Consider the following 117,491-nt stretch of genomic DNA (forward strand, 5'->3'; position numbering starts at 1 on the left):
GTCTGTATATATACTATCCGATCCAGTAGTAGCAGTCATGCGAGGTCCTGGATCTCGTCGATGTAGTGGAAGAGATGCTTCCTGCAAAGAGATCCACAGTTGCTTGGCACTTTGTGCAGCCCTCTGGTGGCTCGACGCTTGGACCTATCGACTGGGGGATGCAAAATAAATATATATACACTACCGGTCAAAAGTTTGGGTTCACTTGAAAAATTGTAAAAAAAATTCAAATAATCATGATTTTCTTCGTCAAAGATTTTTTAATATTGTTATTTTACAGAAAGTAATTGTGTTGAATACAAAATATGTTAACTTTTAAAGAAACCCGCAAGTATTTGTTCATATTTTCGTTTCCTCGAAATATCCGCCTTGGCTCGTATTACAGCATCGCATATTCTGGGCACCCTATTAACTAATTTACGCAAAGATTCTGCTGTTATTTGATTCCAGCAATTTTGTAGAAATGTCCAAAGTTGTTTTGTATTAGTAGGTTGCAATATTCCTACTTCTCTGATCAACTCGTCCCACAGCAACTCGATCGGGTTACAATCCGGCGACTGAGGATGCCATTCCATATATTTGAGTTGTTTTTGATTTTCTTTGGCTGCAATGTAATCCTGGCAAAATTTTGAAGTGTGCTTAGGATCGTTATCCTGCTGGAAAACGAATCCGCTGCCCACAAGTCTTTTCCCACACGGAAAAGCGTGCCGTTGAAGTATGTTGTGGTAGACTTTTTTGTCCATGATACCCTTAATTTGTACAATGTTTCCAACTTTTTCTCCAGCAAAGCATCCCCAGACTAACACCAACCCTCCACCATGCTTAACTGTGGGAACAACACATTGGTTCATCATGCGTTCACCGACAAACGGCCAATATGTTGGCGGCGTCGTTTGTTGAAAATTTCAAATTTGGACTCGTCCGTGAACAAGACTTTAGACCATTGTTCAGTTGTCCACTCTTTATGTTTTTTAGCCCAATTAAGTCTCTTGGCGGCCGCCGTAGCCGAATGGGTTGGTGCGTGATTACCATTCGGAATTCACAGAGAGGTCGTTGGTTCGAATCTCGGTGAAAGCAAAAGTAATAAAAACATTTTTCTAATAGCGGTCGCCCCTCGGCAGGCAAATGGCAATAGGTCCCTCCATTTGTGGAACAACATCAAGACGCACACCACAAATCGGAGGAGGAGCTCGGCCAAACACCTAACAGAAGTGTACGCGCCAATTATTAATTAATTAAAGTCTCTTTACTTTATTTTGCTTTCGAAGTAAAGGTTTTTTGGCGGCGACGCACCCTTTTAGGCCGTAGTTTCTTAGTCGTCGCTGTACCGTCGAAACAGATACTGGAGCCTCGCGCGAGGAGTTGAGTTGTTCGCGAATTTCAGGGGCTGTTAGAAAACGATTTTTTTTGCTTACAACACATAAGAACTTATCCTCTCCATTTGGCGTAGTTTTAGGCTTCCCAGAATGATGACGACTCTGATTGCACCCAGTATCGCTCTTTCTTTGTAACGTTCTCATGACAGCATTTTGAGAGACATTACATTTCGAAGCAAATTTTCGCGTTGAATAGCCTTCTCCATGTAGTGCTACAATGACTGCTCGTGTTTCTACACTAAGCTCTGCTTTCCGACCCATTTTAAATAATAAAACAAGAAATATGTAGTTTTATTTAAATTTTAATAATTAGAAGATAGTTTTGGTATAACGTCGACTTGTATGTAAGTTTTTGTAAAACAGTTATTTTTTGGAATACAAAAAATTGTTTTACTTACCTTTTTGATAACAAAGATGACACCAACAATTAGAAATATAACTCTTGAAGCGAGTTTTGCAGCAGTAAGATGTTACGCGTAATAGGCACTAGACGCATTGACAGAATGCAGCAAGTCATAACCCGTTCATGCTTGATCTGCGCGTCTCCCACAGTCACTTTGTAAAAAATAACAATCTCCTAAACTCAAACTAGTAGCAGAACGCACGTTTTAAAAACAAAACCACTAATAAGCCGACTTTATTGTGTAAAATTCCAAAATAATGTAAGTGAACCCAAACTTTTGACCGGTAGTGTATATATAATATTATATATATATAATTGGCGCGTACACCCTTTTTAGGTGTTTGGCCGAGCTCCTCCTCCTATTTGTGGTGTGCGTCTTGACAATTGGAGGGACCTACAGTTTAAAGCCGACTCCGAAAGGCAGATATTTTTATGAGCTATTAGACAAATGTTTTTCTTAATTTGGTGTTTCACCAAGATTCGAACCGACGTTCTCTATGTTAATTCCGAATGGTAGTCACGCACCAACCCATTCGGCTACGGCGGCCGCAAATCGTCGATGCAAAATAAATAGCCGGCTAAAAAAGCTCGCTTATCAATGGCATGTCTATAGACATAAGCCTTACTATTGGACTAGAAAACCAGGAAATAATTTGATAACTGAAACTAGAAGCAAAGTAAAGAAAAATAAATCGAACCCAACGTTGACGAACACCTTTAATTTTATACCGGACTGACCCTACACTCCATCTGGAGTTAAAAGAAATTATATACATATATTAGTTCGAAATCAATGAAATAAATATCATTGAATAATAAGGAAATTTTTTTCGATTCCTTGGGCAATATGAATAAGGAAATAGGGAGCATTTGATTCGGGCATACAATCGTTTCCAAACCGGATAGAGGAGGTTATTGCAGCTGATGGAAATTTTATTGAATGATTTCCCAGATATACATATGTATAATCAGATAATGATGTGAAAAAAAAATGCGTAAAGTTTTATTAAATTTTGTTTAAAATAAAAGCTAATTAATTTTGCACTCAAGTTGTCCTCAAATACGGTACGCACCCTGCATTTATGGTAGTTAACTGTATTTATGGCCTAACTTCCGAAAAAGCTATGAATCGAAGCCTCTGTGGTATTACATGGTAACGAATCGTGTCATCAAGCTATTAATTTTTTCCCTTTTTCAAAATTACTTTCATTAGAAAAACTCCGTGCAGAAGTTGTCACGAGCACTGCTTTCATCAAAAGCTTCTACAATGGCACCGTTGCTGCTGCAAATGCAGGGGATTGGAGTCTTTTGCATCCTGTGAAAATACGATGTCATCGCACCCATTTGCTGTCTATTACTGCACTATTTGAGTCCGGTATTCTTAATCTAACGTAGAAGTTTGAAACCGCGGTGGTATTTTACTTAGCCTTTAGTCAGATTTATTCTGAAGATATTATAAAATTGTGCGGACACGACTTCTGGTGCAAGAGAACAGACAACCTGTTTGGATACTTACCAATTTCGACTTTTAGAAATGTTTCTAGTAAACATTTTAGGCCCAATTTCCCTTTTAGCTTCCATTGCAGTAGTCTGCTGACTCACCGAAACCCACTTCTTCTGTGAATGCCTCGCGCTATGGAAGGCGAGGATGTTAACCCTTGGCAAACCGGGTTTTGAAAGCCTCGAAGAGCGGGCCGGTAGAGACGTAACAACCTTATGAGGTTCTCAATCGCACAGACTGGATATAGTCGTGAAGGAATAACTGTATAACTTTTTGGAAGCGAGGATGTGGCAACAAAATGGTGCGGAAGCGCTTATTGGATTCCCGGTGAATCACCACTACCTCAATCAACCAACCAACATAGGATGGCAATCGAACGAAATCTTTCGCTGCTTTCAAAAATAGATTTTAAGACTCAAACTACAGCCCAAGTTATTTTTTTTTCTTCTATCAAACTTGAATCTCAATAATATAAATCGTTTAAAACTTTTGAAGCGAATCTGTGCAAGAATTAAGAGATTTAATTTACTAACTGGGTGTTAAGAGAATAATAAAAATAATTTTTGGGAAATACTTTCCGCGGTCCCGTAGTGGGTTGGTGCGTAAAGAAATTTTTTTTCTAATAGCGGTCGCCCCTCGGTAGGCAATGACAAACCTCCGAGTGTATTAATGCCATGAAAAAACTCCTCATAAAAAATATCTGCCGTTCGGCGTTGACGTGAGCCTCCCCCTTCCATTTGTGAAACAACATCAAAACGTACGCCCCAAATAGGAGGAGGAACTCGGCCAAACACCCAAAATGGGTGTACGCGCCAATTATAAAGGGTTTTCCAATAATGGCGTTGTTTTGATATTCAATCAATGGTTTCGTTGCTTGTGTGGCGCGTAGCGCCGTCTTGTTGAAAATAAACGTTGTCCAGATCAATACCATCCAATTCCGGCCATAAAAAATCGTTAATCATCTCTCGATAGCGCAATCCATCACCGTAACTGTTGCTCCAGCTTTATTTTCGAAAAAGTAAGGTCCATTGACTACGCCGGACCATAAACCACACCAAACAGTCACACGTTGAGGATAGAGAGGCTTTTCAACAATAACTCTTGGATTTTCTGAGCCCCAGATCCGATAATTTTGCTTGTTGACGAAGCCACCGAAGTGAAAATGTCCCTCATCACGCAAGATGATTTTTCTAAGGAATTCCGAATCATTTTCAGGTATTCTAACGACCCAATCAGCAAAGACACGACGTTGTTGATGATCAGTCGGCTTGAGTTCTTGTGTTAACTGGACTTTATAAGCCTTAAGACCTAAATCTTTATGCAAAATACGGTGTAATGACGTTGGTGGAATGCCTAATTCCAAAGAACGACGAGGAATGGACAAACCTGGGGTTTCTTCAACACTTTCGGCTACAACAGCAATATTTTCGGCTGTTCTTGAGCGACGTGCATGGGTTTTATTCTTCAGATCACTAACTTGTCCGAACAGCTCGAACTTTTTCACCAATTTCTATATTGCGGTCCGACAAAGTGCTCCACGATGGCCCAAAAATGTTCGAGTTTTACGAACCGTCTCTGCCAAATTTCCACCATTTTTATAATGCATTTTAATAATTCCAATGTGTTGCTTAAGCGTGCACCGTTCCATTTTTATCAATGGCTACGCCATTACTTGTCAAATATAAAAAAATGACAGCTTCAAAAGTGACATCTACCGAAATAGCGAGCTATTCAAGATAACACCTGTTATTGGAAAACCCTTTATTTACTATATACATATCATGGAGAGCCTTTTTAGTTTTCAAGTAAAACAACGTTATTGAATATTTTTAATTTATTATAGTTTTTTCATGTGCTCATCATTTAAATTTTATTTTCATTTCATATAACAATACTCGTTTTTGTGTTTTTTTGTTTTTGCAAATTTAAATCACTTCTTCAATTGCATTTTTTGATTCCTTAACCTATAACTATTTTTATATTTTTATGGATTTATATTTGTTGTATGCTAATAGTGTAGGGGTGTTGTGGTGAGATCAAGTTTAAGTTGAAATGCACCCTAACGGGAAGCATGCAGCGAAGGGAATACGGCTAAGTGCAGGCTGCACTGTACTCGCATACGAAATACGTCACAAAGGTACATAAAGACCAAACCTTTTTATGTGCATCTCGTATGTATGTATGTGCATATGTATATGTATAATAAAACATCTCAACTCGGAAAAGGTATTATTGAGGAAAACTAAAAAACGCAAACGAAAAATATTAAATTCTTCATTCATCTCAAAAGTCTTCCTAGAGTTAAGGGGTTATACGCAGTTATGACTTTCAAAAAAATCGATTTTTTTTATTGCACTTTTGTAATGTACATATATTCAAAAGTATACGCACGAAATTTGAAGTAGATCTAAGCAATACTTTCGGAGTTATACCTCAATATGTAGAGATGCCTCGGCACGTTTTAAGGTAGGTATTGAAACTTTAAACGTGTTTTTTTCAAAACGGCATTTTTCAAGTCGGTGTACACGATATCTCGAAAACGGCTTGTTTGATCGGTCAACCGTTTTAACTCAATCTTTAAAGATACATTTTCTAGTAATTAATCGTTCCTTTTGTAAATCTGATACTTATTTTCCAATTTATAATCAATTTACGGCCAAATTTTAACGTAAAAATCGAGATCATTTCTTTTAAAAGCTGCCATTTTGTGAAAATTCACTATTTTGATTAGCCGAACGATTAATTACTAGATAATCTAATATATTAACAAAATTTGTTTGGTTTTTTGATTTCAGATAATCCAATCCTGAGTTACGATGTACACCATAAATCGTCTTTTTTTAAAGGAGGTTCCAGAAATCGCCTGCAGCGCGCTCTATAATCAACATTTTCATAAATAAAAAATTTTGTTACGTTCTTGAAGGATGCTTTTATAACCGCCAAAAATTTTCAAATTAAAATATTCTGAAGTTTCTTCAGGATAAATCCTTGACAACCCGTCTTTTATTTGCTTCATAACTGCGTATAACCCCTTAATATGACGATGAGCGCCGATCCCCATTTCATTAATTCCAACTCCAACGGAACACATCGGATAGGGAGAAAATTTGATCTTGCTTTGGCAAAGGAAATGAATTTGTTTGACCAGACAAAGAAACTCCACTATTGGCGAGACGAAAAGAACTGTTCCAAGCTTGACCAGACAAGAAAACTCCACTATTGGCGAGACGAAAATAACTGTTCCAAGCAGAAAACTGTTAACAGAATGATTTAAGTGAAAAAGCCTCAGTTTGCAAAAGAAAAAAATTCTTTCTCCCCAGGGTATTTTGACAATGACTAAAATCCATGAATTAAAGTTCGAGTTATTTGGTGCGTTCACCGTATTCACCAGATTTGGCCCCTAGCGACTTGCATCTGTTTCCAGACCAAAAACAATTCATACCTGACAGGCGCTTTTCATCAAATGATGAGGTCATAAGCTGTGGGAGCGTATTTTGCAGCCCTTCAAGATTCGCACTTCAGGGATGGAATTCACAAATTGGAATCTCTTATTCTCTCAATAGGTAATTGTGTCCAAAGGAACTTCGTGGAAGTGAATTACTTCTTAACTCAGTTCCTCCTCTCGATCCATGGATACTTCTAGAGATACCTATACCGCATGGGCAAGGTAAGCGATTCCAAGTGCATATACTGCGAAGCGCCAAGTGATGACGCTGAACACACGTTTTTTAGTTGTGACAGATGGCTCGCAGAAAGAGATGCTCTGAGGCAACGTAATCAGTAAAATGCTCGAACGCGACGACAGCCTGAACGCGGTAAAGAGATGCATTCGAGAACGTACTACGGAAAAAAATATAGACCTCGACAGAGCGATAGAGACACAAGAAGACGAGCCGATAGCATGAAAGCTGGCTACAAAAACGGTGGTTCCAGACGAGGGTGAATGGAATTCGTCCTTTATGGATGCTGTTCTAGGATCTCCCGAAGTAATGCCGAAAGTAGTCGCGGAAAGGGTGTCTCCCAGAAGGAGAGTAGGGATTGTTTTAGTGGCCACACCCACACAACTCGACGCAGTAGACGACGGCCGCTGTAAGTACGAAGACATTTTGAAGCCCACCTCACCCACCAAAACAAAAAAAAAAAATATAGTAGTGTACTTCAAACCATAAACTTGGGTTTTTCCTATCGAACCGCAAAACTTATTGAACAACCTAGTACAATATATGAACATATGGTACATTTAAAAAATAAAAAAAATTACCAAGAATTTAATTGTGCCCAAATTTTTTTGCCAATTATGCATATATGCATAGAAACGAATTCTTGTACCATAGTTTTATACACATGCAAAGTGTGGTTGCCACCTTATCAAATAATAATTTAACGTTTGTGCTACTTACTTTTCAAGTGTTAATAACTTTTGCACGAATTACTTTATTAAAAAAGTTTGGAAAGCTGGTTATGTAAAACTTTCTGATCTTTCAAATAGACGTAGTAATTGGTTTGAGAAAAAAAAAAATTAAAATAATAAAAAAAAAATATAAAAAAAATTCTTTTTTTAAATATAAAAAAAATGTTTACAAAAAACATTTCTAAAAAAAAAATTTCTGCGGTTTTACTTCCCCTGTGATTTTATCTTTTAACGCACCTGAAAACTCTCTTTAATTTAAGGGCTTTTAATCCTCCAAAAAACATTTTGGAACATGCAGGCGTTTACGAGCTACAAATAGACGGCTGTGTCTTACAACCCAACCCAGTGGCAATATGAGGACTCCGCTGTGGTATACTTGCGCTGACCACTATGTAAGATTACGCTATTGTCTGCACCTTCTCTTCGTTCCCACAGCTACGAGGGAAGTCGTTAGAGATAAATCCCCTCACCTAAAGATCGCTTGAGCATAATGGGATACTCGCGTGCAGGGTAGAATTACAGCAGCTGAAGTTTTACTGCTGCGAAACACCGTTAGATGAAATAATATTTTGATGCATGTTTATTTTCGAGCAAAGTATAGCATTTTTCTTCTTCTTCTTGGAGGATGGTTCCACATGTAGAAGTCCACGCAAGTGGAGAAAATTACTGGCCACTTGGGAGTGGCTAGGACGATTCTTCTGCATATGGTTCAAGCAGCTCACAACTTCCGGGCAACTTCCAAGTATCCTCTGGGTAGCTTCCGAATACCTGTTCGGGAGTGAGCTAACGTGAGAAGGCGAAACATCCCAGGATGGCTGGTTGTGCGCTGGGTTTGGGACCCGCCACTTAAAAATCCCCCCCAATGAAAAGATGTACAAAGCCTCGGATGAGAACTTCCTATACTGATGACGACCCCTCAAACGAAATAAGGAATACGATTTGAGGGCATGCACCTGGAATGTCCGATCCCTTAATGGGGCAGGTGCCTCTGCCCGGCTGGTTGAAGTACAGTCTTCACTTCGAGCAAAGTACAGTCTTCAGAAAACCTTGAGTTATTAGATCAAATAGAGTTGCTTAAAACCCTGTTTCTTCCAAACAAATTATTGCCTCTAATCAATTGAATCGGTCTGTGTGCGTCTGAAGTTCATTGTGCAAGAGTTCTACTACAAAAAGCTTAGTCAAAAACAATAACAAAAAATAATAAAAAATAAAATTAAATCTTCCGTTTAATTTTCATACCGTCTGGCTGATCTTGGCCCTTCTTAGTACATAGAATGCCCTCATTTAAAATTTTAGAACTCTAACGAAATTAAAGTCAACAACATTCGCACTTTATTGTGATTTTCAGCATCGTAACATTTTATGGATCATAAAGTATGTAAATTTCTGTTTGCAATTGCATTTATTTCTTGCTTTCTAAATACATACTTGTGTAAAAGTATAGGTATGTAATAATGTTGGCTGCTTTTTAGCGCTTTAAACGGTTTGGTGCCGCACAACTTCGTGCTGACTTAGCCTTCTTTACGAGTAGTTGCTGTGTGCTTTCAGCTTAAACGCAGATGCAGAAATTTATATGTATTCATCTATTCATCATCTTTATTTTGCTTAATGTTATATGTATATATTTAGTTTTTTTTTTACTTTGCTTAGTATAAACTTATAACTGCACGGCATTTTTTTGTTAATGTTAATTTTACTTACATACATACATACACATACATTATAAATTGAGAAGCACTGCATTTTTGAGTAAATTATATGTGTTAATGTATATGTACTTAATTAATATACTTGCATGTAGTATATACAAATATATTCATGTGTATATGTATGTGTATGATGAACTTATGTTTAGAATAATGCGGACGCGTACTATAACTCCATATCTCGTTTTTGATGTACATAAGTGCACATATCGATCATTTGGTGAAAGCCTGTCATAATAAAAAAAAAAAAACAAAAATGCCGAGAAAAAGGGCCTAAAAGGTTTCAATTTACTATGCCTCCCTTAGTAAAAGTAAATACATACATTTTTTCCAAAGCTTAAAAGAAGAGCTAGTGGCCACTTTTGTGTACTAATTCGTTTTTTTTCGCTTTTGTGATACGACACTTTTGCAGTAAATAAACGATAAGTATTCGCGAAATTCAAACACGGCTGCTGCTGCTGTTACTTCAACTCAACTAATATTTTTACGTACACAAATATTGAGAAAACTTAAAGAAACTAAATATTAAATATATAAAATTGTTGGTTTACAAAACAGCACTTACTCTTTCCTTTCTTTTGTTGTAATTAGAAATCAATCGGATTGGAAATTAAGCAATTACAATTCTACTACTTCACTTTGTTGTTAACTTAGAGCTTTCTATATTGTCTGATTTTGTAGCGAGAAGTATAAAAAAGTTATTTTGCGAACATTTAATGCAAAACTAAGGGAAATATGCAGGAGAAAAATATTAGTTGTAACAGTGGCTGTTCGGCGGCCGCCGTAGCCGAATGGGTTGGTGCGTGATTACCATTCGGAATTCACCGAGAGGTCGTTAGTTCGAATCTCGGTGAAGGCAAAATTAATAAAAACATTTTTCTAATAGCGGTCGCCCCTCGGCAGGCAATGGCAAACCTCCGAGTGTATTTCTGCCATGAAAAAGCTCCTCATAAAAATATCTGCCGTTCGGAGTCGGCTTGAAACTGTAGGGCCCTCCATTTGTGGAACAACATCAAGACGCACACCACAAATAGGAGGAGGAGCTCGGCCAAACACCTAACAGAAGTGTACGCGCCAATTATTTATTTTATTTTTAACAGTGGCTTTACAAAAAATTCTATGTAATACAGAAAGTCATATTATAATAATAATAAAAGCAAAAATGTGTTTCTATATGCATTTTAATATATTATACATATGTACATATATACGTATATATGTATGTATATATTTTTCAGTTTTTTTCACTAACAATTGTACATGCATTAGGTCTGTGCATGAAGCAAATAATTTTCAACAATTGTTACAAATAATCAAGTTTTGTTGTTCATGTATCCAAAATACTTGCAAAGTAGGGGAAAGTGAGAGAGCAAAATGACATTTCATTTTGAGGGGAACTTGCAAGTTTTTACTGGTTAAATGTTTAGTTGTGAGAATTTGTAAGTGAAAAAGACCACTGATCTTCTTCTTCTTCTTGATTGGCGCGATAACCGCTTACGGCATTTCGGCCGAGTTTGTTTCGCGTGCAGCTGATCGCAAAGTAAAAATAAACACGAATTAAAATTTACAAATTGAGTCAAGGCTCTAAATTTAAATAAAAATGGTGATTAACCCTTTGCACTCGTATGTCACACTGGAGGTGACAATACTAATTTACTCTACAACTCGTATGTCACACTGGAGGTGACAATACTAATGTATGCCTGTAACCAATAGCACTAAATAACTGTAAAATACATACGGTATTCGAGATCTTACACAGTTATAATTTGTCAAGTTTTGTTAATCGAGTGCAAGTCGTGCACGGAATTTGTTCTCTTTGTATAATTCAGTACACATTTATTTCCCGCTCAAAATGGATTTTGAAGACAGCCAGGATAATGACACCGAATTTGAATTTACTAATATAGATGTGCGAGATGACAACATAAATTATAGTAATTCATGCTCTTCTGATAGTGAAACAAGCGATGTGTTACAAACTCAAAAAAAAAACGAGTTCAAACGTTACAATATTCATCTGATAGTGAAAGTGATACTGTATGTATTAATAATTAATGAAATAAATATAATACGTTGAATTCTACGACTGTAAATTACTTTAATTCATTTAGCTAAAAATAATAACAAGTTGACACGCAACAACTTTGAAAATAAATCGAGTGCAAAGGGTTAAAATTGAGTAAGTAAGCAAATACTTTACTTTTTTTTACTTTTAAATAGGAATCGACGAATCATAAAGAGGTACTTCTGAACCACAGCCTCCAGTCACCGTTGCTGCAGCTTCGGAAATACAAATCAAAAACATTGAAGGTAAATTTTGTGCTTTTATGCTTCTACTTCTTGGTTATTAACCACATAATTTGGCTATGCATATACATATATACGTGCATGCATAGATGGAAGCAGGGGAAATAGGAAGAAAGCTGTGATTGCCACAACAATTCAATAGCTAATGGAATGTTCATCATCTGACAGCGATTAAGAAAAGGAATAAATTATTGTGGACAAAATGAAATCATGTGATTCCGAAACTTATTATTCTGCATTTTATTTGCTTCATTTTTTTTTTTTTTAATTTAATAAGAGGTAGCTCAACTGCAAACACTTTTGCTTTTTGCGGTTTTTCTCCCCAACAATTTAATCAGCTGTTCGTAAAATTTGTAAATTGTTACTGGGTTTGCGTTCATGTAATTTGTTTTTGATATTTTTCACTTTGAGCGCGAATTCTCGGTAATTAAGTTACTGCATAATTTTTACATTTTTTACACTTTACAAACCCAAACATTTACCCATGTTTGAGTGCGGAATTGTGTTAGAATTGTTGCGTGTCATCTGCATTGATAATAGAGGGTCTTTTAAAAGACGCGCCCAGATGTTGTTTTAAAATATATAATAGACTCTTTCAGAAGTTTCTTCAGCAACACTTTGCGCTACAGAAACAATACTTTCAATAGAACGTCCAGCTTTTGATCTGCCAGTCCTTTTACGATCCTCGACAGAACCAGTTTCTTGAAATTTTTTCACCAGCCTTTGAATTGCCGACTCATTCGGACTATTATTTCTAGAGAAAAAATTACGAATTTTGCGATATGTTTTTCTTAAAGGTCGACAATTTTCATATTAATTTCTCCTTACGTTGTGGAAGTAATCGGCTCAAAATCAGCCGCACTTCTCTTGATAATTGCTTGACAGTCCATAGGGGGTTTCCTTTGAGTTTTTACTTAACTTCTGCGTTAACATTTTCAAGAGGGTTGTGAAGGCCAATCCAACATATCAACCCCATTTTGCTGTTTCCACTCTACGTAAATTCGGCTTCGTTATCCTCTTATAGAACGCATGGCTAGTTCTTCTAAATATTTTTGAAGTTGACAATGATGCTTTGAGGTAAATTTTATACATCACAACTGCATTCAAATTGGCGGTAAACACAAATCATTTTTGGGAAAAGCAGCACCAAACATTAACCTTAACTGGATGCTTTACAGTTTATTGAAGTGGTCGATTATCAGCAAAACATCAGGACCGACGTATATAACTAGGAAGATTAACCTGTGAATATCACGTTTGTCCAATTCCTTTCTGAATTTGCCTTAGGCCTTGAAAATATTTTTTCAATTTGTGATAAAAGTGCAGGTATTTTCAATGTACTCCGGAACTTGAAGTTTTCTGCAAGTAAAAGTTCCTGAATAGTGTCTTTGGATACATTAACACCACTTCTGCTTAAAACTGCTTCAGCCTCACCCAACGATAAGTTCAGCTTTGTCATACGCAAATCAATGACCTGATCTTGCTTCGAAGACGTATTGAATTAGGCCTCCTCCGATGAAGTCGTTAGCGTTTTTTACTTCGGTATACATTTGCATCCACTTACTTATGAACGTCTTCGACTCCTTCAAATAGTTTGCTACAGATACACGTGACATTTTGGGGCCTCTAGGGATTTTCATGCTTCCATTAGACATACTGTATATATTCAGTTAGCACCTTAGCGGCTGCCATGGCCGAATGGCTACTATTCACTTTCGTCTGGGCTCAATGTTCACTCTAATTGTGAGACATAAAATGATAGGTTTTTTTAATAGCAATTCACTATTGACAAATCCTTAATCATTCGGACACGGCATAAAACAATAAGGCCTTCCACCATTTGTAGGACGACATAAAGACGAATATCAGAAATTGGACGGAGAAACATTCAACAAAGTATTTATGAGGTACTTACATAAATAGTATATTTTTATATATTCTATATATGTACTATATGAATATATTTTAATGCTATGGTATAAAATAGCATAGTGTTAAGCGTTTCACAAGTTGCCATGAGTGTCGTATTGTCATATGTCGCAAAGTTCTTAGCGGTTAACTAAATGTTTAGAGGACTCGAAACCACAGCCAACTAACGGGGTAAAGTCACAACATGACTTGAACTGAAACCTTGTAAACCGCCGAAATATATTTTTAGCTCTTTAAAGTTTATGATATACAACAATACGGCACTTTCGTGATCCTTGACCGCTCGAAACAACAGCCTTGAAAGTGGTAAGAGAAACGCACTTTTGAAACGCCCCGTAAAGAACTTTCAACAGCAATGTGGTGGTCTGTGTATAGGTTTGTTCGCCCACTTTTCCAGTAAATATTAATCAGTAGTAAAATTTTGGCGAATTGTCATCTGATCTCTCTCAAAGATGAAAATACTCAAAATAGTAAACGAACAAAAAACTAGTAAAAACTTGCAATTAACACGAACTTTTACTTGGTTTATATTGAAAATTAAAAGTGAAACAAGAAAATTGGAAAAGTTAAAAAAGCTGGTCATAGCGTATTCTCTAAGGACATTCCGTAGCGTCTAAAGTAGACTTACTTATTTCTTCATTTATAATTCTTGATATTCACTTTTTTCAAAGCTCAATTCAATTTTTTGTTTTGCTTGATCAGCTGTTTTTCCAACTGGTAAACATGAAAAAAGCCGCCATAGCCGAATGGGTTGGTGCGTGACTACCATTCGGAATTCACAGAGAAAATGTAGGTTCGAATCTCGGTGAAACACCAAAATTAAGAAAAACATTTTTCTGATAGCGGTCGCCCCTCGGCAGGCAATGGCAAACCTCCGATTGTATTTCTGCCATGAAAAAGCTCCTTATAAAAATATCTGCCGTTCGGAGTCGTCTTGAAACTGTAGGTCCCTCCATTTGTGGAACAACATCAAGAGGCACACCACAAATAGGAGGAGCACGGCCAAACACCCAAAAAAGGGTGTACGCGCCAATTATATATATACATATATATAAACATGAAAAATGAAATGTCAATCATTGTACAAAAATACAAGTAAAAACCAGGCGAATCTGTTAAAGGTGGTGTTGGTAAACCAGCTGAGTTGTTTTTTTCTTTCGCCGTGTCCATGTGGCTGTCAGTAGAGAATGAAACAAGGCGAATTTATTATTTGTTTTCTAGTTTCTCAATACTTTGCTTTGACAATCAAATGTGCAGAACAGTGTTGTTGTTCTAGTGCCACCACCTTTATGAATGCCCTCTTTTTCTTACTATTTTTTGACAGGCGCTCATGTGAGTTTGACAGGCAATCAAGTGTGTGATAGTGTGAGTGCTTTGTCTTTTTGCTTGAGCGTAACAGAATACCGACAAAAGAAATTGTATTTTTGACTTGGAGAATTTACAATAGGAATAATTTTAATATATTTCTTATCTATAACAATGTTTTTTATTTATCTGCGTTTTTTCGTAATTTTTTAGACTTTTTGATAGGATTTTCTATGAAATTTATTTTAATTTCATTGATTTTTGTGATGGCAAATTTTGTTTTCCTCAACTTTTTCTTCCTCAACTTTCTCTCCTTGGCTGGTAATGACATAGAGAAAAAAATTCACAAGGCGTGGCCATCATCACACCGTTAACTGGCTCTCAGCGATTTTGAAGGAATTCGCTGATTTGCTGAGGCTACCGGGATTATGACAGCGTTTTGTTTATGATACAACAGAGATTGTATTATTGATATACGAAAAAAAATAAAAGCAGCTATCACACAAGCTACTTTCGCTGCTAACTGAACGAGTGATTGGCGGAGGGCTTCCACGGCAATCGGTTCTTCGTTACCGGAACGACAAGGATTTAAATCCGGCCAAGGACTATCACTCCACCATACATCTATGGAAATGTTTATGCTGCTAAACCAACAAAAGCAACAACGAGTGTATGAATATGCGTGAAATAAGTGGGCAGAAGCCGAAGGTGGCAGCCGAAGTTACTCTCACAATTTTGCTTCGGATGACCAAACTTTGTAATCTATCATCCTTGAGATATATGTTCATAGTTTTAAACGATAATTTTGCTTCACAAATGAAACTGCTCATTGTCGAAAGGCCCTATTATGTATGGAGAATCGTAGTCCCTCGGCAACCATATAATGAAATTCGCATTACGTATAGCAACAACTGAGGCAACAAATGCTCGTTATCTTTTATCATTTTTGGAAAGAGAAACTGTGCAAATTTTATATTATGGAGGAACAATTGTAAGTAAATGTGAAACAATGAATGTGTAAACCGAATTCTCTTTTTACACGAATTATTTTCTTTAACACGGTTACCAATACTTTATGAATTTTTCTTGAATCTCTTAGAGCAATTAGAGTAAGATTTTTCGACGCATGTACAGGGTTTGATTGAAAAGTAATGAACATTCCCGAGCGGAGCGTCTGCCAAGCGATCAACCGAATCGGCTGGTGGGGGAAAATGATCGTTGGACCTTCCCCTTCCACTAGAAACCGATCCCAGTTCGCTGGCAACAGCGGTGCAGTGAACATCGCTCCGCGCGTGAATGCTGTTTTAAAAGTGTTTTAGGATTTTGCAGTGGCGAAAATGCAGCGATCGTTGGAGCAACGTTACTCGATCAAATTTTGCGTAAAGCTAAACAAAACGAGTACCGAAACCATTGGGCTACTCACGGAGGCGTACAGGGACCAATCTCTATACAGTGCCCAGGTAAAACGGTGGAATAAGTCGTTGAAGAAAGGCCGGGAGGACGTCGAAGACAATCATCACGACAATGCGCCGGCGCACACCGCCTTCCTCTGCATCTCTGCATTGGCCAAGATGGGGGTTCCGGTGCTTCCCCACCCTCCCTACGCCTGAAAAGAAAGCTGAAGGGGAGGCGTTTCGACTCCATCGAGGCGATCCAAAAAACTGTGACAGCCGAATTGAACGCGATTCCGGCGGATGAGTTTAAAAAATGTTTCCTGCAGTGGAAGGAGCGCTACCAGCGGTGTATTGCCGCTCAAGGGTCCTGTTTTGAAGAATATTAGTTGTATAAGCCAAAAGGTTTAATGAAACTGCTTAAAAAAATAAGGCTCATTACTTTTCAATCAAACCCCGTACGAAGCATTTAAATTAGTTGCAGGAAAAGTCTCTGAGACTCGTTAGATTTTGCTCTCGCAGTTTAATAATTTATTTCTTATAATATATTTTATGAATTAAAATGTGTATGCACGAAGTAAATTCTTAAACTTAAGAAATTTTTTTTAATATTGTTTTCGTTTAATTCTCTTTTTACACGATTTTTTTTTGGGAACGTATCTATCGTGTAAGCAGAGTATTAGGTGTATATGTAGATAATTAAAAAATAGTTTAATAATTGTCCAGATCAGTAGAAATTGTGCTGAGTTAGCATTTCGAGCGTTTGATGCATTTAGCGGAATCCAACCTATCAATTGTAAGGGGGACTCGGACATTTGCTGCTGATCATATTGTTTTGCTTTCAAAAACGTAAATGTTTGCCATGAAGAATATTTTGACATTTTTTCGCATAAATTGTCATACACTTTTAGCAAAGTTGCCACTTTTTTAAAATGGTACTTGCCATAAAAATAAACTCAGGGATGTTGTATGTGTTTTTCTGTACACCGAGATTAATCGCAACAAATACAAAGCGCGATACTAGTGGCCATGTTAGCCATAGTAACACATAGGCTGAAAAGTCCCGGGCCTAACACATGGATGGCACTAGTTTTATTGCATTCACCTCTTTTTCAGTTAGTATCAAACTTAAAAAGACAGTTATTAAAATTTCATGATATTCTATTCCTTAGTTCGTGAGTGAGTGACGCATTGAGCTAATAGTGACGCTACTTTTGTTATTTTCAAAACAATGAATCAAAACGAATTCCGCGTTTTAATTTTACACTGCTTCATGATGGCAAAAAATACCGTTCAAGCAAAGCAATGGATTGAAAAGTGTTATGGGTGCTCTGCTCGATCAGGAATGACTCGGGTTTTTCCCGACCAAAGTAACCTAGTCCTCTCTGGTGCGCCGATCGCAGTGGACGTCCAAATGAGGCGGTAACACCAGACACCAAAGAAGAGCAAAAAAAAAAAATCCACAAAATCCTTTTGAATGATCGAAAAATGAAGCTGCGTGAGTTAGCTAACATCGTAAAGATATCAAAAGAACCTGTTGACTTTATATTGCATGAGCATTGACTATGAGAAAGCTCTGTTCAAAGTGGGTGCCACGTTTGTCCCCTGTTTTGTTTCACCAAGACAACGCACCGTGTCACAAGTCAAACAAAACTGGCAGAACCACATGAATTGAACTTCGAATTGTTCCCATATCCACAGTATTTGCCAGATTTGGCCTCCGCGACTACTGGCTGTTCGCAGATCTAAAAAAAAAAAACGCTCGCCGCTGAAAAATTGCGCTCGAATGAAGAGGTTAAGGTTATCGCTGAAACTGAGGCTTATTTTGAGGCAAAAGATAAATAGTGCTTCAAAAGTGGTATTGAAATGTTAGAGCGGCGCTGGCAGGATTGCGTTGTTCTTAATGGAAATTACGTTGACGAATAAAGCTAATTTTTAATAAAAATAAAAAAAAACGTGTTTTCTTTGTTAGGTCCGGGACTTTTCATCCCATGTGTTATGTTCATCATGGTGAAACGATTTTTAAAGGTGAGCTCTTTTTTTCTTCTTGTTCACCACTAGAACATAGGGCCTCGAAAAGACTTATCTTGCGTTGGGTTCGTTAATCTATTTGATTTCTGGCAGGGTAGGTGACTAGCCTGCCGCTACCAGGCTGTACTCTTTAACAGACCGTTATACGGCACTGAGCGATTGCTTGGAATGTGTTTGCAAAAAAACTGAGAGCATGAAAAATCAACCAATGACACTTCGTTGCCGTCGGAACAAGGACTGATTGGACGAGCGTGTCAATACATGTGAAATGATCGTGCAGGATTCGGTTGCCGAATCTCCCAAGTGACGTGTCAGCCGAAGTTCACCTCACAATATTCTTGTTCACCATTTCCACGTTAAAAAGCAAACCTTGTAAAGGGTTTTTCAATAAGGACGGGTAGATGTTGAAATGGAATAAAATGGCGTTTGCTGTGTGGCACGTAGCGCCGTCCTGCTGGAACCACATGTCGTCTAGGTCGACATGGTTCAATATGGGCCATAAGAAATTGGAAGGGCCAACACGTCTACCGAAAAATGGGCGCAATGCGAGCAACGTTTGCGTTAATGAACACTCATTTTGATAATAAAGTTTTATCATTTGAACGTGCTGTTCAATCGTGTAACTTGCCATGATGATTTGGCATAAACAACTGAATAATAAACAAAAGATTTGACAGATGTCACCAAAACAAAATGGCTGACACAGGGCGCCAAAATCGACCCGCGCCAATTGAAAAACTCTTTAAATCTGTCATCCACACGAGGATACTTTTTAACGATCATTTTGCTTCAGAAATTAAACGGCTCCTTTTCAAAAGTAAAAATTTAGTGTTTTCTGCCCAAATGGACATACGCTTACGCTTCTGTTGAAATCACGCACTACTTAGTTTTTTCTTATTGTTCCGCTTGTTTTTGTGTGGCGAATAAACATGGAAATATCCCAAGTCATGTGCGAGAAGTGCCATCCGGTCAGGAACGGCTTACCTATTTACGCCGTTTGCAGAAATTTATGTAGTGAGATTACAAATACAAAACCAACATGTAACGTAAATATTTCAAGTAAATCATCCACAAATATTCGTTTTAATACAACTTAAACTACTAATAATGACAGTATGTTGATTTATTTGTCTTTCTTCCATGACTATAATAATTTGTTTGCATTTTTTATAGCACATTACAGATTAAATTGCTTATTTAACAAAAATGCCATTATGCTTTCGATAATTTTCTTTGCTTTTATCATTTGTATTGTATTTGAATTGTTGCTATCAAATTAGAATTTCATAATTTAAGCACATCATAATGATCATTACGTAATATTTATAAGTATTTTTTGTCTTAATTAACTGCATTCTGCTGCACAGCTGTTTACAAAAACAAAAAAAAAAAAAGATGAGTAGCGATACCATTATCAGAAACTTATAACTTCTTTTGTTGCCGTTCTCGTTCTCTCTCCCTAACCTCAATGTATGATTTTCAACATTATAGTAAAAGACAGTACTTGTTTTTGTATTCCTTTGGCAAATAATTGTGGAATGAAAATGTTTATAGAAATACAAACTGGCAGAAGAATAATTAATAAATTATACTGAGTGTAAATAAACAACATCTTTATACAGTAAATTAGTATAAGAGCACACACGTTACTCTCGGCTTGGCGCACGCACAATATCGCTAGCTAATAGAACATAAAATAGGCATTTACAAAAATATTGAACGCATACTGGGTCTTAGCTAATAAGACATTCATTCATTTCTTGTGAAAATGGTCTTGCAAAAAAGGCCTACAATTTTACGAACGATAAACTGGTCTAAATGTAATGTAAGGAAAAACGTCAAGCTAAATTTATATTGAAAATTGTTTAAATAGCATTTTAACCCGCTCAGACTAATAGGTACATACATTTTACACATTCGGCTTGCAAGAGTAACTAATTTTTTTCAATGATTAAAAAAAAAACATTAAATCAATTCTGTTCTGGTTTTTTATAATAAGCAATGCAGTAACTGTTGGCGATGTTTTTGTAATGGTTGTCAAAAACAGAGTATACAATACGAGCTCAGTCTGAGTGTTACCCTTATACATATACATATGTACAAATATCAATATAAATATGTGCTTAAATATCTGTGTCTTTGATATCGGCTTTTTGCGTACAAGTACAAGTAATTTATGCACTCACATACATACATACGTGTTTTTCGACAGTTTGAGTGTAATTTAGTTGATTTTAAATGCCAAGAAATGTAGCAAGAAAATGCATGGGCATAATTTTTGACAAAAGTTTTTCCTACTAAATGTCGCCAAGAACACCAGGTTCGCGCTTAATGAGAAACAAAGAGCTCCATCCAACTTTGGACCTTTGGCGTACTGGCGTATTGGCGTTTTGACATGGCTTCATATACATATGGTATTGTTTTTTTTATAAATTACGTAATAAATTTCTGTATGAATTTTGCGTTTTTTATTTTAAATACATAACTTGCGCTAAGCCTGTATTTATTATAGTAAAGTTTAATTATTTTTTTTTTGCTTTCTTGCTCTCTCGCTCCCTCCGTCTTTAAGGTCTACATACATAGTTTCTTATGTTGAAACTACATTCACTTTTTTTTATTTTTTAGTTTTTTTTTTGTTTAATGTATTTCCCATCTTATTTCATTTGTATGCATTCGAATCAACAAAAAAAAATAATTCAATATTGATAATTTCGGTTTTTATTAAATTAAGCAAACATATTTTACTGCATAAATATTTATTTGTTATCCTTACTGATTTCACATAAATATTATATAAAAAACACTCTCTCTTTTAAAATTAACTGAAAGTATTTAGCCGAGCCAACATTGATTTAAGGAATTTTTATAGAATTTTAATCAAAGTAACTGTACAAAGTAATGGTTTAAGGCGTTTTTTGTTGTGCGCAACAGCAGACGAACACCGCGCTGACGCAGTCAGCTGTGTGCCCGCTCCTCTCGCTTCCTCCCGTTTTTTCTACTATGTTAATGTTGTAAGCGCTGTAAGTATTATGTCGCTTGTGTAAACCTTTGTGCAAAACTTAAAACTAAAAACTTTACGTTTTTGTGTTGTTTTGGCTAAGGCTTACAACTTGTGTTAACGCTGTACCGGTAATCAACAATGCCAATAGAGATTTTGTTTCGTTAATTAGTAGCGCTAATAATGAGTTATATTTATATACTGAGTTGTGACTTTGCCTATGCCTATAATGCCTATGCATTCGTCTTCGTCTAACGTCCTCGTTCTTCGCTCGCAGCAGATTTGTTCGTGTTATTTGCTCTGATTACACAGTACTGATAGCAAGTAGTGAGTGATAGCAAATGTAGCAGCGATAAGTATAAAATTTAGAGTTAATCATAATAATTATTCTTAACGATGCCATAATGGTGATGAAGAAGAAGAAGAACTGAAGGGGATGAGAGAGTTTTAGCTAAAACTTATCCTGAAATATAAACAGATTATTTGTTGCCGCCACAGCGATAATATTCTCTTGCGGATGCCAAGCGGTGTGCAGTATCTTCTTATTGAAGTCGAGACAATCGACACTAATCTCGTCTTTTTTTCGTTTGCCACCGGTGCAAACTTTACGCGGTTTGAGCACCGTTTTTGGTTTGATAATGTCGCGTGACGCCTCCAATGTCACATCCTTTTTCGAGTTGCGATCAAACACCCTAAAAAAATTATTATAGCTGCCCGTCATTATGGAAGTATCCTTGCCATTCCAACAGCATTCGAATTTGTCGAAAATGCAGTCATTCTCATACAGTGAACAGAGTTTAATGCGTAAGTATTCGTGAACCTGAAATGATGATGAGGTAAGAAAAATATTTAATAGTTTTAAGACAAGCCTTAACCTAAGTGACTATATGTTTATGAGTTGGTTTTTTTCATTGTTTTCGTATAAGGAAACAATCGATTTGTCCTGAAGGCGACACATTAGGAACCAAACAATTTCATTCAAAACTGCCCTGTAAGTATTTGTAGTAAGTATAATAAGTATTGGGTTGGGGAATAAGTTCATAGCGTTTTTATATTTTCTTTCGGTTTACAACGATTTGTTTGCTGTTTGGCAAAGGGCAAGTATCTATTTGATAGAACTCTCTGCTCTACAAAACCATGTTAATTGTATTTTTTAGTTATTTAATTTTTTATTAGTTTTGAGGCTTAGAAATGGAATACTCAGGAGCTAAAAATCAACACTTTCGACACCTGTTCTTCTTCGCTTTTCATCGAGGTCAAAAAGCTACCGAAGCAACGCGGGACATTTCCGTTGTGTGAAGAAGGTGTCATAGGCGAGTCTACAGCACGGAAAGTTCAAGATGGCGACTTTGATGTGTACGACACGTCCCGTACCGGAAGGCCTTCTGAATTCGATGAAGAACGTCTCAAATCACTTTTGAAGGTGAAGGGTCGTCAAACCAGACGTGAATTGGCGGAAATAACAAACTGCGATCATAAAACGATTCTTAATCACCTTCCAAATCTGCCTGGGTGCTTCACGAGCTAAACGAAAAAAACAAAGAAAGTCGCCTTCAAATTGCTTCTCAGCATATCGCCCGCCATCGAACACCACGCGGTCTTAAACAGCGCTTTTTGTGACGAGCCGTCACGGGAGATGAGAAAAGGTGCCTATATATCAATATGAAGCAAAGACAGATGTGGGTGGCTCCAGGAAGATCTTCATCTAAAGATCATGATATGTGTTTAGTGGAACTGAGACGGCATGGTGCACTGGGGAATGCTCGAAAAGAATACAATGGTCAACAAGGAGCTCTCATGCCCAGCTACACAGCGTGAAAGTGGCTATTCGACTGAAAATACCTGATCGACATTGTCAAACCATACCCCTTCCCGACAACGCCATACCCCATGTTGCACAAGTCGTCAAAGCCGCACTCCAAGAACTCGAATGGGAGGTTCTTCAACATCCGCCGCATTCTTCGGACTTTGCACCGACCGATTAATATCTCTTCCGTTCCCTGTCAAACCATTGAAGGGCGTTACCTTTATAACAAAAAGTCCTTAACAACTGGATCAACAACTTCTTTGACACCAGATTAGGCGGTTTTTGGCGAAACCGAATCAAGAAATTGGTCGAGAAGGGGAAAGAGGTTGTATTCAGCAAGGGCGAATATATAATTGATTAACTTATTGATATTGTATAATTATTGTTTTTTGTTTAAATAAAATACTTCGATAAAAACGCTACTAACTTATTCCTCAACCTAAAATTAGAGCAGTTTGTCTAGGCAAACAATTTTTTAATTCTCTTACTGAAATGTCTGGCGTGACGATGGGACTAATACTGTGCTTCATAGGAGACACAAAATGGTTCCACGAAGGAAAATAAATGAGGTTGCCTTGTCGAACAATGGTATCGCAACGAACCTGTACAGCCCGACTACCACCATAACCTACCAACCTAACCACAAAACATTCCCCAAAAACTCCATTATTTTAGAAAATTCTGTTGATGTAAAAATTCTAAATTTGTTTAAAACGCGGATTGCTCCTGTACCGCAAACTTAAATTCCTTGATTTGTTCGAACCACAGTCTGTTCTACGTTATGGGAACAACCCGGATTCATATCCGTTCAAGGACTGTTACTCCAGTGGCCGCCCTTTTGAAGATGATCGAGATTTAAACAGAACTTGCACTATCATTCTATCAAATATTTATAACAGTATAATTTTTAATGTGTTATAACAAAAATAACAAAAAGAGTTGTTGTTGTTGTAACAGCTTAAAAAACTCCGCTTAGAGCGATACAACCAACCATCTGGCGGGATAGACGATGACGATCAGTGAATACACCGTTCCGGCAGGGCTTGATGAACCCCTACAACAACAAAAACTCATTCATAACCACTATCTTGTATTTGTTTACGCAATCACAACTACGCTCGAACATATACCAATAGTTTACCCTCCCTATAAAATAGACGAAATCGTGAATGAAAACCTCAATTGCAAAAATATCAATAACTTCAAGGAAATAGAGGAATACCTTGTACTCTCAAAGCACCTAAAGACCAAGACGTTGTAAGCTGCTACAACAACAACAAAAACCTAGACGTTCGGTGGTAACCAATATTTTGTTGTTATCATGCGATCCTTCATGTAAGCTGGTCATTAACTGAACTTAGCTCAGTGGGCTCATCAATTTTTATTATAAATTTTACTTTGAAAATTAGAGACATTTCGGAAACAGTGCCGATTTGTACTAAAGTAAGCAGTGTGCTGAACGTTTCAATCCGACAAAGGACAGAAATCATACAATTGTATACCCACTGGAAAAGAGGTTGCCGAAGCAGCAGTTGGAACATTACAAGCTTAAACAAACAACAACAACGAAGCTTAAATATGTATATGCATCCATTCGATTCTATTACAGAATATTTATTTTGAAGCAGAAAGTAGAGGAATTTGTGTAGCACTTCGTAGTTATGCGACCATTATTTGGTATTTTTTAACGAAGCAACTGTTTACATGACGCGATTACGGAGGCAGTAAGGAGGAGATCAAATCTCTTGAGTGTGCGAGTAAAATTTCTCTGATCTGGGTTTCAGGGCATAGGAATATAGAGGGAAATGAATATGCTGACGAGCTTGCGATGAGGGGGACTGAATTGGCCTTAGAGATCTTCTACCCGGCCATCGGCATCCCATGACTGTTTTTAAAAGGGAATCGCACAACTTATTTCTCAGGAAAGCGCAGAAAAGATGGTGCTCCATTTCTTCACGTCGTATTTCGAATATCCTGTGGCTCCAGTACAATATACGGAGGACTCAGAAAGTTCTGGGGACTCCACGCCATTCAATTTCCAAACTCGTAGCTGTGTTTACCGGTCATTAAGGAATCGGTTCACACGCGAGGCCCCAGAGAAGAAGACTGTTGAGCACTTTCTCTGTAAATGTCCAGGTTTGGCAGCTAGTCGACAACCTGGGGCAGTACGCCAACCTAAATCGCATTAATTTTCTCCATTATATCAATAGCTCTGGCTAGCTGTAGGTCTGCCTGTTGGAGGTCTTATAATGGTAATAAAACGGCGCTTTAGTGCTATTTGGGGGTGCCAGAGTGGTACTTCAACCATTTCGCCTACCTAACTACCTAACGATTTACATTACCACCAACTCAACATATTGCCGCGATGATTTATAAATGCTCAGTTTTAATAACTTTGCTTATATTACACTTTTATCTGTATTTTCTATCTGTAGTCATATGGAAGAGACGTTAACTCGAGTTCAAGGAGAAATGAAATTAGTATGGTAGTATTTGTTTTAGCAGTGTCCAATATTTCAGATTTCATAATATGATATTTTACTTTACTTTACTTGCCATTTTAATTCCATTATTCACAATACTTCAAAAGAGCAACTTGTAAAAAAAAATTTCGAAACTGGATATATCTCAAAACTATTATTTTCGAGCATGAGGTCAAAGTGCATACTTCTCTTTCATATCTTATCTATAAGACCACACATGTAGAGTAGAATGGGGTAAGATAGGTATGGGGGCACAATAGGTAGGTGGGGTTTTCGTCGCACTGTTTTTGCAGAGGTCACTCGTCTTATGTGAATTGAATACGTGGTGGGGATCAACGTTCGCGACTTTCATTTCGGCAGTCACCATTGATTAGTTATCCTAGTTCTGGCGTCGTTTAGTTTTTTGTGAGCTTTTCTCCGACATAGCATTTTTTTTATTCTACGGTGCAGTGCATTTAATGTATGTAAATATTTGTCAGGTGAGTTTTATTTTACGTAGAAAATAATGCTGAACACGAATAACGTGTTAGTTTTTTGATATTTTTGTTTTTAAAAAAAATATCGACACTAACATAAAACATGTGCTTGGGGGCACTATAGGTCAGCCTTCTGGGGGCATTATAGGTCACTACTTTTAATTGAATAAAATAAATTTTAATTGTTTTTGCAGCAAAATGGTGCGTAATTATGTGCGAAAAACGCCGAAACGAAGTGAAGAGGACGTAAAAAACGCAATCGCGGCAGTCCGAGATGGCGCTAGTGTTCGATCAGCCTCTAAACAATTTAAAATTCCGTTCGAAACCTTACGTGCTCGCGTGATGAATTAAAGAAAAATTCCTAACTTTTATAATATGTGCAGTGTTCATACTCTATAAATAAAAGTTAAAACGTTAATTTCCAAGCCATGTACATTGTTCTTTTCCCCTCACATATAGTGACCTATCGTGCCCCCCGATTTTAAAAATATCAAAAAAAGTACCTTTGTCTTATTGAATGCAGCTTCCAAAATATTTAGCCAAACATAAGTCAGTATAACCAAAATGTTAGCAGATAAATAACCTTTCAAAATCTTGCTTATTTTTCAAAATCAATGCAAAAACACCGTAGCAAGAGCTCTCCAAAAAAAAAAATGACCTATCTTACCCCATTCTACTCTACTTATAAAATATTTATATTAATCATTAAACATTTTGACTAACCGGATAAGTTTCAATTGGTTTCGTTTCCATGTGCAAATCCCACACCTTAATACTTAGATAGTCTCTAGAGATCATATAACGTCCCGAGTTGCTTAGCTTTACGTCGCTTATCGAGCTTATAATTTCACTAAAGAAACTGCGGTTCGTTGGATTCTCCGGCTCCTCGAACTGTTTGCTATGCCGATCGCACAGCGCTGCCGAACGCATATCACATAGACGTATTGTGCCCTTCGAGCTCGAGTATACGAACACATTGCACTCAGTTGGATGGAATTCGGCGGCGGTAATTACCTCCGTCAGCTCTTCCATATTGGCTGGCTTAATATCGACTATATTAAAACTTTGATCGGTCACCTCAAGATGCCACAAATTGATTCGCAAATCGTCGGCGGACAGATAAGTCTCTTGGTCAGAATTAACGCTAATTGAATTGATGTGATAGGTGTGTGCATTGGCGTAGTTGCGGCGTGGCGACGCTTCCACCATAAGGGGAATTTGCTTAACTGAAGGAACTTTTAAGCCAGTTATATTTTGCGGATCCTTTGTTAGGCCGCCCTCCTCTTTTGTGTTATAGCCCTCGAACGATTTATCCCGTTCGCTGACCTTCCACAACTTAACCGTCTTATCGTTGGTTGAGAGTAGGAAGTGCGCAGGATTCTTTCGTCGCAGCCATCGGATCTTATTAATTTTTTCTTCTATTTCCAATGACTTTAAGTAATCGAATTCGGGTTCATGCGATTGAAAAGTCGAGTAAACATTATATTCACCGCGACGTGGTATTGCCGTTTTTGACATAGGATCACGCTACAAAAAAACCGAGTGGAAAAATAATGATTAGAATCTCCAATTGTTTGTTATGCCAAAAAAAAGCTAACATACCTGAAAGATGACAACACGTCCACCTTTATCGCCTGTTGCCAGCAATTCACCGTCATGATTGAATTCCACACATGAGATGATATCAGCGTCGGTTACGTCATCGTCTAAGGCGCCTTTTATCTGTGAGAAGCACCAGGACGCTTCTCCATTACCTGCGCGGGAGAAAAAACAAAAAGTGGGCGTTTAGTTGATAGGACAATAAATATAAAATACTAATGATTCTTCTGGTTGACATTATTTTATCATATCAGGAAAGTATATTAAAAATTGTGAGCTTATCCCTTTTTATCTATGAATGAGTAGCTTGTGTATACACATTAGGGCTGGTCGATTTAAAAATCGCTCCTTGCTCTGTGAAAATCGTATTCTAGGGATCAAAATAAGAAACTTTGCCGAAGGAACCATACCTCTAAAACGAATTCTGATGTCCCCCAATTTAAAAATATCACCAAGAATTCGTTTTAGAGGTATGGTTCCTTCGGCAAAGTTTCTTATTTTGATCTCTAGAATATGATTTTCACAGAGCAATGGGCGATTTTTTTGCCTCCCCACAAAATACACTAAAAGTGCGACCCAATCTGAAGTATTTGAGAGAAGATTTCTGGACCTTTGCACGTAGGTGACGGCGAGTATCGTAGGCTACGGTAGGCACCTTGACGCGATGCAGGGGCTTAATCGAATCTCAAATCGGATCCAGGCACCGAGAATAAGTGTGGGTTAGACGATAACTCACTCTGATGTCTGGTACCGCTTCAGAACGATTATCAAGAGTTGCCACCTCCTATTCTATCGTTGCCATTGGACGAATTGCAGCCAGAAGGCTGTGCTGGCGGACCTATTGAGATCCTTAAGCAAATTGAAAACTGCCGAGCTTGCCTTTTCGAGCGGGCTGTCGTAAGAAGATTAACTCAAATAAAAACAACAACAACAAAAATAATAATAACAAAAAGTGCAGTGGTAAAAAGCTGGGCAAAAACCACCTTGCCGGGCTCTTAGAGGCGGAAGCCTCGCTCTTTGAGGAACACGCCAGCGAGGATGTTGAACCATCTACCAGACGTGTTATTTACCACGAACCAGCCCTAAATGCTGGGAGGTCGAATGGGTCAGTCACCACAGATCCGGCATGAAAGATAGCGAGGAGATCCACGCATTTTCCAAGCGGAGATGTATGCTATCTGTCTATGTGCAGAGATAAACTTAGACAGAAATTTCCGGAATTATCGAATTGCCGTTCTGAACGGCAATCAGGGGTACTCAAAGCTCTATCAGTCTGTGAGATTAAGTCCTCACTGATCCGTGAGTGCATCGATAAACTGAATCTACTAGGAACGCACAATCACATCCGGCTAATTTGTGTCCCAGGACATAGTAGTATAACTGGAAAAGAAGTAGCGCACGCATTGGTAAGAGAGGCTGCGGCCTCGTCATTAATAGGATTCGAGCCCTCCCTTGCTATGGGACAACACACCATCAAGGGGAAGCTTAGGAGTGAAAAGCTAAGACTAAGGGATACTTGCTGGCACCAAACTATGGGAGGATACAACTAGAAGGGGTTTAAAGACTCATAACCTTCCCTAGGTATAAACTGAGAATGCTTATGGGCATTCTCACAGATCACTACAAACTGCGTAGCCATCTGCACATGATCGGGATATGGCCCATAGATTCTTGTCGTTTTTGCGACCAATTTCAGGAGACTCCAATTCACTTTCTCTTTGAAGGTAGTGCTAGAGGTGCAGTTCTATCCTGAGTTTAATAAGGGAACTGAGTCTGGATTAGGTACCGTGCGAGGTCGAAGTGCAAACCTCGAAGATATCTATCTATCTATCTATCGTAGGCGATAAACCAATGAGCTGTATGAGCTTTACGTGGGCATCGGCATAGTAGAGCGAATAAAGATCCAGCGGCTTCGCTGGCTAGGTCAAGTCGTCCGAATTGGATACAGACGCTCTAGCTCTGAAAGTATTCGGTGCGGTACCAGCTGGTGGGCTGGAGGTTTTACCAAAAACAAAATCGACAGGAAGTAGTGAGTTAAATGCAACAATTCTATTCGAGCACAAAAAAAGAATTTGAATGTAAACTTTGCATGGATTGACCCGTCCGTACATACGTACATACATACACACATGTATCAAAGCTGTGCACTCGTATGCACGTAAACTACAGCACCAACAGTGCACGAATTCCTAGCGGTGGTTGTCTACGGGCTTATAAATATTGCATCATCAGACACATTTGTGCACATTTTTTCCTTTGCATTGAGAAAGTAATTGATTTTTAAGTATGTGGCTAATACATAATTCAAACAAAGATTGGAGCAATAATCATCGTGCATGGTGTGGAAAAAAGGAAGAGTTTGATTTGAGCACTATTTCTTCTACTGTTCAAGAATATCGATAATTTCTTATTTTAAAATATTTTGTTACCAAAAAAAACACACACTTTTAAATTCATTTCTAAGATTTTTTTATTATTTATTTATGTCTATGAGAGGATACGCCACAGGGATCGAAATTAAATGGGTAAGATTATCTTCTTTTTTGATGGTATAAATGATTTGAATTTTGACAAAAAAAAAGTTGATAAGATTTTTGAAGCTTCTGCTTTTGGTACAATAAAAATTTTAATTTTTTCTGCAAATTTTACTAAAATGAAATATGAATAGCGTACATTGTAAATGTAGTCCTTAACAGGAAAAAAAATTGTTTTTGTTGTTGTAGCAGCATAAACATTCCCCATACTTACATACGGGGAATGCTGCTGGAGTGACAGTCATTGACCGGATATAAATCCGGGTCTTTTCGGTAACGTAGAACCGACTGTCGTGGAAACGAAAAAAAAAATTAAAAAAAAAAAAAAAAAAAATTTATAGTTCCCATGGGAAGAATGCATTTGACGTAAATTTGATACAAAATATTTATGGGCGTATTGATGTTATATGGCATTACCTCCTTTTTATTTTCGAATGTTTACCCGATGTGACCCACTCACTGAGGACAGTTCTCTTAACTTTATTGTTGTTGTTGTAGCAGTATAAACATTCCTTGGCCAGATATATAAGTAAATCCGGTCGTTCCGGTAACGTAGGACTATCGTACGAACGACTCTTTACTTCTCCACCTGCATAAACAATGAGGTTTAGCAGTTTACTTTGCCCTTACAGTGCGGTGTCTAGTGTAACTCATCTAACGATAAGCCCAGGAAACGAGCTGTTTCGACAGGTTGGCTCCAGAGGAAGAGTGTGAATAGGTGGTTACTATCGTGCGATGGGCCTTCACTGTATGTATATTGGACATGTCGGGGTAGATTCTGTATCGGCATCAGTAGGCATAACGTGGCTGTCCTGATTGCAATATTTTGATAGAAGTTTTATCCATTGCGAATCACTAGTGCCAGACCACTAGAGCCGGTCGGCCAATTGCTTAAAATGTCAACGGCAACAATTATTTGTTGTTGTTGTTTTTGTTTTAACAGTAATAGAATTCTTTGTTTTTGCCCTAAATGTTACCGGCTAGCGATTTGAGAACCTTTTTACGGTCGTGGACCTTAGTGGCAATTGCGACTGTGTGCGCTCAAAAGGAGAGCAAATTGCCGAAGGTGATGCTCAAAATTTTGGGGTTGTTAACCGTCGGTCTCCTTATACAGAGAATTCCACCAAATCTGCCCTAATTACCTCCAATTTCTATTCTTTGCAATCGAAAATAATCATTAAATAATAAAGCCCAAAATAAATTAGTATTACGTATAACTTCCGCACATTGTGCACTCATAGAGAGCACCGGATCCTGGCCATAAGGAAACCGGCTTTCTTGCATCCACTGCTCTCTTTATGATTCTCTCCAAACTCTCTATTGAGTTTAGGTAGGAGCTTTGCACGGGCCACTCAAGGGTTTTTCTAATCCACTCTTTTACTATCCGAGAACAGCGTTTGGGAAAACCCAAGCAAGCGGAAAATTATGGGACCAGTATCCGACCCAAGTGTTGTTGCACCATTTCTTGTACATGATTCCAATCATTTTGCCTTGAATTTTTGCAATTTGACCAAAACCTGATAATGTGGGGCACTCCACACTACAACCAATGAACCACTATGCATTCGTTCCCACGGCAGTCGGTTCTTCGTAACCGGAACGACCCGGATTTATATCCGGTCACGTACACGTATTGGTAATAAATATGCTACTACAACCACAACCACCTTGCTTAAGTGTTTTTTTTAGTGTACTTAAGATTCTATTCCTGCGTTGGTGTACGTCGGTCTTCCTTCATTCCCAAACACATTAAATTTAGATTTGTCACTCCAGACAATTAATTTCCTAGATGTCGTTTGGGACATTTTATAATATTTTTTTTTGTTTTGGGTTCAAACAATTTTCTGAAGTCGTCTTCTATCGACTTGCCTCTTACTTTTGAATTGGATTTTAGTTTGAGTAAGAAAAATACAAAGACTTATTTCACATATTTGTTGTTGCCTAATTACAAACAAAAAATAGTGGAAGAAATTATATATGTACGTATTGTATTTGTTTATTTGATATTTGTTGTTGTTGACCTCTTATTACTAAATGCTTCCTGCCCTCATTCAAACAGCCAAGGTATCCAAACATAGCATTAGGGCGGTTCAATTTTTTTTAATATAAAATACTTTGTCTCGCCTACTGAAATATTCTTTTGTCAACTCTTGACATAAAAGTCGATGAAAATGGATTTAGCGCATCCCTATTTTTAATTGGCGACACAAAATACCATAAGGCGAGGTAGAAACCTTGAAGTAAACTACCTATTTTTAATTATTATTTTCATATTTTTATATTTTGTTAATTTTTTTAATGAAGAAAATGCATAAATGTGCTGTTTCGGCTACGAAAGGAAAATATCCAATGTACGACTTAATTTTTGAATGATGATTTGCCGAAAATTATAAATATATACATACGTGGCCGTGCAAACCTTCCCAGTAAACTTGTACGTGTAAATATGCATTTCAACTGTAGTTATAGCGATTCTAGTCGAAATGATTTAAATTTTTATTTAAAATTGAAGTGCAAAATATTGACAAATTTATTTTAAGAATTTGCGAGAAATCGTACGTTAAACATAAAGACTTAAAACATGTGCGGTAAATATTAGAAATTAAGTCGAGATCAAAAACTTTATTTTTACTTTAAAAAAAAAGAACGAATGCCTGCCTCTTCTCGCGATAGTAAGAAAAGTTGGATGTAGTCATCAAACAGGGTATAAATTAACTCATAAAAGAAGGCTAGATGATGGTGTTTACAGTAGGATTCATTTAAAGGATCGCTCTAAAAACTCCATAGCAATTAGAAAGGACCTAGAGGAACAATATAATAAGTTCAAGAACTGTACGCAAGAGGCTGCAGGACTAAGGCTTGAATACCAGGAAACCCGCGCATAAATCACTTGCCAAAAAAAAAAATTCACTTGCTAGCTGGGAATGGGCAAAAGCGCACCGTGACTGGCCCTTGGAGCAGTGGAAAATGATAATATGGTGGGATGAAAGCAGATTTAATTTGCACTACAACGACCATTTACCGAAAGCCAAATGGCCTGGGCATGCTTTTCTTTCTATACATATATGGACCTCACTCTTTGTTGATGGAATGATGAACGCAAAAAAGCATAGAAAAGTTGTATCCAATTGTAGCGTTCCCGTTATAGAAGAACAATATAGGCATACTTCAGAGGCCATCTTTCGGGACGACTACACACCATGTCATCGGGCTAAATCGGTAAGTTTTTGCAGATCTCAGAATATCGCATTTTATGTAACCAGGAAATTATCCCGACTTGAAACTCTAAAGCACTTCTGAGTGCTTAATAAGGTATGAGCACAGGAAATTCCAAACCTCGTTGCTTCAATGACTGCCCGGGTTCAAGCAGTTATTGTCACCAATGGCGGTTCAACTGCATATTGGAGCATTGACTAAAATACTCATATTTACCAATTTTTTATATCGAAAACAAACGCAAAAGTTACTCAGATGTTGAAAAAATGCGAATGCATAATGAAAATTCGCTTGTGCGTATACAGAAAAAATATCTTCATAGTTAAAAATTAATAATTTTTTGCTCTAAAAATGTTAATTTATGAAGCAATATAAGATTTGGTAATAATTATTTGAATTGTGGATACTTTTCCAAAATTTTGAGAAACTTGTTTCTATTTGGTCAACATCTGATAGTTGAAGAATGATCTTATAAGCAAAATGGCAAGTTTAATGGAAACATCCTCTTCTAGTTCACTTTGTACAATGTTAAGACCTATAGATTATAGATAAGGTTGAGTGAATACCAAAAATTAATTTATCGCACCCAAAAAACTATAAACATACATTTTCTTAAAAGAAAAAATATGACAAAATAGGAAAATTGATTGGAGATTAATAACTAAAATTAAAAAAAAAACGGCTCAATATCCATCAAAGAAGGATGGAATAGAATACTTCAGTCGACTAGACTAAGTGGAGAGAAAGTTTGACCCGAGCTAATGTGCATGCTTTCATATACAAACATACCCTGCAGGGGAAACCTAAACTAGCGAAACAAATTTCTGGTTGAGAACTAATACGATTTCGCCCAGTGACATCACTTTTGAGTTTAAGGCTGTCATTGTACAAAAATACAAGCAAAAACATTCTTCTTCTTCCTCTTTTTTGACAGGCAGCCTTAGTGTGAGTTCGACAGGCAGTCAAGTGTGTGATGGTGTGTGAGTGCTTGGTTGTTTTGCTTGAGCGCATAGGTGACATTAAAAAAAAGTCCAAAATAATACCTTTGACTTGAAAAATTTGGAATAACAAATATTATTAATATATATCTTATTGAGCAATATCTGAATTTTAACGAATTTTTTAGACTTTTTGATATAATTTTCTATGAAATTTAATCATTTTTTATGTGACCATCTTACACAAAAGCGGGTTTTGGAATCAGGTGATCTCAGCTGTGGCCATTTTTTGACAACCAGCTGAGAGTGTTTTACTTATGAATCCGAACAGTTTCATTTATGATGGATATAAGTCGTTTAATTTCAACCTGGCTTAGAATTATGGGAAATTGTTGAGCGGTTTTAAATTCACTAGATGTAATCTTGGATTTCCTGCTGGGTACATATGTGAGAGCAACAAAGGCGTGTGCCGGCATAAATAAATACAAATAAAAAAATATATACACTTCGGCTAGTCGACGTCACCGTTTATATTTCCATTGATTTGCGGAATTATGTTTATTAGTGATTGCGTCATAAATGAAAAGTGATAAACTTAGTACGTATGTTTGTATATTCACACACACATAGCCATATACATATACAATATTTTCTGCGAAAAATGCTGTGCGTGACATTTGGAAGCCATCGGTAACAATGGCTACTTGAATTGGTTGCGATACGAAATCACAGCAGAAAAATCATAGAAATCATAAATAAAAGGCTATTTTTAGTTTAATACTTTCTGTAGTTTTTGCAAGGTTAGAATTTGTAGGCACTCAAATAGACATTGAATACTCAAACTTTTGCGCCCATTACTTAGTAAAGATTGTAAATCTTGAATTTAAGTGCGTTTGGCAAGGAGCTTTGAAGTAAAAGGTTGGCGCAGTCATACAAATACATACGTCCATGCACAACGCATTTTTTTTAATTATAAAGCATTTGAATTGTGGATGACCGGAAATCTTCCCGAATGACACGGATTTATATCAGACCCAGGACTGTCACTTTAGCAGCTATAATAACAACAACACCAGTTGTTCGAGTACTTCGTCACAAGTTGAAAGAGAGGCAGAGGAATAATTGTTAAAAGTTTAGATGTAATGCTACAATGTGGGTAAACTTTTCTTGACTGGCTGACTTTTGTGTTTGTTGGATTAATTACATAAATTACAATATTTGTCGGGTTTACTAGTAGCTGCGTTCCTAAACGTTTGGTACACACAAACGACATACAGATGATGCACGTGGCTATAGATAAAAATTAACAATGATTAAATGTGCACTGCAATGATGCTTTCGTATCGCGTAACCGATAAGAGAGAAATTAATAGCTGCTTTGAATTTACTAATATATTTGTCAGAAGATTTTCCTTCACCACGAGAAAACTTTCAAAGCAGTTCGACACAAATTAACATGTTGAGCGCGACACCGGCCCCTGGGGATCGGCGCTATTCTTTCCCCGTGGCCGCCTCCAGTTGCTGGGGACAGTCATTGCACTTTAAAGCTCAATGTAACCTGAGAGATTGTGGTCAAATGAAATTCTAATGAGTTTTATTGAAGCATTCTAAGCAAAACCTTTTTTAGACCCAAAAACATTAAATTTTTGTCATAACAGCCAGAACCGTATTTCCGTACTTTTTCTGTGAAATTATGAACAATTTTTTCGTCCCGAAGTGGAATTTGTTCATCAATTCGCTGTGTCAGTCCATTTACCAATTAAATTGATATTTTTTGTCCGGTTACTTCTTGAAAGACGAACAGGGAATTGAGCGCTGATAATATTACATCAACGCCAGTCGAAGAAAAGTTTCAGAAATATCGGTGCCGCACTCAACGTGTTAATAACAACAGGTATTCAGTGCTTAACCCCCAAATTCTAATTTGAGTCAATACAAGTTTTATTTTAAATTTTAGTATTTCGCCTTACACAGATTCAATACAAAATATTTACAAAAAATTTATGAAAATGTTCAAACCTTGATAGTATCTAAAATAACGGTGTCATCTAAAATTTTTACAACCTTCCAAATTTTTTTTTATTTCAGACAAGCAATATTTGTGACGGGTTCCTATATGTTCGGCATGTGGAGGTACCCCGCACGATACTAATCACCTATTTACATGTCCCTTAAACCCTTCACCAAACACCCTTTGGATACAATTCTTAGGCTACATCAACCTTCACTAGGTAGTTGAAGATATTTTGTATGAAGTATTTCATACTACTAATTTTTTGTCTCGTTTTCTTCTTCCTTTAATACCTTCTACCACTTCAACTTCTTTACTTCTAACTATAATTTTAATTTTATTGTTACTTCTTTTATCTATGATTTAATTATGTACGCTATTCTTTAGGTCAATCATTGTCAAAAATAGCCTATGGTTGTATGTTTGACTTATAAAAAACAAAAAATTTAATTATTAAAAAAACAAAACAAAAATTTTAATTAATAAAAACGTAAATAAAATTTTGGAATGATATGAAATTTTGAAATGAATAAAAAAATACATGAAATTTTGTAAACTCCTATGTTAAAATGATTTTGGGCAATAAATGAAATGAAATGAAATTTTGAAATAAATAAATATAAAATAAACAAAATTTTAAAATAAAACACAAGACCCTGAAATACAACACTCAATATCTGACTTAATGCATGTACAGTACGGCCCATATAACGGTTACTTTTCTTAATTATTTAGTTTGGCAGTGACAGTTGCGGAAAACTCGCCCGCCATTGTCGTGAAGCCAATGCATTCTCAAAGAATAAGCGTTTGAGCAAGCTATTTGTGAGACAGAGCCACATACCGTCATTAAGGCCATTAAATACTGTGTTAACAGGATGTGCCACTACATACAAAGCCAGCTCAGCCAGCCACATAAATGAAATCGCGTTCCATAAATAACGGACAGACTTTCCCAATCTTTCGAATAAATCAATAATACACCGAAATGAATTAATTTTTTTGGACCACCATGTACAGTCCGTTTAAGGGGTTATACGCAGTTATGAAGCAAATAAAAGACGGGTTGTCAAGGATTTATCCTGAAGAAACTTCAGAATATTTTAATTTGAAAATTTTTGGCGGTTATAAAAGCATCCTTCAAGAACGTAACAAAATTTTTTATTTATGAAAATGTTGATTATAGAGTGCGCTGCAGGCGATTTCTGGAACCTCCTTTAAAAAAAGACGATTTACGGTGTACATCGTAACTCAGGATTGGATTATCTGAAATCAAAAAACCAAACAAATTTTGTTAATATATTAGATTATCTAGTAATTAATCGTTCGGCTAATCAAAATAGTGAATTTTCACAAAATGGCAGCTTTTAAAAGAAATGATTTCGATTTTTACGTTAAAATTTGGCCGTAAATTGATTATAAAATGGAAAATAAGTATCAGATTTACAAAAGGAACGATTAATTACTAGAAAATGTATCTTTAAAGATTGAGTTAAAACGGTTGACCGATCAAACAAGCCGTTTTCGAGATATCGTGTACACCGACTTGAAAAATGCCGTTTTGAAAAAAACACGTTTAAAGTTTCAATACCTACCTTAAAACGTGCCGAGGCATCTCTACATATTTAGGTATAACTCCGAAAGTATTGCTTAGATCTACTTCAAATTTCGTGCGTATACTTTTGAATATATGTACATTACAAAAGTGCAATAAAAAAAATCGATTTTTTTGAAAGTCATAACTGCGTATAACCCCTTAATAGAAGCGTGACCGCCAAAACTTGGAAACTATTTGACCCATTCGATTCTAACATACTGCATTGTTTAGGATTATAATATAATATTTATAATACGCAATATATTTAATAAAATATGTAGTGGCCACAATCTCATTAGCTATAATGGATTCCCATCTTCGAGTCATACTTTGTGTTAATGCCTTCGTAAGTTGTTGTCGCTGTTGCTTGAAGCTGCATAAGCATTCCCCATACATACAAGTATACGGGGAATGCTGCTGAAGGGACAGTCCTTATAAATCCGTATCGCTCCGGTTACGTAGAACCGACTGTCGCCGTGTAAATTGTTTTCAAATCAGCCGAATTTGTCTTGATAATCGTTTGACAGTCCATATTTGTTTTCCTTTGAGTTTCTGCTTTACTATTGCCTAAACATTTAAAGCATAAAAAGCATTTTGTTAAATTTAATTAATCAAAAAACTGCATTCAAACGCAAAAACAAAGTCAAATAAAGGGTCAAACCCTTTTTCGGAAAAGCAGCTTCAAACATGAACTGAATGCTGAACAGTTCGTTGAAGTTTTCGATTATCAGTAGTACATCAGGACCAGGGTTTGCCTTAACTACCTTGTAGCAGTAATATCAACGAAAACATTGCTCTGCTCTCGCTACTGCTCTAAACTTGAACAGATGAGTAGTGGAGCAGGTAGCGGGAACAACTGTTTTTCTCACAGAAAAATTTCAATGCTCTCTGTATTGGAGTAGTAGCAAAAGCATCGGAATCGGCTGGAGCGCTACTTGCGAAATTATTCATGTGTACTCCAGCTACTTCTACCTACTACTGTTGCGCTACTACTACTCCTATAGCTGCTATTTGAGCACTGTTCGTTTTTGTTTGGTTAGTTGCATTTTGTATGCGTTTTTGCGGTGCTGCACTGAAAATTCAACTGACAATTTCAATCACTGACCAGGACCTATGTATGCAACAATTCTCCCAAAAGGAAGATTTATCCGAGAATATTTCGTTTGCCCTATTCCTTTTTGACTGTGCATTAGCCCACGCAATTCTTTTTTCAATTTGTGATTATGAGAGCAGCGGTGTTCCGAAACTTTAAGTCTTCTGCACATAAACGCCCTCGAATTGTACATTTGGATACATTAACACCACTTTTCCATTAAACTGCTTCAGCTTCATGCAATAATACAATTTGTCACAAACAAATCAATGATTTGGTCTTGCTTTGGAGAGGCATTGTTAACGATTTTAGCTTCAGATGCACTCAATAAATTTATGAACGTCTTCTGACTTCTTCAAATATTTTGCTGCAGATGTACATGACATTCCTAGACCTCTATGGGGTGTACATAGGAATAAAGCTTTAAATGGTTTTTCATACGCGGAACTTATTTTGTATAAACAACGAAAGGGAGCATTGAAATTTTGCCCCTGATGCTGGTGCCGCTTTAGTTTGTAAGTTTATATAATAATTGCACTGTTGTGTAAACTTTTTAAAATGAAATAAAAATTTAGTTTATAACGGAATTCTAAGTTTGTATTGCCGGTCCCGCTTCCATTAGGCATACTACATTTATGTAATTTTCAAAATGTATTTTAGGTAATAGAAACGATCTCGCTTTATTTTTGCATGCTCATACGCAGCAGTGAGTAAACAGTAAGTAAAAGTAGACTTAATATTTTTATAATCACGCGCATGTGTTTTACGAAAAGTTGCATACTTAATGCATATCGGCAATGATAATTACATATGTACATAAATATGTTTAGCGTAACAACTTTTTTCTAATGTTGATTTCTTTTTCAAAATTATTTCTGAAAAAGATAACCGAAATAACTTCTTTTTTAACTGCTTAAACTAAAATTAATCCCCAAATTTTCTGGTTGTCGGTACACATTTTGCAATTATGGTTCGTTCGATAAAATTTAATAATTTCAAATATCTATTTGTTATCCCCTTTAATTATGATCAATAGCTTCAGTTGACTGGTGCTAATGCATTTTAGATATCTCTACTTTAAATTGTCATTCTAAATTTGCGAAATGCCATTATGTTGAATAAAAAAAAATAACAAAAATGTGCACACAAGCACGCGCTAACATAAAACAAAGTTTCGTATAGCCTGAGTAAATCGTCTGAAGTGCATGACGAAACTATTACTATACTGTGCATAGCAGGTATATGCACACATGTGTACATAGATAGATAAATATAAGTGTATACCAAAGGAGGAACTTACCGGCCATGACAACTTAGCAATGTGCTGGATACAGCACCTACTTATGGCGACAATTTATCTTTGCTTTACTGTGTTCGAATGTATCAGGACGACTTGGTGCCACAGAGTTGAATGGAAATAATGAAAGCAACAATAACTTAGCACAAATTCACTTATTTATTATTATTTTATCACTTTTGCCTTTTCGCTTTTCTTTGCTGTTATCTTACGTTTTTTTGCACTTGCCTATACATCTAATTTACTTTTCTTTTGTAGATTGTGAATTAATTTAATTTTTCTCGTGTTCTATCACAAATTCTCTTTACGCATATTCAATTCGCACACTATAGTAAAAAAATAAAGAAAACAAAAAAGGGATTAGCCGAAGAACAACGACGTTTTGCACATTTCTTCTTTGAACTCGTTCGCTCACTTTCTGTGATTTGTTGTGCTTGTGAAGTAAATGCAGCCAATTTCAGGCGGCGGCGGCGGCGTTGTCTTAAACGACAGCGACCGGTGGTTGTGATGCCGAATGCAGTAACACACAAGCGAAAAGCAAAAAGATGAGCAACGTGCCTTACTACTTTCTCGTTTTGCTTTGTGCTCACGAAAATGTGCAAACAATCGCGGGGGGAAATTTTATACACGTTCTGTATGACAGTAGAAAGTGCAATTTTAATTTTCTTTTGTGTTGATTTTTTATTCAACTATGCTTGTGTTTTCGATCGAGGTTTTTGTTACGTTTGCTCGTCGCTGGGCTTCATTCCATACAATTTCCTAATTTTCTTCTTTCCCGGTCCTTTTGTCAAAGGATTTTTTTTTTAATTTCTTATGCCGTTTGTTTCAATGCATTTACTCAATATCGCGTATAACATTCCATATTTTTCGAATGGCCGACTTTAAGCATGACATTCTTAGCGGTTCAATCAATTTGCTCAATTCATTTGATCTTAATTTGTATACTTATGCGAAAAGCATTATTTTGCTACAGATGCACCGCGTGATTGGTAATTCTTCTCGCAGTACCTGTATTAATTCCAGCCAAATTGTTAAGATTTCTGCGATTGCTTGTGGTTGAATCGTTTGGTTTGTTGAGTTTGATTGAAATTGAGTCAGCAATCGATTGAAAAGTTGTACCACTAATATGAACATACTTTGTTGTTATTTATTCTTTTCGAAATGGAAATTCCCATTTTTCATTTAAAAATTTACAAACAATATTATCTTATTTAGACTAATACTAATACCGGAGAAAAAATTGCACGAAACACTGTTGAGGTTTAGCATTTACACATCAAATTGAATATGAACATAGCGACAAAGCAAAAACAAAAATCTACCAATTTACTGTCTCTATTCTGCTAAACCTTTTTTTACATTTTTTTGTCTCGTCTTTTATGCTATTTTTTACTTTCTTCTTTGTGCTGTACGTTCGTTTACGACACTGTTTCGTTTGTCGTTTGCTAGTCGAAATTATTCTCGTTGCTTCGCAATTCTGCAGCGGCGAAGGCAGCTGCTGCGAGCCAATGCCGACGGCGTTCGACACTAAATCACTATTACTGTTGTTGTATTTGTAGCTTTGTGGCGACTTGCGAATGCCTCTAATTTTTTCCGCCCTCGATACAATTTTCTTTATCAGTTTATCACTTTATTGTTAAATTCCTGAAATTCGTTGCTTACCGCGAATTCGTTGACTTTACACACCTTTTAAACACTTTAAATTCCTAATGTAAGATCGAAAAATTACAAAAGAAACACCGCAAAGAATCTCGCGACTGCTTATAACAAATTACGAATTTAGAATGGCAACAGCGCGGGGTTGCCATTGTGATATAGTATGCATAGTTGCACTTGTTAGTTTATTTTACAACTTAGCTACGCTATGCAACTACGCATAATTCCCATTTATCTAATTTTCTTCAATACAGGCTTTATAATAAATAAGGTAATAAGTATTTATAGTTGTAGAAATTACGAACTGATCCTACTTTTTTTAACGTATATAAGTTTGTAGTTGCATTGCTTCCCAACTCCGTTGAATAAGGGCTGCAACACTGGCCGTTCCATTTGCTTTACTTTCCCGCCGAACGGCACTGCCATGCAACATAAAATATTATAGTAACGCCAAAGTAGTGGCGAAAAATATATTGTTGGTGATTAAACACCAAATTGAGAGGCCAATTGTTTTTACACGCTAATGTAAAAACAACAACGTTGTATTGCTGAAAGATATCTTGGTTCAAATTGTGACCCATTCTGTTCGTTACGTTTTTCGACTTTAGTTTGTTAGCAGTTTGTTTTAATTGGTAGCACAGATGTATGAATCCATATGTTAACATAAAAGTATATGAAGTAAATTAAAAAAAAAACTTTTATTTTAGAGAAAAATATTATTTTGAAAGAGATTTTTTGCAGAAAATTTCATTGTCACGCCATTGGGAATCCACTTTTATCGCAAATTAATAACATTTGAATTGATTAGCACTTGAAACCCGCCAATTTTTAATTTTAATATCGTTTTCTTGAAATTGTGTATTATATAAATCTTCTTCAACTTCTATTAATGTTTCATCTTCAGTGCTGTCATGCCCTAATTATTATGCCATGCCCTAATTATGTTTTTATTATTATTATTATTACTATCAAACTTTATGTCAGTGCTGCCAACAGCCATAAAAATGCCTTCGATTCGCTTCTTCTCTGCTCGCTATATTTGGCCTCTGCTTACTTGATAAAAAATTTGAATGTGACAGCAACAACAAAGTTATGGAGCATTATTTGCCATTAGTGAGCATGGTTATACCTCACAAAACTGTTATAGTAGATTAGACAGATGATGGCGGTAATCAGGATTACCGGTTGATATGCGGATTAGTGAACAGCTGATTTGGTTACTGGTTAGTTTTGTCATTGGTTAGTGGCCCTGACACTTAGAAATATTTATTCATTTAAAAAAATCTTAGATTCTAATTGCTCAAAATGCTCCGAAATACCAAAACAATTAATGTAATTTCGAACGTGTTAGTGTAAATTGCATTACCTCCACTCTTTCTTGTTCTTCTCGTTAAAGATTTTATAATTTTTCATTCACAATAGATATTAACTGTAATTTTTCGGCTACGTTGAAATCGAAAATTCCCCTGATCCGCTTATATTATGACTCTAGTTATCAAACTGCTTCAGTTGCTCTTGATTTCTGAGATAATTACGAATTAAGTTGTTAATCCCCATTAATGCCACCGTTTCTCTAATCTGGGATTTAATTATGTAAGCGATCAATTACTGCAAAAAAAAAAACCTATGGTCGTATGTTTGAATTAAATAAACAAAAAGAAAAAAAAAAAAATATAAAAAAATTAGAAAGAAATATGATATATAGTATTATTTACTATGTGACGTTTTATTTTTTAAAATTTTTGAAATAAAGTTTTTGATATATATATTTTACGATATTATGCCATCATTTCGATTCACATTTTTCGCATATATCGAAACAGTGTTTCCGACAAACTTTTTATTACATTTGACGCATTCGGGATGTAAAGAGTGATCAATATAGAGGTATCTGATTTTAAATTAAAATAAAACAACGAAAATTCCAATTGATTGGGCAATCTTTATTATTTTTATATAGAACCATTCGTGGCATTTATTTTTAAAGATAATCCTTTTCAGATGTTGGCCTTCATTGGGCCATCCGTAAACACCAATTTTGAACGATTCGAGAATCTGAATGCCTCGCTGGAGGACTTCGGTCGGTATCTCGTGAATAACTCTGGTAATGCTGGCTTTCAATGCCTCAATCGAAGCTGGTTCATTCATAAAGCAATTAGATTTTTTTTATGTATCTCCACAAATAAAAGTCCGATGATTCCTCCAGCCCAGTCGCACCAAACGATTGTTCTCAATGGATGTAAAGGCTGATGGTTCGTTCTTGAATGGTTTTGGGTTGCTCTTCAGTCCAAATATGGAAATTTTGCTTATTAACGTACATAGCTATTAAGTCAAAAATGGTCCTCATCGCTGAACACCATAAGTTAGCTTGCGCGAGCGATGAATACTTTTCACAGAGTATCGATTTTCGTAATACAAGTTGTACGATTTGTAGACGTTTTTGAGGCGTAAGCCTTTCCATGATGAAATGTGAATGTATACGGAAAAAAATTATGTTTTTAGTTTGACAATAGCCACGCGAGATTTGTCAAAAAAACTTTTTTGGAAAAAGTACCTCCATTCCGATCACCCACGAATTTCTCAGACCCATTTCATGGTGTGGCATCCCATGCATTCGAGCAAAAACGGGTGTCTGCGAAAGTTCTTTTTGGTATACATTAAAAGTGGATTCAAATCAATGTGTAGCGTAAATACTTTCAATGATGATTTGTCTAGCCAAAACTAAAACGAACCTTCGATTTACTTCACGCTTGCTACGATAGGCCTCCACCATTTCGTTTCTGATTTCCACGCCATATTTTGTTGAATTACAGAAGTTAATTGTTTCTGCTTTTCTTTGAACGACGTTCGGATTGACTTGCTCTGCCTTGCGCATAGTGCTCAGTATAGTCACAAAGCTACTTCTTTTTGTAACATAAGAAACCAAGGTTGTGGTTGAGTGCGAACTCCGAATGGTAGAGTGGACTTCAGGGTATATCAGGGTGATTGAAATAATTAGAAATCATTTGAGTACATTCAGTAATATTCGACAAGGTAACGAATCAATTTATGTTTGAAGCTCTCTTTTATACGTTTAATTTTTCGGGGTAAGTTATTCCAAAGACGGAGAGAGAACACAAAGTATTGACGTTTCGTCACCAAACAACTGCATTTTATCGGTAGTGAGAATTTTCAAAAAATTGGATTTTTGTTTTTTGCATTTTCTTTAACTATAATATCTTAAAAATATTGTGTGAAAATTTGAAGTGAATTCAACAAATACTTTTCGAGTTATTCAACAATTAACAAAGGGCGCTCGGGCGTCCGGAGCGTTCGAGAGCAAGTAGCAAAACTTTAAATGCGTTTATGTTTTTTGAACTGGTGATTACTGTAACTTAAAAACCGCTTGGTAGATTTCAATAAAATTTATACTGCTTTTGAAAAACATAAAAAGCTCGTGCCTGATCGAAGGAATTTTTTTCCAAAATTTCGATTATTTTTAAACAATTAATTATCGGTTTTTTTCTCGAAAATCTGAAAAATATTTCCTGAGGCCGCCATATTGTTAATTTTGAAAAAAAGCTTCGATTAGGCACAAGCGTATCTATTAATAAAACTAATTTCTACGATTGATTGTCCGATTGATTTTAGATGAATATCCAAGGACTTGTGATGATCACCGCAAGGGACTTCTGGAGGAACGGGAAACTTTTACAATTATTAATGTTTTTGTTTTTTGAAATTTGGCTTAAGTCAAGTCGAGACTGATGTATTATTGGCTGATATATTTTTGTAAAATAAAGCAATTGACTAGAAAAAAAAATATTGAAAAACATAATTTTTTCGGGCCTCTGACTACCCCTTCATGAACCTCAAGATTTTGAAAGCATAAGCCGATCTCTGAGGTATCTGGGTTCTTGAGTATTTATGATCTTCTGGAGTAACACTCAACATATAAATTTAAGCAAACCCCCAATAGATACAGCTGCAATTTTTTTCGCAAAAACAGAAATGTGGTCATAACGAGAGTTGAAAAATTCAATAAATTTTCCAACTTCCAAATATGGAAAATTCAATAAATTTTCCAACTTCATGATTAAAGGTTCGTGGTGTACGGAGTCAATTGCTTTGGAATGGCCAAATAGAGTAAGAAAATTCACACGCTTTTTGTCCGTGTTTAGCCTTATATCATCCGACACTTTTAGGAGTACCGTGGTGCAGCTCCAACTACATCTAAGCTCCGACTTCAATGTGTTCACCAATGGGGGGGTTGGTTATTCAGAAAAGTGTTTATCTGGCGATGCATAATACGCTCAAGAACTTTAGATAGAAGCGGCAATTCTGCAATCGGGGCAGTAGTCACCATTCTTTTTCTTTATTGGTATTATTTTGGCTCTCTTTCAAAATATGGGAAAGATCGACGTGGTCAAGATGGTAATCAGAGCGTAAGTAAGATATCGTAAGATCTTTGGTAACAAACATTTTAGAAACTTTGGATGAATACCATCCAGACCGGCCGCATTGCATTCGACATAAAGTATGGACTGTACTACCTCACAATCATCGACACATTCGAAACAAAATCTGGACATCACAACGTTTAGATTAGAATTGTAATTATCATATCATATATTACGTACAGAATCGGACAGACTCACAAGTTTCTCATTTAATACATTTACATTAACATTAGATGATTCGAATATAGATTGATTTTTGTTGCCAATCCCGATCGCACGAAACTGTTTCTACGTCTGCTTCCAACCAACTGCAGTACTAAAGTGATGCTCATAGTATTTTAGTTTACTTAATCAATTGATTTGTTGATTCTCGTCTGCAAGCCTTAAAGGCCAATATAGTAGGTATAGGAGCTAATTTATCAGGAGCACGCGAATTTGCTCTTTCGTAACTATCATCAAAGCGTAATTTTAATATTCGCCTCAAGATTCGCTTCATCAAATGTTGCGTGTGGTCAATACTACTATAAATATATATAATTGGCGCGTACACCCTTTTTGGGATTTGGCCCAGCTCCTTCTCCTATTTGTGGCGTGCGCCTTGATGTTGCTTCACGAATGGAGGGACCTACAGTTTCAAGCCGACTCCGAACGGCAGATATTTTTTATGAGGAGCTTTTTTATGGCAGAAATACACTCGGAGGTTTGCTATTCGCTATTAGAAAAAACTTTTTCTTAATTTTGGTCTTTGACCGAAATTCGAACCTACCTCTGAAATTTCGAATGGTATTCACGCACCAACCCATTCGGCTACGGCGGCCACCAATTCATTTGCATGAGCTTACTTTACGATTTTAATTACTTTTGTATGAGACATCGCGAAATTTCAAATTGTCGCTGCGATATTGGGCGTCCAATTTTTGAATTTCACAATTTTTTTTAAACACAGTCGATATCTTTTTTAATGTTTATGGAAAAATCACTAAACAGTAACAGCTCCCAGTCCCGTTTGCGGGCCGCCCTCCCACTCATCTAGTCGGTAACTGTATGGGAATTTTAACCTCAAGCCAACGCACTACAAATCGATCTAGGGTGTGGATCAATTTTGATTCTCAACCCAAGATCGTTGTAAGCCTATAATTTGCTGGCCTTCTTTTATTGAGTTCCCTTAGCTTAACGGCTCATTTCACTTTTTCTGTATGTCTTCCTAATTATTTTCTGTTTGATTATTTTGTGCAGTGCTTTTCACCAGCCTCCATAGGTCGGTTGGATGCCTTCAGTGTATATAATACAGGTAAGAGTTTTCGGTCTTTTACCAAATTATATCTTTCTCTACTTACATTATTTTTTCGCAAATTTATACTCATATTTTCGACTTACTCGGTATTTTTTTGGTGCCATTGATATTTATGGCGGTGTTCAGCATATTTCCGATTTTGGTGAAACTCGATTGACGCATGAAAGCGCGCGGTGGTAGGGGTGGTAGTATATCAGGTTCCAGTATAGGACTTGCCTTCCAGCGTTCTATTTTTGGGCTTTTCTCAGCGTTCGATAAAGCTTTCCAATCCATGTTTGATATTAATAATCTGGAAAACAATTTAAGTATTTTTGAAATAAATTTAATGATCTGTAGTAAAGGAAAACATTTATAATTACAATAAATATGAAAGAAATATATTTTACTCAAAAATTAACGCATTTCTTTGGTTTAGATTGGACTAACTTGGCTTGGAACATTGATTTCAAATATATTAGAAATAGAAATATATTAGAAATATATTAGAAAATTTCACAGAAATCTAATAAAAATGGTCGAAGACTGCTTTCGTAATAAAATACAAAAAGGGGCCATAAATTTAGTTTGAAACGAGTAATGGGGCCATAAACAGAGACTTTATTTAATTTAAGGTGCTCGAGCTCCTGGACTGTCATTTAGCCAACTAACAGACAGCTGATGCCCTTGCATGAGCTGCGCGAGCGATCTGAAGTTGGTTATACGAGTACTTCGAGTGCCGGACTTTGTATATTAACATAACTCAGTAATCACGGCGTTGTGGTTGGATAAAAACTGAGTTTCACTTTGAGAGTTTTCGCGAAAGCAAAATTCTGGGATGGGAAAACCTAATTTTGCTAAGCTGCTGAAAACATGGCTGACTTAAATCAGCACCAGACTTTAAACCGCACATGCCCTATAATTCGGAGTATTCACCCCATAACTGGTTCTCGAGAAGCCAACTTTTAAGGTCTCCTAATGTCGAAGATTTTTATTAGGAGCATTAAATTGAATTCAATCAATAGCCAGTATTGATACTAATAATAAATGAACCCCATAGAATAGATCTTCTGCTATCAAGTGTTTTTAAATCAATCAATAAACATTGAGAGCGGTAAGTTGTAAAGGTTCTGAAAAGTTTAAAGATCGGAGCGCAAAAGGTAGAAAAACTTTCTAAGCTCTAAAATTGATTTTTTTTTAATTTTTTTCCTTAATGAATATATATTTAAGAATACATGCATAAAATTTAATATCGTTCCGGTGAATGTTTTCGAAGTTACACGCTAATTTGAAAAGGCGTTTCAGAGTGCTTGAAAGTAATTTTCCAACGTTGAACGAGTTTTTCTCAAAATGGTATTTTCAAAGTCGGTGACCAACATTACTCGAAAACCACTAAACCAATTAGTTTCAAATTTTAGTACGAGCTTCTTAAATATGTTTTTTAGTAATGATCCGAAGATTTTTTCGAACCGCAAAATATTTTTTTTTATAAACAATTTTATTTTGTTAATTCCTTCAATTAATTGCAAGATTTAATATTATTTTAACGAAATCTGTTTGGTTTTTTTAACTTCAGATGATCCAGTTCAGAGATATAGTGGTCACCGCAAAATGTCTTTTTTGAGAGGAGCTCCCGGTGATCAGCTGCAGCTCCTTTCTAAATAAATATTTTTACTAATACTGAGTCTTAAAATACAGCTAAAAAATAACATAATATGTGTACAAATTTTTAGATCAATAAATTTAAAAGTTTTCGCAAAAAAATTCTGGAAAATTCCCTTTTTTCGGCCTTCTAACTGTATCTAACCCCATAAGTGTCAAATACAAAACGACTTTATTTTTCAGGTCCACAAAAATGTTTAGTGTGAAGTATATGGAACTTGTAGACGAAGTACTTATTACTTATTTTTGATAATAAAGTTAGTTAGTTTGGATGAGGATTGGATTTTCCAGCAATGACAACGAAGCCGTTCAAAGCAATAAAACAGTTTTCGGCAGCAAAAAAAAAAAAAAATACCAATTTTAGAATGGCCTGCCTGCAGCCCTGACCTTAACTCAATCGAATATGTGTGGGTAATACCTTCTAAATTAGTTTTCTAAAAGACTTAGGAGTGCGATTAATGTCGAGTGGCCAAAAATGTATTAAAATGTTATTAAGGAGTTAGGGGTAGTAAGAGGCCCGAAAAAATGATGATTTTCAATAATTTTTTTGCTAGTCAGCTGATTTATTTTACAAAAATAAAACCAAAGCATTAATACATCATGCTTCGCCTCGACTTTATCAAAATTTCAATAAAAAAAAATAATAATTGTAAAATTTATCGCTGTTTGTGAGGATCCCGTTTCTCCAGAAGTCCTTTGCGGTGATCATCACAAGTCCTTGGAGATTCATCTAAAATCAATCGGGCAATCAATCGAAGAAATAAGTTTTATAAATAGATAATCTTGTGCCTGATCGAAGCTTTTTTTTCAAAATTAACAATATGGTGGCCTCAGGAAGCATTTTTCAGATTTTCTAGAAAACAACCGATAATTAATTGTTAAAAAATAATCGAAATTTTGAAAAAAAAATTCCTTCGAATAGGCATGAGTTTTTTATGTTTTTCAAAAGCAGTATAAATTTTATTGAAATCTAGCAAGCGGGTTTTAAGTTACAGTAATCGCCAGTTCAAAAAACATAGTTTTGAGAAAAATGCATGTAAAGTTTTGCTACTTGCTCTCGAATGCTCCGGAGCGCCCGAGCGCCCGAGCGCCCTTTGTTAATTGTTGAATTTGAACTCGAAAAGTATTTGTCGGATTCACTTCAAATTTACACACAAAGATATTATAATCTAAGAAAATGTAACAAAAAACCCAATTTTTTGAAAATTCTGACTACCCCTAACCCCTTAAAAGCTTAATCAATACTCGACTTTAACAAGTTATGATCAAAGGAGGATCCAACACAAATTACCAATCTTGCGAATTATAAACTAACCCCAGGAATTCAATTGGGATATTTTAAATAGAAGTATAATAACATTGTGTAGGTTCGAATCTCAGTGCATGGACATCAAATAATAGCAAACGTTTTTTTCGCCCCTCGGCAGACAATGGCAAACCTCCAAGAGTATTTCTGACATGAAAAACTCTCCATAAAAGCTATTTGCCGTTCGGAGTCGGCTTAAAACTGTAGGTCACACCATTTGTGAAACAACATCAAGACGCACACCACAAATGAGAGGAGGAGCTCGGCCAAACACACAACTGAAGTGTACGAGTCAATTATTTACTTTTATTTTTATACAAATAAGTACGGATAGTTAGCCCCTTAAATGTCGTCAATAGGTAAATCGGCTAATAGCTTAATTATAGAGCTCATTTAGAAGCTTTACTCGGCTTTGGAATCATTATAAAATCAGAAAGCCTCTAAGAAATTGAAATGTATGCTAATCGACATCCAAACAGTGTTTAATTGAAGTCGTAAATATTGAATGTTATGTTCTACTTTATAACTAGATAAGTATGTATGTTGGCATAGCTGTATAGACGATTTCGTTTGACAATTTCTGTGTGTAAATATTTTTATAGTGCACACAACGTATGCGTGATTTTCATTAGTTGACAAGTGTTAAATGTCACGCATACGTAGTGTAGAATTGTGTGCCTATGCTACGGATGCCAATATCAGGGGAGAGTTTTAATGACGCGATTTCGGGTTATCTTTCAAGTAATGCTGGGATTTCGGGACTCATTTTGAGGCATACATTTTTAAAATTAAATAAGAAATAGAAACATTTAAAATGTATGATAAACTGATTTTAAAAGCCTCTTTCTTTCGCCAAGACTAAGCAAGCGGCGAATAGATGAAGCAACTGGTAGAAAGGAACATATGTTGGCAACGCGAAAAGAGAGCTGCCTTAAATGACATATGCTGGTAGGGCAGTGCGGCCTTATAGCTCATTAGGCCATACTCGCTAGCGGCGAATCTTACTCGATAACTTTATTGTTGCCTTCGCATGGAGATTTTTCGTCAAGAGATAGCGAGCGGGTAAATGGTGAATAGAAGGGGCCTATATTTACTAATATTCGATAAATCGAAAAGTCAAAAAATCACATAATAACAATTTTCACTGTAAGTAGTAAATCTTATCCAATTTCATTAAAAGAGCCAATAATAAAATTAAAAGTTTCTTAATTTTTTGACAACAATCGGAAAATGTATTTTTTACAAAAAAATAAAATAGCCTTAATCCAGAACCCACAATATTGTCATTCAGTTATACTATCTGCTCATCAGTTATTTTTTCAAATTTTCGAGCACCTTTTTAATTTCGTCATGTGCGGTATTCGTCATTTATTTGACTGTACGAAATTTCAGTACTCTAGCATTGGTCGTTTCAGGGCAAAGCTGTATGAAGGTTTCGATTTGGATGGGAAGTGCTACGCCACCTTTTCCAATACCTACTACTTTTCACCATAAGGCAGATGCCGGCAATTTGTGTAACTCAAGTTTTTCTAATATCTACCCCCACTAATACCTACCACGTAAGTATGGTGTATATACTACCGTCGTGGTGAAAAGATGTTAGGGGTCTGGCCAATATCTGACCGTTAGCCGAGTCTCAACAAATTTCACAGAATCAGCTGATGGGCTGACGTAGCTGGGGTAATGAATCGGTTTGTTTACGAAAAAACTAAGGATGTGTTAGTGATATGAAAAAAACACAGTCGTCGCTCATATTGTTTCGTTGCTGTCTGCACAACGACTGTTTGGACGAGAGTGTGAATACGTGTGAATGAATGTGATTGGTTTTCGCATTTTGTCAGCTGGGATGTTGAACGTCGTTTTTTCTCCTGTGAACAACTGCTCCAGCGGCAATCAAGGAAGGGGTTTCTTCATCCCATCGTGACGGGTGATGAAAAATGGATTCATTACAGCAATCCAAAGAAAAGAAAGTTAAGGGGACTGCCCGGTCATGCTTCTATGTCGTCACCTCGCCCGAATATTCACGCTGCGAAGGTTAAGCTATGTATTTGGTGGGACCAAGTTGGTGTTATTTATTTTGAACTGTTCAAACAAAGCGAAACCATCACTGGGGATCGGTATCGACTTCAATTGATGCGATTGAGCCGAGCACAACGCGTGAAGTGGCCGCAAAACGCGGAGAGGCATAAAAAAGTGATTATACAGCATGACAATGATCGGCCTCATATTGCCAAACCCGTTAAAACCTACCTGGAAACACTGAAATGGGAAATGGCGGGTAGGGTAGCGCCATATTCTCCAGATATTGGCCTAGCTGACCAGCAGTTCCATTCATATGAAGACATCAAAATATGGCTTGATAGCCTCAAGAGATGAACAGTTTTACCGCGACGGCATACGAGATATACCAGAAAGATGGGAAAAAGTATTAGCCTGCGATGGGCAATACTTTCAATGATTCACTTGTAACCATTTTTTCAGAATAAAGTTGTATTTTCATCAAAAAAACAGCGAGAACTTAGTTGCGCACCTAATATTTTAGTGTGACATATTTAAAAAGAGTTTTGCAAAAGACGTACCTAGATGTTGTTTATAAATAAAACATCTGAAAATGTATATTCTTTCTGGCTTCAGTATTTTTACACGAAATACGTCTCTTAACAATTATAAGTGAAAAATAACACAATTTAAATGTCCACCAACAGAACGTACAGGTAAAATCCGCCAAATAGTCGATTCATTAATGCCTAATTGTTGAGAACGTCGATATATCGATGTTGATGATTGTTTAGCAACACTTTGCATCTGTAGCGCTCTCAACAGTAAGCTCAGTTTTTAGTTTTTGGGCTAGAAGTCCTTTGCCTATCCTCATCAGAGTCAGTTTCTTTAAAATTTTCACCAACCTTTGAATTGTCAAATTATCACGTTTTAGTGTTCACGTACCTAAAAAACTTGCAAAGCAGGGGAGAGTGAGAGAGCAAAATGACATTTCATTTTGAGGGGAAGCTGCAAGTTTTTATTGGATAAATTTTTACTTGTAAGAATTTGCAAGTGACAAAAACAACTGATCGCAAAGTAAAAATAAACACGAATTAAAATTTGCGTATTGCTAATGGAATGTTCTTCATCTGGCAGCGATGATGGAATGGAATAAATTATTGTGGAGAAAATAAAATCATGTTATTCCGAAGCTCGTTTTTTTGCATTTTAGTTGCTTTATACTTTTGAAGTGAAACTTCTTAGGGGTCGATGGACGAGTGAGAATGGAGAGTAACATTTCAAGGCCATGCAACGTTTTGGGCATTTTCGTTCCGCAAGAGAGAAAAAAGATATAACGTAGAGGAAAAGGAAAGAGAGAGCTATACCTTATACATATATACCTTAGATACATTTTAGGCTATTTTTCCTGAGTTTTTCCTTGTGGTTGCTAATTTCTAGTGAGAAATAACACTGCCTTCTTTTTGGCGTTTGTTTGTTGGTGCAAACTTTTAGGAAATATATTTTTGGTGCCTACTTTTTTTATTGCCGTTTCCTGGCTAGTGCTTGTGCGTACTAAACAGTGTTATCCATTCCGGCGGCGGATTTATTGGTATTGCCTTGTGGTAACTTGTGCCGTTGCTGCGGTCCGTTGCGGTGGAATTGCTACGTTTGTGCGGGTGAAAAATACCTACACCTGTCCCCTTTCCCTTCTCCCGGACCCTTCTCCGTTTTTAGTAAATTTTGTCTATTTGTATTCTCTGCAAATGTTGTGAATTTATTAAGATATATATTCTTTCTCTTTCTCTCTCTCATTCCCTCTTGGCTCTCCCCTCTTTCTTTATCTCCCTTAAAAGTTTCACTTCCGTTATGTGTACTACGCTACACGCACTTTTTTTTTAATTTAATGAGAGGTAGGTCAAATGAAAAATTTGTTTAATTTTTGTCATTTTACCCGCCAACAATTTGATCAGCTATTGGTAATACAGTCAAATTTTTACTGGTTTTGCATTCGTGTACTTTTTTTGATATTTTTCTTTTTGAGAGTGAATTCTCGGAAATGAAGTTACAGACAAGTTACTGGCTAATTTTTACATGGACAGACCTAATGATATACAAATCTTCAAGTAATAAATTTTTTTTAATTCCATTAAAAACCATGTCATTCAAAAATGCGAATAATAATGCATTCCTTTTATAAAAAATAATTATATACATATATTAGTTTGGGGAAAAGAAATCCATTATTTTTGGGTAAAATTTTTGCGCAAATAGTTTAAGGGGTTATAAACAGTTAGATTTTCAAAAAAACGATTTTTTTATATTATTTTCTTATTGTATATTTAAAAATACACACAGAAAATTTAATATCGTTCCGGTGAAATTTTCGAAGTTACACGCAAAATTGAAAAGGCGTTTCAGAGTGCTTGAAAGTGATTTTCAAACTTTAAACGCGTCTTTCTCAAAATGGTATTTTCAAAGTCGGTATTTACTCGAAAACCACTAAACCAATTAGCCTCCAATTTTAACACGAGCTTCTTAAATATATTTTTTAGTAATTAATCAAAAATGTTTTCTCAACAATTACCAAACTGACACTTTACAAGACGCTCATCATACCCGTGTTGCTTTATGGCGCAGAGGCATGGGTAGTGTCACAAAGCGATGCAGCCGCTCTTGGAGTGTTCGAGAGAAAAGTTCTTCGTAAGATCTTCGGTCCTGTGCGCGTTGGCGAAGACTACCGTTCAAGAATGAACCACGAGCTGTATGAGCTCTACGCCGACATTGACGTAGTTCAACGCATCGCCATCCAACGCCTGCGTTGGCTAGGGCATGTCGTGCGCATGGATGAAGAAGCTCCAGCAAAGAAGGTGTTCGAGGGCGAAGTCCAAGGAAGCCGACGCAGAGGAAGACCATTGCTCCGGTGGAAAGACCAGGTGGAGGAAACGCTATGCTCGCTTGGTGTACAGAATTGGAGAAGGCGCGCGCGGAGCAGAGGCGCCTGGAGAGAGCTAGTGAGGTCGGCCGTAACTCGGTAACGGGTTGTTATGGCCACCTAGGTAAGTAAGTAATTTAAGACCGAAATTTTTTTTTTGAGAAACCGCCATTTTGTCAAAAAAACTTATTTTGCTTATTCTTTCGATTAATTACTAGATTTAATATTACTTTAACGAAATCTGTTTGGTTCCTTCATTTCAGAGGATCCAGTTCAGAGATATAGTAGTCACCGCAAAATGTCTTTTTTGAGAGGAGCTCCCGGAGATCAGCTGTAGCGCCTTTCCAAATAAATATTTTTATTAATACTAAGTCTTAAAATACAGTTAAAAGATAACAAATTTGTGTACAAATTTTTAGATCAATACATTTAAAAGTTTTCTCAGGAAAATTCGCTTTGTTTCGGCCTTCTAACTGTATATAACCGCTTAAAACTGTTTTATGGTCGATTTTTCGTTCCTGGGCGATACTACGACTACTAACATGCCGGTCCACCTCGATTATTTCTGTGATTTTATCGACATTATTGAGATTTCTTTTAACATCAAAAATGCCTGAACAGAATCGACGAAGCCAAAATTACACATAATTAATTGTTACAGTATCGGCACCATAAATACCATTCACAATTTCAGCGGCCTGGCTTGCATTTTCATTTCTCGCCTTTATCAAAGAAAAACTGTAAAATGTACCAATTTTTCTCTTTGTTGACTTCCATCGTTAACAGCCTGTAACTCACAACTGAACTGGAACAAACAGAAAATAGCAAATCGATTTTTTAGTGCGAAATGTCACCTCGACTACGAACACAAACTTCAAATTGTTCGATAGATACTTTACGAAATATTGATCACTACAGCTAACTGGCGAGAAAACGCTATACATATAATTGTCCCCAAAGGATATACATATAATTGTCCCTTACATCCTTTTTGGGTGTTTAGCCGAGCTCCTCCTCCAATTTGTGGTGTACGTTTTGATGTTATTCCACAAATGGAGGGACCTATAGTTTTAAACCGATGCGGAACGGCAGATAACTTTTTATGAGGAACTTTTTCATGGCAAAATACACACTTGCCTGCCGAGGGGCGGCCTAAAATAATTTTTTTCTTTCATTTTGGTGCTTCAAACACGGAGATTTAAACCTATTCGTAGTCACGCATCATCCCATTTGGCTGCAATAATTAATATAAACAAAAACATTAAACTAAAATATATAAAAATAAGACCTTAAAACATATTAACTCTGCTCCATAAAACAAATAACAGGTGGCGCTAAAGTAATCCTTCTATCAGAAAATGCTATACATTTTGCGATTGCTTAGGGGTCAGTTCTGTTTTGACATTTGTAAAGTAAACACATGCGAAATACACGTTAATAAACAATGTTACGCTACACTGCTCCAGAACGCGGAATATTGCTGACTAACATATTTATTTGACCAATAATCGGTCGGTGACTTTGGCACAACGTGAATTCCTTCGAGAATGTTGCTGCTGTAGCCGAGGATGTCATGGAAGCGCCGTCGACATCGACCAGACGACGTGCCACGCAAATGGGTATCAGTCGACGGTCTTTACAGCGAATTTTAGTACAAGATTTGAGAATGTTTCCGTACAAAGTCCAGACGGTGCATCAGCTGTTAGCTGCTGACCGCCAATCGCGTCTAACATACGCTCAAGCCATCCTTAATCACCACCAAGAGGAAGATGATTTTTCATCAAAAATATTCATGAGTGATGAGGCCCATTTCCATCTTAGCAGGTACGTAAATAAGCAAAATTTACGTTTCTGGGGCACTGAAAATCCGCGTGTAACCCACGAAGACCCATTACACCCGCTCAAAGTCAATGTATGGTGTGCTGTTTTCGCTGGAGGAGTCATCGGACCTTTTTTCTTCGAGGACGTCGCGGGCCAAACGGTTACTGTGAATGGTGAGCGCTACAGAGCAAGGATCAACGAGTTCTTTTTGCCGCAATTTGATGAATTGGGATTGGAAAACACGTGGTTCCAACAGGACGGTGCAACGGCACACACTGCACGTGCCACAACCGATATGCTGAAGGATGCATTTCCCGGGCGCCTAATCTCCCGTTTTGGCGATTTGCACTGGCCAGCAAGATCGCCTGATTTTACCGCTCCAGACTTCTTTTTGTGGGTCTTTTTGAAGTTGCGGGTTTATGTCAACAAGTCTCAGACTCTTGCAGCCCTTAAAGACAATATCCGTCAAGAATGTGAGGACCTACCGCCGGAAGTTTTGGCCAAAGTGATGGAAAATGCCATAAAAAGGGCTCAAATGGCAATCAACTGTGGCGGCGGCCATTTGTATGACACCATATTCTCGACTTGATGTAAAAAAAAATTAAATGACCAAATAAAAATAATCCACAAGAAGAATCAAAGTTTTTCATTTTTTTTTTAATTACAGCCAAAAAACATCGGAAGGTTACTTTTGCGCCACCTTGTATAAGCCCTCATTGTATTATTATTACCATATTTAAAATGTGTACATAAGAACAGAAAAGCATTTAGAGTAAAGTCTTTTATTTTTGACCGGAACCTATTCTATCTATTCTTTCGGCATCCGCACTGTGAAAATATGGTTACAAGCCTTTTGACGATAAAACCTCCATCTCCTCTATTACAAAATATTTTAACTTCTTTTATCAGCGCGTCGGATAAATTATACGGTTTTCGATTTAAAGATGTTTACGTAGATTGATTTGATAAGTTATAAAACTTTTCAATTAAATCGAGTTTCTTGGAAATCTTCTATTGTAATCTCGGGATTAGCTGCTATTAATTGCTACCCTAACCTATAAGTTCACTTACCGTTCGAATAAATTTCAGTTGCCCCCGCTTTGGTTCACAACGAAAACTGTGAAATAAGTTTTACTGCTTTTTGTTCTTGTCACTTAAACTTTTGATTATTTCAACGATACTGATGCATTTTATCTCCCGTTTACGTTTGCTAGTGGTCTTCTACTCTTTAGCAAATATGCCGGTAGATAATAACCGTTCAAATATGAATGTAAGTATCAGGTGCATATGTGTGTGTGTACATATTTTTTGTTCATTTGTTCATGTCGTCGCTATTTCACAACTGTGTCTATATGCACTTTGAGTAATGCTGTCAGCGTATTGTCGCCAAATTGACAGATCATGCATGGAAGTTTGTCCCTCAATTTGACAACAATTAACACCTAGGAATTGTATTAAATAGCTGAGTAGTATGCTCACATACATACATACATATGGTGAAGTTACCAATAAAGTTGTCAATAGTTGTCACGCTATTTATTATACGAGTATGCAGATATATTAATTTGTATGTGTGCATGTCTGATGTAAAGAAAACATCTCTGAAATGTGAAAAGCAGTAGCTATTCTATATGCGCATTTACGATGCCATTACATTGGTTTACTTTCATGCCTTTACGCATGGACTAGAAAACCCATCCAATAACCGGCAAAATAACTATCAAATAACCAATAAAAGCGGTCTGTTTAATTTTTGATGTCTCGCTCCAATATGGGTGGCGTCATTCCGCTAATAGCATCTTTAATGTCTACCTCGAAATCGTCCAAAAAAATTTTCTTCTCTGCGTAGCCTAAGAACTTGTCATAGCCTCAGAGAAAATAATCCATAAGTGTTAAGTCGCATAGTCGGTGAACGAGGAACGGCTGCTGTGGGATGAGTCATGACAACTTCAAGTGATTTGTCGCTTGTATAACATATAACATCGTCTCGAGGGAACCGCAGTTTGAATAATATCAATGTTGTCGAGTTCTAGCCGCTAGCATTGCTCAGTTTACATCGCTTTATACCGAACTATTTGACAATAACGGCGTTCCCACGACAGTCGCGGTTCTAAGTAACTGGAACGACCCGGATTTATATCCGACGAAGGACTGTCACTGCAGGAACGTTCCTCGTAAATGTATGGGGAATGGTTGTGCTGCTACAACAACAACAACAACAACAGCAGTGACTGTAACGCTATTTGCTTCCTTATTTCGAAAGAATTAATATCTAACGATGGCGCCACGCTTGGTCGAACATTCTTGGGTTGTGCTCACTACGTAGAATAGGAGAACTTTTGTTTGCTATTAAGCCAAAAGTGACTATTGCCTGAGGAGATGATTTATATTTAAAACTAAGTCTGACATTTTTTTATGGTCGGCATCTTTACAGGACACAACCCATGGGGTCAGCATATGACCACCATTGGAATCATCGAGAACCCGTAATGCCTGTCATGCTTGAAAGAGGCGGATAGCACTGAGCACTTTCTCTGTGAGTGTCATGCCTTTGCTAGAGGAAGGCTACGAGTATTGGGTTCCGATATCATGAGAATGAGTAATATTCGTTCTCTAAAACTGGATGATATTTACAGATTTGCCAAAGAATCTGGAAAATTCTCACAGGAGTAACTATCTCTATCTCTGTCTCTATTCTTTCCTATCTCTTTCTCTGATACTTTCCTCCTTCCCTTTTTGACTATCTACCCTCTTTCAAGAGCTCTAAATAAGGGTGGTTAAATTTCAAGGGCCGATGTTGAATGTAAACCACACCTAAACAAGTTTTTTTCTGCATTTCATTTAAAAAATTTTAATTTCAGACTAATTCAATTTGAAATATGGAAAGATAAATAATTGAGCAAGGCATTCAAGTTATTCAGGTTTATTATGAAAACGGGCGTTCAATTCAAAATGCATATCGTGCACTTCGTGTTTTAGTGATGAGGCACATTTTCACCTAAGTGGATTCGTTAATAAGCAGAATTACCGCATTTGGGCGAATAATAATGCAAGAGTGATTCCCGAAAAACCAATGCACCCACAAAGAGTGACTGTTTGGTGAGGTTTGTGGGCCGGCGGCATCTTTGCGCCGTATTTTTTCCAAAATGAGGCCGGTCAGGCAGTTACTGTGAATAGTGTTCGCTATCGTGGGATGATAACGAACTTTTTATGACCCGAATTGGAAGATATGGATGTGGACGATATGTGGTTTCAACAGGGCGGTGCCACTTGTCACACAGCTAACGAAATAGTGGCTCTTTTGCGCAAAAAATTTGATGGCCGAATAATCTCACGTCGCGATGATGTCAATTGGCCGCCAAGATCATGTGATTTGACACCGTTGGACTTCTTTCTTTGGGGTTATCTGAAAGAAAAGGCGTACGTCGATAAGCCAGCAACAATTGAAGAGCTAAAGGATGAGATAATTCGGCACATTAACGGCATAGAACCTGAATTATGCCTCAACGTCATCGAAAATTTGGACCATCGGTTGGAGGTGTGTCGCCTAGGCCCCGGCGATCATTTGGCCGATATTTTGTTCCATACTTAATTGAGCCATACCAGTGTTATCATAATAAAGAAAAGTGATAGTAATTTCTTAAAAAAAGTGTACTTTATTTAAAATCAACACCGGCCCTTAAAACTTAACCACCCTTATAATGGGCTTTTTAGCCTGGGTGTTTTAGGAGCCACCAAATCTCCTGGTGCTCCTTGGCTCGACCTTTTCAAATTTCATTTCATTTCAAACGTTTTTCTTGTTTGTAAATTTGTTAACTATTTTATATGATATTTATGTACATATGTTTAGTTGTAATATTTTTTACCTGCTATAAATTATTGGCTTGCAACTAAGTTGTCGCCAATTAATGTTAATTAGTCCTTTTTTTGGATGCAATAAATTAAAAATAATAATAATAATACATTTGGTTTGAAACACTGTTACACAAAAACCTGTCAAACCATTTTTCGAAGCGTAAGATCGGCTTAAATCGACAGCCACAAAAACCTTCTTTCTTTGCTTCACCTAATATGCACCAAAAAGAAAACAATTGCGTTAAATTTAGTAAGTGTACTCGTACATACATAATTTTCCGCACTTTCACGACTGCCCGCATCAACTCTGTATGAAGGCTATTCGTCATAAGTATCGCCTTGCAACATATTCCACAACTTCCTTCGCTTTGATATTTTTTATAACAATTTGCTTTTTCGTAAATATGCTATCACGTTGTGTCAATAATTAATCAGCCAATTCAAGAAAAAAGTGAGTAAAATTACTTCAGTTTGTTTATATAAAAATTATGGCAGATCGGCTAAACGAACAGTTAGCCATAAAGTGAAATGAAATGAGTGCGTACACATCGGCAGCTGCTTAGACGATTTACCAGTCAGTTGATTAATTAGTTCTTCAGTGGGTGTGCTATTAAAAATGTAACTACAAACTAATTCAATAGGAAAGTTATTAATGGACCGAACGAAAATGGTTGTGGATACGCTTTTTTGCTGCATCTGGAGCGGCGTCTTTTTTACATTTAAATTTTTTTATTATATGAAATAAAATCCTAAGTAAGTTGCTAGACTAACTTGTCAATAGCGCGATCAAATTTATTGCTCAGTTAGACAGTTATTCGTTTAATCAGAGTTTTGAAAAAAAAAATTGAAATTTAAAAAAGGTGAGCCAATAAGCACTGAGAGAATGGTAACGCTTAAAACACTTAGGCTGAAGAGCCATTTGTTTGCAAGGCTCTGGAAAGTAAAAGGGTGGACAGTCAAGGAGGAATAAGAGAAGTGACAGAGAGAAAGAGATGGAATGGAATAGAGACAGAAACAGAGATGGCTAGTCTTGTGAGAATTTTCCAGACTCTTTGACAAATCTGAAAACATCCTCTAGCTTGAGAGAACGCATCTTACTCATTCTCATGACATCGGAACCCAAATTCGTAGCCTTGCTCTACCAAAGACAAGACACTCACAGAGAAAATGCTCAATGCTATCCATCTTCTCTAGGCAAAATGGTCAAATCGGGTCCTCAATGATTCCAATGGTGATCATATGCTTACCCCATGGGCTGTGTCCTTCATTGTACCATCCATCAACCGAACGTCTTTTCAACCAAGTTATAGAAAAAAGTTCTACAGTTTTCTGTTTAGAGTTGTCTCAAAACACCTTGTAGTTCTGCAGCGTTCTAGACTGTTTATGTAAATTACATAGATTCGTAACTAGGCACCCAGAAAACCCCGACTCAAGTGGATAGGCCTTCGAATTTTGGCCACTTTTGCAGTTCGCTAGCGCAAAGTGTGTCGGTGGGAAAGCTTAAAAAAGCTCCAGCTCGTGAGTTCCCTGTCCGACAGGATCATGGAATTAAGAGGCCTACAGTTTTACTATATGCCATAACCGAAGAAATGTACCCTGCCTCAATAATAAACTTTTTACTGTAAAAATGCACTCAGAGCTCTGTCATTGCCTGAAAAGAGAAGATCAGCTTCAGTGAGGGGAAAATCGCAGAGTTCTATTACTTAAATTTCGCTCTGAAATGAACTGTCCTTTGAACTTAGGGAAGGCACATCTACATACGTAGTACCTATAAGATGTGTGACAACACGCAGTTATATTATAATTACATACATATGTACACATACATTTACACTTGAAAATTTTACAAAATATCTCAGAGAGCAGCAAACTGTCGGTCTTGACCACGCTAGGGAGTGAGACAGGGGATGGCTGTTGTCAAGCATATTTATTGACCAAGTTAGTTGTGGGAATACATTTTGTTGTTGTTGTTGTTATTGCAAAAGTTGTTTATACATATTTGCTTTTTATTTGCCTTATTGTGCAGTGTTTACACACATTTGAGTCCAACGTGGCGCTAATGACACAAGAAAACAGAAAAACAAACAAACACAAAAACACAAAAACACGTAAGGGAGGCTAAATTCGGTCTGGACCGAATTTTATATACCCGCGCACATTTTAGTAAAACTTACTTATTTTTTATTTTGAAAACCTTACATGATAATAAAATTATAAGTAAACTCAAGCGAACGCAGCGCTAGCAGCAGAGGCTTTCGGCTGGCTGGTGATTTGTGTTGGATCAGGTACGACGGAGTAGGTCGGTGTCCTTTAAAATGTGTAAATTTTGTTAATGTTATCTTCAGTGGGATCTTTTAAATGTTGAAGAGGATCTGTGTTGCTGAAGTGGGGATGCCTTTGAGAAGCAAGTTCTGGGCAGGACACCAGTGGGTGATGTACACTGACTGTGGCTTGGCAGAAAAGACAGGTGTTGGATATACGTACTACCCTGTAATAGGTGTGCGCTAGTATTGCCATATGGTGGCGCCGATACGGACCCTTGTGTGTGTGGTAATGTGGTTGGTGGGTGCCGATGATGAATAGGCAGGTTTTGTACGTTTGGGGTTAATGTTCGAATAATGGTGTTTATAATAGATATTTCGTTGGGTAGGATAACTTCGGATGTGACTGTTGGTGTAACGGAAATGTTTTTGGAAACTTTATTTGCCAGTGTGTTACCCTGGATGCCGGAGTGCCCAGGTATCCACATAACTTGACATAACTTGCCTTTTTGTGGTTTTGGATGGCTTGGAAGCAGGACAAACTGTCGGAGCAAATTATGTGTTTACCCTTGCTTTTGGCGCAGTATTGAACGGCTTGTAATATAGCGGTTGCTTCAGCGGTGAAAATCGAGCAGAATGAAAATAAAAGGCCGGACGTGATAACTAACTGATTTTCCTTCACTTCTGCATAAGAAGTGTGGGATCCTTTTGACCCGTCAGTAAAAACCAATTGCCACCCATTAAATTTATAGTCTGCGATAGATTCGGAGAACTTGGCCCTGTTAACCGCGTTTGGAGTATTATCTTTCCGTTAATAAGCTAGGTCGTTGATAAAGGATGAGTGTACCGCTGGTTGATTAGTGTACCGCAGAGTGTGTGGTTTAGAGGGCACTTCCGCATGTTTTGCAAATAAGGCGCTGGTGTGGATAGATGAGGGTAATTTAGGTGTAGATACGCGTGAGGTTACAGATTGAAAGTCTTTGCCAATAAGAAGGTTGGTGCTTAGAGTAAGCTTTGGATAGAGCCTGAATATTTTGTCCTCCATGTTGTCGTATAGAAACGGAAGGCAATGAGAGTTATAGCTTGTAATATCAAATGGACGGATGAAAATTTAGTCTTGACATATAAAAAGTGGACGTGATTTTATCAGATCTGAATATTTTTTATTAATTTGTTTTATTTATTTGCAAATTTAGTCAATGAAACAATGATTTCTTACTTAATTAGGGCACAGTATCCAGAATATCAGTAAAATTTTGGTTTAGGCAAAGAGAAGTCAAAATCGGTAGATGTTGAGAGAGATGGTTGAATTCGCAAATACCCTATGATCAGAAAGAACCGGGAATGTTTAAATAAAACAAAACAAAGTTAAATTTCGGGCAAATTTATTTTATCTCCTTCAAAATATGACCCGTCTGAAGCAACACACATGTGCCACCGTTTAACCCAGCCCTCCATGCACCCCTGGTAGGCCGACGAAAGGATGGCTTTCAGCGCCTTCGTCCCACTCTCTTTGATCTCCTCTATCGACAGAAATCTTCTTCCACGAAGTGGTAACTTCAACTTAGGAAACAAAAAGAAGTCGCACGGGGTCATATTAGGTGAATACGGTGCTTGCACGATGATGTTTACTTGGTGTTTGGTCAAATAATCCAGCACAATTTGGGCTCAGTGCACCTTCCCGGTACTTTTTGATCATAGGCTAGCCCTTCCAATAGGTGCATTACGTGCATAATTCGTTCTAGATTTAACTGCATAGAAAGGCAGAGAAGCACGAAGATACCTCCGTGGGACATTAAAATATATTCGTTATAAAAGTGACTGACAGCCATAAACTCCTTGTATAATGAAAAAAAAAGAATTTAAAATAATATTGACCTTCTTTTGTCGAGCGATTTCAAATTGAGCAGCGCCAAAAATGCGATATACGATCCGTCATAGGAGAGAGAAAAACCAAGTAACCCAATGAGCGTAAGGCAAATTTAAATAACACTTTCCGCACGCGCTCTATCCCATCAATGTGGATCTGGTGGAAAGTGCGATTGATTATTGCAGCATAATCCAGATGCGCGCGAACAAAAGAGGTATAAAACAGTTTTATGGTGCAAAACCAAGCGTATGCCTTTAAAACAGCAAAAATATTATGTCTGATAAATGAAAATGTAATATAAAAATAATGCCAAGCTCCTTAAATTCTTGAAGGTATTGTAAGATTCCTCCAGAGAAGCTATACTGGGTTTTCAGTAAACTGCATGATTTTGAAAAGGACACAAAAGACACATGGACGCATTTTTAATATTTAAAGAAAGATGTGCTCTCAAGCACCAAGAACACAATTCATCTAGTTCGGATTGGAGTTTCATCATATCTGCAGTATTCTTAACGACTGAATAAATCTTCAGATCGTCGGTGTATAATGAAAAGTTGGCGAATGAAAAGTAAGAGCCAATGTCATTTATAACCAAACTAACTTGAAAAGTGTCCGTTATATTAGATATGAAATTATAATACTTCTTTTAATGAAGTTAGTTTTGTTTATTTTAATAAAAAGTGTTTAAATTTTCATTCGAAATAGTGACCATTTGCTTTTCTACAAGCTTTCAAACCATTAAGGCATTCAGCTATTGCAGCAGGAACGATTTCAATGGATATTGACGTCGCTGCTCGAACCATAGATTGTTTGTGCGGTCTTCGACAGGCCGTGTTTTCCAATTCTGGCCACAAATTGTAGTCCAATGGATTTAGATCGGGACTTCCAGACGGCCAATCTTCTGCGGCTATGAATTCAGGAAAATTATTTTTTCGCTACTCCTGAGTTATTTTTGCTTTATGGCCTGGAGCGGAATGTTGCTGGAAGATCCAACCGTTCAACATGCCTTCTAAATTATCCTCCTGGTACACTTTTTCCCCAGTCTTACTCCATTTTTCGCAGAAATGAAGAGTTGTAACGCTTTTACAAGACACTCCCCACCACACCTTTACGGAGGCTGATTGGTGGCCACGCTGAAAGCTTGAAACAACATTTTTTGCGTCTCTACAAATTTTAGCATAGATTTTGTGGTTTTGCTTATTAAAAACTTCTTAAACAGTGAACATTTTCTCATCTGTGAAAATAATATTTCCATAGCAGTTGTCCACATGCCACCAAAGTGCTAATTTTCTTCAAGTGCGTTGTCAAAAGATGACCAATTGAGCGACAGAAATCTATCATGTGGAGATCATCTCTAATCTTGACATGGACCCCTGGTCATGATTTTCTGCTTTCTAAGGGGATTCCTGTGACTTATTTCTCGAACGGCTCGAACACCGCCAGGACGACCACTTCAGACGTTTGGGGAAATCGATTGATCGTGCGGTAAACAAACATTCTCGAAATATTAAGTTTTTTCAGCAACTCGTAAATCTCACTTGCACTTTTACCACACTTTTGTAATGCAATCCCCACAACGCGGTTTTCCTTAGCTCTTAACAAGCGAAATTTGCCACGAAACTGAGTATAATTTATGAGTAGACAACGCATACGAACGAAAGTAAAAATAACGGAACTTTTTTCTACGAATTCGTTTTCGCCGTATGTATTGTAAAGTTTGTCATAGAATTTATATCTAAGTACATCTAACTCGGTTCCTCGATGCCTCGATGCTCTACATACCAGCCGTTATGCCAATAAAATTATAATACCCCGCACGATTGCGCGCGTGTAACAAATGCAGCACAAGTAGGGCTTCTCGGCCAGGCCGCTGATGACACACAGAACGCGCGTGCAACTGCCCTCACTATGCAAACAGCGTAGACGTCGAAGATGGCAGCGAATGGCGACTGAACAATAAAGTAAGTTGGCTGTTGTTGATATTTAATTAACTATCAGTTAAATAATATTTCGATAAAAAAATTAAAAAATTATTTAATTATATTAATTATTTTTTTTTATTTTGCTTTGGTTTGAATTATGTTCATGTGCATGAAACTTACCGATGTAGTGAAAGGTATGAATTGTGTTTTTATACGTATGTAAGTAATTAAGTAAGTAAGTCATTGTAGTAGCCACTCGTTTAAATGATTTGCGTATATTAAAAAAAATAGAACTATCATATTTTGTCAGACATTTTTTATAAAAATCGATTTATTCCTTTGCTTACTGCATAAAAAATGTGAGCCGTCATGGGACGCCTGGCAGATGTGAAACATCGTGTGTGTACAAGTAATAGGTATGCATAAAAGATAATATTATTACAGGAACTAAATATAGCCTAATGAAAAAATGAAGTATTACGAATTTCTTAAAGAAAATGGTAACTTTATTTAATAAACATTTATTTACATGTGATATTAAAATTCGATATCAATATCAAGCCACAATTTAAATATTTTCATCTGTGACTTCAGTAATAGTTCGATATTTCCTCTGCTGGTATTACTGTGACGATTGGTCGAAGTACGTTACAAAAGTATTGGATGAAATATTATCAAGATATCTCACAAATACAGCATCTATTGTTGTTCCATATTTGGTAGTAGATTCTCTTGGATTGTTGTTGATTTGCAATTGAAATTCTTTTTGAAGTGTGCTTTGAGTGCTGAAATTTTTTGAATTTTCAGGTGGCGCAAAATTAATCATCCAGTTTTGTATTTGAAAATTATTAAATAAAATTAAAAATAAAATTAAATAAAAAAATGACTTTGAGTGCTGAAATTTTTTGAATTTTCAGGTGGCGCAAAATTAATCATCCAGTTTTGTATTTGAAAATTATTAAATAAAATTAAATAAAAAAATGACTTTGAGTGATGAAATTTTTTGAATTTTCAGGTGGCGCAAAATTAATCATCATAAATAAAATTAAAAAAAAAAAAATTAAATAAAAAAATGACTTTGAGTGATGAAATTTTTTGACGTTTCTGGTGGCGCAATATTAATTATCCAGTTTTGTATTTGAAAATTATTAAATAAAATTAAAAAAATAATAAATAAAGAAATTATATTGAGTGATGACTTTTAACCTTTACGCCCACCATTGCTTGTCTGTTTTTATACAGCAGCTCTACACTTCACTTTCAATTATGATTGACGTACTGCACTATTTGTAAAGAATATAAATAATCCGATAGCATGATTAATTTTGTGTCACTTTGTATGATAATCAAAATGTGTCTTTAAAATATCCCTTCCTCCATAGGCTTAAACTTTTTATTCAAATTCAACTTTTGGTCATTACGAGCAGGCATATCTCGAATTTGCTATTAAATAAGTTTGCACTTTTCATTTCGAATTAGTAAAGCAATAAATTTGGCATCGCAAAATAGTTCCACTTGGTTTAAATAATTGAGTAATCAAACTTCTTTCTGCTGTGGCTCTGCTTTCTGTGACCTTTTGATATTTTTCAACTCAAACACTGACCCTCGTCATTTCTTCGCACAGAGAGCGCGCCTCAAAAGTGCCCACTCTAGCCAGCCTTCCAGTTTCCCATGTATTCTCTATGATCGAATTCCTACCCAGCAAGAAGAGTGGCGGTCACGTTACCCTTCACGTAACCGCCACGCGTGGCCGTTAAACTGTCACTAACCACGCCCCTTTACAATCACGTTGTTAAAAGCGTTGGGAAAATCGTGCCAAAAACTTTGTGTACGTGTGATTTTCAATCCCTTTCATGGATATGGATTCGTTTGCCAGTGCCAGTTTCACATAAACGTAGCGACGAACAAAATAACTTTTAGGCCAGCGCCGGCAGCATGGCGCGATAGCCTAGCGGATAGCAATGTGGGCTTCCGATCCAAAATCCTTGGTTCGAATCACAAAAAAAAAAATTTTTTATACATTTATTTTATTTTGTTTTATGATATGTTTATGAGGAGAATTTTTTCATGGCAGAAATACACTCGGTGTTTTGCCATTGCCTGCTGATGGGCGACCGCTATTAGAAAAATGTTTCTATTAATTTTGCTTTCACCGAGATTCGAACTGACGTTCTCTCTGTGAATTCTGAATAGTAGTCACGCACCAACCCATTCGGCTACGGCGTTTGTTTACTTTGACTGATGCAAAAATGAGGAAAAATATTTGAATGAAGTTTGCTTACTGCTTACACATTTGCCAAAGGTTGACAATTTGATTCTCGGCCTACTTTGATATCAAAAAGAGAGAAAAGATATCTTTTTGACTTATTGTTTTTTTGTTTTTTTTTCTATTGATGCAAAAATGAGAAAAAATATATGAATGAAGTTTGCTTACTGCTTACACATTTTCCAAAGGTGACGGAGAATCAAAAAAAAGTCGACCCGTCGCCACGGCAATCGTCGCTACGCCAACGATTCGGTTTACAAGTGAGCCTATAGATGTTTCCCATCAATATGAAAAATAAAAATGTAAAAACGTGCTTTTCAAAAATATTGATTTGTGTCACTGTTGTTGAATATGTAATTTGACGTTCTTCAACACAGAAATTGGTTCAAAGGAAGTAAATGGCACGATCTAGAGTGGCGACCGTCACTTCAGCAGCATTCCCCGTATATTCATGGGGAAAGTTTGTGCTGCTACATGAACAACAACAACAACCTAGATGGGCCTATTTCTCTCTCGAAAGTTCATACCTTGCCCTTTTTGACATGCTGCGTCACCCTGTTGGAAGCATTTACGAGTAGCACTTAAACGATTGGTATTGAGGCCCAAATCAGAAAGTCTCAATAACCTTGGCTACATTCGATGCTTTGATCACTTTGCTAACCACTGATTTTGGAAATACATTTCTATGACTTATAAACCTCGCTCGTGTGCAAATTTTCGCATGTTAATTATAAGATCATACAGGAAAGAAATTGCAATAACATTTGTTACTTGCACTGCTGCATTGAGCGATAGCTCTATTGAGTGCTGAATACATCTTAAATTAAATAATGATTAAAATAAATAATAATATAAATAAAATTATTATAAAATTATTTTAAATAAAATATAATTAGGTAAACTAAAATAAGAAAACTTGTACAAGTTTTAAGAAATTTTTTTTTACCAAAATATTTGACAAGGCAGTGTAGGTAAAGTATGTGGAAAATGGTCAACCTTAACTTAAGGAATAGCGCGGGTTTTAGGATTAATTTTTAAAGAAATACACAGTAGGTCATAGAAAGTTTTATTGTACAAAAGATTGAAATTATTTAATGAAATAAGAAAGATTATGAAGTGACTATAAAGGGTGGTTAAATTTCAAGGGCCGATGTTGAATGTAAACCACACCTAAACGTCAAGTTTTTTTCTATATTTCATTTGACATTTTTCGATTTCAGACTAACTCAATTTGAACCGTGGAAAAATACACAATCGAGCAACGCGTTAAAGTTATTCAGGCTTATTATGAAAACGGGCGTTCAAATCAAAATGCATATCGCGCACTTCGTGATTTTTTCGGTCAATTTAATCGTCCAAATGTGCGTACAATCGGAAAAATTGTGTAAAAGTTTGAGCAAACCGGATCTGTAGGAGATGTGAAAACACCAGTGCATGCTCGTACAGCTCGTACTGCGGAAAATATTGCTGCTGTTCGCGATAGTGTGGTTGAAGAGCCGTCCACCTCAACTCGTCGTCGTGCCCAACAATTGCACCTCTCACGCTCGTCGTTGATGAACATTAAGCATAAAGACTTGCATTAAAACGCTTACAAGGTGCAATTGACTCAAGAACTAAAGCCTCTTGACCAAGCATCGTCAATGGTCAGAATGGTGGCAGGAAATGGCAACAGTGAGAGACCAATTTTCGAAAAAAATCATCTTCAGCGATGAGGCACATTTTCACCTCAGTGGGTTCGTCAATAAGCAGAATTGCCGCATTTGGGCGAATGATAATCCAAGAGTATTTGCCGAAAAACCAATGCACACACAAAGAGTGACTGTTTGGTGCGGTTTATGGGCCGGCGGCATCATTGGGCCGTATTTTTTCCAAAATGAGGCCGGTCAGGCAGTTACTGTGAATAGTGTTCGCTATCGTGGGATGATAACGAACTTTTTATGGCCCGAATTGGAAGATATGGATGTGGACGATATGTGGTTTCAACATGACGGTGCCATTTGTCACACAGCTAACGAAACAATGGCTCTTTTGCGCGAAAAATTTGATGGTCGAATAATCTGACGCCGCGGCGATGTCAATTGGCCGCCAAGATCATGTGATTTGACAGCGTTGGATTTCTTTCTTTGGATTGTAAGAAAAGGTGTACGTCGATAAGCCAGCAACAATTCAAAAGCTAAAGGATGAGATAATTCGGCACATTAAAGGCATAGAACCTCAATTATGCCTCAGCGTCATCGAAAATTTGGACCATCGGATAGAGGTGTGCCGCCGAGGCTGTGGCGGCCATTTTCCCGATATTTTGTTCCATACTTAATTGACCCATACCAGTATTATCATAATAAAGAGAAATGACAATAATTTCATAAAAAAATTATATTTTATTCAAAATCAACACCGGCCCTTGAAACTTAACCACCCTTTATTATGAAAATATTGTATAAAAGAATCATATACGCAACATTAAGCAAACTACGTTCGAATTAGCGCAACTGTGATTTTTAAAGTAGCAAAAAGGTTATTATTATAATAATAACATACAACAATAACTCATGGTACATTAGAACCTAATAAATAAATAAATACAGTGGCTCAATAAAGAACTCGGACAAACCTTAGTTAAAACTTTGTATAAAAAACACTGCTAAAATAAAGGCAATTTGAAACAATATTTTTCGATTTCTAAATGCTTTATTTATATAATTTAAGAAATAACAAAAACATAAGATAAGTCGTGTGCACTTCTTTTACAATAACAAAAAACTTTCAAAATGAGGAGAATTCACGTCAAAAAAGAACTCGGACATCTGGCATCACTTCGTAATTTCTGACAGTTTAAATGGGGGAATCCCATTTTTTAAATTATATATAGTTAATTGAGGAACGATCGACAGTTTTGGAAGTAAATTGTGTCAAGAAAATTGTGTCAAGTACGCATTTTCTGTTTTCTTTTTTGTAAAATGAGTCGGCAACGTGGCCAAACTTCGGTGGAAGTGCGAAAAATAATTATTGAGCAACACAAAATGGAAAAACCATGCGTGAAATCGGCAAACTTGTAAATCGACCGCGATCAACTGTATGTGACACCATAAAACGCCTTAAAGAAACAAAAACTGTAGAAAACAAAGTGAAAACAGGACGACCAAATCTTTTTACGGACGCTAACGAGCGGTGGATAGTAAACCAAGTCAGAGCAAATCCTCATTTAAGTGCTCCAAAACTTACAACACAAGTTAAAGAACATCTTGAAATTGACTGCAATCCAGAAACTTTGTGATTAGTTCTAAGAAAAAACAACCTCAATGGCAGAGTCGCAAGAAAAAAACCCTACATTAGTAAGGAAAATAAAAACAAGCGAATTAATTTTGCAAAACCCTATAAAAATAAGGACATTGAATTCTGGAAAGATGTGATATTTTGCGACGAAAACAAATACAACATATTCAGATCAGATGGGCAGTCGTATGTATGGAGGAAGCCAAATGAGGAGCTGAAAGAGAAAAACCTGCGTGCCACTGTTAGACACGGTGGCGGTTCAGTGATGGTTTGGGGATGTATGTCCGCCTCGGGACCCGGAAATCTTTGTTTTGTTGATGGCTCACAATGGTTCACAAGCAAAATCTTTTAATTTTAAAAAGAAATTTAATTCAAAGTGCTGAAAAATTGGGTATAAAGGAACAATTTTATTTTTACCAAGACAATGACCCCAAGCATAAGGCGCTTGATGTTCGCTTGTGGTTGATGTATAACTGCCCGAAAGTGCTCAAAACTCCACCACAGTCCCCTGATATAAACGTCATTGAGCATTTATGGGAGCATTTGGAGAATAAACTCAAAAATCACAAAATTTCAAACAAAAAGGACCTCGAAGCTGCTCTTAAGGACGAATGGGCTAAAATTGATCCTTCCGTTTGCAGAAATTTGGTGGAGTCAATGCCGAAACGACTAAATGCTGTTATTAAATCCAAAGGGTTTCCCATAAAATATTAATTTTTATTTTTATTGGCTTTTAAAGTAAAATTAATTTCCATGTCCGAGTTCTTTTTTGACGTGAATTCTCCTCATTTTGAAAGTTTTTTGTTATTGCAAAAGAAGTGCACACGACTTATCTTATGTTTTTGTTATTTCTTAAATTATATAAATAAAGCATTTAGAAATCGAAAAATATTGTTTCAAATTGCCTTTATTTTAGCAGTGTTTTTTATACAAAGTTTTAACTAAGGTTTGTCCGAGTTCTTTATTGAGCCACTGTAGATATATGATACATATATGTATGTACATACATATATTGCATACTTTTAATCATTCTGCGTTTCCGACGTCTAACATTCGAACTGTCGTTTAGAAGGACGTCCGGGTGGTCTATTTGCTTGCACTCTTAGATCCATTGCAAATTTGGCCAGTTGGTCAGCTCTCATCCTTTTAACATGAGTGTGCCATTTTGGACCGCGCAATTTCCTGCATTTTCTCATTCACGTATCAAAATTAGTCTGTTCGACAACCTGATATTCATTGAGAATTATCGCAAATTATCAAATCTCAATTCTCAAATTGAGAGTGGTAGTTGAGTTCACGGGGAAGTTGCTAGTTCCTGCTGGACAAATTTTTACTCTGAGAATTTGAAAGCAAGAAAAAAGCTGAATAAAAACAATTGCAGTTCGAACAATGCAACAACAAATAAAGCGACAAACTGATTTTGGAATGCATAGTTAAAACCACGATGGAGAGAATAATCAAAACCATGAAGAGTTAAAACCAAAAAATTCAATAGAGAGTAGGTTGAATACTTTAGTAATAAAGAAATGTTAAAGTTTATTTAGTAAAATTTAACCATTCAAACCACATAGTTGCCTGCAAAAAAACTTGCCCTTGTGAAATGCCGTCTGCAAGCGATTAATTTAAGCAAGACGTCAATCAGCAGCTACTGTGTAAGTCTCAGTCTGCTTTTGCAAATTTTGAGTTCGCATACTTTTTTTTTTTTGATATTTTTCTACGTTACTCTTTTGCCAGTTGTTATCGCATAATTTTCACGGGAGATTTATTCGAACAGACTAAATGTCATAAAATAAAGAAGAAACAAATCAAGTCATGCTCACAACAATAACTTAACCAAGCAAATGTGACAAACACAGCTGAACTGCGGAAACATACATATATATGTTTGTCTGCTTTGAATGCTTAATGAGGCGAATGGTGACTTTAATGCGGTCACACTGAAACACATCATTCTCACATTGACCTACGACTAAGACGTTGACACTTGGAACAAGAATTTGGCTAGCTTCACCGGCAGCAACCTCTAATTCGTACAAAACAAAGAAAATAAAAAATAATACAATAATAACAAAGAAATGTACATACAAGCAACTACCCCCACACAACATTTCGATGATTAAATTTGTTATTGCCGTTGCTGGTTTTTACTACTTTCGGTATCTAAGTTACTGAATTATCGCATAATTAAATAAAAGGAATATACAGTTATTGGGCATCATTCATAAATGTACTGCACCAGTGACACGTCGCATGACTCGAAGTACCGAAAATATCGCAGTGCTTCAAAATAAGCTATATCAGGGAATCTCTCAGCCCATAACATAGCGAATTTAGCATAAAGCACTTGGTCTCCACCTCTCGTTCTACGCCATAACTTTTCCGAGCAGGCTCCTCAAAAAGTATATTATGCGCCTATTAAAAATCCCTGTATTTAGATCGTAATGACCATAAAAAGACAGCGCAGGCTAAGGCAGCCGAAATTTCCAAAATGCATAAAACTCTTGAAAAAAAAAATTTGTGTGGAAATGTAAAAAGTAAATTTATATATCTACGAAACTTATTTATACAAATCTATAAAACTTGGTATACACATTGTTTTCGACCTCATTAAGTATGAACTTGAAAATTATTATTTTAATTGTTTTGACTTTTTATTTTGCCTGTCAGATGAATAGTTCGAGTAAAAATTAAGATATCTTAATGATGATGATGATGATTCGTTGCTATCGTGCCGATCACTGGGTGCATACTGCCAAAACAAAATATATCCATTAATTTCGATTTTCAGCGTATGCCTTAGCCTGTGCCCATGTCGATTTTCGCCTATATTATCAAGGTCATCTATGTTGCTACGTCATCAAGAGCCCCTTAGACGTCCTGTATTTCATGCTGACTATTTATTCCAGTTTAAAGCAGCTCTGCTGACTTCGCGCGCTGCTTTGCGCAGAGTATAGCCTTTTCAGCGTTATGATCTTTCCCGAAATGTAAGGGAATCGGTGCATCGGCCCGATAACGCAGACAAAAATTAATGTACCATATATCAATAAAGTTGGATGCACATATTTATCAATACTATCACATCTCTATCCTGTTGAAACATCCAATTTATAGGTCAAAATGTTTCACAACAGCTTTATAGCTACTTCCTGTCACTTTCAATTCATATGCGGCATAGTAAGATATTGCTCCTCGGCCCATAACACCACCTTGCCGGCTGTGATGTCAACTAAAGTAGCTTTCCTTCTTTCTTAAGTCAGTCTTCTTAAGTCCATCCATACTGAACTTCTTTTCGTCACAAAACATCACTTTTTTCCATTCACCGGGATCGTTATCTGTAACAGAACTCAAAGTCAAGTGGTACCATGTGGCAAAATCGGGCCGACTTTCTTTGCGAAGTTTATTCAAAGGTGTTTTTTTGGAATTTTTTATGCTTCAGATGTGGCGCTTTTAGGATAGCCTTTCGAACAATGAATTTGTTGGCTGCAACATTTGCCATTTCATTAATTTTTGCTGTTGAAAGGGCAGAATTTGATGCATTACTAAGGATTTTGTGGGTTTACTTCAGTGCTAAAGCCATCGTCGTTCTGTCGTTGTAGTTCTTACCATGGGAGGCACCTTTTTTCCCGTAAAGATCCACAACATTTGGACTTCGATAATCTTGAAAGTCCCTCTCAGGTCACAGTTTTAATATGCAAATAATGCAGGTAAACTGAGTGCCTCTCTTCAAGTGAACCAATAAATTAAAGAATGATAGAGAAACAAATGGCGCCTTCCAAATTCGTCATCTCGTAAGAGTCCATCAATAAACAAAGAAAAGTAAAGGGAATTACTTGTTTGTAAAGAAGAAGAGTAGGCCAAAGCAATAGAAACAACCAAACACAAGAAATTATACGAACATATATATACTTTCTAGCCACGGCGTCCTCCGCATAAAAATGCACAGTAACTGCATTTTGAGAATTTACAGTGGCTCACAGCTAATTTCATGTAGTTTCAGTTTATTAATTTGTGCTTTCACAATTAAGACACGGCACTTCATTTTCATTACTTTAAATCTCACAAATCACAATATATACTAAGCCATTCACTGAATTTTCACAAATATGTAATTAATTTCTTCATGAAGAAATGGAGCTCCATCTTTTCTGTGCTTTCCTGAGAAATAATTTGTGCAGCTTCCCTTTAACAACTGTCCAGGTGATGCCAATGACCGGGTAGGAGGTCTGTGAGGCCAGTTCAGTCCCCTTCTTATGTCCAAGAACCCAGGTCAGAGAAATGGTATGAAAGAGATTTGATTTCCTCCTTACAGGAGTTTACTAATTTCCTTCTGCACTATGGCGTCGTCAGAGCCTTGATCGCGGCTTGACTATCGGAGGAAATGTTAATATCTCGTTCGCTTCCGCGTTACCTAAGCATTTTGCATGCCGTCAGGATCGCAAAGACTTTTACTTGAAAAACACTAGCAGTATTCGGCAGTTTAAATGAGATAGATTGGCTGATTTAGAGAAAACCCCTGCTCCAACTCCCGATTCCATCTTGGAATCGTCAGTGAAGACAGAGGTACAAGCTTCGGTGCAGATTTTCCCCTCGATCCAATCCTGCCTATTTGGAAAGATTGCTCTGGCACGACCCTCAAACTCTAGTTTGCGGATAGAGAGATCTGTTCGAAGTTGGAAGAAATATGGTGTTAACTGCCGGAAAATGCTACCATGTCCCTTGAGAGATTGTCTCCAGAAGCAAATATCCTTTAACCTGATTGCACTTTGAGCTGCGATGGAAATGACGGAAAAGTCGATGGCAAGTAAGTGCCAACGGACATTTAGGGCAGCGCTGGGGCAAGTTATACATGCTCCGGTGATGCCAATGCATGCAGGACTTTGCACCCTCCCTAGTTAAGTGATATTATAGCCCTTCCGAAGAGTTTCCTACCAAACTAGGCATCCATACGTTAAAACTGGCAAGCACGACTTGTGGCCCATTTTTCACCGAACATGGATTTGCAGTAGCAGCCTTCTTTACCCGATTTTCTAAGTGCAGTTTCAAATGGAGTTTGGACTCAAGTATCACTCCAAGATACCTAAGCGGGAGAAAATGGTTGTTTAATTTGGGAAGTCGAAAGGGTGGAGGTTTACATTTTCTGGTGAATAGCACCAGCTCCGTTTTGCCAGAATTGACTCGGAGGCCGCAAGTGGCAGCCCAGCGACTGGGTATAGCCAGTGACCTTTCCAAAATCTCAGCCATGAGTGAGAGAACGGATCCGATACCATCAGGACCAAGCCATCGGCGTATGCAACTACCTTAACCTCACCCTTATTTAGCATTATCAGAACTTCGTCAATAGCAATTAACCGAAGTAGGGGCGAAAGAACACCACCCTGCGGTTCTCTCAATTTTTAAGTGATGGATAAAACGTGATGAATAACTAATACAAATTTTTGTGTTATTGAACAAACTACTTCTAGTATTTGTAATTTGGAAATGAAAATTAAAAAAAAGTAAATTTTATATGTATATTTGAAGTCACAGTTATGTAGAGTACCTGAATAATTACAATGAAGTACATTTTACGGTTTCCGAAGTATTCTTGACTATTCTGAAGTACATTGCACAGTTTCCGAAATACATTTGACGCTTTTTGGAGAACTCTTGAAAACGGTGTAAACTGAACCGACACATGTTACAGAAAAACGCCAAGTGCTCATATTTCACTTTTTAAACGCAAATTATTATTTTTTAGTTTTTTGCATATAAGCAAAAGATGCCTCAAAAATGCATTTATAAATAAGGCGTCGTTATGGTTCACATGACTTAACATATTGACCTCACCTCTGCAAAGGCAACATTTATCACGCAGTAAACCGTAGAAAATATCGCATACATATATTTGCATACATACATACCTACATATAATATGCGCATTCATGTATAAAAACACGGCTGGTAAACAAAGAAGCAAAGTCTATCAAGAATATCGGCAAAATACTACACTTTGCGAATGTTAAATATTTGGTTGACATCACTTTTAGCCGTTTATTATTCGTTTTGATTACTAAAATTTCTTGGCCGATTCACGAAACCACAAATAATTTGGTTGTGCATAGATTTATAAGTATGTACACACACATACATATTTATTCAATATGATAACATCCATAAATATAATACATCCATGTAAAAATAATTTGGCTTAAATATGGTACATTACATAATCATCAAAGTTCATATACTCGTACATATGAACTTAGTAGGTATTACACGTCCATATGTACATGCCCACGGCCGCCGTAGCCGAATGGGTTGGTGCGTGACTACCATTCGGAATTCACAGAAAGAACGTTGGTTCGAATCTCGATGAAAGCACCAAAATTAAGAAAAACTTTTTTCAAACCTCCGAGTGTATTTCTGCCATGAAAAAACTCCTCATAAAAATATCTGCCGCTCGGAGTCGGCTTGAAACTGTAGGTCGCTCCATTTGTGGAACAACATCAAGACGCACACCACAAAGAGGAGGAGGAGCTCGGCCAAACACCCAAGAAGGGTGTACGTGCTAATTATATATATATATATATATGTACATGACCATACATACATACATGCATACATAGGAAAACATCACGTTCACTGCAATATTTTATATTTAGCTTTGTGAAAACCGTACGGCACGTGAGTTTTTAACGGTGTGAGCCCATTTGGATACAATCCTGTTGTATGTATGGGGTGTTTTTTTAGCTGCATGACTATCGATATCGGTAAATATGGTTTGACAGCTAAGAATGGATCTTATAAAGGGTTTTCCAATAAGAGGTGTTACATTGATATTCAAAGAAAAATGCTATTTTTTAATATAAATGATCAGATGTTTGTTTCATTATAAAGAGGAAGGTATGCCGTTAATAGTGGAAAATAACATCAGGCACCACCACGCTTACGGGACAATACCCTTTTCATGAAATTTTCCATAACCGACTTTGCAAAGTGGCTGCTCTATGTCCTCGATAGCCTCACGAATTCTATCTTTGAGGTCTTGAATCGACCCTGGGCTGTTGGCGTAGACCCTCTCTTTCACGTGGCCTCAAAGAAAACGGTCACAAGGTGTTAAATCACAAGATCTCGGTGGCCAATTGTGATCACCTCTTGTAGAGATAACACGGTCCGGAAACTTTTCCCGTAAAAGATCAATGGTTTCGTTGCTTGTGCGGCACGTAGCGCCATCTTGTTGAAAATAAACTTTGTCCAGATTAATACCATCGAATTCCATAAGAAAAAAATCGTCTATCATCTCTCGACATAAAAAATTGTTAACCATCTCTCGATAGCGATAGATAACACCTGTTATTGGAAAACTCTTCATATCTGTGTAATCAATGCAGGCTCGGGCAACTGATAACCCTCCCTAAGGTAAACTGAGAATCGGGCATTCCCACAGGTCACTGTAGTTTTCGTAGTCATCTGCACCGGTCGTTTCTGCGACCAAGACTCCAGCACACCTTCTTCTTGAATGGGACGCTATAGCACGAAGAAGTTTGAGACATCTCGGCTGAATGGGACCGGAAGAAAGGCACATACGCTCAATCGAACCCACCTCTAATTTCGGTTTATGAAGGAAGCAGGGTTTGGAATAGAGGGTGATGGGTAGAGGGCGATGTGGAAGTGCAAACCTCAGTTTGATTCCTTCAAGCGTTCGCAAATATATTCGAAGTGGCAGTAAGACCTATTAGAATTTTCTAAAAAGTGCAACACAAATTTGTAGCTTCTCTCTACGATTGAAATAAGAAAATAAAAAGGCGACTAACTAAATATAAAAAGCCAATTTATTGTTGGGCGACACAAATATTAGCTGACAAATATTTGGAACATTTGCGCTTAACATGTGTTTTGGCAAATACAAAAAACAAAGAAAAAAACAAAACAAAAAAAAAAAAAAGAGTTCTAACTAAAACGCCAGTTGGATGCACTTCTGGTGGAAGTCAGACTAATCGCGTTAATTGACAATAATCGTCAGATACTTTTAACATCTATGGAAAAATATTGCCATTTATGCGATAAAAGTTTATTAGACTATAGAATTATAAGATATGTATAAATATGATTGGCATTCATAGTCTAATTAGAAGTTGACACACTGATAAGCTTTTTTCATTTTTTTATGTAAATTACGGCCTCTTGCCTAGCTGCAAGAACTCTGACGAAATTAGATTGGTTGTTGTTGTTGTAGCAATAGTCCTTGATCGGATATAAATCGGGTCGTTCCGGTTACGTTAAACTGACTGTCGCGGGAACGGAATGAGTTTGATCTCAACTACAACTTGTATCAAAAGTGTAGCTATATTTGCTTTAGTACAAGGTGAAGTCCAAAATAAATAATACTGAGCTAAAATCGAAACGACAATAGCTTTGTTCCGATAACTTCGAGTCTATTTATTCAAAATAGTCCCCTCTGGCCTCGATATACTGTTTTGCGCGATCTAAAAACTTTTCGAAAGAATGTTTGAGGTCATTGACCGCAACCCGAAATGTCCTCAAGGATGTCGGTACAATCCCTTTGGATGGCCTTTAGGGACGCAAAACGTTCTCCTTTCATGGCCAAATGCAATTATCCGAATAGGTATATAGAAGTCACAGGGAGCCATTTCAGGCGAATATGGTGATGGTTAAAATGCGATTTCTAGTCAAAAATTCAGTCACAAGTGTGGATTGATAAGATGGTACATTATCATTCGGTATTCAAGGCGAATTCGATGAATGCGATGCAAGAAAATAGAAAATTGCATTGACGGTTTGAACCATTGGAATGAGCTACTTGATTCCCTTGGAATCGTAAAAACAAATGAGCATCGTCTTGATTTTTGACTTCTTCAAACGCGATTTTTGGGCGGTGGCTCGTCTGGGGTCTTCCACTCGGCACTTTGACGCTTAGTTTCAGGTTCATGTAGGAAACACCACGTTTCATCACCAGTTACAATGTTGTAAAGCAAGTTCTTGTCTTTTCTCGCTTCTTTAATGAGGTCTTTCAAGCAATTTTTGGTCCTCAGTTAACATGTAGGTAACAATGAAACGTGCACAGACCTTTCGTAAGCCCAAATGACCCCCGGTGAGGATAGTATCACAATCAAAAAACTTAAAGTCCTACACGAAGAAGGGCTCAGGTTAGGTTATGTTAGCCAGGTTGCTTGTCTAAGACAAGACACTCGGTGGCCCTAAGGCCCATTGTGAAACCTGCATTTGATTCAGTTTTGGCCAGAGCGCTTTGGATACCTTGAAGTTAGCAGTCAGAGACCACGTTCTCTTGGTTTGAGCGATTACGTTCAAGTCAATCGCAGTTCAGAGCCTTTCCTTACACATTCGTTCGCTATTTCTTTTCCCTTCCCCCCAGAGTGGCTGGGGATCCAATAAGTAGAGGCCTTGAAGGCCACCTGCAGGCTGAAACACAATGGGAATTAGTACGGCCCCTGTCCGGGATTGGACAACAGAGAAATAACTTCGAATCAAAGCGTCTCTCTATGCCCCATCAGGAGTCGTAGTTGTGGCTCTTTTGCAGCCATCACAACCACGGTTAGCAAACGGGTTACTTCAACCCACAAATGAGCTTGGCAGGCTGAGAGAGGTTGCAGATGAGCAAAACTGATGTTACCTGCCATGTCCGAGCGACTGTCGTAGATCCTGCTCCCCCTGTTATTAAGCTGAAGGGACTGTAGGCAACTGACTCTTGTTGGACTGATAACGAAGCTAAAGCTCACCCCTATCGGTTGTGCAATTACCACGAGTTTTTTGAACACCTCCAAATGGAGAAAAGTCTTTACAAATTTGGGCAGAGTTTGTTTTCCCTCTGCAATACCGGCGAATCCGTTTTCTCTATCGACTCAAGGTGGCTCATGCAAATCCAATTCCAAGTATAAGTCCTCGAAAAGTTTTATAGTAAACACAGGGTATAACAGCTGGCTTTGGTCCGAACTTAACCTTGACAATTTGTCACTTTTTCGACATAATTTAAATTTTCTAAAAACAAATTCACAAATCAATCATCCGTCCAATAGCCAAAGCTAATTGTTATCTGACAGCACCAGAATTATTGCCTTGGGAACAAAATAATAAATAAAAATATGTAAAGAAAAAAAAATTGGAATATCAGTTAAGCCTAACCTTCAACTTGTGTTTATCCATTATAAATTATTGGTGCTATGATAGTGCAAAAGTGCGCAAATTATTCTGTAATATGTCAATAGTTAGCCAGCTAAGCTTAAAAAATTCGATATTTTGTCACAGTAAGAATGAGTAAGCGCTTATTAAATCAAAATCGATTTGCATGCTCTATGTAAGTAAGGCTTAATGTACTCGTACATACATAACTACACACATACGTACTAATATTAGCATGTATTTGAATGCTCATTCATATGCACTACATAGGTATGTAGCCCTGCAGGGAAATCTATTCGTACCAAACTGGTGCACGATATTAGATTGGATTAGATTCTTTATGAGGTTTGCACTTCGACCTCATGGCCTTTTGTGCCACTACTCATCACAGTACCTCATACAGACCCAGTTCACTCATTAAACTTAGCACAGAGCTGGGTTGGATTGAGCGTAACGACAAGAGTCCGCAGACCAAATCCCGATCATGTGCGATGACTTCGCGGTCTGCAGTAGCCTGTGAGAATGCCAGTGTGCATTCTCAGTTTCTCGTTGGGGAGGGTTCTGGGTTTTTAATCTTCTTTTGGTTGTACCCTTCCTGGAAGGTAAGTCCTCCTAGGATTTCGCCTGGCGTAGAACCATAGTTTGGAGCCAACAAACCTCGTTTAGCCTTAGTTCTTCACTCCTAAGCTTCTCTTTGATGGTGTGTTGTCCCATAGCATGGAAGGGCTCACCAATTCGTCCACTACTTCGTTCCCACTTATACCCATATGTCCTGGGACCCAAATTAGCCGGATGCAATTGTGCGTTCCTAGCAGATTAAGTTTCTCGATACATTCAAGGACCAGTGACGATTTGATCTCACAGGACGAGTGTCGCCTGATTGTTACTCAGAATAGTAATTCGCTCATTCCGGAAATCTCTGTCTAAGTATGCATGATATTAGATCGCGCCTCCTCTCTGTGTTATGTTTAACAAACTATACAAATTTACTGTATAATTTACGAGAGAGTATCCGACTGCTTTTAAATCTGCATTGGTGTGAAACAAAGATGACTGCCGTCGCCATTACTCTTCTCTGGAATGTTCTTCATCTGACGCAGATGATGAAATGGAACAAATTATTGTAGAAAAAATGAAATCATGCGATTCCCAAGCTCGTTATTTTGCATTTTCCTTTATGTTTTTTAAATTTAATTCGAGGTAGCCCAACTGAACATTTTTTAATTTCTGTAATTTTTCATTCATGTTCGTAAAACTTGCAAATCGATACTGGTTTTGCGTTCATGTACTTTTTTTTATATTTTTGTCTTTGAGAGAGAATTCTCCGAAAGTAACTTACTGCCAAGTTACTGGATAATTTTTACATGAACAGACCTAATATCTTGGTGTTATTCTCCCACACAAAATGGCGTTCGGCTAGTACTTAAGTTAGGTTAAACGGCTGCCCTTGCTTGGGGCCCACTTGGAAAAATATTCAAAACTCGTCCGTTGTGATACCATAGAGAGGGAGAAAGGAGAAGGGAAGGAAGAAGGAGCCTTAGGATTAGGGGATGATGACCATGCACTTATGCTCTGGTTTACGTTCGTAATTAACCGCATCAAGCTACTGATGAACTTCATAAGATGTATGATATTTAAACCCGCTATATCCGCAGGTGTAGCGATCTACCGATCTACCCGTGGGCAGAAGGATCTCGCGATCTTACACGTCTAGCTCAGCGCTCGCTGAGTTGACTCGAGGTCCATCTTTCCAGGAGCACACCACAGGTTCTTAAGCGAACCCCAATACTCTCATTTTGCGACGGAACTTTTGATGTTTTTGTTGGTGTAGCAGCATAACTTTCCCGTAGATATATGCTGGAGTGACAGTCCTTGGCCGGATATAAATCCGGGTCGTTTCGGCAACGTAGAATCCACTGCTTCCTTAATTGCAGCTACCTTCGATTGGAAAACACTGCAGTGGTCCGGAAGTCTGAATTTGAGCTTGATGGGGAGCTCCTCAAAGAATACTCCCCCACCAACCCTTCCGTCCAGTCTCGAGTCATCCGTGAACATGTTTGACATGCCTTGCCGCCAAATTATACACCCTGCCCACTCATCCCTTGAGGGAATATGAGTGGAAAAAGGTCCGCTCGAACCTAGCGTGGGTGTACAATGATCCAGTATCATGGGGATGAACTCCAAATTTTTAAGAATGCTAGAGTGTCCGTAGCTTATGGCCCGAACTCCTTAGTCTGATTGCTGCACGTGTCAAGATTGGTTTTAAAATCGTGTTATAAAGTCAAGAATTGATTTATGGCGAGAGACTCCAGCTTTTGCCGATAGTGCCCTTACAACCATCCAAGGCGACTCTTACCATCCTAATTCTCTCCTCACTGTTTGGCTTCCACGTTAGACCTCTGTCAAGGATAAGTCCCAGATACTTCACTGTCAGGGAGCACCAACGGAGCGCCCGCTATTGAGGGGAGAAAAATTCTAGGTATCTTATATTTCCCAGTAAATAATCAAAATACCATTCTTTCTATGTGTGAGTTTCTGAGAAAATGGAGCTTTTATGAGAAAAAAAAGGTTACATATTACTTTAATGTTGTTCATAGATGCTTTGTTACCACGGCACGTAATTCGCTCTCTAAGTAATTTGCCAATTACCTTGTTTCCACGGCGCTTTTATATTTCACTTTGACAGCTCTCCCTCTTGTTCTTTGCTATTATTATTTGTTGAGAATATCGGTGATGGAGAAAAAAGGAATTTAGAGCTAACAAGGATGATGGATACCCGGTTTCCTCGTTAGATATGGTGAAACAAAATTTTGTTTGAGGGGAACTTTGGATTCTACGTCATTCGTTTTGTGTATCACAAAATTTAGCTTTAGTTAAGTGAAACCCAAAACGAATGACGATATGACATCGACATATCTGTCAAATTCGCTCAGAGCCGAATAACGGTCTGCTAGGTAGTACACCTCTAAAAATGTTTTCCCCATGTAGAGCTGAAGCTAAAGTTAATTTATTCATTCTATTTTCCAGCAATAAGAAAAAGTGCCCGCAAATGACAGCAGGCCGGCGAAAGGGTCCTGTTACAAATGTTGGACTAGCAGATAAATAACCTAATATTAGATATAGCAGAGGAGTTAAAGAAACTAGAATACAATTTGGTCACTTGCAAAATTACTGAGATATTCACCAACCTACCCGGTATTATTTTTTTTACAACACTTGTTTTTACTTCCACGATTAAAATATCGATTCAATTTGTTTTCGTCTTCATTGTGGGAGATTTTTACGTGGCGGATCCCAAATCCAGCGCACAACCAGATATCCTGGATTGCTTCGCCTACTCACATTAGCCCGCTCTTTAGCGGATGTTCCGAAGCTAGCCGGAGAATCTCTCTGGCCAAAAAAAGCTACTTTGGACTAAGTAAGTAGTTGAGTAGTATGTATGCGAACAAAACTAATGCAAGGCTCTCATCATGCCCGCCCGAACGTATGGTGCAGAGGCTTCGACAATATTCGATGAGGCGTCACTTGGAGTGTTTGAGTGAAAGATATTGCGGACGATTTTTGGATCTTTAGACGTTGGTGATGGCGAGTATCGTAGGCGAACAATAGCAGCGAATAAATATCCAGCGGCTATGTTGGTTGGGTCATGTCGTTCGAATGGATACAAACGCTCCGGTTCTGAAAGTATTCGATGCGATACCAGCTGGTGGTTGCAAGGACTTGGCTTTATTTGGTGTGTGCAACTGGTGCCGGTTGTCACGAGAAAGAAACGACTGGCGCGCTTTTAAACTCGACCAAAGTCCCTTAAGTGGTTATCACGCCAATCATTTTAGTTTTATAGCCTCTTTCAATAATAAAATTATGGAAGACAACGATTTGTTCGTAATTCGCAAGGTAATTGAGACTGAATTACTTACAAATTAAATCATGAATGGTGAATTACGTATATCGAAGGGTAATTACGAAGTGAATTACGAATGAGAGAGGGGCTTACAAATGAGAGACCGGCTTGCGAATGAGAGAGCGACTTACGAATGGGAGAGCGAATTGCGTGGCGTGCGAACATAGCAATGGAGACTCGATGACAGTATTTATTAAAAGCATCGGCGAAAATTATTGATGAGTATCGTATCAGAAAAGTATCGGATCAATTAAAAGTTTTGTGTAAAATTATTAAAACTTATAATACCAGCAAAATACAGAAGGCCCCAAAACAGGAGCGCATTTTTATTAGGTGCCAACTGCAATAAAACATTAATTTGTGAATATATCGCCTATGCCCTCCATTCACACTTAAGTAATTCCATAAAAATATCGAGTATGAAGCATGTGGAAGAAGTATCGAGCAGTTGTAGTTTCTTTTAACGTAGCAACACTACCCAAAATGGAGTACCGCATCGACTTTCATTCAACAGGCAACACGAAAATAGGCGCAAGATGTTCCAACAGGGATGTAATCACATAAATATTTAGTAACGCGACTAATGTTTATGTTAAAAATCGACAAACAAGTAGACAGGCAAACAAGTAAACCGCAACAACAAAGCCCCCACAACAACAACGTCCACAGCAATGACACGTAAAGCTGTTAACCTCAAACTGCACATGATCGACGCACTGAGACTATCCAATTAAATAGATTTGATGTATAAGTAACGCAGGTGTGGGGTATTTATTTAGCATTGGATCGGTACGAAAAATGAAGATGAACACATTTTATATTTATATAATATTTGAGAAGGTCTAATATCGAGCAGACTAGGATTGTAACCAGCATAATATTTATTTAGCAAGTACTTATTAATAATAATTTTTATAAATTTTAATACTCAAAATGGCTGTTGTACCTTCCCTTTACTGATTTGAAGATAGATGTATCTATTAAAAAAAAAAATGTATAGAATTTTTTTCTTTAGGAATTCTTTGTACAGAATTTCAGAAATATTTCTGTATAATAAATATTATCTGTATTGCATTAAGATGATCTGGATAGTTTTTTATTGCCATTCGCCGGGAAATATGTAGCTCATAAATTTCCAACCATCAATTTCGGCGAGGGTATGGTGAACCCACTCTTTGGAATGGGTAGTCGGTTCACAAGGGTCTGCAAAGCCTTTTCACAGGAGGTGCGGCTGAAAATGGACATAGATCTTGAAGCTAAATGGCACGGCATATAAATGTGATCTTATGAAAACTCGTAGTTGTTGGGTTGCAATCATAAATATATCAAAAATCAAAGGGTCGAAGAAACTTCAGATTGATGATGAATAACCTCTTTTTGAAATGCAAAAACTACACTCCATGCAAGGATGATAGATAACCAGGTTTGGCCTTGAGCTATGGTGAAAAACGAAATTGAGCGAGTAGCTTTGGCTGCCACGCCATCGAGGACTCGGGAGCCCGCTCATTTCGCACATATTCATACACTCGTTCAATCTTTCGTTGTTCAATGAAACCACATAAGCGGGGACTGTGTTAATTTTTTTTCTTATATCACTAACACAATCTAAATTTTTTCGTAAACAAACCGCTGTCATGACCCCGATTACGTCAGCCAATTAGCTGATTCCTTTAAATTCGCGATTTTGGCCGAGTTTAACAAAGCGCACCAGTCGTTTCTTTCTTATGCTAACCGGTGCCAGTTGGGCACATCAAGTAAAGACAAGTCCTTCTCCACTTGATCTTTCCAATGCAGAGAGGATGTCTTCCTCTTCTTGTACCACCAGTTGGTTGTTGTTGTTGTTGAAGTGGTTGAGTGTTTCTACTGAAATAATCCTTATTAGCGACTAGCATCGTTTTACTACCACTGTCCTCGTGTGATGATGTCTTGTTTTTTGCTTCTAAGTCATATCCATTTTGTGAGATCCAAGTATAACCGCAAACTCTTTATCTCGATGTCTGAGATCTCATTAATTTGCTTTAAGAAAGGCTTATCGAAAGAGCGAAGTCGTGTCCTAGCTAGCGCTGGACATTCACATAAGTAGTGGAAAAGACTTTCCTTCACCCCTTCCGCTTGACAGCTTCTGCAGATGGGATTGAAGGGGAGGTTGCGTCTGGCTGCATGTTCCCCTACCTTCCAATGACCTGTGAGGGTGGTAATGCATCGGTTACTCTCAGAGCCGGTACGTTTTGCCTCCATTCGGATGACGTGACCCAGCCAACAAAGCCGCTGAATCTTCCATCGCATACTGTACATTGTGAAAATATTGCGTGAGATAAAGTCAATTTGGTAAGCGAGGTCAAGCATGACTCCTCAGCCTCGAGTAGGAAGGGATGGAGGGATGTAGTAGAATAAGTCCTAACAAAAATCAGGGAGCAGATATTGAGAGAATAGAGCAAGTGACGGAAAAGCATGGAGATAAATCGTCGTGCAGTCCAAGTCTTATCACGCGCTGCAGCGCCAAACGTTGATACTTATGGTACTTACTTTTATTCAAGCACTCTTAATTTCTGCTTCATTTTCTTTCTTTCTTCTTAGACACAAGAGTGCCACACATAAGGTTTGTAACGATTATTACAAATTGCTTGGTATAGAAACACACTTCACATCGTAAAATCGTTATTTTGTTGTGTAAATTTCATTTTAATTTTTTATATTGTATAAAATATTTAATAATTAATTTTTGCACGAAAATCTTAGCTTACCTTAAAAAAGATTATTTTTCTTTGCGCTTACATATATTTATTTTTAGGTTGATCGATTTTGTGTTAAATGCAAGTGAAAACAAACTTTGCTAAAATCGATCAACAAAGCCGCAAAACGAAGACAAGAAGGAAAAAATAATAAATGAATAAGAAAAAACTATAGTTGTTTACTTTCAAATATTTAAATCATGTGGTACAATCATATGGTCTCTCCGGCTTAACCCTTTACAGTACATGGGCCCATACATGGTATTGCAATTTTATTTCCAAATTAAGCATTATAAAATTATTCAAACTATTTTAATCCATCTCATATAATTTATATAGCCATAATAAAACCCCAAAAAATTATATATTGTATGATTTTGTGACTTTTCGAAATAACCTCACTTTTGTGCAAGTGGGTGAAAAAGCAGAATTGAAGTGCGATTAATTCATTTTCAAAAAACGATAACAGAGTAAAACGTAAGTACTTTTTGAGAAACAAAAGCATTCCATGGAGTCGATATATCAGGTCACTCCATAAGTTCATGCGCATTTTACCCACAATTACACTTTTGTACGATTTTTGCATACAAAAAATTATTCACGGACTATAACGGAACTAATTACATATTCTTTGATATATTGCGCATTCAACAAGTGATTTCTTTTTAAGCACGTGTTGTTAAAAAATTAAATGGAATCTTCGAACGCGTATTTGTATTTGTTTTATAAAAGTGGTAAAAATGCAACAACTGCTGATGCAGAAATAAACACTGTTCACGGAGAGGATACCGTGAGTGTAAGGACTGCGCAAAAGTGGTTTTCAAAATTCCGAAGTGGTAACTGCGGCGTTGAGGATGCCCCGCGCCCTGGTCGTTGAAGACTTTAACTCCGACGCCTTGCTCGAACTCGTGAAAGCTGAGCCAAATTTGACAATCGATATGATAGCTCAGAGGAAAATGGGTTCCGCATAGACTTCCCGTCGCCAACCTATAGCAGAGAGTAAATGTGTGTTCTCAGCTGCTGCAGCGGCTTGAAAATTAAAGTTTTTTCAACCCTATCGTTACTGGTGATGAAAAATGGGTCCTTTACAATAATCTTGTTCGCAAACGCCAATGGTTAGATAAAGATGAAACACCAAAACCGACCCCTAGAGATGGTCATGACCCCAAGAAGATTCTCCTGTCTATTTAGGGGGATATGGCCGGTATTGTTTATTATGAACTTCTGGAACCAAACCAGACGATAACTGCTGATTGTTATTTCATCAGCTATCAAACCTGAATGAGGCACTTATAAAAAACTCGTCCGTCTTTAGTGAATAGACGCAAAGTTTTGTTTCACCACGACAACGCAAGACCTCACACCGCAAAGCAAACATTTGGCAAGCTGAACGAACTCGGATGGGAGCTAATGTCGCATCCACCATACTCTCCGGATATTGCACCTTGTGATTATCACCTTTTCCATGGACTTCAATCCCATATGAGTAACAAGACCCACTGCTCAAAAGAAGCTATAAAAAGGGATATCGAAGCGTATTTTGGCTCCAAGGACAAACAATTTTTTGAGCAGGGAATTACAAATTTGCCTAAACGTTGGGAAGACACTGTAAATAATGAAGGAAAATATATAATGGATTAATAAATACTTTAAACATCTTTTTTATTAATTTTAAAACCATCTTTAAAAGACACACGAACTTATGGACTGACCTGATACTCATCTCTCTCGACGGTTAATAATATTTCCGCTAATCAACTGTTTTCTCTACTTTAAAACTAGTTTTTATGACAAATATGAAACCTTTTCATTATTTCTTCTAATACGTCTTGTTGATAATTAAATAAAGCTGTTTCCACCGTAAAAAATTTTTATTAATTTATGCAGGAAAGGGTTAAAAATAATTACTAGTAAAACTAACGAGTAGAATTCACCGTCCCCCAGAATAAAGCTTCGGTTTGCTCTCTCTGAATTTTATTTGTCTTGAAAATAGTTTTTGCAAATTATTACTAATTGATAAGATTGATAATTTAGTTAATTAAAAACATTTAACGTTAATTAAATACTATTAACGGAATTCAATTCAGTATTTAATTAGTTGTTTGGTTTGAAGTCCACAAGATCCAAGCAAACTCGTACATAACCGATCGCATACGACAGCTGTCTCAATACGCATAACATTACGGCGATAACGGATTGCGTAACAACAACAAACGAATTTCTTCATGGTGAGAGTATTTTTAGTGTGCTACGTAGCCGACAGTTTTTCGGCTCTGAGCGAATTTGACAGTATAAGCTGATGGGCTGATGCCATTTGGGTCACCAAGCGGTTTGCTTACAAAAAAACTGAGATTGTGTTAGTGATATACGAAAAAAATCAACCAATCACAACGCTTCGCTGCCATCGGACCAACGACGGATTGAACGAGTGTGTGAATGAACATGTGAAATGATCGTGCAGAATTCGGCTGCAGAATGTCCCAAGTGACGTAACAGCCAAGGTACCCTCACAACTTTTGTTTCACCACAGCTAAATAGTAAACCTGGTAATCTATCGTGCTTGGAATTTCTTTAAGGATGATAGACTACCTTGGAATTTCTTTAAGGATGATATATTACCAGGTTTGGCCTACAGCAATGTTGAAAAATGAAATTGAGCAGGTAACTTCGGCTGCCACGTCACCGGAGGGTCGGCAGGCGAATTGTGCACGATCATTTCACATGTTCATTCACACACACGTCCCTTCAGTCGCTGTTCAGACGGCAACGAAGCGACATATATGTAGACTGCGTTGAAGTTTTTTGTAAACAAATCGCTGACTCTTTCAAATTCCCTGTGAGGTCGTTAACGGTCTGATATTGGCCACACCTTCTGAATTTTTTCTCCTTGGATAAGCATCATATGCAGAAAAATTCCAACTTCACATACCTAATCCTTCATAAAAATGGCAACAAATTGAAGAGAAGAGTTTTCGGAGAATTTTATTTTGAGCCAGCTAAGTAGCTCCTACGGAAGATTGAGTGTGACGCAGCCAACTTCAGATTATACTGGACTGTCGCAGATTTATCGGCACAGCACATCAGAAAGGGGTCCGTCCCAGTTTAGCCAGCCTGGAAGGGAAACCTGGAAAACATTGCCAAAGAAATATTTTTCTAAGATGCAAGTCGGAGATGCACACACCTTCCAACGCAGCTTATATGGATAGAAAATAACTATCCATGATCACGGGGCTGTTAACACGCCATGGCACACCATTGTCTGGCGCGCCACACCATTGTCTATCGGGAAACAACAACTTTTGTAGAAGCTGTAACAACGAGCCGTAAGACGCCTGCTTTGCGCTTTCCCACGGTAGTCGGTTCTACGTTTATTATTATTATTATTGTAGGTTAGTGCGCACTGTGACCAAAATTAAAATTTTTTAGCACATTTTGGGGTTTATGGTTCTATAATTTATATGTGAGCACGGCAATACCACCACGGTGGTGTAGTCGTTTTCTGCCAAGTGATGGATATTTACAAACGATGTGTTCTGAATTTTCTGTGTACATTTCACAGAAACGGCAGATGATGATCAGAGCGACCAATTTCCTTTAAGTGGTGTCTCTGGCTACACTGATCGGTAAAGTAATCAGGTAGAAGTCTTAAAGGGGGATTCTGGTCTAGAAATTTGAAAAAATCCATTTTGTATGCATATTTTCAATGTTTAGACCTTCAAAAATATTCCTTTCAACGGATTTTTCAAAATTCGAATTATTTCCGGAGATACACTGGATTTTGTGACGTGGCGTCTAAGCCGGCCTAGTGGAGCGTATCGCACAATGAGCGGCAGATGTTACCGGACGATTTGAGGACTCGTTCTTTCCAGAAAATCTTTTGTATCCCACACAACCTTTATATATTCCATACATATATGTATATATACTTTAAACTTCTATAATATGTACCTGAAAATATATCGCCGATTAAACCAGAGTCAGTACTAAATATTATGATCTAAGTTGTTCTATTGGAATTGTTGCTCAAACTTCAAACGCGATTTTCTCAAAACTACTTTTTTTCAGATGGTCGTCATGATATCTCAAGTTCTACTTGACCCATCGCTTTGAAGTTTGATAAGGTTTTTTTATTATACCTACATCTGTCTATCGCGCCTGCCTCGGGTTTTGTAAAATTTAAGTTTGAAGTATTTTTACAAAAATTTGAAAAGGCCAAAAAAAGGGGGTACACAATTTTTTTTGTTTTTCAAGTTGACACCATTTTGTGAATTTTTCTTTTTTCTTTGATCAACAATGGAGCACCGTTTTTTATGTAGCCCCACTCCGCCGGCCTGTAGTTCCACGATTTTTTATTTTTTTTTTATACTTTTTCAATATTAATAAAAACCATAAAAAAAATGGATAGTAAAAATGTTTATATTTTTTTTAATCTTAGTTTTAGAATTACCTAAACTTAAGGCGTCTAGACCAGAATACCCCCTTAAGTCTACTCTGTTGAGTGAAAGTAGTATATCAGAAATCCCGCTGCCTGACGTTAGGAATTGCTTGACTTGTCGCTGACCGATAGAATTTCGCCAGTGTTCAACGAATTTCTTCTCCTCTCCCCTCCTGAGAAGTTTGTTATTGTGGCACGTTGTATATCCATAGAAAGGCTCAAGATCAATTAGAGGCATGTTTGCCGCTTTTTAATCTAGATGGTCCGTTCTTTCATTTCCCTCATGCGCTTCGTGTCCAACAACCTAACCGAATAGTAATGTGTTGAAGTTCAACGTTACCGGAACGACTCGAATTTATATCCCGACAACGACGGTCACTCCAGCAGCGTCCCCTATAATTGCATGGGGAAATTTTATGGTGCAACAATAGCATTGGCTTTGCGAGTGGCCACCACTCTGGAGGAGAAGATGGAAATTCATTGGTTAAGGATATGAAAATTGAAAATTTGGGGCTTTATGTAGCATCATAATGGAGCTATTGGTAAATGATGCTATAAGAGCCAAATCCTATTCTCTTTAGTTTCAATTCCAATACACTTTTAGCACACAACAGAGTTAAATTTCACTTGAAATTTTTATAAATATGTTTAAGGGCAACGCCATATTGTTCTAAATAATATCCATCACACAATCGTTACTTACAGGCTTCGTCTCTGCCTTCAGGCTACTACTGTCCGCGTATTGGCAATAAAGCCTTACAGCTGTTAATTTTTATGTTTTTTTCTTTTTTTGGTTTGCAATTGCGTCCAATTGTTTTTGTTTTTTCTTCTTTTTGTTGTTGATTCGAAATTGTTTTTTATCCTCCGTTATTCGTGTTATTAGCTCTCACTCTCTCACAAAATTGAATTTGGGTAGTTATTAACTGTTTTGTTTTTTGTTTTTGGGAAATGAGGATTTTTTTTTATTTTTTGCTCATTTCTCCGATGTTATCATTTATTTGTATTATTTTTAAAATTTTAAAATCTGGCTTGTATTTTTTCGGTTTAGAAATATACGTTATTGCTGCTTTTAATTTGCACTGGCCAAATTTGGGGCTTTTTTAGTTTTAATTTTATTTTTTCAGAATTGGGTAGCATTTGAATCGATGATGGAAATATTCCTTCGCTTTTGTTGTGTGTGTGTGTTTTTTTTTTTTCAATTTTTAGCTTCGCACTGATTTTGCACTATGGTGTTTGCTGATATATTAGTCACTCAAAGTTAAATAGGAAACGAACGAAATGAAAAAATATTTTATATTTAAACAATTTTTGTTTAAAAATTTAGTTTGATAGGTAGGCCGTTTACCCTTTGGTTTATTATGAAATACTTGCAATTTCTACCAAAACTCTTCACAAGCTTCAAAATTCACAGTTTTATTATTAAATAATTTATTAACAATTAAATTTAAAATCCGTATTTCAATATAAGCAAAGTATTTGTTTTTTATGTATTTTATTAAATAATAAGTTTTAACTCGGTTAACTAAAAAATTTCATGACGCTAATTACACAAGTGAAACTATCATTTTATATTAAAATTTATTACTTCATTATTTTTATAAAATTTTTTTATTTCCATTTATTTCTTTTAATATAATTTCCTATTTCCGGAAACATTTTCATTCGTTTATGCAAATTTCACTAGTGAACGATTTTTGCATTACGCATTAATTATTTGATTATTTTATATTTAGTTTGAATCTAATTATAGTTTTCTAATTTCACAATCTCAAACAATTGTCCTTCTCGAAAATAAAAATATGAAAATGTAATTTTTCCAACAAAAAAAAGAAAAGAAAAAGCACAAATTTATTATACGCGCACAATTATTTTCGCCAATTCATTTCCTTAGCGAATGTCTTGACAACGGCATTTTTCTCTATGCACTTTTTTCGGTCTGCGACGTACCGCAACTTACTTGTGTCGTCTGTAAATCACATTCGGCCTTCGAGATCTCTGTGCATATGCCGTCAAATTTGTTTGTACGATTTTTTCTTTACTCAGACGTATGCGTGTAAATACATATGTATGCACGTCGTTTGCTTGCTTTCTATGCGTTTGCGTCGTTGTTGTTTCGCGAGTCGCATTGCCAACGAAACTGATGTTTTTGAAACTATAAACACACAAAACGTCTGAACGTGCTGCTACCAATGCCAATACCAACACCAATTCAACATAAAAAACACCTTGCTTTCCCCATCCATTCTACTCTCTCTAGTATTTTGCGTGGTATGTATGGGGAGCATATCTAACTCCACTCAGCCATTGCCCGTTATTCATTTTGAATGAGTAGCCTGCTCATTTACTCGTACTCATATTACACTATGTTACAGCGTATGGGATTTTTACATTGTGGATATTTTTGTGGTTTATTCGTACATATTTCGGTATTTATTCATGTATTTATTGCTAATTAATTTTTTATTGGAATATAATGCGGAAAGATAAACAATAAAAAAAATTTGAAAATTTTTATTTATAAATCCGCACGTCAACTATGAATATTTTCAAGATACTGCAGCAATTTCTCGACAATCACATGTGAGTTTACCGATATTGAGATGTGGAATCTGGTTATTAACACAGTCACAATGGGTCTACGACAGATCTAAGTGTGTCATTGTGACAGCCTCCCTACCCTAAAGAGCAACTCAAAGCCTTGTTGAATGGCCATTGAATCCATTGAAAAGAACTGTTTGGTGAGTGCGTGGTGTCTATGGGCTGGAAGAATCATCAGCCCATATTTTCTTAAAGACGAGGGTGGCACCAATGTAACAGTGCATGGCAAACGCCATCACGGCATAGTAAACAACTTTTTGATGCCTGAAATGAAAGCCTGTGATCTCCACGACGTTTGGTCGCAACAAGACGGCACTACTTGCCATACAGCCCGTGAAACAATGGATTTACTGCGTTGTCGTTTCGCTGAGCAATTTATCTCTCGCCTCGGATTGACCACCCAGATCGTTTTAATCGAAAAATATGTATTAAAGTGCAAATCTAATGCGTTTATAGGTCACATTTACTTTCATTCTTTAAGCGCATTTTTTCAAAACTACAAAAAACATAAATAAACTTCGACTCATTTGTACACAGAAAATACAAACAAAAAAAAATTAACAAAATACATGACAAAAAAGAACTTCGGAGGTTTATATGTATAAAGTAGAGTTAGGCAAATAATATTTAAAAACAATATAATTAATATTTCGGCGGGAAGCCTTTATTTTTCTCACAGCATTCAGCCTTCTTGGCATGGATTTGACCAGCTTCTTGTATGTTAATGATTTATTTTCCCCCACTCTTCTTTAATAGCATAATCTTGGCCTTTCTTGTTTCTAATAGCAAGCTTTTTCAGTTGGTTTTCCAAATGAGCCTACAGATTACATTGATTCTGGAGATTGTGGAGGTATTTTAAGTACTTTAGGGCAGTTGTACGGAAGCCATAGACGGACATCAAGTGCCTAATGCTTGGGATCGTTGTCTTGATAGTACTGGAAATTGTCCTTAATTCCCAACTTTTCCGCACTTTGGACCAAAATTTCGTTCATAATTGTTAGGTATTGTTTGTGCGCTATAGTGCCATTAATGAGGCACAAATTTCCAGCACCTGCAGGTGACATACAACCCCATACCATTACCGACCCACCCCCATGTTTAACTGCCGGATGTAAGTTGTTTTCCAGCAACTCTTCATTAGGTCTTCTCCGCACAATGGTTGTCCATCTGATCTAAATATGCTTCATCAATAGATTTCATCTGCAAACAAAACGTGCTTCCAGAACTTGAAATCCTTTGAAGCTCCATGCTGTGAATGTCCGAGCTCTTAATTGACCCACTGCAGATGCATTGATGCAGATTCTAACTAATTAACGCGCGCATAAGCCTGGTCTACAAGAATTTACACCCGGCTAAGGACTGACAGAATTTTAGGAATATTTTATGTTGTTCCAACACAACTTTCTTTTTGATTTCAATTGCTGAATTTATATTTTTTAATTTACCAAATCATTATCAAATCAAATTCACCAAATTTAAGCGCCACTGAAATATCACTGTTTCTGTTACAAAGTGTGCTTTGTTCTCTGTAGGCGTTTATGAACCTACGGTCAGTTCGGTCTGTACTCTCATTGGGTACCTAATGTAAATATCATAGTCACCTTATTGCCATAAGCAACAGCTACAAAACACACGCACATATCCTTCAACGTTTTCCGCGCACTGCCAAATCGGTTTTGCTCTCATTTTAATTTATACTCATACGCTCTTTTGTACGGAGAATCAACTGTTGCACCGCTCTACACTACGTTATTTATAAAATTCCCATTTTAATTACTGGCTTGTTTTCATTTTAATTTTAATTTTTTTTTTTTTTTTGGTATATTTGTGTGGCTTTCATGCGTGCATGTGCGCGCTTCATTAAGTGGTAAACAAACGCCAGACGCAATATAACCGCAGGCGCAAAAACAGGGAATTTTTTTAGTTGATAGTCATTAAGTAGTTAATTTAATAAATTAGTGATTTAATAAATCTAACTTTATTAATAACTTTTAGAGCTTAGTAATAGTCAAAACATATGTACACGTATGGTAAGAAATTAAAAGGCATACCAAAGCAATTATTTTATTTATATGTACATGCGGAACTGATATCAAATATTTAGTATATGGCCTTGTAGCGCGTCCATGGATGCTGCTGTTGTTGCAGCTTAAAAAATGCCCGGGATATTCAGTTATTGGTCTTATGCCGGGTCGGCAACGCAGAACTGACTGTCTTGCGAAGGCTCGGAACAGTGCTAGAGTGGCAGTCCTTAGTTGGATATTAACCTGGGCCGCTCCGGTAACGTAGAACCCAAGAATGATAGAAACAAGATTGCACCCATCAGAGAGTGCGTGCCGTCACCTTAGCCTAATTGTGCAGTGTTGGCCACCCTTTGCTCTATGCAATAAATTTATTATTTATTTTTTTTATATTTATTAATAAATTTTATACCTAAAATGCGAATAAATTTTGAGTTTGGTCTTTTTTTATCTGAAGCTACTAAAATTCTAAGTTAAAAAAATGATTTATAAATAAAAAAAGAGGCTAAGAAAGGCCACTGTTCGAAAATTTTAGTGCTATTGAAAATGTGTTGGTTCTTATAAAATTAGTCGAGGCTATAAAAATGTCAGGAGGAAAGAATTAAAACTTCGAGGCTAGAGAACAAAAAAATGCCTAATCAGGTACGAAAATGGTAATCTGGTCACACTGATTATCAATTTGGCTAGTGTGAAGTCATAAAAATCAGCTGATATTGTTAAATTCTTTGCGTGCAGTGAAACGGGACCACGATAGGCGCCACCTCATTATTCTCTCCCTCGTTCGTAGAACCGACTGTCGTGGGAACGGTTTTTTGTGCTGTAGTTTGATTGCAATTTTCATTTTCAAAGCACCAAATTGCTCGGGGCTTCTTGCAAATGCCATTTTTAATTACCAACTGCTAATTTTGATGCTAATCGTTTCTTTTCTCTTCACCACAAAAACCGACCTTTCGATTGTGCCATTGTATAGTATTATTGTTTTTGCTAAATTTAGCAGATAACATAGATTTTTACCCATAATATTACAATTTTTCGCTAAAGTTTTAAGCTTTAATGCACAATTTGGATTTGGCTCCTCTCATTAGGCGATGGATATCAGTTTTTGTTACGCTATTTGCTGCTCTCTCCAAATCATTTTAAAGAGCAATTGCCCAATATTTTCCAATAGGTCGTAATTGTCGACACTTTGGTGGGTTGTGGTCCTTTTGAACAATACTTACTCCGTTGTTTTCATAGCGAGATTATAATAAGACGATGTTAAATCGGACCAGAACAGAACTGAGCCTTTATATTGCTTTATGACTGGCAACAAATGTTTTTACAAACACTCCTTCATATAATTTTCTTGATTTATAATAACCGCGGTAATAAACATTTTACTTTTCATACCACACCAGCAGATGGCTTGGTAAACCAAAAATTTGTTGCGGCACTTATTCAATTCTTACTCTCTTCGTTGCAGTGTAAAACTCAGCGCTCTGAATCTATTTAGAGTCTGCTTTGACGTTTGTTTCACCGCCCATAACCGTCCCGATCATATTTATGAATATCTTGGCTATATAATTGTCCCGCACGTGTTTTATAACTCTTATTTGGTTTATCATTTCGTTTGGGTGCTATAGTCTATTTATAGGTATGATCGTAAACCTTCGCTTTTGCGCACTTTTTGGACGTAACCTTTTGATGTATGAAGCAGTTTTGCAGCATCTCGAAGTGAAAGGCAGGGTTTCTTTTCATTCTTTGGCTCTTTTTCCGACGCAAATTATTTTTTTCTTCCACCGACAAGGTTTCATTAACCTTTTTTAACACATAAGTTACCCTACTTTTAGGACGATTTAGGGTTTTTGGTGTGGCATTGTGCGACAAAGGTCCAATGACTTAACCGAATACATTTTGAAGAATTCGTAGAAGTTGCAAAAAGTGAATACGCCAAATTAATAATGACAACAAACTCTATAGATATGTATACTTATTTTTTAATTACAGTTAGTTTTACGCAAGTGATGAGTAAGCACAATCGACTAAATACTAAAAATGTAAAATCTACTTCATACTGCTCGGATTATCTGCTTCAAGCTCTCCGAGTCGACAAACGCAAATGCAGAGCCAAGAGGAGATGCTTTGGATGCAATAATATTAGGTATTGAAAACCTTTAGTATTGTAATTGAAAACTTTGAATAGAATACGCGTCCAACGCGGTTTTTAGTTAAAACCAATCTGACTCCTTTATTGGTTTTTAAATGGCTGTTAGCCACGCTCTTAAATAAAACAAACAATACTTAGGTTAGGTTAGGTAGGAATGGTTGCCCAAGGTAATTCCAAGTCTCACAGCATGCATTCCTCGCGCATAGTGTCCTGTGAGAAAACCCACGAGATTCGAGAGCTGATATACTGTGAGCGTCAAAATAAAGTGTACAAAGCACTTTGTTATAATATGGATTTTATTTCAGTCTTTTATAACAAAAAAATCTATTTTAATTTCATGTTTTTTTAAATTAGCATTTGATTCTCTACCTAGAAAACAACAAAAAATAAATTACAACAACAAAAGTTTTAAAGCAAAAACAAAAGTTAGTGCATATTTTACGCGTCAAACGAAGTGTACAGAGATATATTTTACAAAAATGATATCGATTTAGTATTTTGTTGATATCCTGTTTGCTTTGATAACGGAAGACAGTCTTCGGGGCATCGACTCAACTAGTTTTTTTGACACGTCAGATGAAATTTTACTTCTGGACCTTCCTTTATAACGAGTTCCAGCATATCCATATTGGTGAGTGTCCTTTTCCGGACTTGGCGGTCTAAATGCTCCCACAAATGTTCAATAGGGGTTAAGTCCGGCGACTGTGGAGGATGATCCAGTGCCTTAGGAGTACGACAAAGCAGCCATTCTTTTACTATTTTTGCTGTGTGCTTGGGATCAATATCTTGTTGAAAAATCCAAGATCCGTGCAAGTGTAATTTCTGCATACTGGTTAGCAAATTATCTTGTAAAATATTCAGATAATCTGTTTTGTTCATGGTACTTTCAATAAAAACCAAATTGTCAACTCCGCTTGCCGCCATACATCCCCACACCATCACCGAACACCCAAGGTGTTTAACTGTGATTATAAAATTTTGGTCGGCATACTCACTATTTTTGGTTCTCCAGACTTTAATCGGTTTTTTTCTGCCCAAATACCTCGCATTTACTTTCATCGCTAAACAGGACATTATTCCAGAAAGAAACATCCTAATTTTCGGTTTTTTTTATTAACTGTCGATATTAGCGGTTTTTTCGTGGGAGATGACCATGTAACCCATTTGCGTGCAACGCTAGACGTATTGTGCCGGCACTTACGCTAGTATCTGATGCAATTGAAACTTCTTGTGATATTTTGACCGCACTTTTAAAGGGATTTTTCTTCACATCACGCACTATAGACCTTACTTCAGTCTTATTTAAAACTTTTGAATGGCCTGTACCTGGGCGATTTTCTACTTTGCCGAGCTTTTTGTATTTGTCAACAATTTTTTTCAAAGTATTATGGCTTTTGTTGGCAATAGAGCCAATTTCACGAAAGGTTTTACCGAAGCTTTAGTACCAGTTCTCTAACATCAGTCGAAGTTTGTTTACCCATTATTGAAAAAAATAAATAATACAATTTAATTTACTGTAGACAAAAACTTTTCTCTCTGCCGATCGTAACCAATTAAAATACAATATGAAAAAAGTTTCAATGCAACGAAAAAGGAAGTAAACAACCAAATATAGCGGTATTTTTTACGGTACAATATCGCTAAAACGCTACTCATTTACGCTGTACACTTTATTTTGACGCTTAAAATTTGCACTAAATTTTGTTTTTGTTTTAAAACTTTTGTTGTAATTTATTTTCTTTTTGTTTTCTAGTATTAAGTAGAGAATGAAATACTAATTTAAAAAACATGAAATTAAAATATATTGTTTTGTTATAAGAGCCTGTGTTGGAGCTCGAAGCGTTTTTCTTGCTCTCAATAGTTGCAACTTTATTAAAAATTTATTATTTATAGAATTTATTCTTTACAATACAATTAATTTAAATCGACCCAGTGCGTGGCGTAATCAATCGAGGAATGAATCTCTTAAAAATCTTTTAGCAGTAGGTAGGCGATGACGAAGAATGGTGGGTGACGAAGACGAAAAAGAAAACGGTGATGTATGGTGGTGTGATTTGCGCTGCAGCTGCTACGAGTGGTGGTGTGATGTTTGTCGTGCCGAAATTGCATTTTTTATGCACGCACTTTTGTATTGGCTCTCGATTAGCGGGACATCTAATCGAGCGATGAAACTGACCTACCGCTAAGTATAGTGAACTCAGTGCACTGCTATGGTTCTGTGTCTGCACTGCTAATGTGTTGCGTTGTCCCAGTGGTAATTTTCTGTTGCGTTATTCCAGTAGGGATTTCTGTGTTTCAACATCCACCCCCCCTGGGAAGCGATGCTTCACAGTCCTTCCTAATTGCATTGAGATATTGGCAGTTTGGCTACCCGAGTTATGGCTCGCTTGTGAGTGCTTTCTGCGGTTTTTATGATGACTACTCTGACCTTTCCGTCAGAACCTTCGATGGTATCTAAGATGCGACCCATGGGCCATTTGAATGGTGGAGTGTTGTCTTCCTGTAGCAATACTAGGTCGCCCTTTTGAATATTTGGCATTGGAGACTTCCATCTTTTTCGGCACTGTAATTCTTGGAGATAGTCCTTACTCCATCGCGCCCAAAATTGTTGCTGGATCCATTGTATTAGTTGGTACCTTTTTAGTGTTCCAGTGTTTACTGATGTTAGCGATTGTTCAGGAATAGACGATAGTGATCGACCGATAATGAGATGTGCTGGTGTTAAAGGGCGAAGATCTTCTGGTGAGCTCGACATGGGCATCAGGGGTCTGCTATTAATCATTGCTTCAGTTTGGCAACAAATTGTGTGAAGCTCGTCGAATGTAAGAATGTGGACACCCACGGCTCTACGAAGATAATGCTTGGCTTGCTTCACCGCACTCTCCCACAGGCCACCGAAATGTGGTGATCTTGGAGGGATGAACTTCCATTCGACGCCGTCTGTGCAGCATGCCGCCTGGACACTATCTGCATGCTGTTGCGACGTGTGTTGATGGAGGAGTTCTCTTAGCTCGCGGTTCGCGCCGACGAAATTTGTGGCATTATCTGAATATATGATGCGACATTTGCCACGCCGAGCCATAAAGCGTCTCAGAGCAGCTATGAATGCGTCTGTCGTTAGATCAGGTACTAATTCAAGGTGAACTCCTTTGGTGCTGAAACATATAAAAATAGCAATGTAGACCTTGATAGGAGGTCTACCTCGTATTCGCTGTGTGATAAGCAATGGACCGCAATAGTCCACTCCGGGTTTCTCAAATGGCGGAGATGGAACTACCCTGTCGCGTGGTAGATCACCCATTAATTGCTTTGATAAAATGGGACGAAACCGGTAGCAAACTATACATTTGTGTAATACACGCTTGATAGTATTTCTGGCGTTGACGATCCAAAAATTTTCACGAATGATGGTGAGCAGCGTTTGGCAGCCTGCGTGAGGATGTTGTTGATGCAAATGCATGATAAGTGTGTCAACAAAAGGATGCGATTTTGGCAATACGATAGGATGTTTTTCATTGAAGGTGAGTGAAGAATTTTTTAGGCGACCTCCAACTCTGATGATTCCATTGTATAGGAATGGTGATAGTTGCGATAACGGCGACTTCCGATGAACGAGGCGGTCTGTTTGAAGCTTGGATAATTCATCGAAGAATTTGTTGCTTTGGACGATGCGACAAATGATGAGAAGAGCATCGTTTATTTCCGATGCGGTGATGCTATCTTGGTTGGTACGAATTCCACGCGATGCATCTGCAAAGCGTCGCACATAACACATTATTCGAAAAATGCATGGTGTGTTGAATGTTTTGTCGGCCAAGGTGATATTATTTGGGATATTCCATGCTGATGCATTCAACGATGTGCGTCGTTGGGACGGGGTTATTGTGTTCATGATAACCGCATCCACTGTTGAAGAATAAGCTGTATGTTGGGAGCGCATCTCTACCTTGCATAAGAATTGAGACCTAGCTCCGCACAAACCTACTCCACTGATTTCTAACGGAACCTTTTCCCGTTTGAAACGAAGCAGTTGAGCCATGCTGTTTTGATTGTGATTGATCCTGATGATACTGATGACGACGACGACGACAAAGATGATGATGATGATGATGACGATGACGAAACTCCACTACGACCGCCTAAACTGTGCTTATATGTAGGTGGCGTTGAAATTATGGTGGTGGTGGTGGTGCCAATGATATCGATGAGTTGGCAGCGCCGCTCAAGGAATGCGGCGAGGTCATCCCATGTTGGTAGCTGGATGGCCGTTGATGATGATTCCCTGTCCCACCTTGCTGCTATCTCCTCTTCCGACTTCAACTGTGTCTCTTGGTCGAGCTTTGACACAACTAGATGAAGCAAGAGGCTGTTTCCAATTTGTTCTGGTGTTGCCATTGACTGTAATGCTCGTATATTTGCATTAATGACGTCAACGAAGTCCCGAAGAGCTTTAACGCTTGGGGTGGCGACGCACTGAATCTCGAAAATATGGTGCAAATGAGACTGGTAAATGTATCTTTTGTGGTCGTAGCGAGCTTGAAGTAGTTCCATTGCCCTTTTGTAATTCAAGCTGGTAACTTCTAACGATTGAACCAGGCTCGCAGCACCTCCGGTTAGACTCGAGCGCAAGTATTGAAACTTTTCGACATCTGACAGTGCTGGGTTTTTGTCCACCATCACGGAGAACATACTACGAAAATCGAGCCATTCTCGATTTGATCCGTCGAAGGTTGGCAGCTGCATTTTTGGCAAATTGAACTGCGTCCGCGATGATGGCACTGACTGTTGGGCAACTGTACTGCTTAACGGCAGTTCTTCGGCACACGTCCGCAATAAGGCGAGCCTCTCTGCATATGCCGCCTTGACTTCACAGTACGTATCATCCACCACGGAGCGAATGTCACCTTCAAATTGGGTTTCGTCTAAAAATTCTATTTCCGATTGCAGTTCATCCAGGGCGTTGTAGTGACGCTCTAACAGGGCTAGCCTTGCCTCTACATCTTTGAGCGAAAGTTCGTCCAGATGAATTGTATTAGGTTTTAACAAATTTACCCGAGTGATTAGCGATTGTCGTTGTTTTATTTTTACACGAACTATTCTAGAACTTTCTTCGCGTTGCAGAGGACTTTGCACCTCTACAATGTCATGATCGCTTTCTATCATTATGCCGTAAAATTAAACGAAAAATATACGATGATTAGAATTTATGAAATTAAATCCGGCTCGAAGGACCAATTTTATGTTGGAGCTCGAAGCGTTTTTCTTGCTCTCAATAGTTGCAACTTTATTAAAAATTTATTATTTATAGAATTTATTCTTTACAATACAATTAATTTAAATCGACCCAGTGCGTGGCGTAATCAATCGAGGAATGAATCTCTTAAAAATCTTTTAGCAGTAGGTAGGCGATGACGAAGAATGGTGGGTGACGAAGACGAAAAAGAAAACGGTGATGTATGGTGGTGTGATTTGCGCTGCAGCTGCTACGAGTGGTGGTGTGATGTTTGTCGTGCCGAAATTGCATTTTTTATGCACGCACTTTTGTATTGGCTCTCGATTAGCGGGACATCTAATCGAGCGATGAAACTGACCTACCGCTAAGTATAGTGAACTCAGTGCACTGCTATGGTTCTGTGTCTGCACTGCTAATGTGTTGCGTTGTCCCAGTGGTAATTTTCTGTTGCGTTATTCCAGTAGGGATTTCTGTGTTTCAACAGCCTGAAATAAAATCCATATTATAACAAAATGCTTTGTACACTTTATTTTGACGCTCACAGTACATACATAGCTGAGACTACAGCGCGAACGAGTCGCGAAGCAGGCTTGGGGGTTTCGCATCCAACTACACAACGCCCGAGATAGCAGCCCTGCCACCAAGCTTTGGACTTAAAGGTTCATGGCTTATGACTTCTGAGAATTTATTATCAATATTTCCACAACACCATATTTATCTAATTTTATTTAAATTTATTTTTACTTTGCGATCAGCTGTTTCTCTCACTTGCAAATCCTTACAAGTAAAAATTCATCCAGTCAAAACTGGCAACTTCCCCTCAGAATAAAACATCATTTTGCTCTCTCACTTTCCCCTACTTGTCAAGTTTTATTTGGGATACATGACCACCAAAACTTGATAGTTTGTAATAATTGTCATAAATTATTTGCTTCATGAACAGGCCTTTTGTATGATGTAGCATTTTTCGACATCTTAAGTTCGGTCCATTAATTACAATGTTTCGGTAGTAGTTTCACCATTTTTAAATCAAAATTTCAAAATAGCTTCGATGAATTAATTCTCTTCGATTGCATTCGTTTGAAAGCCATGAACGATTTAATGGTGACGTTTTTAACGCTTCTATTTGCCGATAGTTGACTTCACTATAAATACTTGCTTTTGAGAGTCCAGTCAACTTTGCAAAAGACTTTGTATAAAATTAACTAAATGCTTTTGTAACACTATTTATTATAATCAACACTATAGAATTATATTTTACTCGTTCATTTCGCTATTTTCATTCACCACAATTCTCTGTACGAATTTATTAACATATTGAAATCTTTTATAGGATGGTTGTATTTAAACCGCACACAGTCTTTAAATCCATTCAAATCTTCAATACCATACGCAAACATTAGTTCTATAGTTAACAGCTCCTCATAAATCACACACCAGTCGACGTTGATAGATTGTGCGCATGTCTCGAGCAGCCAAAAGAATGAACGTGAAAATTTGCTTTCTAATATTTTTTTCTGACAACCATTTAGCTGATGTGGATAACCCAAAAGGGTCCAGCAATCCATATTTGATGTCAATAGCGTGCATGTACGCTCTGCTGTTTCAGTTGTGTTATTATAATCGTCTTCGGTTGCAGCCACTTCGTCTGTCTCATCGTCACTGAGATCAGCAAAAAGGTGCACTTTATTTAGCGCTCTATGTGGTTTGAGCACAATTGGTAAATCCGCTTTTTTAATTGGCTCCATGTCACATTCACTGAAGGCATTAATTGAATGCATCGACCGTACATCAATGTCTTCGTTAACTGTAACAGTTTTCTCCGGTGGTGGTGGTATTGAGTCCTCATCATCGGCACCAAAAGGGCAAGCAAACTAAAATGAATAGCTTTTATTATATTAGTAAATGAACATTACTGGAAATTATCTATTATACTTCGTTTGTATTTTCGTCAGCTTCTATATTTTCTGCAGCTTGTCGGCGCTTTAAAGCCTCTGCGTGTAGCTTCTTCATATAATTCTTCTCGTACCTATCATATTCCGTTTTGAACTCTAACTCCTCAATAAGTTCTTCTTCTACAATAGATTGCAGCCAATTTTCTTCGGTTATATTAAAATCAGGCTTTTTGGTGCATACCGTCCTGCCACTCCTCTCTTGACATTCGTTGATTGGCCGAAATATGCCCACACTGTTGCGATGTCTTACGGAAGGCATACGACGTACTTTCAACTCCCATTTGTGCTGCTTGAAATACTCCTTCAGCTCCTTCGCGTGCGCATATGGTGCTAATGTGCGTTGCATATGATCGGTACGCATAAACTCTGGAATTTTGAAGGAAGCGCTGGTTCCGGCACTAGAACAATGCAGTAATATGCGCTTGAAGTAGGCATGCGCAGGTGTTAGACTCGGTGGAAAGAAGATCGATTCAGCGCATTCTGCGGGCAATTCATCATTATATTCATCCAAAAATTGTTCAAATATTCGATGCATTGTACTGACTTTTGCATTATTTTCCACGCTGGCACCTTCTGCCGTATGCACAGCTTGCTCTAATTGCGTCCGCTGCTCCTCTTCCATTTCCTTCAAAAGTTGTGCTGTGCTCTGGTGCTGCTTGAATTGTCGACAAAAGTTTGAATTGTAATGTGAAACTATAACTTTGCGCATTTCCACATAATCTACCCAATCCTTCCATACAAATAGTAAGGGCGGTTGTGAGAGCTTGGCATTTGAGCTGCATCCTTCTTCAGATAATTTTTGCAGACAGTGATTGACCTTAGTTGCTGCTTCCGATACCTCATTCTCAGTATGACCATCAAGGCCAAATAACAACTTGAGCACGAAAATTATGTAAGCCATAGAGCGTGCCTCGTAGGCGGGATATACATGACTAACGCGTGTGCCCATTTTGGGTGGCAGCAAATTTATTAGATGCTCTATGTAAGTGGATATGTCTGGTGGCAGATTTAGCTCAGTCACATAACGCTCTGTTAGTTTTATCATTTCAGGCTGTTTAAATTGGCGTATGTTTATGAACTTTGAAACTAAACCAATGTGCTCTCGAAGCACCTGGAATAAAAATAATTAAAAAAATGAATTTAGGTTCAGGTAAAAATATTTTAGATACGACTTTTACCTTGTCGCTATATTTAGTAGGATATTTGTAAAACTGAATTTCTTGCAGCAATTTTTTGCTATGCTTCGCAATATTTTCGGGGAAGTATTCTATCACATTTTTCGTGCTTACGTGCTCCTCATCGATGAATCGCACCAAATCACACAACTGTATTTCATCACCAATTAAATTTAACGCTATACCTAGCATAGTGTAGATTTGTCGCACATTCATTGTGAGCAAAGCGTGCTCCGTGCGATTTATTGATCTTGCCAATGGTTTCATGTTGTGACAATTCAAATTACCTTCAGCATCTAGCGCATGTTTTTCAATGTGTTTTACTGGCATACGTTTCTTTAAACGTTTTCGGGCATGTGACGAAAACTGTAATTTAATTGCGTGACTTGTGGTGCCGGTGCTTGAGGTATTCGCCGAAGACATGGTAGTCTGTGACAAACCCGTAGAACTTAAGGATGAATTTAGGCTGTACGAAGACTCATCGAGTTTTCGTCGACATCTACGAAATTCGCGTGCACTTGCCGATTCACTGCTTACCATGGATGTGCCCGAGTCATCGGTTCTGCGTCGTTTACGCTTCTGGGCCCGACGTTTAAGAGCGTGATTGTACAAAGCAGAAGCATCTCTGAAGTAAAATAAGTTTTATTAAGAGTTGTTGAATTCATGTGGACTTTCACTGTATTGAAAGTGCTTACCTTTGAAGGAACCGCAATCCCAGTTTAGGTAATTCAACGCGTTTTTTGTTAAAGAAGGCCACTTCGCTGCGGCGCAAATAAGCTGCCCACAATTGGAGTGTCATTAGCTTCAACTCTTCCTTAGCGCCAAGGGACAGCAGATCATTGACAAGACCGCGAAGTATATAATTATAACATTCCCAAGAAGTGAGATTAGCTGAAGACACAATATATATATTAATATGATTAATATTATTCGGTTTTCGTATTTTTATATTGGGGGCTGAAACCAACAAATTAAATTGTAGTTTTTATTTACTTTTTTTCGAAATTTCACATCACAAAAGGAAAAATTAAATAAGTTAACCGGACACATTGTCCGATATTAGGGAAAGTGATCCACGGCATAACATTGAAATAATAAGATTAATTAAAAAACTGCCTTTTTTTGCGTAATTTATATAGAAGATGGAATTACCTTCCATTCAAATATTGCAATGTATATTTAGGTTAGAGTTTCTTTAAAAATTTGGTTACTTTTGGACTCCGGCTGTAGGTCCTTGGACGATGCAAATCAGTATATAATATAATAGTATGGGGAATGTTTTTGCTGCTACAACAACAACACCAGTACATAATACGGTATGGAGTTTCTTTTTTCTCACTTTTATTTAAACGGCGGGATGAAAACCTACAAAAAGGCAGATATTGAACAGTCTGTGAGATCACTTCTTTAATAAACTAAAGCAAATTTACTGTGTACATGGAGTTTCATGCATATCAAATGAAAGGTTAAAATCGGATCATCATTTCTCGATTTTGCATTTTCTACCTTTCCACATACTAACACCCACCATTTATTTGCAAAAGACATGCTGTATAAATCTTTAAAATCAACTCAAACTTTTTGTTTTTTGGAAAGAGTAGCCACTGGTCTGCACTTATGTCAACAAATAATTAGAATAGAGGTATAATAAAGATTTAGTGAGTTTGTAGATTACGTTTTTCAGTTTTAACCGCATGGATTTTTTGCTTCTTCACGTGTTTAGCCTGCAGGAAGTCTTCATCGCGTTCCACTTCGACAGCGCGCACTTGCTCCTGCTTTGTGCCACATTCCTGACAATAATAGAAACCTTCGCGTAAGGTAAATTGCCGTTCTCCACATACTTTGCAACTCAAATTTTGATCAGTTATAAGTTCAGCACCATCTTCCATTGTAATGCAGATATTTTAATAGGAACAAATCAAGATTCGCCTTGGAACAAATCTACATTTTTTTAATTTCTCACCTCTTCTTCTTTTTCCTTCGACCAGTTACAATGGCTCACTTTGCACATATTAGAGGTACCAGCTGATTTGTTTGTTTTGTTGTGATATTTTTGTAAAAATGATAAAGTTCCGTGTATCTTTTTTGTTGGCTTATTTGTTTGTTTGTTTACATTTGCATTGAAGTTCACAATTACTCTTCCAAATTTCGAAAACACAATACGCACGAATGATAGAGAATAAGATTGCCCCTTCTGAACTCGCCGTGTCGTAAGAGTCCATCAATAAATAAACAAAAGGAATGGAAATTACTTGCTTGTGAATAAGAAGAGTAGGCGAAAGCAATGTAAACAACCAAGCACAAGAAGTTATACGCACATATATTATACATACTTTCTAGCCACGGCGTGAACATGCGGCACTTTGTTTGCATTATTTTGTTAAGTTTTAATCTCTTAAATCACAACATTACCAATACATTCACTGAACTTTCACAAACATGTAATTTTTCCTACTTTTGTTTGTTTTGTATTGAGAAGGGAGCTGACGTCAGACTTGTCAAAATCGCGAAAAATAAAGTAACTGTTTTTTTATGGCGCCACCTGAGATACTCAATTCGCCGTGATGTATGTAAGGCATCTCTATTCCCGCGCTGCCAATATAAATATGTTATTTATACCAGCTGCTTCATCTATTCGCCACTTGCTAACGTTTGGCGACCTTATTTAAGAAAAAACATCATAATACATATTATATCGCTCGTAGCTGAAACATAGGGCAGAAACAAATGTTCTCCAACGATTTCTGTCAGCGCTATGTGTCTGATTTGATTCCAGGTGGTGTTTGAAGGACTGTCGCGGGAAATTATGCATATCCAAGTTTTACGTGGGTGACCACTGCGTCGACTTCCTTGTGGATTTTATTGAAAAGCCATTTGGCAACATTATCGTCTTCTCTACGGAGAGTATATTCAGTACAATTCGATTTTCGTCTTTTTATTTCGGAATTAATTAGGCAGCTTTTAGTAAGCAGAAGAAGGTCCATACTGGAGATAGTTCTCGGCCAAAAGATACGGCATATAATTCTGAGGCAATTGTTCATAAACGTTGGAAGACGTTGAATTATGTGATTAAACACAAGTCATGTCTCAGAACCATATGGGAGGACTGACTTAGCGCTCCGGCATGTAAGGCACCCCGCACGACACTAACCACCTTTTCACATGCCCCATCAAACTCACTCATTTAACACCTCTCCCTGCCTCTCTCCCTCTGGATCCAACTTGTCGAAACAGCAAGTTTCCTGGACCTACTGTTAGATGAGCTGGACGAAAACGATCGGTGACTACACTACACTGGCAGGGCAAAGTTACTGCTACAGCAACAACAACAACAACCGACTTGGCGCTGGTATTGAGGATTTTAAGCTTTGTTTTTAATGTCAGGGTGCGAGATCGCCACAGTATGCTAAGTTTAAGAAACGCAGTTCCTACCTTAAAAAAAAAACGAACTGCCATATTGACAACTGCTCACGATCTTTTGTAAATTGGCTACCGAGGTAGCAGAACTCATCCACATCTTCGATAATGATGGCGTTTTCGTTGGTAGTAAGTCCAAGAGGAGATGTGTTTGTCGTTTGTATTCTCATAAGTTTAGATTTTGTGAAGCTTATTTTAAGACCAACTGCGCGTGCATTCTTTTCTAGTTGGCAAAGTTGTGCAATGGCGTCAGCTAATGTGTGAGCCATAAAACAAGTTTCTGGTTTAGCCACCATTGCAGTCCTTCTTGAACTTCTGCGATTGTGAGTTTTAATCCGAGGCAAGTTTCCGTTTCTTGAGTGTATTAATTTTTCCGGTCACCAGACCGACGCAACCTGCTTTACGAAAGCAGGAACGTGGTGGAGTTTAAGGTATCCACGCTCACCTTACAATCATTTGGTTGTTATCTTCTCACATTAGTTCACTTCATGACTGTAATCAAGAAGCTATCCAGGGAACCCTTAGGCGAAGCTTGAGGTTGTGAGCTGCTTGAATTCTCCAACAGAGGAATCGCTTCTGGCCATGCCCGAGTACATAGCAGTCAGAGAGCTTTCCGTAATATGCACCTCTGTGAATAGCCCCGCCCCCCATGAGTGATTGAATGATTAGAATAAGAATAATTCCTTTATTACTCCACATATTACTTTGCTCTGCTATTGCTATTTGTTTTACCCGTGAAATTAATGTTTTTCTCTTTACACTCCGTGTGTTTGTAACCAAGGCGAATCTATTAAAGGTGTTATCGGCAAATCAGCTGATTTGTGTTTTTTCTTTCGCCGTGTCCATGTGGCTGTCAGCCCAGAATGAATCAAGGCGAACAAATTTTTTGATTTCTACTTTGCAAATACTTTGGCTTTGACAATTAAACGTACGAAATATTGTTGTTGGTTTAGTGCTACCACCTTAAATGAATGCGCCTTGTTTGTAACTAAGTTTTTGTATAGGTTTTTTATTTTTCTAGTTGCAATGCCAATTAGTTGTTTAATATAGGAAATCCCTAAAGTTGGAAATGTAACCTTTGTTTGTATTCTCAAAATTTGTTTTTAAGTTACAATGTCAATTAACTGTCAAGCTTATCTCTCGAATGATTGATTACATTACCTAACGGTATTGAGGAGCTCACGAAATTGACAATGTGTGGGTGAGAAAACTTGTATAAATTGCTATATTTTTTGTGAGGCTTATTCATTATTTAAAAGTATCTACATCGAAGAGCAGTGATTACAAAATGAAACTCTATTTGTTGTTACCTATTTGCTTACTTGGTGTATTGCTTTCACTGGCAACTACACCACAAGTAAATGCCAAACCAGCAACGGACACTCAAGAAGGTAAATTATTGCATCCTACTTTCCATATATTTCTACCATAAAATACTTTTTCTATATTCATGTAGAAGAGAATGCAAGCGAGGAACCACCACTTCCACCACTGCCACCATTTCCACCATCACCACCAATATCAAGTCCTGGCTTTGGACCATTAAGGCCTTTTCCGAGATTTACACCTTTCCCAAGTGCGTACATACATACATACACATTTGCTATGCTTTTGGTTTTCCTGCCTACTTATATTTATTCCTCAATTTATAATTTTTAATATTTAGTTGGCTCATTCAACTTAACTGGAAACTTTACTGGCCGTCCCTTGAGACCATTTCCTTTACCATTTTTGTGTAAGTACTATATACAAATCATTTTTGCTTACCTTAAGTGAATTATCCTTTTTTTGATACTTAACGCAGTTCCTACACGTAACTTTACTGGCCGTACCCTTCTCGGTTCTTGTAAGTAAATTAAATTGCTGGTATTTTAAAATGCAAACATAATTTCACTATAAACATCGTTTCATACCACAGAGTTCTTATGCTCAACAGTTAATCACTTCAAAATCACTGTAGACGCCGATGCATCACAACCAACAAAGTGTGAAAATCCTTTCTTCCCTCTTACTTGTAAGTTTCAATAATATATTTGCCATATCCTGTATTTATTATAATTAATATTTTTGATACAATTAGTCGATAATTATCATAGTTTAACCAATATTTTCTACACTCTTTACTCAGCCGATAACTTTGATGACAACAATAGCGCGCCAGCACAGGATGATGATGATGATGATGTTGATGCAAAGGGACCTCTGATCCGGGAGCCGCGTAGTGGCACCTTGCGTTTCTTTCGCCAATTTTTGCCCAATTCTACTTTATCATAATTTTAACTCTTATTAGTGTTACCTGTCCAAATTTCTAGATTAATAAGAATATTTACCTACTGAATATTGTAATATAATATAACAGAAGCATTAGAAAACAAAGGAAAAGAGTAAACATTACTTCAATACATTCCTGTTTTGTTCTTTCACAAAGCACTTGGCTACCCCGTAAGAGCCCAACTCTCAGACCAACGTCTTCTGTGGGTAGACCGCATGAAGTCGTTAATGCAAAGTTGAATCGATAAAGAATTGACACCTAGAAAGCGTTCAAAGTCAAGTGGTATGCTTGCAGAGCCTTCATTAGCCAGTTTATTGGTCATTAGTTCGTTCCCTGAACACTACAATGTTCAGGCACCCAAATAAGACAAACTTTGTTGTGTTTTGTAATACTATTCAGTTATATTTTACACTCATCGACTAATTTCGAAGAGCAGCTTGGGTTAGCAAGGACTCTTAGTGCAGCTTGATTGTCACTACAAATTCCAATATTATTAACCGGCCACATTTTCTCAATTAGCCATTGCGCTACATTCAAGATGGCATAGACTTCCGTTAAGAAAACCGTAACCATCTGTCCTGCAGCGTAGAAGTACTTGGTGTCTTCGTCTAAGTACCACACAGATCCACTACCATTGCTGCTTTTGGATCTGACGGTGTAGAAAGTGTGCTGAAATCCTGTTAATTGGTTTTCTTCCTACCTAACGAAGCTATCGTAACGCACCCGATCAGCATCGAGCACAATGTGCACTGCTTCGACAACTGGTGGCATATCTGACAGTGGCCAATGTTTTCCTCGTTTTTCTCGTTCCCTTAGACTGCGTTTACCCTGAGCCTTTAGGCCGCCTTCATCCCTTCCTCTCGAATTTAATGTTCTAGGGATTGCAAGTTTAAGATGGCACTAAGACATCGCCAGACATCGTACTCATAGCACTTGCAATACCCAAGCTCATACTTCTCTGTAGTCTAGTAAGGGATTTTACTCTGGACTTAATCATAGTAGCCTTCCAACAGACTACAGAGGCGTATATACATAGTAATGGGCTTGAAGGACCTTGCACAACAACGCGAAACTCTTCCAGTTCACTGCAGCAGCTTCTATAAGAGTTCAATTTCGATGATCTATTTTCCTTCCTCGGTTCACAGTAGGCAGTCTAGTCCTATCGTGAACTGAGTTGAAATCTCTCACTTCGAATAATAACTTAAAGTCGTGTTATATTGGTAAACAGTAAAAAATGATTTTAAACAAAAATTTCGTTTCAGTAATTAATAATTAGCGCGGAAGATCATCTCAGTACATACCAGCTTCATTAAGCAGTTCCCGGAATTAATTCAGAAAATTCGCAATACAAAATTATTCTTCAAAAGCGATACTATTGCCTTTAAAGATCAACGCACTTATGCAAGCGTTTTATCCAGCTACCGAAATATTTCTGGAACTCTATTTTCGGCAAAGCCGTCAGAGCCGTCTTCCACAACTTCCATTGTTGTATTACTTCCTTTCGGCTAATAAAAGTGGTTTTTTGACTCGATCAAATAGAAAAATTCGTGGGAAATGAAGGCGTTGTGCGACGATGCGCTATCATGATGCAAAATCCACGTGTTGTTTTCCCACAAATGCGAATTGCTTCACGTAAACGTCTCATAATGCCCAAATAATAGTCTTTATTAACTATCGGCCGTCGTAGCCGAATGGATTGGTACGTAACTATCATTCGGAAGTGCGCAGGCTCGAGCCTCCGGGCAAGAAACATCAAATGAAGAAACTGTTTTTTCAAAATAGCGGTCGCCTCTCGGCAGGCAATGGCAAACGTCCGAGTGTATTTCTGCAATGAAAGAGCTCTTCATAAGCTCTTTGTGAAACGACTCTAACATGCATACCACAAATAGGCGAAGGGCTCGGCCAAGCACACAAAAAAACAAGGGAGTAAGGGCCAATTGTATATATATGTACATATATATATTACTTTTGGCAAAAATCCGTTGTGTACAATACCGTTGTAATGCACAAAACCATGGTATTGGTTCCTTCGGAGCTCCCCACTTACCCGCCTGATATCCGGATTACGTGTCGTACTCATAAACTCACACCTCGACTCCAGTAATGATGCGTTTGATGAATGTTGAGTCGGATTCAGCCTCAGAAACTTGTCCTTAGCGATATCAACGGGATCCCCTTTTGGCATGAAAATCATTCGTGAATTTCTTTGGGACCAACTTTGCGGCGTATAACCAAATCATTAATAGCATCTGCTAAACGTATCCATGAGCTATGTGAGCTCTCTGATGGTTAATTTGCGTTTATTGATTGACTTTCCTTTCACTTTATTGATCATCTTTATTTCATCAGTTTGCGATGTCGACAGCCTGCCTTACGTTCATCATCCTCGATGGACTCACGATCTCTTTTGAAGCGTTCATGCCACTCGGCTCGGTAAACGGCTGCCATTACCGAAACAGTTTTCTTAAATTTCCAAGGCTTTCTCACCAATCAATTTATTTTTAACGCAGAATTTAATACAAGCCAAGGAGGAAATGAGAAGAGTGA

General features: G+C 37.3%; 3 protein-coding genes across 6 annotated transcripts; 1 reads left to right on the plus strand and 2 right to left on the minus strand.

Annotated features, from left to right (window-relative positions):
• Nucleotides 1-19,440: 19,440 nt before the first annotated feature.
• LOC128855358 (protein phosphatase PP2A 55 kDa regulatory subunit) lies at nt 19,441-96,316 on the minus strand. 4 transcript variants are annotated; one of them, XM_054090212.1, is made up of 6 exons: nt 96,085-96,316; nt 94,831-95,378; nt 47,882-48,087; nt 27,730-27,881; nt 26,851-27,654; nt 19,441-22,181 (listed from the first exon to the last, which is right to left on the minus strand). In XM_054090212.1, the coding sequence occupies exons 3-6, from the start codon at nt 48,069-48,071 to the stop codon at nt 21,813-21,815; spliced, it is 1,515 nt and encodes a 504-aa protein (XP_053946187.1). In that variant the 5' UTR covers nt 48,072-48,087; nt 94,831-95,378; nt 96,085-96,316; the 3' UTR covers nt 19,441-21,812. The 4 variants fall into 4 exon arrangements, with proteins under 4 accessions (XP_053946187.1, XP_053946186.1, XP_053946188.1 ...); XM_054090211.1 differs by having other exon boundaries at nt 95,713-96,316; XM_054090213.1 differs by lacking the exons at nt 47,882-48,087; nt 94,831-95,378; nt 96,085-96,316 and adding exons at nt 40,413-40,735; nt 42,072-42,174.
• An 11,038-nt stretch (nt 96,317-107,354) lies between these two features.
• Nucleotides 107,355-111,212, minus strand: LOC128855359 (TATA box-binding protein-associated factor RNA polymerase I subunit B). The gene is made up of 5 exons (XM_054090215.1): nt 110,931-111,212; nt 109,951-110,146; nt 109,259-109,880; nt 108,061-109,191; nt 107,355-107,999 (listed from the first exon to the last, which is right to left on the minus strand). Exons 1-5 carry the CDS (start codon nt 111,142-111,144, stop codon nt 107,409-107,411), a joined length of 2,754 nt encoding a protein of 917 aa, XP_053946190.1. The 5' UTR covers nt 111,145-111,212; the 3' UTR covers nt 107,355-107,408.
• Nucleotides 111,213-113,912: 2,700 nt separating this feature from the next.
• LOC128859600 (anthrax toxin receptor-like) lies at nt 113,913-115,074 on the plus strand. Its single transcript, XM_054096544.1, has 6 exons — nt 113,913-114,063; nt 114,129-114,248; nt 114,339-114,407; nt 114,477-114,518; nt 114,591-114,686; nt 114,801-115,074. Coding segments are annotated over exons 1-5 (336 nt in total). The 5' UTR covers nt 113,913-113,960; the 3' UTR covers nt 114,593-114,686; nt 114,801-115,074.
• The last annotated feature ends 2,417 nt before the right edge of the window (nt 115,075-117,491 follow it).

Source organism: Anastrepha ludens, chromosome 2 (assembly GCF_028408465.1).
Source record: "Anastrepha ludens isolate Willacy chromosome 2, idAnaLude1.1, whole genome shotgun sequence".
Taxonomy (NCBI): Eukaryota; Metazoa; Arthropoda; class Insecta; order Diptera; family Tephritidae; genus Anastrepha; species Anastrepha ludens.

What these genes read in the sequence shown, in the direction of transcription:
- LOC128855358 (XM_054090212.1), bottom strand. Translation starts at nt 48,071, where the DNA reads ATGGATTGGAAAGCTTTATCGAACGCTGAGAAAAGCCCAAAAATAGAA. An exon ending in TGGCACCAAAAAAATACCGA is followed by an intron (nt 27,882 to 47,881) that starts GTAAGTCGAAAA and finishes TCTCCCGCGCAG; the next exon opens with GTAATGGAGAAGCGTCCTGG. An exon ending in AACCAATTGAAACTTATCCG is followed by an intron (nt 22,182 to 26,850) that starts GTTAGTCAAAAT and finishes TCATCATTTCAG; the next exon opens with GTTCACGAATACTTACGCAT.
- LOC128859600 (XM_054096544.1), top strand. Translation starts at nt 113,961, where the DNA reads ATGAAACTCTATTTGTTGTTACCTATTTGCTTACTTGGTGTATTGCTT. An exon ending in AGCAACGGACACTCAAGAAG is followed by an intron (nt 114,064 to 114,128) that starts GTAAATTATTGC and finishes ATATTCATGTAG; the next exon opens with AAGAGAATGCAAGCGAGGAA. An exon ending in GAGATTTACACCTTTCCCAA is followed by an intron (nt 114,249 to 114,338) that starts GTGCGTACATAC and finishes TTTAATATTTAG; the next exon opens with TTGGCTCATTCAACTTAACT.
- LOC128855359 (XM_054090215.1), bottom strand. Translation starts at nt 111,144, where the DNA reads ATGGAAGATGGTGCTGAACTTATAACTGATCAAAATTTGAGTTGCAAA. An exon ending in GGATTGCGGTTCCTTCAAAG is followed by an intron (nt 109,881 to 109,950) that starts GTAAGCACTTTC and finishes ATTTTACTTCAG; the next exon opens with AGATGCTTCTGCTTTGTACA. An exon ending in CTGACGAAAATACAAACGAA is followed by an intron (nt 108,000 to 108,060) that starts GTATAATAGATA and finishes TATTCATTTTAG; the next exon opens with TTTGCTTGCCCTTTTGGTGC.